The following is a 123769-nucleotide window of genomic DNA, read 5'->3' as shown; positions in this document are numbered from 1 at the left end:
AGTCCTGTGGCACCTTATAGACTAACAGACACATTGGAGCATAAGCTTTCATGGGTGAATACCCACTTCGTCAGACGCATTTACTTCAGAAATGTGTGTCAGTCACAAGGTTGTAGGAATTTAGCAATTGCCTTTGCATGGTTTAATGGTGGCTGATTTTGTTGTGCTATATTGTCAGCATTACACAGCTATGTATAGGAACCCATGAGTCATGTAAGAGTTTTTGGCAAGTTCTCAGCTTTCAAGAAGTGCCACGCAGAAAACTATAAATGATCAAAATGATATTTTGGTGTCAGTGGTGTTGGTGATGTAAATAGTGTTGATTTAGGATTTAGCCATACCCCCTAACTATGAATGTATTATCTGAGTTGCTAAATTATGCAGCAGGTGAGTTTTATGTAGGAATTAAGCAATACATAACAAGTCATGAAACAGGGTTTCAAGCAAGGGAAGCTGAACAGTTGGAAAGTTAGGTGAGTGGTGTGCATTCCTGTGGTCAGAGAAACTGGGCTTGCAAAACATAGCAGCCTCTTTGGAGTACAAAGATTAGAGGTGTTGAGGTTTTTACACCTCAGAAAACAAACCAAAAATCCACCTCCTGACTGAGGCCATATTTACAGGGACTACAGTGGCATAATCCTATATTATAGAGGCAGCCTACAGTGACAGGTTTTTTTTATTTTTCATTGCTGTAAGAACTGTAAGTTTCATCTACTTGAAGTGCCGCCTGATAGAGCTGATGGAAGAAAAGATCCAAGGATTGGAGATGCAGGTGGAAACTCTGAGTTAGAAAGGGGTTCGAGCAGATGATGGAGCAAAAACATGAGGAGGCTGAAGGGAAAAGCTCAGACTTGCAGATGGAAGCAGGACCAAAGAATTCTGAGGGGAGACTGCTGGGTGAGGAAAGTGGACAGTGGAAGCATGTGACTAAGAGAACCAGGCAAAGGAAAAGATGGATCAGTGAAGGAGAAATAGAGCTCAGGAACAGGTTTGCAGAGTTGGAAAATGAAGGGGCACAGCAGGTGGTCACTGAAGGTGAGAGGGCAAGAAAGAAGAGAAGAGAGGGCAAGAAAGAAGAGAAGAGCAGCTAGCCCTATACGAAGAAGAGAAGAGTCAATGGAGACAACGCCAAATATGAGCCCCAGGAGGATACGGGATGGGTTGCGGAGGATTGGAAGGGACAATAGAAATCGAGAGGACATGCAGCCAGAGGGAACAAGGGATAGACCAGAGAATTGCACCATCACCAGGAAAAGGCAGGTCTATGTGATTGGGGACTCCTTACTGAGAAGAATAGACAGGCCTGTAACTAGAGCTGATCCGGAGAACAGAAGGGTGTGCTGTCTGCTGAGTGCTAAGATACGGGATGTGGACCTGAGGCTGAAAAGGATCCTAACGGGAGCGGGAAAGAATCCGCTGATCGTCCTTCATATGGGAATGAATGATACGGCTAGATTCTCGCTGGAACGTATCAAGGGAGACTATGCCAGACTGGAGAAGATGCTTAAGGAAATTGAGGCTCAGGTGATCTTCACTGGGATTCTGCCTGTTCCTAGAGAAGGGCAACAAAGGTGTGACAAGATTATTATGATCAACAGATGGCTCAGGCAGTGGCGCTATAAGGAGGGCTTTGGGATGTATGGCCACTGGGAAGCATTCATGGACAGAGGACTGTTCTCCCGGGATGGACTTCACCTGAGTAAGGAGAGAAATAGACTTCTAGGATGGAGGCTGGCACAACTGATTGAGAGCTTTAAACTAGGAATTTGGGGGAGATGGTTGGGAGATGTCCAAGTAATCTCCACACTGGAATTTAACATTGAGAGGGAAGAAAACTAAGTAAGAAAGGATACAGCCATGGGTAGGAGAATGGACATAAGGAGGAAGAATAGTGTAGATACCAGTCTAATAGGTGATACTGGTGCCTAATCAGGTAAAGGAATGTCAGTAAAGCCAAATAGTAAAAATTAAGATGTTTGTACGCTAATATGAGGAGCCTAGGTAACAAAATGGAGGAACTAGAGCTACTGGTGCAGGAAGTGAAACCGGATATTATAGGGATAACAGAAACATGGTGGAATAGTAGTCATGACTGGAGTACAGGAATTGAAGGTGATGTGTTGTTTAGGAAAGACAGAAATAAAGACAAAGGTGGTGGAGTAGCATTGTATATCAATGATGAGGTAAACTGTAAAGAAATAAGTGATGGAATGGGTATACGTCCATGGTGTGCGTCCATGGTCCCAAGCGTCCATCGATTTCAGGAGCGTTGCACTGTGGGTACCTATCCCATAGTTCCTGCAGTGTTCCCTGACCCTTGGAATTATGGGTTACTACCCCAGTGCCTGATGGGGCAAAAATCACTGTCGTGGGTGGTTCTGAGTACAGCCTCACCCCCTCCCTTCCTGAAAGCAGCAGACAGCCATTTCGCACGTTTTTTTACTGGGTGAAGTGAGCAAATGCCATTTTACAGCAACTATGGACCCTGGTCTGATCAGTACCTTGATCGTGGACGTTGTAAACAGTTCATGTATTCTTGTGCTGTCTATGCTGAACCATGAACAGCAAATGCAGGAGAGGAGGCTGCAGCGATGGCAGTGCAGCGACGAGAGTGATGAGGACCTGGAGACTGAGTTCTCCGAAACCGCGGGCCCCTGCGCTTTGGAGCTCCTGATGGTAATGGGGGAGGTTCTACCCATTGCTCGCCGATTTTGGGCCCAGGAAACAAGCACACACCGGTGGGACCGCATAGTTTTGCAGGTGTGGGACGATTCGCAGTGGCTGCGGAACTTTCGCATGCGTAAGAGCACTTTCTTTAAACTTTGTGACTTGCTTTCCTCTATCCTGAAACGCTATAATACCAGGATGAGAGCAGCCCTCACAGGGGAGAAGCGAGTGGCAATAGCCCTCTGGAAGCTTGCAACGCCAGACAGCTACCGGTCAGTCGGGAATCAATTTGGAGTGGGCAAATCTACTGTGGGGGCTGCTGTGCTGGAAGTAGCCAAAGCAATCATTAAGCTGCTGCTACGAAAGGTTGTGACTCTGGGAAACATGCAGGTCATAGTGGATGGCTTTGCTGCAATGGGATTCCCTAACTGTGGGGGGGCTGTAGATGGAACCCATATCCCTATCTTGGCACCGCAGCACCAGGCCACCCAGTACATAAACCGCAAGGGGTACTTTTCAATGGTGCTGCAAGCACTGGTGGATCACAAGGGACGTTTCACCAACATCCACGTGGGATGGCCAGGAAGGGTTCATGACGCTCGTGTCTTCAGAAGCACTACTCTGTTTAAACGGCTGCAGCAAGAGACTTACTTCCCAGACCAGAAAATTACAGTTGGGGATGTTGAAATGCCTGTAGTTATCTTGGGGGACCCAGCCTACCCCTTGATGCCATGGCTCATGAAGCCATACACAGGCAGCCTGGACAGTGGTCAGGAGTTGTTTAACTACAGGCTGAGCAAGTGCAGAATGGTGGTAGAATGTGCATTTGGGCGTCTCAAAGGTCGCTGGAGAAGCTTACTTACTTGCTCAGACCTCAGCCAAACCAATGTCCCCTTTGTTATTGCTGCTTGCTGTGTGCTCCACAATCTCTGTGAGAGTAAGGGGAAGACCTTTATGGTGGGGTGGGAGGCTGAGGCAAATCACCTGGCTGCTGCTTATGCGCAGCCACACACCAGGGCAATTAGAAGATCACACCAGGAAACAGTGCACATCAGAGAAGCTTTGAAAATGAGTTTCATCATGGGCCAGGGTATGGTGTGACTGCTGTTTCTTTCCCCTTCATAAACCTCCCTCCCTCCCCCCATGTATTGACTCCTGCTGCAAGCAAGCTACCCTCTACCCTTCCATAACAGCTTGCTTATGGAAATAGTCATTCCCTGTAACCAACCCACCCTCCCACTTTCTTTGAATAGCATGTCAATATAAGAAGAGTAAGAGAAATAAAAAGGTACCCCGGGAGTGGTTGGGGAGGAGTATAGGAGGGAAGAAAAAGGCCATTAAGGGCATTTCAATGTAATGACAGCCTTTTGGTTGGACTGTCCACGGGGGTGGAGTGGGCAGGTGCAGAAAGCCTTCCCCTACGCGTTCTTACACATCCGCGTGTGGAAGATGTGGGGCACGGTGAGTACTGAGGGAGATTAAACATGGGCTGAAGTGGCACTCTGTGACCCCGCAGCTCTTCCAACAGACTTCGGAGGATGTCAGTTTGGTCGCGCAGCAGCTCCAGCGTTCCATTCTGCCACCGCTGATCTTCCTGCCGCCACATCTCATCTCGAGCGTCCCTCCTGTCCTCACGTTCACTGGCAGCGTTCCTGTACTTTGCGACCATGTCTTTCCACTCCCCCAGACGAGCTCTTTCACTGCGGGTTACTGCCATTATTTCTGTGAACATCTCCTCCCGTGTCCTCTTCTTCCTTATTCTCCTTATCTGACCTATCCGTCGGACTGGGGTAGGGAGGCTTGAAAAATGTGCAGCTGCATGAGTGGGGGAAAAGAGGGATAGAAGGATCATAAGATACATTTCACAGAACAATGGTTATACTCTTTCACAGTGAACTACACTATTCACCGTACATAGCACGTCACTTCACTACTTAGTGCTTGCGGCTGTGGTGTCAGAGAGCAACACAGACGCAGGTCCGGGGATTACAAATCAGCTTGCAGGTGGACATGGTAAGGCATACATCTAATGGCAGTTAACCGTACAACCTCTTCCTTTCCCCCGTACCACTGGCTATTACCAGGTAACATTCATGCTTGGCAGCCAAACTGCTAAAAAAGCACATCTTTTGCTTCTTTTCTTATGCCATCAGAAAGGTTAAGCACTAGAGGAAAATTGTGAATGGTTTTCCCCCCACTCTGCATGTCTGCTGTAATGGCAGGTCACTGAAACCTTCCCCCTTCCCCCCTCTATGCCTTGGCAATTAGAGCGAAAATTCCTGCTGCCAAAATGCTAAAACGGTCAGCGCCATTAGAGACACCTCCCCGTAGGAATGGGCTGTTTTTTACCTCTTTCCCCCCCCCCCATGGCTAACTGCTAGGGAAGGATTTTTTTAAAGGCACAGGAAAGCAGCAACGAAGGAATGGTCATCTCTGTCCCCTTAATAAACTACATTACTTTTTACCAGGTGACCATGAACGAGGATTACAGACAGAGAAAAAGAAATTAGGCACCTTGAATGCCAGCAGTCCCCGGGACCATACGCAGCTAGGCTTTGTCATGCAATGATACCCGATTACGTGCTCCAGGCATGGCGTGGTAAAGTTTTGTACCATGGTGGACGGAATAAGGCTGCCCTGCCCTGCCCAGAAACCTTCTGAAAAGGCTTTTGGGGTACCTACAGGAGTGCTTCATAGAGATGTCCCTGGAGGATTTCCAGCTCCATCCCCAGACATGTTAACAGACTTTTCCAGTAACTTTAATGCCAGCCAATGCATGCAAGCTCTCATGGCAAATCAATCATTAAAAAACGCTTTTAAACTATGTTTTTTATTTAAAAAGTACACTCACCAGAGATCGCTTCCATGGCTTCATTGTCTGGGCTAGTGGCTTGGGAGGGCTGGGAGGGTAATTCTGTCTGGGTGATGAAAAGCTCCTGGCTGTTGGGGAGAATGGAGTGCGGTGTGGTCTCTGACATCTCATCCTCCTCTTCCTCCTCCACATCTTCGCCATCCGCAGAATCATCAGCAATGGCTGAGATTACTACCCCCACCTCTGAATCCACAGACAAGGGGGGGGCTTGTCGTGGCACAGCCACCTAAAATTACATGCAGCTCCGCGTAGAAGCGGCATGTTTTTGGCCCAGATCCAGATCTGCCATTTGCTGCTTTGGTTTTCTGGTACCTTGTCTGAGCTCCTTCACTTTAACTCTGCACTGCACCGAGTCCCTGCTATGGCCTCGCTGCCTCATGGCATTAGAAATTTTTTCAAAAGTTTTCTCATTTCGTCTACTGGAACGCAGTTCTGATAGCACAGAATCTTCTCCCCATACAGCGATCAGATCCAATAACTCCTGTGTGTTCCACGCTGGATCTCTTTTCCTATTCTCAGGAGACTGCATTGTTACCTGTGCTGCTGAGAGCTCCACGCTGGCCAAACAGGAAATACAATTCAAAAGTTCCCGAGGCTTTTCCTGTGTACCTGGCCAGTGCAGTAGAGTTCCTTTACCTGTCCAGAGCGGCCACTGGTGCACTGTGGGATACCTCCCGGAGGCCATTAACTTTGATTTCCGTCCACACTAGCCCTAAATCGATTTTGTAAAATCGATTTTAGGGTTACTCCTTTCGTTTAGCTGGAGTTCAGAAATCGATTTTAAGACCCCTTAAAATCGATTTTAAGTGCCTTGTAGTGTGGACGGGTACAGTGTTAAATCGATTTAATGCTGTAGTGTGTACCTGGCCTTTGTCTGTTAAAACTCTCTCATCACTGTGTACTCAGGACTTCATATAAATATGTAAATTCCATTAGGAATTGGGATTTTTTTTATCTCAAAAGCACCAGGTTCTCTCCCAAAAACCAATATCCAACAGGTTTATTTGTCCTATCAAAACAGGTGTCCACTGGTTTATAAATGGACTCATCATAACCATGGCAAATTACAAAGAAACAGCCTTCTTGCAGATTGATCCAGATGGTGTTCAATCTCTAGCTCAGTCCTTAAACTGAATATCCAGCCAGATCACCTTATGCCCATCACTGGCATTCAGGACAAGATCAGAAATGAGGATAATAAATGGAGGTTCTCATTTTCAATACTTTGGTTTATTACAGTACTCTAGTAACAAATAGATCTATTGACTGGGGTTTATCAAGATTCCTAAGTTTAGACAAAGCTCAGTCTGTATCATTCCCCCCTCCCCACCCAACATTACGTAAAATATGGCTTAAGTTAAACCAAATATGCTTCTGTCTTTCACCTGTGTTTGAACAAGTAACTGAGTACAGTTCAGCGCACCTGCATTTTTCAGTGCTGCACTAGCTCTGTAAGCACATAATGAATGTGATCCAATGTATGGCTCCTAGACTCTTTTTCTGCAACTAAGATGACTTCGCATTTCCAAATGCTAATGTAAATTTTGCATGTGTTCAGGCTTTCCTAAATGGCTCAGTAAATGGTGGCGCCTATTGGCACTGCAATATAGTGAGGTTTTAGCAGCTATTTTGAAGATATTTTGGAATTTACTACTGTGGTGGGCAGTTCAGAATTGTAGGATAAGAACCACTTAGCTGGATATTTCTGCTAAAATATTCAGCAATGAAATGGCTGTCTTGAGATTTCTGAACTGCTCCTCTGAGATGAACAGAGGCAAGATTTATTTAAGTGATAACTAAAAGAACTATTTTTGTTTTGTATAGCATCTGAACACTGACAGGGTCTGATCCTGCATTCCCTGTACAGAGAAAACTGCCAGCCTGGCCTATAAAATTGGCTACTTACTGTAATTTGCAGGATGAACTACAATGGTACAAGTTTTAAATTTAAGGAGTTTATTAAAATCACCATACAGTAAAAATATTTACACAGTCTGGTGGTTAATCTGCACATTGATTGATTGACTTCATTCAGAACCTGCTATGCTTTACTAAAAAAGAAAAGCAATGAATGTTTATACTGATCACTGTGTTTGGACCGCAGGTACACTAAAGCCTCACAAGTAGTTAGCCTCGTTTTAAAGCTTCCATAAGTACCCTTTACCATAAATTGTTTTGGTTGTAAGAACAGCCCAGTCCCACTTTATATAAAGGAAGACAGAAACAGGCAGTCACTTGGTAATTGCACTAGTTATGCTTTTTGATAACTAAAGCATACTCAACTTGATAATTCACTTCATGACTGAGAATTAGTTCAAATACAGTTCTGTTAATATGCCTGGATCCTAACAGAATTTGCATTAAGAACCAACAGTTAAAAACATGACTGATTTACTTGGTGGTGGTATGAATTAGTAATAATTACATACTGAAAAGCAAAACCTAGGGTGCTAACACTTCAATGTAATTTCACTGATTACAGTATGCTTATAAGGTGTGGTGCATTTTAAAACATTCATTTTGGCTAATCTTTAAAATGACTTTCAGTTCAATTAATTGAAACAGCAAAAATGTGAGGAATATTTAAGATACTTATAGAAAGCATTTTCATGGGTAATAGATGGATCACAGTGTTTCAAACTACTGACGGCCAGATCCTGCTCCCTTCAAAATATAGGGGAGATTTGCCACTGATTTAACCCAGAGAAAAATAGATTTTGAGCAGGTGGTTCCAGGCTTAAATTCATGGTGCTCTATATACAGAGCAAAACAATAGGCTGTCCTTTTTTCTGACACATCTAGCACAATTACTGTTTTATAATGCAATAATATTACAGGTCTTCTTCTTACCATGGTGCCTGTAAAAGACACTTTTTTCAAATTTTAAGTGTAAATGCTTGAGCTGTGCATAAATGCCAAAGAATTAAATTAAGTGTAAAAATTACCTTAAGAAAGGGTTAAAGAGGATGATTACATCCTAAATATTTGAATCTTGCAACAAGATACTGTTCTCCAGATACTGATGTAAGATAACCAGAGCCTATAAAAAATACAAAGCACAACTTTCATGATCTACTATCTTTCAAAAAGCTAATTTGGGAGCAGAAATTCTTTAACTTTTCCATTCGAAGTTCATATTTATCTTCAGTCTTCATACATTTTCTTGTAAGGTATGCAATCATTTAAAGATTTCCCCAAATTCTGTTTGCAGTTTCAAATACTTTGTAAGTCTGTATTGGTGCGACTGCACTCTGTCTCTGTTTTCAAAGCTTGTCTTGTTTGGATGTTTATTTAGGCAAATAAAAAGATAACATCTAAAGAGAACTCTAACCTCAAGCAGAGTGATCATTCAAATTAAATTAACCATAGAAAAACATGGTTTATTTCTAGGCAGAATGATTCTTCCTTTGGAATTTCAGCCTCCAGTTTCAGAAGCCACAAGCGGTTAGGATATCCAAATACATGAAACAACTGGTCTGCCAAGTTTGTCCGAACAATGGTCTGTGCCAACTGGCAAAGTGTTCCTTTGTTCTATGGCTGCTGTTGATACTGCCCTTCTGTTGCTGTGTAGAAGTCATCTAGCACACTCTGTAAATAATCAAATGTTGGCCTCTCTTCTGCTTTATCTTTCCAGCATGTTTTCATGATATCATAAAGCTCAGCTGGGCAGGTTTCCATGCGTGGCATGCGGTAGCCACGCTGAAGAGCAACCATCACATCAGCATTACTCATACCTAAAACAAAAAAAATGATTTTTAGAAGCAGATTTGTGCGTCAGTGATCAAAGTAGAGCACCTTCTTTTGCTGCTACTCCACACCCCCAAAAAATCAATTAATCTCAGGGGACAGGGCAAGGGTTTTTTTTACAAACAGTGCCCCTGTTTGTTTAATTTATTCACAGTTGCAAATTATACCATAACCCATTGAATAGGGCACCCTTCAAATCTCTTCTCCACTTCAAGCAGAGTAGCAATGAGACACAGTAAATGAAAAAAAAATTTTTTCTCATCTCCTGGCAATTTACTTGTACTAGAGTATTGTCTTGGGGGTCAGAGTCTCCGTTGTACTAGATACTGTGTATATGCACAGCATCTAAGATGCTCTGTGGCTCACAGAGCTTAAATATAAATTCACATGCAAAAACACTTTAATGTAGGGTTAAGGTTGTAGACAGTGCTCTGTGTTCCTCATACCTTTCCAGAACAAAGTTAAATTCCAAAAATCCAGCTGCTGGAAAACTAGGAAATAGAGGGCCTTGAGGAAAAATCCTCTGTGTTCACAACTTGTGGGCTGTGACATATCAGGCTCTGTAACGATTTTGAAAAGCTGTCTCATGAGCTCTCTTTCATGAGGGATGTTATTCTACATAAGGGATATGCCCTCATGGCCATTGCTCCTTCATGGTCACTGCAGAGAGTGAATGGAATGAACCTTTGTGTTCCTGGGACTATATTTTCTCAAGCCTAGCTTTCGGCTTTGTAAATAGTTTAGAGTAGCATAGGCTAGTTTAGTGTAAGCAGCCCTTCCACTGTTCCAGAAGACTTTAGTACTTTACCTGGATTATGTTGAGCCTGAAACACCTAAGGCCTTCAACAGGTACACCTCTTACCCATTGCTAATACTGGAGACAGAATCCCATATTTAGATCACTCAGTAATCTTATGGACTGTTTTTGAGACACCTTTACTCCGTGCACCTAAAGGGAGAGAGCTTCGATTGGGTCCATTCATGGTACCAACACCAGCCTTTGTGTAGCGTTTCTCTTACACAGGACCCAAGAGACACTTTTTACCAGTCTGGTCTCAGCACCACCTTTGATCATCTCTTTAGCCCTAACCTGCAAGACAATCCCTCACCCTGCACAATCTGGTATTGGTTAAATCTAAAGCCACAATGAAGAACAAACTGGCACAACCTTTTAAAGTGGCAGAAGCCTCAGTGCCACAGGTAGTAACCATAGTGCCTACTCCTTGAGCTCAGATGCCTTTCTTAGTACCTCCTGACCAGACTGGGTGTTTGATTGTGTAATAACACATTTCCCCAGAGGAGGTGTTTCCTCTTTATTCTGTTTTACATCCCTTCTCTTCTGAACACCCAGACCCATGGGGCCTCTCAAATAGCACCACTGTAATTTCATCTGTGTACTCCTTCAGAACTGGATGCCCAACACTGGTTTGGATCCTAATGACACCTTTAACATGGGTAGATACCCCTCAGTCATGCTGCTAGGCACCCTGCCACATACTCTTCCACTGCCTGTACCTGCTCTTCTGATTCCAATCTGAAAACACTTCAGGGTATCTTCAACCTCTTCATACTTGGAGGCTACCTCGGGACACCAGACCTCTTCTCTCACCTCAAACCCACACATCATGGAAAGATATGCAGCTCTTCCCCTCTGGCCCAGATAGTCTCACTTGCCATCATGAGACTTCAGTCTTGCCCTAACAAAGTTAATGGACTCTGATGAGCCTCTGGCTTGAACCTCCCAAGCATATTAATCAAAATAACCTTCCTCCTAGCAATTACATCTGTTCTGAAGGTGAGTGAGTTTAGGGCTTGATGGCCACTCTACCTCTTTAGCATTATAAACCACCAAACAAAAGTCCCTTCATGACTAAAGTAGTCTGATAGCCACCTTTCTCAATCTGTGTTTTTCTGGCACCTTACTCAGCTCCAGGGAACCTCATCTCCATGCCTTACTGGTGCTGGGTCTTTACCTGCTAAAGGTTTGGGGTGGAATTCAAAAGGAAGATTTAGGCCAGGCTAAGTAGGAGGGATTCTGTAGGCAAGCGTGGAGAGCACTTCCCTGGGAAGCTCAGTTTCCAGGGCCCCTGTTTCTTTAATGTATACACAGTTGCAAATTATACCATAACCCGTTGAATAGGGCACCCTTCAGATCCCTTCTCCACTTCAAGCAGAGTGTGCAGTTGAAACTGGGTTTCCTACAACCTGGATGAGTGCTCTCATCACTGGGTTAAAGATTATAAACAGGTTCTTCTACTCAAAGCATGCCTCCTAGATCATAGCCAAAGACAAGAGACATGCTTAGATATAATTTAATATCAGGTTTCACATGCTAACTAAGCCTAAGTGAGCTGTTTGTTGGTGTCAAGACTTAGGTAGCTCTGTGTGGGCCTGGGTCCCCAGTGACTTAACACGGGAAACTTAAGTGCATACAGTGTTTCATAGCAACTGGGCAGAGATTCTGTGAATGCCACTGGTGCCTAACTGGGGGACATAAGGTAGGAGATAGAGACTTAAGTTCTCCTTGTGACTTCTGGCCCTTGCTCTTCTAAAATTAACATTTCGTCCCGTTTTACAAATAGTGAGACTGTACTGCCAAGCAGCCTCACTGGCATAGGAAATGTTGAACACTAAGTCTTACCTAGCAAATTACTAGTCCCTGGTTTAAAGACTCAGCTTAGGAGAGCTGCTGTACCCTCCATGACTCCCCCACCACCACCTTTGTGGTTCAAGGCCCAGTATAGGAACCTGGTGCTACAGTTGGTATTTAGGTAAGAATTTCTTGCTTACTCTCCAGCTGCTCAGGCACAAGTGGGAATACAGAGAGGTTTTTAGAGCAGAAAAACGTTACTAACTTGTAACTGTTGTTTGCATTCACATAAGCTTCCCATCTTCCCCTCTGCTTCAGCATTCTGTATAACAGCAGGAGTCTCAAGAGTGGGAGAAGGAACTGAGCTGGGTAGGAGTGAACTCCCCTCTACCACACAGGAACATATCATCCCAGGAGAATGCTGGTGGAGTTCTTTAATGGACATAGTTCTGGGATTTGATACCAAGGCATTATCCCCCCCAGTGAATGATAACATCTTTTTAAGGTGACACTTTGATATAACCTTCACCTCTGCGCATGAGGGAGATCACAGTACCTTATTCTTTTCGCCTCGGTGTCTACTGAACAAAGGCCAGTACTCCATAGAGTACATAAGACTAGAACCAAGGGCTGCTCAATTCTAAGCTAATGTTTAGCTAAAAAACCATCCTTCAACCTATGCCTCTCAGCATTGAAGGTGAGACTCTACACCATCCTCTCAAAGTAGCCACCATCTAATTATATGGTTTTTGTGACTTGTCCAACATCACAGTAGAGCCTGGAACAGATCCTAGATCTCACATCCTAGCCCATTCCTTTAAATCACACATCCAGCTCTTTCTATAGTCCCTGCCCCTTTCATTACACACAGTTTCTATGCTAATAGTCTAGCATATGTGACTAGTTTATTTCACACATGTACTTCAAAAGGCAGTGCAGTGCTGAGGCTTGGGACTGCCATATAAAAGGTCCTGGATTCAAGTTCCAGCTCTGTTATAAGTAACTTTGTGTAACTGCTGCAGGTATGAAAAATGCCAGTTGCCTTAATCTCATGTACAGGTAGGAGAGTCAGTAATAAAATCTGTGGTGCGTAGATAGCTCCAGCTGATAGGAACCAAAGCAGCGACTGCACTGGCACACTACAGAACCAAGCAAATCAGCCAAGTTTTTTATTTATTGATTTTTAGAGTGGTATTCTAGTACCAGATACTTCATGTTCCCTCTCTCCTTTGCACTCAATCTGTGGGCACATAAGGGCAGTTTTATAACAGATTATGTTGGTAACCCCTTGGGCAAATGACCCCAAACTTGTGCCACACACTTTACTCCTACCCCTGCTGTGGCACAGTAAGTTTCAAGGCAATCTGCATGTGAATGGGGATTTTAGAGTACTTAGAAAAATCAGCTGTGAAAAGAAACCCTGCTGGAACCTGTGACTACTGAAGAGTTGCTAGACAACAGCTGAGAGAAAGCTACTGTGTAGTAGTATCAGCAGAAGGGGAATTGAAGCAGAGTGCGATTAAATAAATGCTTTGGCCAAAGTCTCACACAAGCAATCTGTGATAAAACTGAGAACTGAACCCAGATCTGAGTGCCCGTCTGGCATCTTAACTACAAGATCATTCACTCTCTACCATTTGCTTCCGAGCATAGGATAAAGAATAATTGTTGTTGGAAGAGCAGAGGCAAACAGTCTTTGTCATTCTCTCCATTATACAGCCTAGAGGGAAGCAAAGCAAAGCAAAGCAATTGCATTAGAGCCAACTGAGTTATTCTGGTGTAGCCAATCAGAATGCGGCTTTTTTCGTTCAACAAGCAGGGGAGTAGATAACAGTGTGTCAGTAAATCATACTGTCAACTGGCAGATGTGAATGAAGCAGATCTTTCGGAGGTGAACAAAGCTAAGCATATTTCAGAGACTGACACATTCATTAGGTGGAAGGGATAGCGTTACATTGTATTTAACAGCACATTTTGCCAGCTTATTTATGGACAGTAGTGTTAGAAATAAAGGAAAGCACTTGTTTGGTCTCTAAACTACAGGAAGAGTGCTGCAGCAAGACTGCTGGAGGCAACAGGACAGAACAAAGGAAATATGCTCAAATGAGAACATGGAGGGGAGTTTTATGCTTTACTTTGTTAACGGAGGACGACATTATGCCTGGTTCTCTGCGGATCCACAGAGAACAGGGTCTACTCTCTCCATGTGTCTGTGGGGTCCATACTGTCTCAAAAAGGGGCAGAGAGGAGGTAAATCCATTTATCTCCATAACGTGAGCCAACATACACTGGGAAAGCAGACATAGTGTCCTAAAAGATAGTGGAAGCAGTGCAGGCACTCTACAACTGAATTGCCAACTTTATTTTTATATTCAAAATGTCTATATGAATAACAATTATTACATTTGGGGAAATTCTGCCATCCACAGTACCTTATTGGATGAATAAGCCAATGCTTTTTCTTTTTAAAAGAAACAGTGATGGGTGTCCTCTCTTACAGTCCTTTAAGGTGAGGTCTTTTATTTTTTTAACATTAATAATTTTAATTCCCTGCAAATAATTTCTTAAATATTAACACTGGAAACGGGCCTGAGTCAGAGAATTCAGATCCAGATCCGAACATTTCCAAATTTCAGAGATGTTTGGATCCAGGGTTTTGGTGTCAGCCCAGCACAAAAATAGATCTCAGGTATGAAATCTGGATCTGGATCAGAACTCTTCATTTGGGCCCAGGTTTAATATTTGCATTCAATTTTCCATATGGTGAAAAGCATTGAAATGGTCCCAGTTACAATACTGCAAATGCACTTGCTTTTGCATCAAAGTTGCTTTTGAGAGTATCAGTGAAACAGGATGTCATCATAGGACAAGAGTCGCTTGCTGCTACACAAATGCAGAGCAAAGGTCAAGGTACTTATGGAAAATAAAAGTAGAGAGCAAGTCAATGAGACGTTTATCTTCCATGCAGACTGCTCCAATGCTCTATTACAATTACTTTATTTTTGTAGATTTAATAATGTTATCTGATGAGCGTCAGTGCACAAGAACAACAGTTGCTCACTAGGGGCTTCATCCTGCCAGGTGTTAAACACTCTGGCTCCAATTCCAAAAAGCACACAAGTATGTTCCTATTTTTAAGCAGTGAAGAGTGCCATTAAATGGGACTGTTCATGTACTTAAGTGCTTTGCTGGATCAGGGCTAGAATGTTCAGCACCTTTACTGTTCTGCTTAGGGTGACCAGACAGCACGTGTGAAAAATTGGGACGGGGGTGGGGGCTAATAGGAGCCTATATAAGAAAAAGACCCAAAAATCCGGACTGTCCCTATAAAATCGGAACATCTGGTCACCCTAGTTCTGCTGCATTCTGAATGCATGGGGCAAATATGCCCATTTTGTGCTTCAGTCAATTTGTGAAAATCTCACCTGTAAAAATGATTTCTAGTTTTCAAGAGAATGAGTTCTTTCTGTTAATCGATATTTATTAATGACACATTTTAAGTACACATGCCAAGACACAACATGATGAGCATGCATACAAATGTGTATACTGAATAAATAATATTTCCCAGCTACACAGCTTGATTGGTTGTCAGAGATTCTGGTATAAGTTAAAGATACAAAGGAGTAGCAGTGTGTCTCTAATTTTCCAAGATATTATTATGGGTAAACTATTTCTTAATGAACAGTTTCACCAGAACCGTATATTACTTAATTGAAATTCATCCTGAATGCACATCTCTTACACAGTTCATGATCTTATACAGGATGCTAACTTACGAGTTTGAGACAATGCTAATAAAAGTTAGCCATTAAACTTGACAGGATGCAGAACTAATTCCTTATGTTGAGCCATCTTATTTTACTAACATCCAATATTGTTAGGAGTAACTGATCACAGGTATGGAGGTAGAATCTAGATCTGAAAGCAGGTACATGTAATAGAGAGCAGATGATGCCATTGCAATGTGAGTCTGAATGTATCCAATATTTGACATATTGTATGATCACCTGGAAATTAGTTTCTCAACAACTGGTTCAAATTGCCTAAAAAAATCAGATATTTGTATTTTATATTTCAAAATAGTTTCTGTAACTATAAATCCCACTAATCACTTCAAAATTATCAGAGAAAAACAGCCGTTTAACTCAGAAACAAAGTTCTCAAAATCTCAGTTTTGACTGTAAATCTTTCTGCCAAATTGTATGTTTATAGTCCTTTCATACTGGTGTTAACCCCTTGTCAAATATAATTCAAATCATTTCACAGAGCTTTAGGCGGACTGCATATAAGACCTTAGATTTAGTTAGCTAGTTTCAACTGTTAGTAAAAAAAATGTAAGGTACACTTCTACCCCGATATAACACGAATTCGTATATAATGTGGTAAAGCAGTGCTCCAGGGGAAGGCGGGGCTGCACACTCCGGTGGATCAAAGCAAGTTCGATATAACACGGTTTCACCTATAAAGTGGTAAGATTTTTTCGCTCCCGAGGACAGTGTTATATCGAGGTAGAGGTGTATTCTTACTAGAGCTGATTATTTATTATTTTGTACTATTTATTATTTCTACTCTAGGGGGACTCATTTTGCCTGGCTACTAAATATTGGTAGGACAAAGTTAGGACATACTTTTCTTCCTGGAGTGTTATGTCCTAGACTCGATCTAACCCAACTAATTTGCTAAGCTGTGTTTTCACAGCTGTTTGCCGGTCCCACAGTTATTTTGGTTTCATGTATTACATTTTCAGTATAAACCAGGAGATTTAACTTTGTATTTTAAATTCTTCAAATGAAACGAAGATTATATATATATATATATATATATATATATATATATATATATATACACACACACACACACACACCATTTGTGCTGGAGAAAGCTCTTGGGAGCCTCTTAAAACCTGCCAACAGAGTGATGTAAGGGTTGGAGTCTCCCTTCCAATCTCTGGATACAGTTAAATCATCCCTGACATATATGAATTGTCTATGTAGCTCACAGAATCATAAGGTTGGAAGGGACCTCAGGAGGTCATCTAGTCCAACCCCGTGCTCAAAGCAGGACCTAATCCCCAACTAAATCATCTCAGCGACGGCTTTGTCAAGCGTGACCTTAAAAAACTCTAAGGAAGGAGATTCCACCACCTCCCTAGGCAACCCATTCCAGTGCTTCACCACACTCCGAGTGAAAAAGTTTTTCCTAATATCCAACCTAAACCTCCCCCACTGCAACTTCAGATCATTACTCCTTTTTCGATCATCTGGTACCACTGAGAACAGTCTAGATCCATCCTCTTTGGAACCCCCTTCCAGGTAGTTGAAAGCAGCTATCAAATCCCACCTCATTCTTCTCTTCTGCAGAATAAACAATCTCAGTTCCCTAAGCCTCTCCTCATAAATCATGTGCTTCAGGCCCCTAATCATTTTTGTTGCCCTCCGTTGGACTCTTTCCAATTTTTCCACATTGTTCTTGTAGTGTGGGGACCAAAACTGGACACAGTACTCCAGATGAGGCCTCACCCATGCTGAATAGAGGGGAATGATCACGTCCCTCGATCTGCTGGCAATGCCCCTACTTATACAGCCCAAAATGCTGTTAGCCTTCTTGGCAACAACGGCACGCTGTTGACTCATATCCAGCTTCTCATCCACTGTAACCCCTAGGTCCTTTTCTGCAGAACTGCTGCCTAGCCACTTGGTCCCTAGTCTGTAGCAGTGCATGGGATTCTTCCTAAGTGCAGGACTCTGCAGAGAATTACTATTTTTCCAGTGGGATTCATCAAACTGCACTGGGTGTTAGGTATTTAAAAAAAAAAAAGAAGAAGTTCTTGGGGAGGATATTGCCCAGATTTTTCTCACAGGACACCCTTTCTCTCACTAGTTTAAAATCAAACAGGTGGAACACTGTACTGTACTGTCAATATACTCCACATATTTTCCTGGAACAAAGCATAAATGGCAGCATGACATTGCTTTTATGGAGGAAAAGATGGAAAATAGGATTTGTTGCAAAACTTTAAAACAAACTTTTTTTGTGAGGTTCTAGGTTTTTCTTTTAATATCTCTGCACAAACCCAGGCACACATTTTACATTTCACAATTATAATTCTTAATAGCAAACTTCAAGATACCCACGGATAGGTAAATTGGGTGACCCTCAAAATGTTAAGCATTTGGGTTCAGTTATGATAAGCATGTATATCAGACTACCTCAGCTTTAGGGAGGATACCACAAATCCTCCCACCACACACAACTTCCACCCTGATACTTTCTTGAGGAAATGGCGCCTAATGGTTGATTAACTCATTCTAGTATGTTGAGTGGGTGTCTTCTGGGCCTGCTACCCATTCACATATTCAGGCCCTTACCTAACAGAGCATTTAAACGTTTAACTTTAAGCATTTGAACAGTCCCACTGTCTTGAGTAGTCCCAATGAAGTCAAGAAGTACTGATGTACTTAAGTGGTTTGCTGGATCAGAGTCTTCAGGGGCAGTGAACATACCTACATTCACTCTACCTTTTCTGGAGGTGACCTGGTCAATACACTTTCCCCTATTCTAAGCTGATGGAGACTCACCCTTCCCCTCTTACAGGAGCAACTGGAAAGTCTTGCCCCCCTAATCCAGGTGGGGATGGCAGGCCTGCTCCCACCATTCTAGCCCAGCGGGACTTGAACTCCCTGCTCTAGCCCTTTGAAGCTTTATGCAGTCTGGGACTGCTTGTACAGTGGTGCTTTGAGTGTTTTCAGAGTTTAAACAGCCAGAGCTGTAGGACCTAGCAGAATGCATTTCTAGGAACTCCTGCGCTTGAATAGGTATATGCAGCCATCAATTACCCTGGGATATATTAAGAGGGAAGATGGAAGGCCTCTAGGACTCTTCCTCCTCAAAACTATACCATCCAGTAAGTGCAGATGCTGGGTACATAGGAGTGTGGTTAAACCTTCCAACTTTCCCTCAGGAAGATGGGTAATTTGTATGAGAACTTTTCAGAACCTCAAAGATGAAGCTCAATGTGTATTTACATGATGGCATTCTGCTTCCTAGAATGCTTGAGGGAGTTGATAAATGATGCCTGAGCCAGGGGAAATAGATGAATAATTATATATAGTTGTGGAGCACCAGGTCAGCTATAGTTACGGCTGAGAACCTCTTCCTGTTTAAAGGGTGACTTTTTTTAAATGTTCTAAACTCTGCTTGTTTACTTGGATTGTTTTGAAGTTTGCTATGCCTCATGAAGGTACAGGGTAGGGAAATGGTCCAAATGTGGGGTCATTTGAGCAAGGGGCTCCCTTGATACAGCCCCTTAGGAAAAAAAGCATTTCATAAAGTCCACAGATTCTACCCATTCTACCTGGGGCTCAAACCATGGCTCTGATCATCCCCCAGCTGCTCTCGCTCACTCAACAATGTATCTCAGCTAGTGCATGGCACCCACTGCCCCTTTGGGGAAGCAATACTGAAAACATTATTAAAGGAAGAGTCTAGCTTTCTAGAATGGAACATACCAAACACTCGCATGCCAAACAGATTGCAATGTACACATGCAGAAAAAGACCAGGCAAGAAGGTTTCCAGCCAGCCTGGCTTCACATGACCTTGATGGCTCGAGGAGACCTCCAGTGGCCCTGGAACCTGAGCTACACCCCAGCACTGTAACTTCAGACCGTACCCTTGGCAGAAGTCCAAGGAAGATCTGTAGGCATGCTGCTGCTATCTACTTCTGTAAAGTGATAGTTCTTGTTTTTTTGTTTTTAACTTCTGGGCAATGTAGTCCGACTACAGCGGATAATTCAGAAGTGGATCATACTATTTTCAAAAGAAATGACACATTTGTAGCACAGTGCTGGGGAGGTGGGGAGTGCAGGGAGATGAGAAGAGATTAAAGGGTGGAAGAGTAGAGTGGAATAAGGTAGGGGGGTTTAAGGCTGCAGCAAGGGGAGGGAGTGGGGCTTGGGGGCCTAAGTCAGGGTGGGGATGGACACTAGGATTTGGGACATGGGGGTAGGTGGCAGTGGGAGGATTAGGAACAAGTGGGCTGTCAACCTCACTTTTCCCCTGCTGTGTGTGCTGGGATCTGGAGGGGACCCTAGCACCTCCCTCTGCGCCCCCTCATGTGTGCCAGGACCTGAGGGGTCCTGCCACTCTCTCCCTGGCCCCTCCTGGGTGGTCTGAGACCTTTTCCCTGCCCCTGTGTGTACACTGGGATCTGGGGGCCCTGCCTCTCCAGGGCATGGTCTGAACCCCTCTCCCTGCTCCTGTCTGTGTACCAGAATCTAGAAACCCTGAAAATAACACACATTTAAACCTTTGAAAAATCAGGAAATACGGTCTGTGCTAATGCAACCTTAAATCTGTCCTCTTTGAGCTCCTCCCCAATACACCCACACCATTTATACTTGCACTCCACTTTTGTAGCTAGTGCAGAACACTCCGGGGACAAGACACGTCACCATGTGGGATAGAGCCTAACACCTTCTATTTGCTGAGGGTGATGTACTGAAGAGGAGCTACCTACACCTGCCCTTTACTCTAACACAGCCCACGCCACATAAACAACCCTACCTCTGCTAAATTTTACAGCCCCTTCACCCTTATACACAGGATGCCATCTAATACTATACTTCCATTTACCCATAGACCAGTGATTCTCAAACTTTTGTACTGGTGACTCCTTTCACACAGCAAGCCTCTGAGTGCAACGCCTCCTTATAAATTAAAAATAGTTTAAAATATATTTAAGACCGTTATAAATAGTAGATGCCAAGCGGGGTTGGGGGTGGGGGCTGACAGCTCACAGCTCCCCACATGTAATAACCTTATGACCCCCAGTGGGTCCTGACCGCCAGTTTGAGAACCCCTGCCATAGATCATGCTTGTACCCCACCTCACTGTCTCCACAGCGAGAAGACACTTCTGTCCCACTATTGGCATAACTTACATAGCTCATTGCTGAAATGAGACATACTGGATCTCTCAAGGCAGCTCTTTTCACACTGGGAAGAGTGCAGGGAGCAAGGCTTAGCTTCCCCTCCCCTCCCTCCCCCCCGTCTCCTCATATCACACATCTCATAAGTTAGTCCAACTAATCCTGCCACCATGCTACACAGCTTTAGACCAACACCGTGGTCTGCAGTGCATGCAAATAATTTCCAGTGGCTCTTGCCAGCTCCAGAGTGGCAGAGTTAAGGTTGTGTTAGTGTCACCATTACTTTCACTCTTTATTTCCTGGTTTTCAGCTGTTTGAGTTTTGCTGTGCTTGACCTTCTGGAAATGCATGAGATACCACCAGGCAATCTTAATTCTGCATTATCAAAGTTTTTTGTTGATCATATCTATCTATCACCTTTAAACAAGGTTTTTCTGTTTGCTTAAGCCAGGGAAACTACGTAACACATGCGTTTTCCTGTAAAAATATCTTCAAAGAAAAATAGATAAACATTAGGTTGCTTAATCAGGTCTGCCTAAGGTAAGAAACCTCCAGCGTAGCCCTATGTCCCAGCTACCTTATCACCAAAGTGCCAATATTCCAATGGAAAATCAGCACTTCTCTAGATTCCGCTTTCATGTTCTTTTCTAGCGCCTAATGCTGACAAAATATTCTGGCTGTTTATGTAAAAGCCGAATTGCTTAGTTGGTTTCATTTGAAATTCCACCTATTCAGGAGCTACATTTCACTGCTTACAAATAGCATTGATACACAGTCTTAGAACTTGTAATGATATCTGTCTGGTCTAGCATTAAACCATTTGAAGTGAGCTTTGGAAAATCAGGGTCAGTGACAATTATTGGAATTCAGCATTTACTACAATTTTAACTTCGAGTACAAAAATATACTATCTAAGTACAACAGTGCAGGATTTGTATTTTAGATTACACATAACTTGCTGATTTAAAGCTCCCACAAAGCAGCATGCAGTGTTAGGTACATGTAAAATGGCTGAGAGTTTTCAAAATTCTTTGAGGTAACCTGCAGTATGCACAGTTCAGATCCACAGTGCTGCCATTATTGCAAGATATTCACTTTTTCCCCCCTCAGTTAACTCTTTTCTGTGACTCTCCAAAAGAGCATCAAAATATAAATACCATGTAATGATATATAAGCAAATGTCATACCTGGATAAGGGATCTTTCCAAAGGTAACAATTTCATACAGAAGAATTCCAAAGGACCACACATCAGACTTAATAGTAAAGGAACCAAAGTTAATTGCTTCTGGTGCTGTCCATTTAATAGGGAATTTTGCACCTAAGAAACAATATATTCTCAATTAACCAAGTATATAAGTTGCTTGAAAAATATAACTACTAACATATCTTATAGACTCATCTATTGCTTCCATTAAGTATAGGGTATACAGTGAGTATTTAGTACAAAATCCTGTCTTTATTTTATGGGACTTAAAAGGTATTAGCTGCTCTTCCTGTCCAAGAGTTATTGTACATTTGCAGTGCTTAATTTGTGCCAGGGCTGAACCCCGGCACCTCTAGGCTTGGCAGTTCATAGCCCCGGCACTTCTGGGCTTGCTGCATCAGTTATGAATGTAAAAAAATTGCTTGAGTCCTGGCACCTCTTCATTACATAAGCACTGCACAGATGTACTAAGAGCTGGATCAGATGGAGCCACCATGATGTACTCACACACACCCTGTGTGTCTCCTGGAAGTCTCAGAGAAGTTAAGAATTGAATTTGGGGTTCTCAAAGGAACCTAAGGGAGTTAGGAACTCAGTATCTAACTTCCTCAGTCTCCTTTTACAGTCTCACCCTGAATGGGCACGAGATTGACCGAATATATTCTTGTACCCCAGAGGTTGTTTCAGACCAACTGGAATGATAGTGTGGGGAAAACTCTTCGCAGACATGAAATGCCATACTTGTATGAGTGAACTGAAGACTTTGTTCTATTGTGTTATCAGCCCAACACCTTTCACAACTACATATACTTACAAATTTAGACAGAAAAAATAAAAAAGTTATACATTGCTTTTCAACCCACCAGTGTCTATGCTCTATTGTCCTCGACATTTATCAGTTCAGAATCAAAAGATGAGAGTTTTCATGGAATGGTTGTGCCACTCAAATACTTTGTATCACTGTCATTAATATTACCCCTAATTAACTCCATTCCATATATAGAATCTTGACTTCCCTGGGAGTTTTGCCTTTCTAAGAAATGCAGAATTAGGCACAAGTCTACCTCCAATATAATTTTTAATTGATTTAATCCTTTGATTCATGTCCAACTATATTAAACAATACAAGCAAGTTGGTGCAGAGCAAATTCTAACCATATTTTAAAATCCTCTCACTTCTACTTACCGCCTCTATTGTGGAAAGGATGCTCGAGCACATGTCATTTATGCATTTGAGGATAAAAACGAATACTAACATTTTCTCTTAGCAATTAAGAAAAACTCAGTTCATTGTCTAATTCAACAAGATGAAAAGCTTTGCTATGTTATGCCAAATAGTGAATCAGTTTGATTTGTAAAATGTATTGTGTTGCTTAAAGAAGGTACAAACTGTACTTTTCATAAACTTTCTAGTTTGAACAATCTGGAATGAGGGGACAGTAATTTTTAAGAACAGCTTTGTCATTAGAACACCGTATTTAATAAATTATTCTGGCATTTTTCACACTATACTACGTGCTTCTCATTTTTATGTTAAACAAATGCATAAATCTGTGGCTCTTAACAGAATGAGTTTTACAGAGCTGAAAAATATCAATTGATACGTACCTTCCCGTGCTGTATATTCATTATCTTCAATTACTCTGGCTAGACCAAAATCAGCAATTTTGCACATCAGTGAATCCGAAACCAGAACGTTAGCTGCTCTCAGATCTCTATGAATGTAGTTTTTCCTTTCTATGTATGCCATCCCCTCTGCAATCTGTAACAAGAGCAGTGCTTTCATTTTTAGTAATTTTGCAGCACACTGTACCATCCTAAGCCACTATGAGCTCTTCTCCTTTACTACATCAGTAACCTTCATTAATTACTATAGCATCAACTATGTGTTGAACATTTTACATATATATGGGAGCAAAGTCCCTGCCCAGAAAAGCTTTTAGCATAAGTGCCAATTCTGCAAATCTTCACTCACAATGGACATCTCAGTGATTTCAAAAGGACTGCTTGGGTGAATAAGTGGTTGCAGGATTGGGCTCTCCACAGCCACATCCAGTAACAGTCCCTGATTGGGCAGAGAATTTAAGCACACGCTAAGTCCCACTGAATTCAGTTAGGCATGTGTTTACAAGCCTTCCTGAACCGGGGCCTTCATACTAATAAAGAAATATTAAAATTATGTTGTGGGATTTCTTCCCCAAAAATTCCCTATCGAAAAACTGGTGATAAATTAACATGTTCAAATAATAAAATGGAATAGGATTAATAAATAAATAAAAGCCTTGTATGGATTTCCTATTAAAAACTGTCCCTTTTAAAGGGGAGATTAGGCAAGAAAGTAGACTTTGAAGTGTTAGCAAAACTGCAAATTATAGGAACAGCCATACTGGGTCAGACCAAAGGTCCATCCTAGCCCAGTATCCTGTCTTCCGACAGTGGGCAATGCCAGGTGCTTCAGAGGGAATGAACAGGTAATCATCAAGTGATCCAGCCCATCGCCCATTCTCAGCTTCTGGCAAACAGATGCTAGGGACACCATCCCTGCCCATCTTGGCTGATAGCCATGATGGACCTATCCTCCATGAATTTATCTAGGTCTTTTTTGAAACCTGTTACAGTCTTGGCCTTCACAACATCCTCTGGCAAAGAGTTCCACAGGTTGCTAATATAATATCTAATAAAAATTTGAACATTTTCAAGAAAATCATCATACAGAGGTCAACTAACTTTGTGCTTATTCCCATTTACTGTACACATCTGTTCATACACTAGGAATGTTTGGCAAAACCCTGCTCTTACGTACCCTAATTTCATACATAAACAAAGAAAAAAATTGTAATTTTATTTCATAACTATCCAAACCAAATTAAAAGTGGTAAATATTTTGGCAGTTATCAGATGATTTTTCAGCATTTGCCCAGATCATTACTTCATTTTTAAAATGGTGTGTGAAAACATTGGGTGATATATTCATACACCACCGAAGTGTGTCCTAGTTGCTATACGGGACAATAAACCTTGCACACTTGGAAAGCCACTGCCAAGCAAGGAACCCGGACTATACAGACTAATCTGTTCTAATACTGCTCTTCCAAAATTCCTGTGGATGGTATGTTATAATACCCTTCCTCTTGTATGGGGAAAACACTGCTGTCTGTTCTGTGGGTATGCTGGGGTAGGAAGAGAACATAGGAAACGTTTTCCAACCCCAATCCACCGGCGGATTAGCAGTCTCCTTGTCAGTGCAGGAGAAGTTAGCACCAGTCTGCGTGTTGTGTGGTTGCCCTTGCACTGTCATAGGTGTACAGGAGCTTGCTCCATTTTGTGCTAGACAGAGCATCTGACTCTAATTTAAAAAAAAAAAAAAAGTAGTAGACACTTCCGCTAATGTCATAAAAAAGTCCCTGACGGGTAAGCCAAGTGCATTGGCAAGCATTTATAACAGCTACTGCACACTCTTTGTTCCTCTTTTTTGAGGCAGGCAATGGAAAAATAACAGCATTCCCCCCTCCCCCCCCGTGAGCATTTTCTTATAAACCGATATACTGTGGCAGTGCTGCTTCTTCAGACAAATGTGTGCAGTTTACGTTGTAGTTTAAATGAATTATTACTAAGAATTCTGTATTAATATGCCTAGTAAGGAATCTATTTGTAAAAAAACATTTCCTGAATCTTTTTTGTTGTCTATTGTTACAGACATAGTTGCTGATAGGTATTTTGAAATAAATGACCAAAATAATTGATTGTAATGTGTTATTTTGACAAAGTATGCAGAATTTTGCAGAATTTTAAAATATTTTGTACAGAATTTGTAATTTTTTGGTGCAGAATTCCCCCAGGAGTAAAGAGAGGGCGAGAAGCAAAGTAACTGAAAACTGGTTTATACTTTTGCACAAATAAACAATGCTCATGTGTGGCATAAGCCACTATCCATAGTAGGGGGTGACATAGAGGTTCAACCACTAAACAGGAGCTTCCACAGGCATTGTAATAATTATATATTCCAATAATAATAATCTGAGTTTCACTGACAAGCCACGGGTGCTATATGTAAAAATCAAGTAATGAGCATGAAAAGGGAAAACGAAGTCACTCTCGCCCACTCACATAAAGATAGTTTACACACAAAAATCAGCAACCAAACAGCTGTTGTTCAGCTACCTGCAAACTCTAGACAGGCCTATGAGGTTGGTTTTGGTTCTGGTTTTGATTTTATTGCCTATCTGGTAGGTAGAGTTGCCACTTTTCCTGGAGGTTTTATCACATGACATAATCTAATTCCTGAAGACTCCAGCACAATCCTGGAGGGTTGGCAAATCTAGTTAGGACATGGAGTACTTCCACACTTTCTACATTTACTGCATGGCTGTGATTACTAAACAAATAGTATTCTATTCCCTCCCCCTTTAAATATTTATTGCCAGGCTTCCACGACTACCAGGACAATATATATATAAAATCCAATCTCCAAACAGTAAAACTATGTACGTAGCATCAGAATGTTGAACGAGCCAGTATCCTGTGGCACAAATAAACCATTCCATAAACCAGCGTCTCTATTGCAAAGCTACATAGAAAAATACACAGTAAATCAGGCTCAACGTTGCATAGGGCTGGGAGCCAGCATTCTTTTCTCAGCTCTGCCATTGATTTGTTTTGTGATCTTAGACTAGCTTTATACTGTAATCTCTGTCTCAGTTCCCTCCTGTGTAAAACTGGGAAGATGCTTGAGTCAGCCACAGGAGTTTTGTGGAAAATTAATTAGTACGTGTATGTAGAGTAGTTTCAAAATGAAAAGCACTATTACGAGTGCTAAATAAAATAACTGCTGAAAGATAATGGTAGATAAACCGGATAGTACTGAATGCCACTGGAGCAAGTAGCATGAAAGAGCAGACAAGACTGAAGAACCTCAGAGCCCTGATTGTGCAGTATTTCAACTCACACACAGTCCTCTTTCTTTTCTTCTGGTTTCCATTCCAGAAAGGTGTATAATCTTTTCCGCCGTAGTTTTTTCTCTATCATGCGATTTCAGCATGGTTTGCAACACTGTCTGTTGCGTGTTAACTTACAGAGAATGTGCATTTAATGGTACATTAAACAGATGCTCCTTTTTGTTTCTAGGCTGCATGTAAAAAATACAAATTCCTGGTGTTACCAAACTGTGTTTCATTGGGCTCAGTATTGTTGTTCCATCTCAAAGTTCCCCCAAGTCAATGGCTCTTCAGGCTGACACTCTTAAGACACGTCAGTTTCATTGCCAAGGGGACACGAGGGACCAATGTGGCCAGGATCATGCCCAACTGCTTTTGACTGCCCTATGGATGAGGTACCCATTTTGCAGCTGTATGAACCTGAGGTAGCCTTTCAGCATGAAATCAAGAAAGACTCAAACCCCTGACCTACAAGAACCTTAATCAGCCACTGCACCTATGTGAACCTCATATCTCAGATGAATCTTTAAATTCTCCCTCTTAGATTTAATAAATGGCTTTTTTTAAAAAAAGCTTAAAATTAAGGTTCTTATCCTCTGCTACTGTCGAACTGTAGAGTGCAAGTCAGGAAGGTGTGTGTAAAGGTGACTCAATTGTCCCCTCTACATTATCCTGATTCAGTAACCAAAGAGTTGCTCTGAATTGCCCTGGGTGCTCTAAGGGTCTGAAGCCACAGCTGGGGATCAGTATTGAACTAGCGCATGGCAGTCATATTCCCTCATCCCTACTATGTTGCAGCAGGGAGAAGAGTGGCCTAAGAGCCATTGTCAGCTGTGTACTACCAGAGACACACTTATACTGGAATCATATTCCTGGGACAGATATACCAACCTTCAAGGCTTGATTGAACTGACAGGGCAGCGCAAAGCGGCCACACTACACAGGTAGAATCTGGTGCCTAGGCTGTAAAAGAAGCCAATAGTGCAGGGGGTTTTGAGGTTTAAACTGTTTGTGGTATAATGCTGGAAGAATTCTATTTAGGGCTAGGGGGTTGGGAGAGAGAGAATCATTATATGTTTCTAAGAGCACTCTCCAATGCTGAAGGGCCTTTAGTGAATGGCCATGGTACTGATCACACTAAATGGGATTTTTATTAGCTTAGAATTAACCACAACCAGATTCCTTAAACAATGTTGTGATGCATGAGCAGAAAGGGTTAAGCATCCTGCAGGAGAAATGACTCAAATTCAACCCTTAAAAACATATGGGGAGATAATGTTTGTGTTTCTGTGTATTTACATATATATTGGTAGAGGTTAACAATGTAATCAAACATTCCCTGTCTATGCTGCAGTCTGTTAATTCAGAGATCAAAAGAACATTTTAACATTTAAATGAACTGTAAACATAGAATATCGGCTGTATTAATCTCTTTTTGAAAATGTATTGCAAATCATCTGAGAATGGTGGTAAAACAGGCAATTGCCTTATGTTAATCTGTGTGAATAATTACCAGCTATGCTTCGGAAATGGATCCACTTCAAAGTCCCCATGAATGCCTATTGTTCGACTAAGGACTCTGACCTGTCAAAGAAGGCCTGGATTAGGTGACCAGATGGCAAATGTGAACAATCAGGATGGGGGTGGGGGATAATCAGTGCCTATATAAGAAAAAGCCCCAAATATCAGGACTGTAACTATAAAATTGGGACATCTGGTCACCCTACCTTGGAATTGTATAAAACACCTTTGGGTCCTAATCCTTTTAATCTTAGATCTGCTTGAGGTTCCATACAGCAGAAGCCTAAGCCAAAAGGACTGAGATCCCAGTTCTGACTGGACTGCCCTGAATACAAACATTGAACTATAACCTATGGAACTCTTTGCATCTACAAAGCTCTCCATCTCTGCTTTGAATCTGAATCTCAAGATTGACTCATATCTGTATGTATGCTGTTCTTTAAACCAATTCTCTTTCCCTTTTCTAATAAACTTTAATTTAGTTAATAAGAATTGGCTGTAAGCGTGTATTTGGGAAAGGTCTGGAATATTCATTAACCTGGGAGGTAATGTGCCTGATCCTTTGGAGTTGGTAGAACCTTTTTCATATGATGAATAAGATTTTCTGAAATCCTCCTCATATCTGACTTGGATGTCTAGGTGGAGGTCTGAGGCTGGGTTACTTTAAGGGAACTGTGTTGTTGACTTCGTAACCAGTGAGGTATAATAGAACCTGCTTTGTGCTTGCTTGGTAAATCTGGGTATTGGAATATCCACCAAGCTCAGGGATTGCCTACTTTATTCTGTGCAGTTCACCAGAACTGAGTAACCTCAGCTGACTCCCCTGGGATTCCAGTCACAAATGTCTAGCCCAGGGGTCGGCAACCTTTCAGAAATGTTGTGCCGAGTCTTCATTTATTTACTTTAATTTAAGGTTCCGCGTGCCAGTAATACATTTTAACGTTTTTAGAAGGTCTCTTTCTATAAGTCTATAATATATAACTAAGCTATTGTTGTATGTAAAATAAATAAGGTTTTTAAAATATTTAAGAAGCTTAATTTAAAATTAAATTAAAATGCAGAGCCCCCCGGACCGGTGGCCAGGACCCGGGCAGTGTGAGTGCCACTGAAAATCAGCTCACGTGCCGCCTTCGGCACACGTGCCATAGGTTGCCTACTCCGGTCTAGCCAATGGAAGAAATAGTGATCAAGAAGACTCAGTTTATGTGTAATAAATAAATAAATAAATAAAAATTAAGATTTAATCCTAATGTGACCAAAATGTTAATAGGTTAGCAGCATGGTGAACAATGATGGCAGTCTACAACTCTTCAGAAACATACTCCAGGTTTGGTTTGGGTTTTACAACTTATTAAAGACACCTTATATAATATTTCTTTTCATTTTATATCAATGTTTATGTTAAAGATGTGAGCAAAAACTTGGGCAGGGAAGGCTTTTAGCTTTGGTTAGCTGCTTTGTATTCTAAACAGAGCAAAACGCCCACACAAAACTAAGGAAAATGAAACAGCGTAGTTTGTTGGGCAATCATTTACCAGAATGTAACATTAACCAAAAAAAAAAAAAGGAACAGGAAAAAAAATTGAGACGTCTAACGCTGGATAAGAATTATGATGAAATAATTGCTACATGTCTCTTCTGGTTTATTTTATTCTTACTGAAAAAGGGTTAGAACAGGGGTAAGCCACCTATGGCACGTGTGCCAAAGGCGACACGTGAGCTGATTTTCAGTGGCACTCACACTGCCTGGGTCCTGGCCACTGGTCCGGGGGGCTTTGCATTATAATTTAATTTTAAATGAATCTTCTTAAACATTTTAAAAACCTTATTTACTTTACATACAACAATAGTTTAGTTATATATTATAGACTTACAGAAAGAGGCCTTCTAAAAATGTTAAAATGTATTACTGGCCTGCAAAACCTTAAATTAGAGTGACTAAATGAAGACTTGGCACAGCACTTCTGAAAGGTTGCTGACCCCTGGGTTAGAACACTGACTCAAGATTTTGGGTTTGTCTCATGAACAGAACCTGGTTTAATAAAAGATATTACCTCACCACCGTGTCTCTCTAATATCCTGAGACCAACAAGGCTATAACTACATTGCATAAAACAATGAATTTACAAACTCAGACTGGGTGATTAAACAGGCCCGAATACGATTATTTTTACAATAACAATGCTTTGAGCATTTCAAAATGGAGGACTGAGCAACTTCAGTAGAAATTCTGTGAAGAGTTATTTATGCAGTTAAAGATGGATGCTGTATGTGTGTGCAGTTAGCTAACTACAGTAAATGGTTTAAAGAATTTGTAAACTCATCTCTTGGAACAGAAGGAGATTGTAAAGTACACTGGGTTACTAGCTTTGGAGGGAGAGGTTATGGAGCTTGTAAACACAAGCACATGTGAGCTCTGAAACTAGGGAAATTTCATCACCTGGCAGCTTCAGGAGCCCCTTAGCTCTGGACAGGGCTGGCTCTAGCCATTTCACCGCCCCAAGCACGGCGGCACGCCGTGGGGAGCGCTCTGCCACTCGCCGGTCCCGTGCCTCTGGTGGTCTGCTGGTCCCACGGCTCCGGTGGACCTCCTGCAGGCGTGCCTGCAGAGGGCCCACCAGAGCCACGGGACTGGCGGACCCTCCGCAGACATGCCTGTGGGAGGTCCACCAGAGCCGCCTGCCACCCTCCCAGCAACCGGCAGAGCGCCCCCTGCAGCATGCCGCCCCAAGCACACGCTTGGCGTGCTGGGGCCTGGAGCCGGCCCTGGCTCTGGATCAAGGACAAGATCCACTAATGAAGCAAATAGAGCTCCTTAGCTGTGCTAGTTAAATTGCTATGCAGGGAGCTGTTGTCAGTTGTCAATGGAGACAGGAGAGCATAAACATTTTGCATGCTGATTAGCTTTGGACTGTTATATTAACAAGCTTTGCTAGCATAGCTTGCAAAAGAAGCCGGTGGAATATATACAGTTTTCAAACTGATAAATGGAGACTAAAGAATGTACAGCATCTTGGAATTTCTCAATCCTCTTGCTGACAAGCAGAAGAGTTTACAGGGGTGGTACTTCTTGTAAATTGTGTTAGCTCCTGAGCATCAGACTAAGGAAATTATACAATCAGCTGATGTGTTACTAGCTGTACAAGACAAATAGTGGTGTAACAGGGAGCTAGCAGGGGAATCTGTGAAAGACAATACAGTTCTGATTTTTGGTTCTACATTATTATTCCAAACATCCTTTCTGGTGTACTCTACATCAGTGGTTCTCAAAGCCAGTCCACTGCTTGTTCAGGGAAAGCCCTGGGCAGGCTGGGCTGGTTTGTTTACCTGCCGCATCCACAGATTCGGCAGATTGCGGCTCCCACTGGCCGCGGTTTGCCGCTGCAGGCGAATGGGGGCTGCGGGAAGCGGCATGGGCCAAGGGATGTGCTGGCCACCCTTCCTGCAGCCCCCATTGGCTGACCACTAAAACAAAGGTGCACTGGGCATGCATGTATTATTATTATTTGGGAGTGGTTCAATTAACTTACATGCTCTGCTAACAAAGCAGCAGAACTAGGGCTGTCTTATTAGGCTCTAGGTTTAGAGATCAAAATAACTCTATATGTGAGCCAAGCCAAAATTTCAGCTCAGGTCTCCTATAGTGAAAGCCCAATGTTCCATTTAAAACAACAATCAAAAATACAAGGGCAACAACCCAAACCAAGGTCTGCTGGCTAAACTAATCCTTGCTGTGACTTCACTGGCTCAGTACAATTACAGTAGGCGTGAATTTGACTGTTTGCTTGAAAGATGCCAGCTATTAAACTGAGGCCTATTTTAGATAGATGTTTCTGTTTGGTTTGGTTTTAAAAATAATCTGAAACAACCAAAACACTATAACCTCTGTAGATCGAACCTATTCCTTTCAATGATTGAAGATCTTTCCCGTGAACAATTGTGACTTAAACGTGCAGGGTTATAAAGCCCTGAAAGCGGGGCTTGTGCGGGAAATGCCAACTCAAATTTATATCAAATAATGCTGTAAGAAGTCAGCAGTATTCAACTAAGTGTTTGGTTTTAAAGGCCATTAAGTGCTGTGTCTATTTTTGTGCTGTCGGTCGGTCACAATGACCACATCCTCTCTCTTTTTTACACCCTCCCTATCTGACAGGCCACTTCAGATCACCACGACCATTCCTTTGGATGCTTCCTGTTTACTTTCTTCCTGTTGCACCACAAACCCTTAGTTAATTTGTTATTCTGCAACGAGTGCTGGTTCTCTCAAATAGTTTGTGTACACACACACACGCACAGCACCAATGCACAGCTATTTCAGGGTATTCACAAAACAATGGTACCCCCCAAGAGCTGTGTGTTTGTGACAAAGGTCAGCATGATGCAACAGCAAAGTGAACGCACAAGCAAAGAGAAAACCTCATGCTACTGCTGCTTTTTCTTTTTTTCCTGGGAAGTTGGAATCAGCTGGCACAGAGCCTGCCAGAGTGGTGTGAATTAGACTGTCACACACAGTTCAAGTCTGTGTCAACCAAAGCAAAACGTGCTGGTCTCAGCTTAAGCAGTTTAATGGGAATTTCCTTTTATTTATTTATGTTGCGACACAGCTTTCCAGTTTCTTTTCCCTCAGGATAAGCATGGAGATATGAACCGATGCAGGAAGCATAAGCTAATGCACAAGCCAGGCACATCCTGAAAATTTTATTAAACATGTTTTTCATAGCCCTCTGTTCTTAGCCCAGTCTGTGTTGTTGAAAACTGAGTTTGTACCACTGGATTTACTGACAGATTTGCTGCGAAGTTACCATTATTTAAAACTGAATATCTTAGAAGGTGAACAACACAGCGTGACAATAAAGTATCGCTGTCTTAGGCCCTAAAGAATGATGAATTTTATTGAAGGACTTTAATCAAATGAGTTAGCAATAGAAATAGTCCATTATCCTTTCCATCCTCCAGGTACCAATCCCTATTGTACATTTCTCTAGTGCTTTGTTCACTGTAATATTAAAAGTCCTGATAGAGTTTCCGGCACATCCCTTCAGAGACTATTCCACATCTCAGTCTCAAGAGGTTTTTCCCGATTTTCACCCTGAATTGTCCTTTTTTAAAATTTCATCTTCACACCTAGTTCTATTTGGGGGGGGTGAGAGTAAATAAGGCACTGAATCTCTGAGGCCCACGCTTCAATGGGGCTCTGCTTGGGTGCTGGTTTAAGTCTTCATCCCCACAGGTGTTTCCATTCTTCAGAAATTTGTAAACAGTTATCACTGGCCCATCCCGTTAGTACCGCTTAGCCCAGCTGTATACAATTAGCGTTTTAGCTCTTTTCTCACCATAAATCAATTTTCCAGGCCCTGAATTACTGAAAAGGTGGTGCCCAGAACTGAACACAATATTCCAAATGCACCAGATACACCAGAACCTATCCAATCCATCATCTGTTGTCTTTGCACATACAGTCCAAAATTGCTTTGGTTTTTTTGGCAAATTATAAATTCATGTGGGGTTTGATGTCTGCATTTGGGTCTCTGTTAGCCTTACCAATTCACACATTTTTTCTCTCCCACAGAGTACATGTATTATCTAGTACATTTTTCCATCTACATTATATTTTTCCAGTTTTTCATTTTTTTATTTTCTGATCATGTTTTTAATCTCTGTGGGTCCCTGTTATCTACAAAGACTAAGTATCAATATATTTCTCATACCTGAATAGTTTTTCCTTGAAAAATACGCAAAAGAGACTTCCATGGATAGTTCAGACAAGCTACCAAACCTGCCGCCAGGTTGAATCAATGGTTGTAGAGTAAGGCAGTCCCAAACATTAGGTCTGTGTACCAGCCTGTGTATCCATGATAAGCCCAAATCATATGTATTTATATAGTGGCTACATTAAACTTTTGATTGTCATTACCAATACTGTATTACATTATTTAACATTTCTATTGCCTTTCCTCCTGCACTGTAACATATCAGTACAGCAAGCTACAAAATAAAGAATCTGTACCAGTCTAACACTCATAAAAACCAATACCTTACCAGAAGCAGACTACTGTTGTAAGTTAGTAGCACATTAGAACATTCAAAAGCATGAAGATAACTTAAGAGCATAAGCCTTATTGACTTTTCAGTGGGCTCCTAAGTCATTTTGGTGCTTTTGAAAATTTTACCCACAATGCACAAGGTATCCCATGTATCGTTTGAACCTGGGGGCTGCCAGCTGGTTTAGTAAATCATGTGCTGGTATTCTGAACCATCCTTCACGTATGTTTCAGTTATAGAACAAAATTTTACCCCAAATCAGTTTGAAAGTGATAGTGATCTATGACACTTAACAGAATTTCCTTACTAGCTAACTCAGCTCAAGGAAAGGTTAAAAAGAATGCATTAGCCTTATTTTAAAGATCTGCAAATACATATAATATATGGAACTAGTACTACCCTCTTACACGTATCTGCTAGAACTGCAAACAATTCTCTCTGTTGCAAACAAAATAAATACATCACTGACAATAAAATTGACATTACTAATGTTAACGTGTAGGCTTAATCAAACATACACACTGTGAAATATCTATTTTTTTTTCTATCTCCCACAAAAATAGCTCTGCCGCACCAAAAAGTCTTGGAAGACCACTGTTACAACAGATTTTTTCAACAATGCCTGACATGAGGTTCAGCCTCCAAGACACTGAATGCTTCTTAGAGTTTGGCTACATTTGCAGCTATACAGCGCTGGGAGTTAAAGCTGGGTTTGGCTACACTTGCAGCCGTACAGCACTGCCGTGGGAGTGGTCCCGCAGCAGCGCTTTGAAGTGCGAGTGTGGTCGCAGCGCCAGCGCTGGGAGAGAGCTCTCCTAGCGCTGCATGTACTCCACCTCCCTGTGGGGATTAGCTTGCAGCACTGGGAATTGCGCTCCCAGCGCTGGGGCACTGTTTACACTGGCGCTTTGCAGCGCTGTAACTTGCTGCGCTCAGAGGTGTGTTTTTTCACACTCCTGAGCAAGAAAGTTGCAGCGCTGTAAAGCACCAGTGTAGCCAAGGCCGCTGTCTTCGTACAGCTGTATAGGGAAAGCGCTGCACTGTGGCCACACTGACAGCTACCAGTGCTGCAGTGTGGCCACATTTGCAGCATTTGCAGTGGTGTTGGGAGTGGTGCATTATGGGCAGCTATCCTAGCGTTCAAGTGGCTGCGACATGCTTTTCAAAAGAAGCTGGTGGGGTGGAGTGTGACAGGAAGCGTGGGGGAGAGAGAGAGAGAGTGGATTTTTGGAGCCGACACTATGTCAGTAGCTGCCTTGCAAATTCCAACCACTTCCCCCACCCCTCTCTCATTCACTCTTAAATGCAAATAGCCTTCAGACCAGATAAGCAGCTGCTCCTACGGACTCCCCCCTCTTGCCCCGCGTGCTGTTTCTCTCCTCAAGCAAACACTAGCTGTGGACATTCCCTGCCTGCCTCTGCTCGAGCAAACAATTGCTGTGTTTGTTTTTTAGATAAGCAGCTTCGGGAGCCCTGAGTTCACAACAAAACAAAGAGAGGCATCATAACAAAACAATGAGAGTTCTTTAGTTAAAAGCATTTTGGGAAAATTGCGGAGGTCAGTTACAGCGTAGTAAGATTAATCACTGTTTACACTGGCACTCCGGCACTGCAGCACCAGCGCTGTTCTCTTTATTCCTCTCGTCCATGTGGAGTACGAACAGTGCTGTAGCCAGGGAGATACAGTGCTGTATGTGCCTTGCCAGTGTGGATGGGGAGTAAGTTTCAGCGCTGTAAAGCCACTACCAGTGCTGCAACTCTCCAGCGTAGCCAAGGCCTTAGTGTTCTTTATATTATAATCATTTACCTGAGCTGAGAAGTCAATTAGCTTTGGAAGCAGTAATTTACTTCCTTCATCACTCTTCAGAAAATCCAGCAGACTGCCTGTTTCAGTGCAGAAAGAATAAGTCAGCACAGTTCACAAGTAGCAAGTCTATAGCCAGCCTCACTACCTTCTGCATGGTTGAGCTTTAGTGGTCTATGTTTTGTTTTAACATATTTTTAAGTTGGCCACAATTAGTTAAATGGTTCTTTATATTCTATAACAACAATGCTGATCCAATATCTGAGTTTATCAGCTATGCAGCTTTCTGTGGTGCAAAACTAAAAGGTCAAGCTTCTCCTGAGTTCATCATTGTTTAAGTGACTGATTTTTTCCCGTTCTAAGGAATATCAGCAAAGTTGCCCTCAGGGAATCACCCACAATTATCAACCTAGTTATCAATGGCAAAATTTTAAAAAGTCACAAGAAGCATGTCTAACTCAAGGGAAGCTGAGCCCTTTGGTAGTAAAACACAACTAAAATATCTATTTACACAGGACTTGATTCTGCAGCCCTAACTAGCACTGTGTAGTAATTATTCAAAAAGCATGGTATAGTATTCCTTCCTGCAGCGCCCATCAACAGGACTGTTCATGAATTTAACTGCAGGAGAGCAGCATATGGTTCAAAGCATTCACCCGCTTTGGCAGAAAACATGACTATTGGATTCATTATGCAAAGTCAAGATATTATAAGTGATATGTTTATTATTTGTTAAACTATTTTTAGAGAGCTTGAGAGATTTCTAAAAGGATGCATCTTAAAACACAACATAAGCATAAAATGAAAACTCTTGTACTCTCTTAAGCTAGATACTCAATCATTTAATATAAAAACTACAAAAAAGTAAAATTAACACAATTATTTCTCCTCTTTTTTGTTACTAGGGGTTGATTTGACATTTAATTAAGATGTGCTCACAGAATCCAACAACTCTCACCTTTTGCCATGAATTCTGTTATAATATAGATAGGTTCCTCTTTGCTGACTACAGCATACAGCCTCACTAATTTGTCATGCTGAAGTGTTTTCATGAGGTTGGCTTCCTCCATGAATGCTTGCACAGACATCGTTCCAGGTTTCAGAGTCTTCACAGCCACTTTTGTACTATTATTATAGTAACCTAAAAAGGAAGGGATTATTATGGCACAGAACTCATTCAGCACAGTGCACTGACTGTTAGGAGAGGTCAGAAACCAGGCTGGACTTCATGAATGGTATAAACCTGGTGAGAAGTGTCCAGACACAGCACAATTAAATTACTTGTACTATAATCATACCATATTTTGCAATAAAACATATCAATGTATGGAAAGAGGGTCCGTTAATGCGCAATGTTCTATTTGTGTAAGTCATTTCCCTGAAAACTCAAATTAAAAATAAAAGACCACTCTCTATAGTAAGGTTTCATTTATAAATAGTTCATAAAAGGTAAATAAAGGGTCAATAGATAGTTTACTGAATGTCTGTCTAGAATTCAGCATGTCACTAGCTTGCTTAGAACTTTCTAATTGCATCTTTAACTTATGTCCCTATAAGAAGACTACTCATACCTGTAACATGTTTATAATATTTATCATTTATTAACCCCTTATAAACGATTCAGAAATAGAACCTTCAGTGTAACCTAATACATTCTTTAAATTATGTATCAGGAGTGCAACACTGTAGCACTCAGGTGAAGGTTTAAGACCTCATTATTGCTGGTCAGGTGATCTTTTGCCCAAGAGGTCGGGGGGGAGTGTTTTGCTTTCCTTAATTGCTTTAAAAGTATGTTAGTGCTCAAGAATAAAGGGAAAGTCCTAACACCCCTCCCTGCAAACCTATATTAAGGCCAGATAGAGCTTTGCCTTAACTCAATATCAGTGTCGCCCTTTAAACTACATTAAAAATGTACAAACAGCATCAACTGGAGAAATAATTTGGTATAAAATAAATATATGATGTATTGAACTGTATGTGCTGAGATTTTGTAAAATATGCTAATTATCCATATATCAATGTACAAAGATTAGTACATGGATACAGAAGATAAAGGAATATTTTCTGATGGAATCAATGTATAATATTCTTAATACACAAACTTTAGTGATAAAGTAGTATTTCATTCAGGTGTAGCAATCTTTAAAAGCCTGTGTTATTTAATTTTTACTGAAGTGATATAAATAAAGTATCCTTCTAAACATGACATTCTTAACACAAGTACACTAATAAAACCAGACCTCATCTCTTTGTGCTGCAATCTATGTATTTCAACACTGAAAATAATATGTACAGGAAGAGGTAAACTTTCATAACTCAACACACCAGCTACATTTCTCTACCCAACAACAATCTGTACAATTTCAACACAGTTTGTGGGTCTACCTGAAAGTCAGCAACTCCTTAATCTCTACTTAAACTCCCTTACGCATTAGTAGTGTGACTGTAAATCAGAATTTGTCTGCATGGTGAGTTAGTTCATGGAAAGCCATTATGTGAATCCCTTGTACTAACTCTGTGCTTTCCACACTAAGCCATACTTCAGGACTTTTAATGCACTGTTGTGACATTTATGTGGCAGGTTAGTGCGCAGCAAAGTGGTGTGCTGTTGATTCACACTCTGGCTTGCAGCGCACTAACTCACTGTGTAGACAAGCCCTGAGTCTGTTTTGCACAGTGACAAGCGAGAAGAATGTGAATGTTAAAGAAGCTGGGGGCTACTTCACCTTACATCTTTAACTGTTCCTTCTTATATAAGTTAACACTCCTTAGACTCTCTACATGTGGGGAATGTGTAAGTAAATCTAGGAGAATCTGAGTGTAAGAGGGGCAAAATTAATCTAAGGAGATCTGACACCATTTTATGTATTCCTTCTCAATTGGGTCCTACAATTTTTTTTTTTTAAGTTTTCATTTCATTTAACATTTTCAGTATGAGATAAAGCAGTAATCTCATTACATAGCATGTGTGGATAGTAACATGAGACTTTCATTTGCTCTGAAAGTACAAATTATTAGTACACAGAATAATTAATTAAAAAAACCCTTAGGAACCCAGATTTGTAAAGTTAGATATGGGCAACTAAGTACTTACACTGAAGTACATGCCTCGCTTATGACTGCAAACATTTAATATTTGTGCACAAATTGCAAAGCCATGGGCAGGCAAAGATATTCAATTAGTGTGCCCGCAAATCTGCCTGTCCAACTGTGTGTGCCTAAAGCAGAAATCTTACTCCAGAATGTCCATCATTTGGAAGGGCAGGAGGAAGGAACAAAATATCACTGAGAATATGGATAAATTTTTCACCCAATTGAAATCAATGGCAGCTTCTTCATTTACTTCAAAGGAGCCAGAATTTCATCCATTCTATTTTAAGGGGCCCAAATTTGTACTAAAAATAAAGGTCGCCCTGCTTCATTAATCTCTGCTAGTTCTTTGTGTCACTTGAGGTGCGAATGCCAAATTCTAGTGCAGAGATTCGATAAAAATATTTATTTCTATGTATTGAGGGTATGTGACTTCATTAAAATCCCAAGTATTTCAGACTGTAAACTTAAAACCAGCACTATAATATACACTAATAAAGACTGTCATCATGCTGTGTATTCATTTTACAACAGGCTCTGATTTCATATATATGACTGCGATCTGTAGTTGCACCTATAAAAAGCTCTCTCTTATTCTGCTTCCATTGAAGTCAGTAGATATTTTCCCTTCAATGCCCCAGAGACAAATCCTTGTTCCTGACAAACACCTGAACAATTTTTTGACTCTTCCACCCCAAGGTGGAAGCTTATTTTCATTAGGGGACTTGACGACAGGTAATCTATATTGAACAATATTTTCTCCTATTTAGACTTTTGTTTAGGTTCTAACATTCAGCGTCTGAATCATCTAGGAAAGCCCAGCTTATTCCAGGGTGTGTGTTTAGTCAGGGTTCCTTAGTCTATCTATCTATCTGAGGTACTTACATCATGGTAGCATTTGAGCACCTCACATTCTAATGTGTATTTGTCCTCACAGCACTCCTGTGAAGGCACAGGGAGGCTAAGTTTACTTGCAATAGGGCACAAAGGAAGTTTGTGGGAGAGCAAGGAATAGAACCGACATCTCCAAAGTCTTAAGCTAATGCCCTAACCACCACATCGGCACTCCTCTCTGCTCCAGAGAACAAAGAAGGAACTCTGAAAGCAGTCTTAAGGCCTGTCACATTGTATAAAAATGTTCAGCTGAGATTACAAGAAAGAATGTCTCTTGTACAGCAGTCAAAAAACATGAAAAAAGCACTTCAAGGTGACCTATTAATGTAATTAAGGGTCAAATTCTTCAATTAGATGTGCAGACACATGGATCTTATCTTTAGGAAAATTGGTCTTAAATATTCTTCTCAGCTAAAAAGGATAATGCTGCATTTTCACAATTTCTGCTATATTGAAACAAACATGGGAATCGCTTTGGATGATAGGATTAGGATTCAAAACATTTATGACAAAATGGAGAACTGATCTGAAATCAACAAGATGAAATCCAATAAAGATAAGTTCGAAGTACTACACTTAGGAAGAAAAAAAAATCAAATGCATGATTACAAAATGGAAAATAACTGAGCAAGCAGTAATACTGCTAAAAGGATCTCGGGGTTATAGTGGATCCCAGATCAATTACAAGTCAACAATGTGATCCAGTTGCAAGAAAAAAGGCTAATCTCAGCAGGAGTGTGGTAGGTAAAACATAGTTGGTAATTGTCCCACTCTACTCAGCTGTGGTGGAGTCCGCTACTCTGTCCAGTTCTGGGCACCGCACTTTAGGAAAGATGTGGACAAACTGGAGGGAGTCCAGAAGACAGCTACAAAACCAACAAAAGGTTTAGAAAACCTGAACTATGAGGAAAGGTTTAAAAAAGTGGGCAGTGTTTAGCCTTGAGAAAAGAAGACGGGGGGGCTGGGAGGGGAATTGGATAACAGCCTTCAAATACATTAAGGGCTGTTATAAATAGGGTGGTGATCAATTGCTCTCCACATCTACCGAAGGCAGGACAAGAAGTAATGATCTTAATCTGCAGCAAGGAAGATTTAGGAAAGATAGTGTGAAAAGCTTTCTAAGGCCATGGCTACACTGGAGAGTTGCAGCGCTGGTGAGGGGGTTACAGTGCTGCAACTCAGGATGTGGCCACACTTGCAAAGCACGGCCAGCGCTGCAACTCCCTGGTTGCAGCGCTGGCTGTACACTCGGTCGTGCCTCGGGTGTAGCAATTCCAGTGCTGGTGATCCAGCGCTGGTCAGCAAGTGTGGACCCCACCAGCGCTTTTATTGACCTCCGGGGTATAAGGAGGTATCCCAGCATACCTTTTAAGCCTCTCTGGTAATCCTGCACACTCCACTGCCCTGGGCTCAGCTGACCCCACGAGCAGGTCGCCAGCACCGCGGTGCGTTCCGGTCTCCCCCCCGCCAGCAGGTAGCCAGCACCGCAGTGCGTTCCGGTCTCCCGCCCCCCCCCCCCGCCAGCAGGTCACCAGCACCGTGGTGCGTTCCTCCCCCCCTGCCCCAGCAAGCCTGCAGTTCCGCGGACCGCCCCCCCTGCCAGCAGGTCGCCAGCTTCATGTTCCCTACTGTCCCCTGTGCAGGCCACCAGCTACCTCCTCTACCCAGTGCAGATAAATTCCAGTGAGCCATCAGTCAGTTCCCCCTCCCAGGTGAAGTCGGGGCAGAAACACTCACCCCATTGCTCGCCATGCCTTCGCTTCCCTGGCCTCTCTGTGTTATGTTAGGTATGTGGGAATGATGCTACAAAAAGTCTAAAAACTCCTTCACTGTGTGATAATAAACAATGTAGCCTCTGTGTATTACATGTTTCTATCTATGTTTTTTTTAGTGACCTTGACTAATGCAGCCGGATCACCGGCCTCACGTCGCTTGCAGAACTTGAGAAAAAATCCGCGAAAATCAAAAGAAGAATTGATCAAAGCAGTTATGATTCACTACAACAGAGAAAGTAGGAAGATGCAGGAATGGAGAGAGAAAATGTATGAGTGGAGGCAAACAGAAAGCAGGAGAAAGGAATTGGCTACCAAAAAAACCTCAAAGCAGATGATAAGCCTCCTGGCTCGCCAGACTGAGTCTTTTGAGTCTCTCGTAGCCATGCAGGCAGATCTGTACCGTGGTAACCCACAACCCTCCCAAAGCTCTCTTTCTTATTCCCCAGTATTTGCACAAAACACCTTTCTCCAGCAGCCAGTTTCTTATTACCCCCAGCTGCTCCCAACACCTGTACGATCACCTACCAGCCCTGATAACTACAATCCTTACCCTGTGCACTCCACCCCCATTACTCTGCAGCATAGTAATCCTGAAGTGCAGCAGACATTGAACAGCAATCCAAACAGGACATATTCAAACCTCTGAATGTACAGTCCACCACCCTAACCCCCCTGGCCTTTTATGTACTGTACTTTGAATAAAGGATTTTATGGCTTTTACAATACTTTTTATTATTGCAGAAAGTGGTAAATACTGTACCCCAAGGTAGAAAGGAGCACAGCAAAGGCACCAAACATTACTGTTGGCTCTCAGCATCAAATTGCTCCCTTAAGGCATCCCTAATCCTTGAAGCCCTTTCCTGGGCCTCTCTAGAAGCCCTGCTCTCTGGCTGTGCAAATTCAGCCTCTAAGCGTCGAACCTCGGAGGTCCATTCCTCACTGAATCTTTCACCCTTCCCTTCACAAATATTATGGAGGGTACAGCATGCGGATATAACAGCAGAGATGCTGCTTTCCCCCAAATCTAGCTTCCCATAAAGACACCTCCAGCGGGCTTTCAAACGGCCAAAAGCATACTCCACAGTCATTCTGCACCAGCTCAGCCTGTAGTTGAACCGGTCCTTGCTCCTGTCAAGCTTCCCTGTATATGGTTTCATGAGCCAAGGCATTAAGGGGTAAGCGGGGTCTCCAAGGATCACAGTGGGCATTTTGACGTCCCCTACTGTGATCTTGCGGTCTGGGAAAAAAGTCCTGGCCCTCAGCTTCCTGAACACGGCACTGTTCCAAAAGATGCGTGCATCATGCACCTTTCCAGGCCATCCTGAGTAAATGTCAGTGAAACGCCCACGGTGATCCACAAGCGCTTGCAGAACCACGGAGAAATACCCCTTGCGATTAACGTACTCTGATGCCAGGTGGGGTGGTGACAGAATAGGAATATGCGTCCCATCTATTGCCCCTTCACAGTTAGGGAAACCCATTTGTGCAAAGCCATCCACAATGTCCTGCACATTCCCCAGAGTCACGGTTCTTCTTAGCATGGTGCGATTAATGGCTGTGCAAACTTGCATCAGCACCACTCCAACGGTGGACTTTCCCACTCCAAACTGGTTCGCCACCGATCGGTAGCTGTCTGGAGTTGCCAGCTTCCAGACTGCAATAGCCACCCGCTTCTCCACTGGCAGGGCAGCTCTCAATCTCGTGTCCCTGCGCCGCAGGGTAGGGGCGAGCTCAGCACAAAGTCCCATGAAAGTGGCTTTTCTCATCCGAAAGTTCTGCAGCCACTGCTCGTCATCCCAGACTTGCAGGACGATGTGATCCTACCACTCAGTGCTCGTTTCCCGAGCCCAAAGGCGCCGTTCCACGGTGCTGAGCACGTCTGTTACTGCCACAAGCAATTGAGTGTCTAGCGTGTCAGGCGTTTCAATATCATCGTCTGACTCCTCACTGTCACTTTGCAGCTGAAGGAATAGCTCCACTGCCATGCGTGATGTGCTGGCAACATTCATCAGCAAGGTCCTCAGCAGCTCAGGCTCGATTTGTAACAGAAATCTCAGAAATCGCGCTGCAGACTCACAATGCCGCCAAACTGCTTGGAATGTGTAGCAAAGCACCACGGGGCGTTGGAACAGGAAGCGGAAAGACCCGCACACTTCCTTCCCCTTCCCAGAAGCCGCAGCGCCAAAACGGGACGAGGTGTTCTGTGGGATAGCTGCCCACAATGCACCACTCCCAACAGCGCTGCAAGTGCTACAAATGTGGCCACACTGCAGTGCTGGTAGCTGTCAGTGTGGCCACACTGCAGCGCTGGCCCTACACAGCTGTACGAACACAGCTGTAACTACCAGCACTGCAGAACTGTAAGTGTAGCCATGGCCTAATTAGAAGGGTAGTTCAACACTGGAACAGGCTTCAAAAGGAGATTGAAGAATCCCCATCATTGGAGGATTTTAAGAACAGGTTAGAGAAGCACCTGGCAGGGATGGTTTAGATACATTTGGTCCTGCCTTGGTGCCTCTAGAGATCCCTTCTCGCCCTACATTTCTATGGTTCTTTGACTTGAGCACCTCCCTGAATAAATAAAGTCTGTTTTAGCATAATCCTATTGTGGTGACAGAATAAAATGAAAGCCTGACCAAGTCAATAAAGAGGCAACATCAGTTATTTGTCCAGTAGGTCCTCTATAGCCCTCTGTTAAATTTGGAGAGAAAAATCATTTGTTTCGTCAAACAGAGCTGAGAAAACCAGATGAAAGAGAAGTGTTGCAACAACCAGATTTCATTTTCCTAACTACTTCAGAATGTGCTTGGATCCAATCGTGTACCCCTTACTCAGGCAAAACTCCTTTCAAGTCCAAGGGGTGTACAACGCATGAACACCGCCCCCCTGCCCCCAACTTGAATCCTGAAGGGATTTTTCCCTAAGTGCAATGACCATCAGCTTGGTCATTGCTGAGGATTGAATCAGGTCCCTCCAAGTTAAGAGCATAAGTCTTTAGGATTTGAGCTAAAGGACTATGTCACCTAGCTGGCTGCTGCAGCAGGCCCATGCGAGGCTGGCAGACTAGGTGCCAGCTCATGCAAAGATCCCCATGTCTCAGCTGAACACTGACAGGTACACAGCTGCAATCAGTCTGGCTCACCTGTGTGTTAGTATTATTAAATAGGTATTAGAATTATCAGATTGTGTTTAGCCTATATTAAAAGCTGGTGAGTTGTTGCATGCATTAATCTCTCTTATAGCAGCTGTATCCCATATTGTAAGGTAATATTGACATTTATGCACTTGATAATTGGTTGGTGAAATCTAAGTATAGAACTCACAACCAATTTGGGGTTGTGCCCTGCTTCCTAAGAGTCTGCCCTGAGGCTGGTACTCAGGCTCTTGAATCACTGCAAGACAGCTTGACAGCCCCCTTTATCTATGTAGCTGACACATAATGAGACACATAATACACACTGAATGGTGGATTACACAGAGACTTCAGGTTTGGGTCTGTACAAGCCAGTGATATCAAGCTGAGCAGAGACTGTCTATTTCTTCTGTGTTTTCACAATGCCTAGCACAATGCCTGGTCCATGACTAGAGTTGCTAGGCACTACCGCAGTACAAAGAGTAAATAATAATAATTTCCTGGTTCTACCATTTACATAAAAGTTTTGGCTGCTCGGCAGCTGTGCTCTATCTGCACAAGCCATCTGAATTTGCATAAACCTTTATGTGTACACAGTGAGGGTGGGTAGGTGGCATTTCCATTTTTGCCTTTCCTTAGGGCCTGCCCCAGGTGACAGCAGATTTAAAGTTCAGCAGAGGCTGCAAAGGAATTCCTCTGGCAGAGGTTGTAATGGGAATTAGCTTAATGATGCCACTTCCTCCCCAGCCAGAAAAGCCTCCTCTCCTCCACCCCCAGCAGACTTTCTGCTACCCTGGGCCCTCCTCCACTGTCTTCACTGACTGAAGTTTACCTGGCTCAAGGTCTACCACACACCCCAGGGTGTCCTGCTATTGGAATCTATAGGATATGAGTGATCACCCACTCTTTTTAGCTACTTTCAGTAAATAGATATAAAGAAGACGGATAAATGAAGTTCCTGCTTTAACTCCAAACTTTCTTCCTTTTTAAAGTTTAAGTCAGATCCTGTGTGATAAATTTTCAGCATGTGTGTAAATTGTAAAAATGCACCTGTGATATTTGCAAACACGTCCATTGGTGCTTGCAAAATCCCAAATCTGTGCATGTAAAACTGGAAATTATATACTGCTTTGTCAGATGTGCCAACAAGGTTTGCTGATATTGTTGTGGCTCAGCTTATTTTCTGCATCCCAGTATTTCCCACAATTCTGAATGCCTTGGCTGCTCTCCTCTCAGCAGCACACAGAGCTGGAACACTGTTTTGATGTATAGCCATGCCCCCTCAGCTTCTGCTTGCGGCCAGATTCTTTGCCTCCACAGCAGCCGACAGCAGTGATTCCTTTTGCTCCTGCCCTTACTCCACCTGTTTTAAATTTTCTGCCCATTTTTTGGGCAGTGGGGAGCAGTGTTCTTCTTCTCAGCCTTCCTCCTCTTCCCAGGATTGGTTAACCCCTCAGGGATTTAAGCCTCTGCTGTAGCATTTCCCTGCTGGCTCTGCCCCTTACAGGCATGCCGGAGTGGCCAAGAAAGCATTGGGTCAAATGCAACCAGTTCTCTCTACATGGGAGGCAGCCTTCCCAGGCTCAGCAGAGGGTGAGTTGTGCCCAACCTGCACCCAGTTGTCAGTGCCTAACTGTGTTAGATCCTGGGGCTGCAAGTCGGACAGGCAGAGGTCTGCGACCCACCAATGTGGCAATTCCCACCGGGGAAAAAAGGACCAAAAACTCCAGTGTGAAGGAGGAAGAGGCTCCAAAAGCAAAGAGAACCCTGACCACTCAAGTCAGGTAAGTCCCAGGGAATCCCTGCAGAACAAAGAGGAGAGACTTGTGCAACCACCTGTCTCCCCCACCCTGCCACATCTTAAAGTGGGTTCTGTGCACCCTGAGAGAAAAAATAGGGCTTCTAATCAGCCTCCCTCCTGCCCAAGAACATGTTTGTCCTCTCCCCTGCAATCCAGCTCCACCTTAAAAAAAAAGTCTCCCTAGCAATTGCATTTGTAGCTGATGCCTCAATGGATGCAATGAGATTCTCAACCTGAGTCATAGCTTCCGGCTCAGTAGCCAGGCACCACCTATGGCTCTGACCCTGGAAGGTGAATACTCGCTCTAAACACGTCCTGTTCTCAGCCAAATTCACAGGCTCTGTCCTTTTCTGGAGAAAAGATGGAGGCTGGCAGTGTAGCAGGGCCACCCAGGGAGGGGCAAGTGGGGCAATTTGCCCCAGGCCCCGCCTCCACGAGAGTTTTTCGGGACCCTGGAGCGGGGTCCTTCACTTGCTCTGGGAGTCCCAGAAAACTCTCACAGGGCCTGGACTCTCAGAGCTTCTTCTGCTCCGGGTCTTCGGTGGCAATTCAGCAGCGGGGCCCCCCGCCATCGAAGACCCCAGGCCCCTTGAATTCTCTGGGCAGCCCTGCAGTGTGGCAAAACAGTCTCTCTCTTCTTCACTAAAGGCCCTCAGGAGAGAATACAGATCGGCCTTCACAGACAGGTGCTGCTTTCTCTCCTCATATTTACAGAAGTACCCACACTGAGGCAACAGATTCTCTGAGGAAAAACAGTAGAGCTGAGGTCTGGGGGAAGTCCAGAGGGACCACAGCCCCACCCCCCAAAATCCACTTAATGATAAAGATCGCATAGGCGTCTACCCTGAGTTGGAGCTAGCGAGCAGGATTTCCCATTTCCTCATGAAAGGGTTTCCACTGATCACAGACAAGTGGGTCAGGAAAACAATGAGCCAGGGGATACTTCCTTGAGCTGTGGACTTCATCCCATCTGATCTTCTTCCAGTCACCCAGCTCCTACAATGCCAAAAATCACACAGACTGATACAGAACAAAATATCTTCTGGATGTGGGAGTGATAGAGAGTGTTCTCTCAGAATAAAGATTCCCTGGGCTCTACTCCATTGTCTTCTTTGTACAGAAGCACACAGTGAGTATGAGAGCCATTCCCAACCTCAAAAGACTCCACAAGTGGATGAAGACAATAAAGTTTTGGTTGGAGATCCTGGCATCTGTGGTGTCATCCATGCTCCAGGGCGACTTCTTGACTTCAGTAGATACAGCAGGTGCAATCTCTACATCCCCATCAGACCATGCCACTGCAGACTTTTGAGGTTCATCTATGGCAGGAAACATCGATTCCCAGCACTCCCATTCAGCCTTCCCTTGTCCTCCCACTCAGGTTTACACAAAGAGGTTGCAGGTGGTAATAACCAAATTCAGACTGCTGGGGATTCATCTGCACCCTTTCCTGGGCAACATCCTGATCAGAGCCCCATCACAGTCAGCAGTGCACAGGGCCACTGATTCAGGTCAGGGTCAACAACTCTGAGTGGTACCTGAATCAGGAGGTTTTTTATTTCATCCTTCAGACATTTGGCCCCCCTTCAATCAACCTGTTTCCAAATTGTACGAATACAAAATGGCCAACATACTTCACAATGAAGGCAGACCCCCAGATCCATGGAAACAGATATCTTATTGCATAGTTGGCCACAGAGCCTACCTTACATGTTTTCATCTTTTCTACTACTGATAACGCCTCATTGGCCAAGGAGTCCTTGGTTCTCAGATCTGACAGAGATGACCCTGGAGCCCCCAATCCAGTGTCCATGGAGACTGGACATCCTCTCACAAAGATCATCAACCAAAATGGCATCAACTAACAGTCTGGCTGCCCAGAGGGAAGCACTAGAAGGATTCAGTCTGTCCTCCATAGTTATTAAGATATTGCTTTTGTATAGAAGAGTACTGACGTTAAGAGCATACTCTTATTTCTGGTCCAGATTCAACTACTGGTGCCAAAGAGCACAATGCAAATCCCAGAAATCCAGGATTTCAACCATTCTGGACTTTCTTCAAGAAGGCATAGACAGAGAGGCCTTCAGCCCAGCACTAAATGTATGTCAGGTATCTGCCCTTAGTAGCATGCTATCTGCAGAATCCTTGGGCTCCCAGGCAGACAATCCACAGATAATTCCATTCCTTTGAGCAGTATAATTAATCAGACAAGTGGTCAGGCCTCTCTTTCTGAAATGGGACCTTCCTCCAGCTTGGAGGACCCTGACTAGTCATCCCTTTGAGCCTCTGAGTCAGCCTTTTATTTAACCATTAAGATTAGTTTCTTAGTAGCTGGCATGTCCCCCAGGTGAGTGTTGGAGCTGGCAGCCTTATCTGTACAGGAGCCTTACCTCATGCTCCAAGAGGAGAAGGTGGCGTTCAGCACACCAGAATTTTTTCTTCCTACGGTAAGTTCCTCCTCCCACACTTCCTAAGAGGTTGTGCATTCTTCATTCTGTCCAAAACCACAACATCCAACTGAAAAGATGTGGGACACCTTAGATATCAAAAGAGTGTTGAAAATCTCTCAAGCATACAGAATCCATGAGAAGATCGGCTCCCTATTTATGTCCTTCTACCCAAAATGCCAGGGACTCCGAGAAAGTCTTCCATTTCTAGGTGGATTAGACTATGTATTGTGGAAGCCTAAAATCAGAGGTTCCTGTGCCATAAGAAATCAAGGTGCACCTGATGAAATACTTAATCACCAGAGCGGAACGAGCAACTGCGTCCACTTTGGAAAGCTGCAAAGCAACCACTTGGTCTATAGCTAGCACCTTCATTAGGCAAGCTTTACAAGGTGGATCTTCTAACTTCTGCAGAAATCTTTTTTGGTGGAAACATGCTGCAGGTGATGGCCCAGAAACATTAGACACTCTTGAGCAAGCACAGAAAAAGGTGGGTACTGCTTTCCTACGAGATTTTTGGTTCATAACCCTTTCTACATCTGTTCACTGCTTGCTATTTCCCAGATGTCCAGAAACAGTGGAGACACTGGATTACAGAATGGTAACTTGCTTACTGATCCTTTCCTTTCTGCTAGCAGCATCTTTCACTCACTCTGGATGGCTTATACAGGCAAGGGTCAGATGTAAGTGGACTCATTACCATATGACCATCTTCCTTGGTCTAATATACATAGTTATTTCATTATCTCTGGAAATTAATTAATAATGATATACATATTTTACAATTTGAGAATAACTCATACAATAGCAAGCAGGAACAAATGAGCATAGCCAGAGTGTGTGGTGTCAAAACACTGATCTGCCTCCACGAGCTTCAGAGAGAGGAGAGCAACCCAGATGTCCAGGATTGCGGGAAATACTACTAGTAGAAAGGAAATTACCAGTAATAAATTTTCCATTCCCTTCTTTAATAGTTGTATAAAAAATACTAAAAAGAGTGCAATATTACAGACAGACATTCTCATCCAGACTACCTCAAACCCAAGAATCCTTTACACCAGAGATGTAAGAACAATGTGTCTCATTAATAAAGTAAACTATTAGGACTCTTTTTATGTTATCTTTTCTCTTGGCCTGGCTGAGAACTCTTTCATTCAATTATTAATGCCAGAGTATATTATGATTCATGTCGGTAAATACCTGGGGACAATAATGCATAAAACAAGGACACACTGTTCTATAGTGCTGTTTAAATCTATCCTGTCAATGCAACTGCTGCACAAATGCACTAACGCAACACTCTAAAAATCTTGGTCAATTGTATGGTGGAAAGTAGTAACTCAGCATACAGTTAATGCTTTTTAAAATGAAATGTGGAGCTCAAAATGACAGGTAGGCATGGGGAATTTACCAATCCAGTTACATAAGAGGGCCACAGACATCTCTACATGCGAAAATGCAATCGCGCTGAAGTTAGTGGAGCAGTACACGTTTACTTCAGGACTAAATATGGCCCAGAGAATGATCATTTTGGCTGGAGCAAGGGCTTGGTTGCCCAAACTTCCATTAGACTTTTGCACACATTCAGTTATAGCAAACTGTGATATGGATTTGTGATATCCATTATAAGCCAAAGGGATTTTCATTACAGAGCTTGAAAACCAGAGATGAAAGACTAGTAAACTAACCTGTACAAGAATTCAGAGTGTTAGCTATGTTAGTCTGTATCAGTAAAAACAACGAGGAGTCCTTGTGGCACCTTAGAGACTAACAAATTTATTTGGGCAAAGCTTTCGTGGGCTATAACCCATTCCATCAGAGGCATGGAGTGGAAAATACAGTAAAAAAGTATACATTCACAGCACATGAAAAGATGGGAGTTGCCTTACCAAGTTAGGGTCAGTGCTAATGCGGCTTAAGCCTAGAAGTGGTCATTCTTCAACAAAAAAACTTCAAAAACAGATTTCAAGCAGAAACTGCAGAACTGGAATTAATTTGCAAACTCGACACCATCAAATTAGGCCTGAATAAATACTGGGAGTGGCTGGGTCACTACAAAAAATAATTTTTCCTCTGTTGATACTCACACCTTCTTCTCAATGTTGGAATGGGCCACATCCACCCTAACTGAATTGGCCTGCTTAGCACTGACCCCCAACTTGGTAAGGCAACTCCCATCTTTTCATGTGCTGTGTGTTTATACCTGCTACTGTATTTTTCACTCCATGCATCTGATGAAGTGGGTTATAGCCACGAAAGTTTATGCCCAAATAAATGTGTTAGTCTCTAAGGTGCCACAAGGACTCCTTGTTGTTTTAACCTGTAAAATATACCCTTTCATTCCCTGCTCAAAAACAATAATCGCCTGCAAAATTATATCTTAAGAGCCTAGTCTGAGTTATAGAAGTAAAAATTGTCTTGAAACCACAGAACATCTCAGGCTATATAGTGGCCGAAACAGGCAGAATACTTCTTGGGCACTGGCCGGGAGCACAGTGAGCAATGACTCCTCTACTTCCTTTCAATGCCTAGAGCGTATGCTTCTCTCAACATCAGTCGTCATCGCCTAACCATTGTGGTGGGGAAGGGGAATGGCACCTCCCGCTCAGCCATGTGAACGTTGGCGCGGTTAGCACCAATGGCACACAAGCAACAGAGTTCTACCTATTCCCCACACAGGCATATAAAAAGAGCAAAGGGCACTGCTCCAGGTACATATTTAAAAGGAGATACAGGCAGATCCCTGAGCGTTTTGACTAGTCCTATGAGTCAAGCCAACTTCTTTCAAACCCAAAAGAAATCATAGATGAAGCACTTTACTCCAAGCTTCAATCCCTCCAGGAATGTTTACGACTGAACTATAAACTCTTGAAAAAAAATGAAGAGGTGCTAACAGACCCATAACAATACTGCTGCTAGCAGATGTGATCTCCCTCTCCCTCTCTCGCACACTCCTCTTCCCTCCCACCCTTTTGTAACTATAAAACTAGTTACATTCCTTCTACTAACAGAAAGTTCTTCAGAAATCAAGCCATCAATAGTGGTTTATACTTGGTACATAGTATTGCTTAAAAGAATCATCTTTGTTCCATAAAAGCAGACGTAATTTATCATTGAAGTAATATAACCATCTTATTTCCAAACTAAGGGAAGTGTTAAGGAGTTGACTATTAATAAATGAGGCTGTGGTGCTTACTACAATCCTGTCCTGGCATGGGCTAGATGACCTAATAGGTCTTTTCCAGCTATATCGTCTTCAGTTCTATGATTAAAACGCTTGTTCAGAAAGGATCCTCACCATGCAAATCAGCTTCTCTTGCTTCAGAAAAGATGCAGAGAGTGAGAGGAAACACGCTACTCGACTTCACAGTACAGTAATTTCCCACATAATGTAACAACAATCCACAGAGGAAAATGTTCAGCCCATGTCGAGATCATCACATAAACAAGAGGAAACATCTTGAACCAGAAACACCCCCTTTTAATTTTTTTGCATGTGTATGCAGAACTAGTAGCTTCCTGAAATTAGCTGCAATTTCTACAGATGACAACATACCACACTGACTTTTCTATAGCAGTTCAGTGTCAGTCACAATATTTATTGACCTGGTGTATTACACAAGGAAAAACTGCACAATGGCTGACCCTTGTCTTAACCAGTGAGTAAGCATCACTCATGAGCCTCATAGCTAGAGGCTTTCTCAAGCTTCTTCTCATGAAAGAACATAGAAGCTGCATTCAGTCATAACATATAATACAGTTATATAAGCAGAGCGCAACTAGTATGTTTTATAGTCAAAGTTTACATGTATCACTGAATTAGACCTTTCTGTTTGACTATCAAGGATGCCACACCCATGGCAATATACAGATCTAAATCTTTACTTTTATATATATATACACACATACCATTTCAAAACAACAATATTCCAAATAGTGTGTTCCTATGAGACTGTTATGCTATTTTGGGTGGCTAAAATCACTCAAGCCTATCTTTGTACCTCCTGACTAGCTTTCAGGCATACTTTCATTGCTTAGAAATGCATTGCCTACTGTATCTTATTATTTAAAAACACGTTAAAATATTTATTCTTTAAAGATGACCTATGAAAGTGAAGGAAGATTCAGAGAAGGGTGAGTAGCAGCATTAGGGACATCGAGACTGAAAGACTGGACTGGTTTTCCTCCGAAGGGAAATAAATAAGAAGGGACATAAGTATATAAAATAATGAACAGCATAGAGAAGGTAGATCAGGAACTTCAGTTCTCATAACACAAAAGCAAGGGAATATACTTTAACGTGAAATTTAAAAGGTGGAAAATTCAGAATTGACAAAAGTAAACACTCTTCACATACATGTAATAAGACGGTGGAACTCATTGCCACAGGAAGTCATTGAAGCCAAGAACAAAAAAGAACTGTATATTTAGATGGATAACAGGAATAAGCAGGATTATCATAATTAATGCTAAACATTTTTTGGAAGGAATAGTATAGTAAACTTCATACTTTTGGGTCTTCAGGACATTCTATCTTTTGGAGACCAAAGATGAAACAATACTGGAGCTGATTACTCTCAAATCTGCCTACTGAAGAGTTTCTACACCTTCCTGGACAGCAGATGATACTTGCCAAAATCAGAGACAGGATACTGGACTAAACAGACCACTGGTTCTGATCCAATATGACAATTGCTATGTGCTACTTTCCAGTCTTCTCTTTATCAAGAGATGCTGAAGCTCTGCACATTATTCACTAAAACACACATTTTATTTTGTATTTCAAGTGTTCAAATAAACATCTTTACCTTGATTTTAAGAGAGTATTTTGTAAAGGTAGAGACATCCAGCAAAACGTGTTGGACCAAATCCTGAGGTATCATGCAGTTTGTAAAGCTAAGAGAGTCCTATTGGAGTCAGTGGGAGGTGCTTATGAATATAGCCCTGTTGAAATAATTATTTCACAGAGGGTGCAGAAATCATGAAAATGCTCCCCAACAGAGATTATATTAATTATATTATATAAATAAAAGGCAAATGTCTACAACAAAGTCTAAAAAAAAAAAAAAAGCTACTTTAGCTTACAGTGCTGCGTCCATGTGTGGAAGAATGGAGTGCTGTGTGCGCTGCCTTGAAATTGACTAATGTTACTTGTGGCAAGGTGGGTGAGTTATCTTTTTATGGGACCAACTTCTACTGGTCAGAGAGACAAGCGCCATTGGCTCAATAAAAAGCTATTACCTCACCCACCTTGTCTTTCTAATATCCTGGGACCAACACAGCTACACCACCGCTGCATAGAATCATACTTGTAAAATCCACTCCCTCCTTGAAATTGACAAAGCGCAAACTCTGTGAAATTCTATACTTTCCTATTTACATTGTAGTCAATTTTCTAAAATATATAAACAACAGTGATTTATGCAGGGCCCTACTTATGAATAACACTAGAATTTAGAGGAAGAAGAAAGAAGAACAAAGGCATAACACACATGCGGAACCTGAGGCTCAGAACAGGTCTACACTAGAAACTTTTGCCAGGAATGTTGATTAGGAGAGAGAGAGAGAGAGAGATTAGGAGAGAGAGAGTGTGTGTGAGTGAGAGAGGGAGGGAGGGAGGGAGAGAGAGAGAGAGAGAGACATTTCTATACTGGCAGACATTTCTATACAGCCACAGTGTAGATGCAATTATATGAACATAAAAAAGTTATTCTGATGGTATAGCTTATAGCTTGGTAGAAGCTATATGAGCAAAGTCACTCTTTTTTTCTGGGGGGTGGGGAGGGGGAAGCAGTTTCTTTAATAGGTGGGATTGCTGTTAGAGCTGTACTGGCAAACCTTTTCTCCTGTAGAACTGCCCTTATAGTGGAAAACTATTGCACCATGGCTTTTAAAAAAAATGCCTGACAGTGGGTGCTACATATAATCTGCATAGCCCTACAGTGTAAGGCTTTAGGGCAGAGTTCCAGGGATCTCTATGTGCAAGGAAAGCAGTCAGCACAATTCCTACAGTTGCACTGACAGGGAACCAGGAGGACTCATTGGGGATCAAGAGGCAGTACAGAAGGCTCTGGCAGATCCTGTGAAACCCATAAATTCTGAGAGTCAAAGCATAGTTTCTTCCATAGGGGAACTCACTCCCCACAACAGCTATCAGAGGAAATTCTACAAGGAGTTTGACTGCCCATGAGAGGTATTTTCTGGGACTTAATATGTTGATCGCAAATATATATATTGAGCCAAATTCATGTCTGATATTACTCCAATGAAATCTAAGTAACACCACCAGGGATGAATCTAGATCCTTGAAACTTCACTGTATATATTTATATTTCAGTGACATTCTGAATATTTAAAGATCCTTTTCAAAGCACTAAGCAAACCAAAGGCTTCTAAACTTACCCATCCAAACTTCTCCAAACTGACCAGCTCCAAGTTTCTTCACTAATTTAATTGATTCCCGTGCAATCTCCCAGGCATCTTTATCCCAAGGTTTTTGGGGTTTTGGACTAACACATGCTTTTTCCAGCTTTCTGCATAAACCATCTGAGTTCTCTATTTTTCAAAGAAAAAACAAGTAGAAAATCCATTACATTTTGTAATTACACTACATTTATGTGCCTACAGTAAAACATGTGCAACTGCAGCCCTGAACCAACTTCACTACAACCTTCATACAATTTTAACCTTCCATGCTGGGATTTGGGAGTTCTTGCATTCTAGAGCCAATTTATAACAGGCGTGATCTGCATTAGATGCCATAGATCTGCAGATGCAAAGAGACTGTTGTTGCTCATATTGTCATTTGATTTGCTTTTTTTACTTCAACAGTGCACTAAGATAAATAGTGCCACGGTAAATAAAATGTATGTTCGAACTGCTGAAAGTATGTTAATGAAGACAGAATAGGAAATACTGTTTAAGAAAAAAAAATATCTTGTTGCTTAGTAAAGTATGTGATCCAAATCAGGAGAAGTTCTGAGTACATACCACTTCCATTGACTTCAATCAGCATTTCTAAAGCACAGACTCACTTATTAGGGTGCCTAATTTTAGGCATCTGAGTTTGAAACTATGTAACTTGCACAAGTTCGCAAAGGACGGTCTATAGCAGAGCTGTGGATAGAACTCAGGAATTTCTTGATTTGAGTCCTATGTTCAGGCCACTAGACATGCTGCCTTTTAAGATGGGAAAGGTTTTGATACAGTAGCATATGTCTGATGACATTAAGGAACACAGCATTTTGGCTCGGTCAGTTAAGAAAGAGTGATTTAGTTAGCTTGTGAGGTGTTTCATACCAAAAGGCATCGTGCCAAACTGTAGACAAGTAATCTACACCCGTGGTATTTTCTAGGCTAAGTGCTATTTCGTGAAGGATACTGATGTGTTTTCTCTTTTCCCTTTAGAGGATATATTGGCTACAATCCTGTGAAATCTAGATAATGAAAGAGCTGCCACTGGACTTCAATAAAAATCAGGATTGAGCCCAGTATTTTGTTACATTTCTGTGCAGCTCTTAAATTATACAGTAGCCACCCACCCACTAAATAGATAATAATTACTTCCCTAGTCACTGCATGCTTACAAGGAAAAAATAAATGTAATAAAGTAAGTTTGAGATTTTCCAGTCAGTGCAGGGGATTTACCACACATCATAAATTAAAATTAATCAAAATTGTGTGGCTAAACCTTCAGTGTGGCTTTGAAAACCTCAATCTTGTATATTTTTCAGCTACAGAATGGGCCCCAAATCTCCTTTTCCTGACCTGAAGACAACAAAGGCAATGAAAAGTCACTTTTGTACTCAATGAGCAGCTGTAAACATTTTTATAAGAGATTACTTGTTATGGACCCAATCCCTTCTCCCTTTGAAGTCAATGAGAATTTTGCATTCCCATCACAAAGTCACTCACAAAAAATGTCATTGTTGGCACAAGAAAATTACAGCGTTGATTTTGTTTCATATGAATCACCAGATACGATACTGGAAGACATTTATGTATAACAAATATTGAGAATTCCAGCATATCATAATGTCCACATATAGCTGCTTACACTTATGAAAACAGCACTTATTCACACTGAGCCTGATTATTCTCTAGTGTAACATTGACATTGATGTGTATGGAGTTACTCTTCATTTACACACGCATATGAGAGGTCAGAATCAAGGCTAATATTCATCTTGCTACAATTCTCAGTACTTGGATTTTTTACAAAAAATGTGGAAAGACTTGAAATAGAACAAGGAAAGCATTCTGATCACAGTAACTCCTCATTTCACATTGCAGTTATGTTCCTGAAAAATGCGACTTTAAGCTAAACGATGTTAAGCGAATCCAATTTCCCCATGTCATAAACAGATAGCTAAGGGTTAATGTCTCTTTCACCTGAAGCACCTGACCAGAGGACCAATCAGGAAACCAGATTTTTTCAACTTTGGGTGGAGGGAAGTTTGTGTCTGAGTCTTTGTTTTCTGTCTGCCTGCTTTCTCTGAGCTTTGGAGAAGTAGTTTCTACTTTTTAATCTTCTGTTTCTAAGTGTAAGGACAAAGAGATCAGATAGTAAGTTATATGGTTTCTTTTCTTTGGTATTTGCATGAATATAAGTGCTGGAGTGCTTTGATTTGTATTCTTTTTGAATAAGGCTGTTTATTCAATATTCTTTTAAGCAATTGACCCTGTATTTCGTCACCTTAATACAGAGAGACCATTTGTATGTATTTTTTCTTTCTTTTTTATATAAAGCTTTCTTTTAAGACCTGTTGGAGTTTTTCTTTACTTCAGGGAAATTGAGTCTATACTCACCAGGGAATTGGTGGGAGGAAGAAATCAGGGGGAGATCTATGTGTGTGTTGAATTTGCTAGCCTGATTTTGCATTTCCTCTGGGTGAAGAGGAAAGTGCTTTTTGTTTCCAGGACTGGGAACGGAGAGGGGGAGTCACTCTGTTTGGATTCACAGAGCTTGTGTCTGTGTATCTCTCCAGGAGCACCTGGAGGGGGGAAGGGAAAAAGGATTATTTCCCTTTGTTGTGAGACTCAAGGGATTTGGGTCTTGGGGTCCCCAGGGAAGGCTTTTCAGGGGGACCAGAGTGCCCCAAAACACTCTAATTTTTTGGGTGGTGGCAGCAAGTACCAGGTCCAAGCTGGTAGCTAAGCTTGGAGGTTTTCATGCTAACCCCCATATTTTGGACGCTAAGGTCCAAATCTGGGACTAAGGTTATGATACCCCATAAGAATTAATGTAAATGAGGGGGTTAGGTTCCAGGGAAATGTTTTTCACCAGACCAAAAAACTATATTATACACACACACACACACACACACACACACACACACACACACACACACACACACACACACACACACACAATATGTTTTAAACAAACAATGTAATACTGATACACAGTGATAATTGTGAAGCTTGGTTGAGGCAGAGGAGTCAGGGGGTGGGATATTTCCCAGGGAATGCCTTACTGGTAAATGAACTAGCAATTGACTGAGCCCTCAAGGGTTAACTCTCATAATGCTCTACAAGGCAGCAGGAAAGGAGAGAGGGCAGACAGACACCCCACCCCTGTGTATGAGAGAAAAAACATGCATTTCGCCTTTAACTAGCTGACCCCAGGCTTAAGTACACTGCCCTGTTAATTAAATCAGCTTGCTGAGACCCGCAGCTACTGCCTAGAAGCTTCCTCTGTCTGTCATGTGTCCCCCCTGCTCTATGGAAGATGGGGTAAGCGCGGTGCAGGAGATCGGGGGAGGGGGAAACACCCTGACACTAGCCCCCCTCTTCCCTCCTTCCGCCGTACAGCAAGCAGGAGTTTATGGGAGCAGCTCCAAGGCAGAGGGAAGGAGCAGCACATGGCAGCGGGAGGAGGGGTATAACGCGACCCGATATAACATGGGTTCTTCATTTAGCAGTAAGGCATTCCCTGGGAAATATCCCACCCCCTGACTCCTCCACCTCAACCAAGCTTCACAATTATCACTGTGTACCAGTATTAAATTGTTTGTTTAAAACTAATTGTGTGTGTGTGTGTGTGTGTGTGTGTGTGTGTGTGTGTGTGTGTGTGTGTGTGTGTGTGTGTGTGTGTGTGTGTGTGTGTGTGTGTGTGTGTGTAAGTAATATAGTTTTTTGTCTGGTGAAAAACATTTCCCTGGAACCTAACCCCCTCATTTACATTAATTCTTATGGGGAAATTGGATTCGCTTAACATCGTTTAGCTTAAAGTCGCATTTTTCAGGAACATAACTACAATGTGAAATGAGGAGTTACAGCTGCTGCACAGGGAACTTAAGGGAATGGGGAGCTGACGGAGACTGCTGGTCCAACCTGGTTCCAAGCCCCCACCAGCTAGCTGCAACAGGCTGCTCTTCCTACAAGCAGTGGACAAAACAGGTAGCTGCCAAAGACGTTAGAAGGGAGTATTTCACAACTTTAAATGAGCATGTTCCCTAATTGATCAGCAACTTAACGTTGTTTGACGACTTTAAGTGAGGAGCTCCTGTATTTGCTTTAATGAAAACAATGCCTAATGTCTGATAAACAAGCCACTGACTGAGTTAACTTACTTTGGTAATGTTTGATCATGTCGTTGATAGTGGAAAATGTAATCCTTGGAGAAATGTAATATCCTCCATTGTCTAGACTCCTTATTTTATAGTGCTTAATAACATCACCATGCTGTGGATCATAGTCCCTGATGGACAGAGAATAACTGCCTGTGGACAAACAGAGCAAAGATGTTGTTTAGTAGATAGGACACCTATATTGCACACATTGCTGTAGTTCAAGATTAACACACCTCTACCCCACTATAACACGACCCGATATAACATGGGTTCGCATATAGCACGGTAGCAGCAGGGCTCTGGTGGCGCTTTAAAGGGTCTGGGGCTCTGGCTGCTGCGGAGCCCTGGGCCCTTTAAATCACCGCTGGAGCCCTGCTGCCACTACCCAAGGGCTGCAGCAGCGGAGCTTGGGCTGTGCTTTAAAGAGTCCAGGGCTCCGGCTGCTGCAGGGAGCCCTGGGCTCTTTAAATCACTGCTGGAGCCTAGCTGCTGCTACCCCACGTCCGCAGGTTTGGCCGATCATGGCTCCCACTGGCCGCAGTTCACTGCTCCAGGCCAATGGGAGCTGCTGAAAGCGGCGCGGGCCAAGGGACATATTGGCCGCTGCTTCCAGCAACTCCCATTGGCCTGGAGCGGTGAACTGCAGCCAATTGGAGTCGCGATTGGCCAGACCTGCGGATGCGGCAGGTAAACAAACCGGCCCAGCCTGCCAGGGGCTTTCCCTGCACAAGCGGCAGAACAAGTTTAGGAATCACTGATCTAACCCATCCAAGGAGTCACAGTTTTCTGAGTAGGTTTTAAGTGTTAAGCCATAGGACTCCCTCACTTCCTTTGGAGACTTTACCACAGTCTAATTGAATTCACTGATATATGCAGCAAACAACATAACATATTGGGCCAACTTCAGATCTTGATGACATGAGTTCATTTTTAACTCTGATATGAACCCCAAAGTAATTGATTGCCTACCTTTTAATGTTTCACTTTCTCGGATAAGGAATGCTCCAGGACTGTTTCCTGGTGCTAGAAGCTGTCTCTCTGCATCTTTCCTGGTTATATCTTTGAAGAACCATCTGAAAAGTATTTTGAAAGAGTTAGGGATATTTTTCCCTCTACCCCTAAGGATATGCAACAAGGTGGAAAAGAAAGTTTCAAATGTGCTGAAATATAGAAGAACATACTCTTCTGTTTCCAAGGTGTTTACTTTTGCTACGTAGTTGCTTGGAATGAAGCCTTCTTTCTTTGTTGAGAGAGATTTAGCTCTCCACCATTCTCCAAGCCTGAAACACAAAATAATAACAGTATTCACAACATGCAAACAAAAAATAATGAAAGGTTATTCAGCTACTTCTGTGGTGCTGCTGAGGACATTGGCTGGGCTGGAGCGGAAAAAAACAGCATTTACCTCAGAAACTTCAGCTTCAGAGCAAACTGCTACAACCCTCACCTGATCAGCTGCCCAAGTGTTACAGGGGCTGGGGGAAAGGACACAGTGTCACTTTCAAATGGAAACAGGGCCGGCTCCAGGCACCAGCATTCCAAGCTGGTGCTTGGGGCGGCATTCTGCAGGGGGCGGCAGTCCCTGTTGTTTTGCCCCCAAGCAGCGCGATGAATTGCCACCGTGGGGGGTAGTCCGTGTGCCCTTAGGGCGGCTCGCACGTTTCTGCATTGGCGGCAATTAGGCGGCAGCTTCTATGTTTAGCTGTCCGCGGCGGCTTCAGCTAAACATAGAAGCTACCGTCGAATTGCCGCCGCGGTGGAAATGTGCCTGCTGCCCTAAGGGCACACAGACTGCCCCGCGGCGGGAATTCAGTGCGCTGCTTGGGGCGGCGAAAACTGTAGAGCCGGCCCTGCATGGAAAGGAGCATTTTTCCTTGAGAGAGAGAGAGAGTGAGTGAGTGTGTGTGAGAGTGAGAGAGAAAACCAACATCTATATAGAGATGCAGTGATATCCAGAGATAAGGTACAGTATATCCAACACTGCTATACTTACTCCTCGAGAACTTTCATTTTTTCTCCTTTCTTGAAGGACAAGTCATCTTCATGAATTCCCTCATAAGGATACAAGGCTACTACAATGTCCCCATGCTCCTCCGCGTCTATTAATGCAGAAAGCCAAGTGACATTCTTACTGTTATATTTGTTCATATACAGCTATCACAAGTTGTTAATGTTCTTATGGAAACGTACCTTCTTTACAGAATCTCTGCCCTGGTAAAAGTTCGGTATTTCCCTACAACAAAATATTTGTTAATTAAGCAGTTGTAGATCACTATGATTATATACATTATATGCACAGTACATAATATAAAAGATTCTTCGGCTGGCGTAGAGTCATCTTTCATATTTCTAAGACAACATCCACAAAACTTAAATTAAAAAGAAGCATGTGGCTATTTTTCCTGCACAATTTTAAAGTCAAAAAATAAAGTAAACATTGAAGAAGTCCCAAGTAGACTTTGAACTTAGTAGCTCACACCTCACCAGGCTGAAAAGTGAAGTGTAAAATTCACAGCTTTGCTGTTGCTGCACTGACCTTTGACAAAGCTACTTTAACAGGACAACAGAGCAATAATTATCAGTGTGAGGATCTGCCCTCAGAAAGCTAAAAACACTATTAGGACTGTCAATTAATTACACTTAACGCCTGCAATTAATGGAAAACAAAAATTAATGCATTACGTTTTTTTTAATGCCTTGATTGCATACTTAACAGGGAGGGAGGCATTGGCAGCGGGGGCAGAAGCCCCAGCCCAGAGCCTCTCACCTATATTTGAAATACAGAAAACCACCAAAAATATTTAAATAAATAGTATTCTATTATTGTGTGATAAAAACTGTGATTAATCGCAATTAATTTTTTTAATCTCAAGAGCCCTATAAAATATATTTACTTTTCGTTTACTGAGTGGAGATGTGGGGAAACATGTTTACTGCTGACTGAGCAACTGAGAAAAAGGAATTATTTCATTTTTATCCAGGCAGTGACAATTCTTATATTTTGCCAATTTAGGGTGAAAAATGCTTATAGGTCTATATCATCTCCTCTGTACCAGGTCATCTTATAGGGTTTTGCACAGGAGATTTCAAGGCATCCTTCCCCCTCCTGGCTGCAGAAATACTTGGCAGGTGATGCTGTGTTTCCCCCTTTTCAGGAGAGGGGTTTTACTAGTGGACCTGCATGGTAGCAGACCCATGAGTTACACCTGTGGCCTGCCTTCAACACCCTCTCTTTGCTACTGTGGATGGAGCACTGCTCCACAGCACACACGGGTTTTCCGCTGGCTTACTTCACCCTATACGGCAGAATTGCATCCATTCTGCTGCTATTCAGTCCATATATACCTATGGAGAGAGGTGAGAAATCAAGGCTTGCTGCACTGTAACTACATGCCACAGTACACTCCTTATCAGTGTAGAACTACACATTCAAAATAAAGGGGTGGTACTTTTACAAAGAAATTCTGATGCTCTACAGTTCTTATGAGCTTAAAAGTGCAAAATGCTTCTAAAATACTGATGCTTTTAGAACGATTTCTAAACTATTTCAGACTCAGAGTCACTCAGCATTCCTTGAAAGCATCAAACATGCCAAACCTCCCTTCCCCTCTCCCCAACCCAACAACATGTCAGGGAGTATTTTCTCTATATAAAAAGAAGGCAGAGCTGATATTTATGAAGCAATAAACCACCAAGGGCTTTTAAAAATATTGCATACCCTTTGACGGTGAGTTGCACAGCACTACAAAGCAAAACTGTAGACAAAAATGAACAATTATAGCTTCTGCATGCATGTGTTTTTGATTTAAATTTAAATCATGCCAGTCATGCTTTGATCTTGCTATTGGAATTCTCCCCTGAGACTATCTACTTACTGGCCTTTGCTGTTTATTGGACGTTGGATCCCTCACATAAATAGTTCGTTCAGTTTTACGTACTGGTTGGTTCTTCAAATCTAGCCCATCTCCATGCAGAGTCTCTTTTCTTTTTGATTTTATACATCCCATATTTCCTGTTGGAATAAAAAAGGTATTAAACAAAAATGTTTTATTATATAACCAAGTAGCTTTCCATGCAATCATCTGACTATGTAACACAAACTTTCTTTCCATGCACAATACCTGAGCATCAATTATGAAAGCTTCAAGTATCAGAATTGATACATGTACCTGTGGTTGGGAACCACTGCTTTAGTAGTTCCCCAATACATTCTATATCTAGGTAACCCTTATGTCAGTGTTTGTGTTCAAGATAGGACTGTCTAGGTCCAGCTACTAGTATCTACGTAACTGGACTCCACCCAAGTAATTATGCATTTATTGAGAAAGCACCTGCAACAAATTATCTTCCTCCTTTGTAGGGCAGTAATTACCTTTATTTGTCACAGGATCTGCCTTGAAGACACCAAAAAAGTGTTTACATGTCAAACAGTCTAATGGAATGGGCTTGGGGCACTTACACTGCAAGTAAACCAGAGATAGCCAAAGCACAGGCTGCGGAGCTGAAACAGCCCATTGAATTCTACACCAGGTCTTGTGTCTGCCCACATCTTCAGTACAGAAGCCTTGTCCACACTAGAAAGTTGTACCTCTTTAACAATACTTATATGGTTAAAGAGATACAACTCTCCTAGTGTGTATACAGTTATATCAGTGTAAAGGTGCCACAACTGTTCCATAGCACAAGGGCACCATATCATATAAGGCACTTTTATAGTGGTATAACTACATCCACAGTAGGGCTTATGTATTTTTATAATACAAACCGTTTTATAGTAAGAGTCACGCCCCTAACCAACATAGTTATAGCAGTACAGCTAGCAAGTGTAGACCTAGCCTTAGAAGCAGTCCTCAAGGAATACAGTCACAACATGTTATGCTCCCACCCAGGGCCGGCTCTAGCCATTTCGCCGTCCCAAGCATGGCGGCATGCCGCAGGGAGCACTCTGCTACTCGCCGGTCCTGCAGCTTTGGTGGACCTCCCGCAGGCATGCCTGCAGATGCTCCATCAGAGCCGCAGGACCAGGGGACCCTCCGCAGGCACATCTGCGGGAGGTCCACCGGAGCTGCCTGCCGCCCTCCTGGCAACCAGCAGAGCACCCCCCGCGGCATGCCGCCCCAAGCACGCGCTTGGCGCACTAGGGCCTGGAGCTGGCCCTGCTCCCACCAGTTGTAGCCTTCCCCCCAGGTCAAGATGGAGCACTGCATGTTGGAACCTATAGTCTCTGTGGGCTGCACCTCTTCCTCTACATTAGAGATGAAGGTAGCTGCAGTCTGCCCCATTTTATGGAAATTAGATGTGGCCCTTTGACATCAAAGTTTGGGTGTCCACGAATAAACTCACTGGTCAGTGCACCATTGAGTTCAGTGACCAACTGAGAGCTCATTGATCTCCAAACCAGCTAGTCACTTGTGTTCTCTTAAATTAAAAACAAAACACAAAAAAGTGCCCAAGGGCCCTCATTCCACAAGAAAAGTGAGTGCAGTTTTCAGTTCTGGCATATCAATGATTGTAGCATTTCCACTCACCAGTGTAAGGTGGAGAGGCTGCATTTCTGTTGGGATCTTTTCTTACAATAGAAACCTCTTATGCTTTCATTTTTGCTTTGTGAAAACCCCATTGGAAATCCTCCCGTTCTCCAGTTCCATATGGGAGATGCATGCGCACGCGCACGCGCACACACACACACACACACCTTCTTTCATTTGAGCACTAACAGAAGCACCCTCCAAGTTTTCAGGCACAACTCATTGTGGGCATGCAAAACTTACTTGCACTTTTGAACATGACAAACATATGTGCAAGCTGGGGTTTGTGTGTGCATATTTGATTATTAGATGTCTAACTACCTGACTGCACCCAGAATAAATGAGGTATTCAGTCATCTACATGTTAACACCAGTGCCCACAATTTTGCACCTACAACACCACAGCCTGAAGTTGAAGACTCTCAAAAAACTGGCATGAAAGTAGTCAAGCACATGCCCTAATTTTAAGTGCCACTGATTTAAAAAGGACTAATCCTATTCTTACAGTTAAACATGTGGTTAAGCGTTTTACTGAATTGGGGCCTAAATCACAGACAGAAAAGTACCGTCCTCACTAATGGGATGAAGTCTAAAAAAATGAGTCTTTTAAAATGAGTTTTATTCCATGAGACAACCAGACAGATAAAAAGTGACTTGCCCAAGGTCACAAATCATATCAGTGGCAGCGCAGGGAAAAGAAACCCTGACTCCCAGTTCAGAGCCTTATAACCACTGGAGATGGAAAGGATTAATGTGATGCGGGGACCTTAACTGTATGTTATGGTGGGAGGGGGAACGAAGAGAGATTGAAGATCCATCCCCCCCAAAGTTAAAAAAGGATGTTAACTTTAGTTGTAATTGTGTCATTCATAATGGTGACAGTAAAATCATTTGATGAATATTTTGCACACACAACTAAATTTCAGCCATCTAGTAACATATACTTCAGATGCGTCATCCAAGATTAAACTCACAGCAATGATAAACTAGAACACGAATGTGTTACAGATTGAGGGACCAATTCTGCAAGATACTAATCTCCTCCAAAGAGGCGCTAAGCACTTTTCACTCCCATTGATTTCAATGGGAGTTAGGGGTACCCTGGGCCAGATCCACAAAGGAATTCCAATCCAATGGAAGTTAGGAGTCATAAATCTTTGTGGATCTGGATCTCAATTCCTCATAGATCAAACCCTTTACCTGTCCTTTATTAATTACTCTCTCAAATCTTTCTAAAAAAGCAGTTGAAAAAACTGCAACAGATTAAGGTAAATGAAGTGCATGTTTAACTTTCAGACAAACTGATTTACAGGATTTCTAATTAAGTGTATGAACATTCTGAAAACCTCATCTCACGTAAAGCAACTGAAAAATATTTAAGACATGTTAAGAATTTTGCCACTTACTTCATTTTATTCTGATACTATAATGGTAAAATTAGAGTTTCTATGAATATACAATTACATAGTATAAATATTAGGAACATTAGGAAGCTCATAGTTATCTTTGCAGGGCATGTGTGTGTAAAAACTTAGGTTTGTAACCTAAGTTTGTAACAACAAACTGAAGATGTTTATCAGAGATGCATAAAGTACTGGGGACACCCATGGAAGTATATGATCCCAAGGTCATATACTTGGGATCATATACTTCCATGGGTGTCCCCAGTACTTTATGCATCTCTGATAAACATTATACATTGAAAGCAAATTCACTTCTTGCACCTGGGCAGGAAGGTCCTTAGAATGAATGGCATGAGAATTAAAACTCCATAAAGCTAATCTTAACAGCAGACATTGTAAGATAAATATGCTAAAAGTGATAGATTTTAAAATATTTATACTATGTAATTGCCTCTTTTAACCCTTAAAATATAAACAGTCAACCCTAGTAAAAATATATTACTGAAAAAGTATTGAAAAATATGTAATGAATGAAGCATATCTATTTCTTAAGTTATAGTATATTTCTATAGAAAGTATGAGAAAGTAGATTTATGCATGAATATTGCATTTACTGTAAAATGTTTATTTGCATGACATTTTCCTCCCTACTTACCTCAATAAACATTGGGTAAATTTAATCTTTTGTGACAAGGAAGTTCTTTTTTGCTGGTACTAAGAGGAGGATTGGATAAGCTTTCAGCTGTTCAGAAGTACAACATTGTTACAGGTTAGAGTATTTGTTCTTCTGAGATAAGAATCATTTGTACAACAAAGGTAATACTTTCAGTCTCTTTACAGACATTTCTTATTCCCACAATGTTTTGCAGTAGGCGATATGTTACTTTTCATCAATGCTTTTAATCAATTTTCCTATCCACTTTTCTAGACATGAAAGGTGCTGTACATGTGGATGAGAAGAAACTATATAAAAGAGGATAGCTTCTATAAGCAGACACTTAACTAAGTAATTTGACTTAAATTATTGAATAAAAGCATCTGATTTTATTACATGGCCTAAAAGGTAAAATGAAGTTTAAAGACATGACTGCTCTTTTGATTAACATCTTCAGTTTGTTGTTACAAACTTAGGTTACAAACCTAAGTTTTTACACACACATGCCCTGCAAAGATAACTATGAGCTTCCTAATGTTGTTTCATAATCACCAACCTTTCTTTTGATGTCTACAAAGATGTAGGATTCAAAGAGAATTCAAGACCATCATCATCTGCCAGCATATCCTCTCACTCCAGTAGTATTTTGTCTCTTCTCTTTGCTTAGCTTTCTCTTTGATTTCAAGTAGATTTTAGGTACCAGAAACTGTCTGCAATGTATTTGTTTGGATTTTAAAAGCTGCTGTCGTTCTGACAAACACAGCTGTTTTATCTGCCTGTTGCTTCAGTACCAGCAATGTAATTTAACTAAAACCACAAGTATTTTAGCCTAATACTCATAGTGGAAGATCACGTGACTATTACAGGTCCATCCACTATGACGTTTGTACCTCATGATGTTTTGCTTCCTCTAAGTGCTTATCTATATACATCATCTATATCTTATCACATTTTTCAATATGTTCGTGGTTGCCTCTTCTAGTGATGTTTGTTACACATATTAATTATGCTGTGAGTTAACGATATTTTCATAAATCAACTTGAATGCCTGGGCTTTTCTTAACCAATCACTTTTTACTAAACTGCTTCTCAAATCCCAACACATTTTTCAATCACTTAGAGTGGTTTTAGTTTAATCTTAGTATAAACTGGAGAATAATCTTAATTTTCAAAACTGACTAAAATATTTTTATAATAGCTTTTTAAAAAGTTGTTATAAAATCCATATCCTCCAATTAGTAAAATGCACTAACATACAGTATGCAAACTGCCTAATAGTATCTATTCAAGGAGCTGACTAAACAATCCCAAAGCTGTGATAAGATATAGGTACCTCTTAATAAATCTCTCTATATATGGATACTTACTGTGCAAATGAGACGTTTCTATGTCATTGCAAGCTTTATAGGTGGTAGAATATAACGTTAAACAATAGTTAATCATCAGTTATTTATACTGTCTGCCTGTTGTAAGAGACTGAAATATTTATTTTTGTAAATTATATTTCATATCTTAACTGTGCAATCTGCTGTGAAGGAACAATGTTGCTTTTTTAAAAAAATCAAAAATCCAAAAAGTTATCATTGGGCAATGCTTTGCATTTAGAACTCTGAATCTAGATTTGAAAACAGCCTATTTTTCACCTGCACATTCCAAAAAGATTAAAATTAAAATGACAGGTAAGTGCATCTTTTTACAATTTTAAATTGTATTAGTACTCCCTTAGAAAGCTGAAAAGAACATTTCTCTCTCTCTTTAGTCTTTTTCCAATTTCATCCCACTTTCTCTCACTGTGGCTTTTTACACTGATTGTTCTGTGTTTTTTTTTTCATAGTTTATAAGGCCAGACATAGAGCTGGTTGTAAATTTCCTAATGAAACAGAATTTTCTTAGAAAATGCTGGTTCTTCAAACCCAAAATGTCTCATGAAAGCAAATCAGGTTCTATGAATTTTAGTGAACCACAGGAAGGTTTCTGTCAGAAATCTGCCTAGTTCCCTGCCAGCCCATGTGGCGTGGTGCTCGAGAGCCCCACCATTCACACTGCACTGGAGCCGGGGTCCTCCAGGTTTCCAGGATACATATTTCTAGGAAACACCACCATGCCAGGGCTTTCTGGCTCCCTGCAGTCCCAAAAGCCCAGGGAAAATCGGCTCTAGCCAGGGTTCTCGGAATGTAGGCTCCTTCTTCTGCAGCACAGAGCTTGGAACCCCTTTCTGCCACACAGTTGGGAACCTAGAAGTCCTGCAATGGGCTTCCAGAGTCTAGGGCTCTGGGGCAGCCCTGCCATACAGACTGTCCCTGGGCCTGTGAGCCCACGGCTTCCAGACTACTGGGCCAGTTGCAGGGCCAGCTCCAGGGTTTTTTGGTGCCTTAAGTGGTGGCGGGGGAGCGGGGGGGGGGGGAGGGAATCTGCAATTGCGATCGGCAGCAGCTCCACCACGCCGCTTTCTTCTTCGGTGGCAATTCAGAGGCAGGTCCTTCCCTCTGAGAGGGACCGAAGGACCCGCCACCAAATTGCCACTGAAGTGCCCGAGGTGCCGCCCCTTCCCTTGGGCTGCTTGCTGAGCTGGTGCCTGGAGTGGGCCCTGGTCAGTTGCCTCCCCAGGCTGCCTGACTCTCTCATCTGATCTCCTGTATAAATACAGACTAGAGGACTTCCCTGAATTAATTCAAGTTTGAACTAGAGTGTGTCTTTTGGAAAAAATCCAAACATGATTGAAAAATTTCCAGTGATGACCGTTGTTTTCTTGGCGTCTCCATCATAACCATCTAAACAGATTTATTCAAATATTGAAGCCTTCTTCTCTAGGCAAAAGTATGGAAAAACCTTAAAAGATTTGGAAATTCAGTTCATATGACCTTTTTTCTCCCATCCAGCCTGGCAAAGACCACCTCCTCTTACCAGAGTATTTCAAGGACCCTGTTTTTCAGTACCGCAGCTCTCTCCTGCCTGTGTTGTAAGGACCAACTCTACAGTAAGGGCTTACACTTCCATCTTTGAGAGCCCTAGAAATACCACATTTCTGGCACACTGTCACTCGATGCAGTCTGTAGCATATCTGCCTCAGAGAACACAACAGAAAAATTTAAATCAAAGCACTAGGGCTCAGCATAGATTTACGTGGATCTGGCAGCATACTTTTAAACCTGCTGGTCATGATGAGGGAAGGGACTCTGGCTAACACAACAGTAAGAAACAATGTTAGCCAGAGGGGAGGGGAGTCATAGGAAGGGAGTAAATTTGGGGGTTCATGACTTCAAATCTTAAAAAAACATTTAGGTTTTTGTTTTATTCAAGTCAGTTGCCATAAAAGGCATAAGAAGATGTTCTTTAAATACACAACGAGCAAGAGAAAGATGAAGGAAAGTGCAGGTCCTCTACTTAGCATGGAAGGAAAGCTAATAATAGATTACATCAAGAAGGCTGAGGCATTTAATGCCTGTTTTGCTTGCCTTCATGAAAAAAAGGGTACTGGTGACCAGATACTCAATACAACCAATATTAACAAGAAGCGGGAAGGAACAAAAGCCAAAATAGGAAAAGAAAAGGTTAAAGAATATTTAGATGTATTCAAATCAGCAGAGTGTAATGAAATTCATCCTAGAGGAGCTAGCTGAAGCAATCTCAAAAATGTTAGCAATTATCTTCAAGAATTCATGGAAAATGGGTGAGGTCCCAGAGGACAAGAGAAGGGTAAACAAACATAGTACCTATTTTTAAAAAGGGGAACAAAGACGACCCAAGGAATTATAGACCAATCAGCCTAACTTTGATCTCTAGAAAGATACTGGAACAAATTGTTAAACACACAGTTTGTAAGCACCTAGTGCAGGGGTACTGTATGGAGGCCAGGTAGGTAAGACTGTGCCTCCCCAAACAGCCTGCTCCCCGCCCCCATCTACCCCCTCCCACTTCCCACCCCCTGACTGCCCACCTCAGAATCGCCAATCCATCCAACCTCCCCTGCTCCTTGTCTCCTGACCACCCCCTGCCAGTACCCCTAACCCCTTATCCACCCCCCTGCTCCCTGTCCCCTGACTGCCCTAATCCCTATTCACACCCCTGCCCCCTGACAGCCTCCCCCCAGGACTCCCACTCCCAACCCTCCCTGTTCCTCATCCCCTGACCACCACCCCCAGTACCTCCAGCCCATCCAACCGCCCCCTCCTCCCTGACTACCCCCCAAGACCTCCTGCTCCCTTACCCAACCCCCAGCTCCCCCGCCCCCTTACCAGCAGCAGGAGCTCACAGCTGTGACACCCAGACAGAGCCAGCTGTGCTCCCGATGCTGCCCAGCAGGAGTACGGCCCGCACGGTGGCATGGCTGCGGGGAAGGGGAGACAGCGGGGGAGGGGCTGGGGACTAGGCTGCCTGGCCAGGAGCTCAGGGGCCGGGCAGAACGGTCCCAGGGGCCAGATGTGGCCCATGGGCTGTAGTTCGTCCACATCTGACCTAGAGAATAATAAGGTTATAAGGAATAGCCAGCATGGATTTGTCAAGAGCAAATCATGCCAAACCAGCCTCATTTCCTTCTTTGACAGGGTTTCTGGCCTAGTGGATGGTGCAGGAAGCAGTAGTTGCGATAACCTGGATTTTAGTAAAGATTTTCACACAATTCCACATGACATTCTCATAAGCAAACTAGAGAAATGCAGTCTAGATTAAGGTACTATAAGGTGGATACACAACTGGTTGAAAGACCACGCTCAAAGAGTAGTTATGAATAGTTCTCTGTCAAACTGGGAGTGTCTCTCTAGTGGGGTCCAGCAGATGTCAATATTTTTATTAATAACTTGGGTAACAAAGAGAATGCTTATAAAATATGCATATGACACCAACCTGAGAGGACTTGCAAGAACTCTGGAGGAGGACAGGATTCAAATTCAAAAGGACCTTGACAAATTGGAGAATTTGTTTCAATTCAACAAGATGAAATTCAATAAAGACAGTGCAAAGTACTCCAGGGGTGGGGATCAAATGTACAACTACAAAATGGGGAATAACTGGCTATGTGGTAGTTCTGCTGAAAAAGCATCTGATGGTTATAGTGGATCACAAACTGAACATGAGTCAACAATGTGGTGCTAATATTCTGGGGTGTATTAACAGGAGTATCATATGTAAGACGCAGGAGGTAATTGTCCTGCTCAACTTGGCACTGGGAGCCTCAGCTGGAGTACTCTGTCCAATTCTTGGCACCACATTTCAGGAAGATGTGGAGAAACTGGAGGGAATCCAGAGGAGGACGACAGAAAATGATAAAAGGCTTACAAAACCTGACATATAAGGAAAGGTTAAAAAAAATAGCAAGTTTAGTCTTGAGAAGAGGAGACTGATGGGGGAGCTGATAACAGTCTTCATATATATTAAGGGCTGTTATAAAGAGGACTGTGATCAATTCTTGTTCTACCTTCAGTGGACATGGAGAACAAGTAATAGGCTTAATCTGCAGCAAGGGAGATTTAGGCTGGATATTAGGAAAAACTTTCTGACTAAAAGGGTTAAGTTCTGAAATAAGCTTCCAACAGAGGTTGTGGAATCATTGGAAACAGACCATCCCTGACAGGTGTTTGCCCAGCCTAAGTTTACTTGGTCATGCCTCAGCGCAGGGGGCTGGACTAGATGATTTCTCGGGGTCCTTCCCATCTCTACATTTTCTATTATTCTATATTCCACCAATACTCATAAAAAGGATTTTTGGCCTACTGCATGTCTCTGATTCTATTCTTATTAACTCAGGATGTTCCCTGGACTCACAAGCCCAGAAACCTTTGAGTCAATCTTCACCCTAACCTTGTTTCCTTTTCCACATCTCCCTTTTACACTACTTTCCAGAACATTGGGACATTGACTGACTTTCTGCTGAAATCTTTATGCATATATTATTCACTTCCTGTCTCATCCATTTTAGTCCTCTCTTTATTTAATTCATTCTTATTGGTCCAGCCCACCACCCTCACATTCCCTCCTCATTTTAATCCAATCCCTTACCTGGCAGACACACATGCACCAGAGAACACCACACTGAAGGGCACTGCATTTCCAAGGCCATCATGCTGCTCCCCTCCCCTTGCCCCACAAGCAGTCCATTCAACATGTGAAGTGTTAGTGAATGCTGAACTCAAAACTCTACCAAGCAGAGCCCCTTACTCAGACTTGGTGCAAGTATGGGCTGCTCCCTTGAAATTAATGAATTTGCACTGTTTTACATGAAATCTGAATTGGTCCCAAGAACCTTTTCCTTGTGACATCAGTCCCACTGACATGAGCAGTAGGGTTCCCAACTTTCTATTGGCTGAAAACCAGATCCCCAAGGCCCTGCCCTCCCACCCCGCCTCTTCATCCCAAGGCCCCACCCCGCTCTGCCTTTTCACCAGGCCCTGCCCCCCACCTGCTCCTCTTCCCCCCTCCCCATCACTTGCTGCTCTCCCTTTTCAACTGGACTTTCCAGTAGAAAACCAGACACTTGGCAACCTTAGGCCTGGTCTACACTACGCTTTTAAACTGATTTTAGCAGCGTTAAACCGATTTAACGGCGCACCCGTCCACACTACGAGGCCCTTCATATTGATATAAAGGGCTCTTTAAATTGGTTTCTGTACTCCTCCCCAACAAGAGAAGTAGCGCTAAAATCAGTATTACCATATCGGATTAGGGTTAGTGTGGCCGCAAATCGACGGTATTGGCCTCCAGGTGGTATCCCACAGTGCACAGTGCTCCATTACTGAAGACGAAATGCCAGAGTGTTGGAAAAAAATCTCCAGGCTACACAGTGCTGTGTGAAAGCGTAACAGAAAGCCAAAGAATCAAATGGACGCTCATGGAGGGAGGGAGGGGGTGCTGAGGACTCCAGCTATCCCACAGTCCACAGCAGTCTCCAAAAAGTATTTGCATTCTTGGCTGAGCTCCCAGTGCCTGTAGGTTCAAACACATTGTCCAGCATGGTTCAGGGTATAGCTCGTCAATTTACTCCCTCCCCCCGACCACGTGAAAGAAAAGGGAAAGAAATCGTTTCTTGACTTTTTTCAGTGTCACCCTATGTCTACTGAACGCTGCTGGTAGACGTGATGCTGCAGCAGTGAAGAACAGTATCCGCTCTTCTCCCCTCCCCGGTGGCAGATGGTACAATATGACTGCTATCCATCATCACCATCAGCCCGTGAGTGCTTCTGGCTGGCCTCAGGTGAGGCTGGCCAGGGGCGTCTGGGTAAAAATAGGAATGATTCCCGGTCATTCCCAGTAGATGGTACAGAACGGCTGGTAACCGTCCTCATCATAGCAACTGGGGACTGAGCTCCATCAGCCCCCTACCTTTCCTGTGTAAAGAAAAGATTCTGTACTGCCTAGACTGTCACAGCACCGGAAGGTTGCCTCCCCCTCATTTTATCTCACTAACAAGTCACTGTTTCTTATTCCTGCATTCTTTATAACTTCATGACACAAATGGGGGGGACACTGCCATGGTAGTCCAGGAAGGTTGGGGGAGGAGGGAAGCAATGGGTGGGGTTGTTGCAGGGGCACCCGCCGTGAATGGCATGTAGCTCACCATTTCTGGGGGATCTGACACAGAGCAGCTGTGCTCTCTGATACACTGGTTCTCTAGTACACTTGCCCCATATTCAAGGCAGGACTGACTCTATTTTTAGAAACCATAAAGGAGAGATTGACTCAGGGAGTCATTCCCAGTTTTGCCTTTGCGCCCCCAGCAGACATCAGCCAGGGGCACCCATGATAGCAGCAGACAGTACAGAATGACAGATAACCATCATCTTACTGCCAATTTACAATGGCAGCAGACAGTACAGAACAACTGATAACCATCTCTGCTATCATGCAAAAGCAAATGAATGCTGCTGTGTAGCGCTGCAGTAACGCCTCTGTTAGCGGCATCCAGTACACATACACTGTAAAAAAAAAAAAAAAAGCGGTTGCTGGGCTATGGTGTCTGCCGGGGCAATTCAGGGAAAAAGGGCACAAAATGATTGTCTGCCGTTGTTTTCCCAGAGGAAGGAATGAGTGACGACATTTACCCAGAACCACCCGCAACAATGATTTTTGCCCCATCAGGCACTGGGATCTCAACCCAGAATTCCAAGGGGTGGGGAAGACTGCGGGAACTATGGGATAGCTACAGAATAGCTACCCACAGTGCAACGCTCCAGAAATCGAAGCTAACCTCAGACCATGGACGCACACAGCCAAATTAATGTGCTTAGTGTGGCCGCGTGCACTCGACTTTATACAATCTGTTTTACAAAACCAGTTTATGTAAAATCGGATTAATCCCGTAGCGTAGAAGTACCCTTAATGAGAATTAGAGTCTTTCTCAAGTCCATTGCTGCACTTGGTCTCCCTTCTGACAACAACATTTCTAAAATTTTTGCACTTTTCCTAATCTTTATCTGGAAAAAATGAGATAAAGCCAAATTATATTTTAATATGCATATGTTTGGAGCCAGCCAAAAATAATCGGACATATTAATTCCTAGTATAACTCCATTAAAGTAAAGGACTATATAGGTTGAGAAATAATAAATTATGCAGGTACCATGGGATTTTGTTAAACTTGCTTACACTCAAGTCAAAATCCAAAATTCCTATGTAATGGGACCTTTAAAATTACAAATCTATCTATTTGATTATTTGATACTTGCATAAAACCCATTACTACAATATCTAAACACTACAGTTTCCCATGATGATCTCCCAATGATATATGCACTGATTGGAAACCAAATTTCGTCCTGTTTACTTGACAGTATCATTTCATTGAAGTTCAATCCTGTGCCAATGGCATATTCATACTGACTTTATTGGGAACAAGATAGGGCCTTTTTATTGTAAGCTGTCTGGGGCAGGGACCATCATTTACTATACAGCTGAAGAGGTGAGGTTTTTTTACCCCTGAAAGTTTATGTCCAAAGAAATTGGTTAGTCTTTAAGGTGCTACTGGACTCTTCGTTGTTTTTGTGGATACAGACTAACATGGCTACCCCTCTAATAATTTACTATGTATTTCTAGACAGCATGGAGGATACTGATAAAGCTCAGCGTATCAAACAATAAAGATTCAAGCTATAGTCTTATCATTCTTAACAAATCGCTCATTTGCTCATAAAAAGCCTGATCAAATATTTATAGTGGAAGGTTGTCCTTCACTGTGCTTGCTAAGGTAAAAGGAGCCACTGGACTGCTAAATATTTTTTTAAAGCTTGTGTAACCTGGAGTTGAGCAATGTTGCACATAGGAAGACAGCTGAAGATTGCTGAATTTGGAGTTTTTAGCAGTTAAAAAGGAACAGAGCAAAGAACAGTACGTGGGAACATAGCATAGACAAGGGATTATTCATTAGTGAATCAAGAAGTGAAATATAATAAACTATCATTTCTATTTATAAACCAGAAAACCTCTATCACACACAAAGCAGCAAAGGTGTGTGCACTACAGCGCTCACAATTCATTCAACACACAATAAAATAAATGATTTTCATTTCAAAGACTGACTCAGTTTTCCAACTATGTCTTGTATGTAAGGGACACTATCAGCAGAAGCCATGCGCACATTTGGGACACCAAGTATTAAGAAAGCTTTGCTTCTAAAATTACAGTTCTTTGGGACAGGGCCTCTCTCCCCACTACTATGCAACTGGGTGGCGTGACTGTGGCATTTGTAGACATACCTGAGCTATCTTTAATCAAAACTAGCTTGAATAACAATAGCAGTGAAGTGGCTCCACAGGCAAGCGCATGCCCCCACGACCCTCAGTATGTACTCAAGTGACCTCTGCCCATGCTGCCACAGCGTCACTGCTATTGCTGCTTGAACAGTAAGCTCAAGTAGGTCTACAAGTTCTGCACTCACAGCTCCTGACTGCAGAGTACTCAGACACGTACTTTATATTTCTATAGTACCAAGCAAAATGGGATCTCGATCTTGGTTAGGACACTTAGGCGCTACCATAATAGAAATCAACAACGAAACCATCTACGGGGAAGTAACACTTTCAAGGATCTAAAGAAAACTCCTTCCCAAACGAAACTCCTTTGGCTTTCCATAAATCCCTCTCACCTTTTGTTTAGACTTGTTAGAAACTTGGCCTCATATCATTCCTTACCCAGGCAAAACATAAACAAGGAGTATTAAATAGGATCTATAATCACATCATTACTACAATTTGAAAGATGGAAAGATCATTCTGAAATGAAATAAAAGTTTAATGAAAACTAGCTTCCCTTTAATTAAAGGGAAGGACAACTGAATTTATATGAACCATAAATTCAGCTTTTCCTTGTTTATTTCAATAAAATGTTAAAATAACATCACTCCACAGAGAGGTTGCCATTTTGTTAACATTATAGAAATTCGTAAAGAATTACATAATGGAGTTTATGAATTATGGACTTAAAGAATTAGGAACATGTTCCAGCTTTATGTAGTCATTTCTGGCACCAACATTAAACTTGTTTTATGATAAGTTAACATCTATTTTCTGATGTGATCACACTTTATTTTTTTGCAATTCTTTGCCTGAACTGCATCCTCCAGGATTTTGAATCAATAGCACCAATGAATTAATCAGTTTCACCAGTCCCTAGGCAATTGCACCTTCATTTTGTTTTTGTTTACATTTTTTCTTTTGTATTTAATATTCTTGAAGAGGAAGGAAGGGGAAATAAGGTATTACTTTGTCATAACAGAATTAACTTTATCTGATCCTTTTTGAAGATTCAGGTAAAGTGGACCACGGGTAAAAACAATATTGTATCATCATACTAACAAAGTTTAGGAAGGATCCCAAAGCACTTCACAGATTTAAAGTGCCATAGAAACTATACTTTACACACACACAGAATCACTTCCCCCACCACTAAAATGCATCCAGCACTGAAGTGAAATAAAGCTGTATTTAGTGGCACACAGCAACATTACACAACTGATTAGGTTGAGAACTTCATTTCCAACTGCGAATGAAGAGTAAATTACTGGCACTGGATTATTCGGATTGGAATCTGGCTGTATCAGTGGGTTAAAATTTAAAGACAAATTGCAAATACCTTACTCCTATTGGTGAACACCTAAACATACAAGAAGTCACACTGAGATTTATGAATGTAAATGCTCACCAATGGGAGTAAGGGGTTCACAAGATGGTCCTTAATTTTTTTTTAAATGTTTAAGCTAATCAGGAGTCTGATTTGTCTTGCATATCCCAAGTTTCACCTCACTTAAAAACTTCTTGCTTATAAAAATCTGACATAAAACCACAAATGTGTCACAGCACACAATTACTGAAAAAATGCTTACTTTCCCATTCCGTCTGTATGAAATTTTAGTTTGTACTGACTTTGCTAGTGCTTTTTATGTAGCCTGTTGTAAAACTAAGTAGATATCTGAGTTGATGTACCCCCGGAAGACCTCTGTGTACCCCTCAGGGGTACACATACTCCTGGCTGAAGAACCACTGCTCTATAGGAAGGTGGATGGACAGAGCTCCTTGTAGTTTCCGTGGAAACTTAAGCACTTCCTGCTTAAAGTGAATTTGAGCTGGTTCCCTTTCACACAGTCTGTTCTGTATTCTGTCCGAATTACAGCGCTGAAACCCCTACCCCAGGGGTGATCAACCTGAGCCTGAGAAGGAGCCAGAATTTACCAATATACATTGCCAAAGAATCACAGTAATACATCAACAGCTCCACATCAGCTCCATGCCCCCGCTCCCAGTGCCTCTTGATCAGCTGTTACGTGGTGTGCAGGAGGCTCTGCAGGGGAGAAGCGAGGGTATGGAAAGCTCAGGGGAGGGGGCGGGAAGGGGTGGAGTGGGGGCAGGGCCAGGGGTTGAGCAGTGAGCACCCCCCGGCACATTGGAAAGTTGGCGCCTGTAGCTCAAGGCCCCGGAGTCAGTGCCTATACAAGGAGCCACATATTAACTTCTGAAGAGCCACATGTGGCTTCCGAGCCACAGCTTAGCCACCCCATCCCACCATGCATGCATGCATGCTCCCAGGCATGCATGCAAACCCTCCCAGTGCAGGATGTAGTTTAACTTTGCACATCTAGAATATTTATACCTGGGCAAAATGCCTAATTTATAAACATGCAAAACATTGCTATTGATTCCAACAAATATAAAGTTTTTGTCTGGATTTATTTGAAACTAGGCCTCACTGTTACAAGAAGAATGGATGGAAGGAAGAATTAACCAAGAAGTTTCTTCACCCATTTTACTCACTTCTCCTACGTAGACCAAGCTAGTAAGACCTGTGGCCTAGTCAATGCTCAGGGGAGCGTTATCAGATTGCACTTTAAGTGATGATTAAAATGAACCCTCTCCTCCCTTCATGAGCGTGCATGTAAATTTGTATCTATGGGTCCCAAAATTTTCAATCCAACCAAATATGGCACCTGCATGTGTCTCAGGGAGTGCTTTCTTTGACTATTCATTAGGGTGGATCCTTAATGGACACTATCGCAAATCCAGGACTGGCGCTAGAGTTTTTCACGCCCTAGGCACATGGCCATTTCGCTGCCCCGCGCACCGCTCCTTCGGCTCCAGTGGAGCTGCTGCAGCCGTGCCTGTGGGAGGTCCACCAGAGCCGCGCGGGACCAGCGGACTGTCCGCAGGCACGCCTGCGGCAGCTTCACCAGAGCCACAGACCAATGGACCCTCCGCAGGCACAACTGCGGCAGGTCCACCGGAGCCACCTGCCACACCCCCCGACCCCCAGCAAAATGCCGCCCCTCGAAAATCCTGGCGCCCTAGGCGATTGCCTAGTTCACCTCAATGGAAGCGCCAGCCCTGCGCAAATCCACCATCTGTTCTTACTTCAGCGTACGGGATCTCTGATAGTTAGGTTACCCACCCTGTCTTTTCTAGGATAATTTTTATTTTCTTGGAATGAACTTGCTTCCTGCAAGGAGTGCTCTACAGCTATCTGAAAATGGATATGGGGCCCATTAAACATCATCAAGCTACATCATGACATGCCAACGATGACACAAGGGAGGAAAATTCCTTGAAGAATGTCCATGATGGGGTCTTTAATGGAGGGCTTAATGAAAGACATGCTGGGGTCAAAAAGGTTTTCTGCAGGCTTATTTCTAGTTTGTCAAATCTGTATTTAAAACCACATAAAGTACTTAGAGTTGAAACTGACATTCATATTGATAGATTTAGCAAATGAAAAATTCTCACACTCTTTCAGACACTTCAAAAAGCAAAAACAATCACACCTGAAAAAAAAAATCTGACATATAAGTCTATTATAGACAAGGGGAAGGAGCTTTCATTTTCTAGTGGACCTCTTTATATGGCATCTCAGTAAAGCGATATTGACATCAATGGCTTGCTCAACACTTCTGAAGCTCAGGACATTGTATTTATGTGCCCAATATGGATTTAGGACCCTAACAAGAGACACTCAGGTTTGAACATTTTGGCCTAAGTTGTCTAGTTTGAACTAAACTAACACCATTATTTTTGACTGCAGTTCCTCTTGGAACCCTGTGAACTCTGGTTTGATTTTGCAGATCAGAATTGTTTTAGGAGGAAATTGGAACAGTACTTGAAAACACAACAGTGCTGAATCTGGTGCCCCTAAGTTACACAACCATAGAGAAAAATATCTCATGCAATTTCCATCTTGTTACTGATAACGTAAAAATACAGAGTATTGATTAACTGTGCAAGCTTTCAAGTTAGAGGCACCTGATCTCACCCCCATTGATGTCAATGTCAAAACTCCTCTTGAATTCTATTGGAGGAAGATGTTATGACTTTTGGAGGGAGTTAATTTATAAATAACTCATTTTCTGCACAACTTTAAACTGTGTTTATAATAATCCCTTCAAAGCACGAAATAGTAGCCTGCTTAGGTTGATAACTTGTTTATCTCAGCTAAGTAAGCTGCAGCTATCTTTTGGAAGTTGTCTCAGCCACCGGTTCAGTACAAATGTAGCCAAATGAGACAAAGGACAACGTGAATTGGAAGATTTAGACAAAATATTAAAACAAAACCCCTGAAATTCTTTAAGAATTGAGATTTAAGAATGAACGTGCACACAGCCTGCGTATCTCCCACGCATACCCAGCTCCACCCCCTCTTGCAAAGCAATGCCCAGCCAGGTGCTGGTGATATATCCTGGGGGTAGGTGGCCAGCAATCCTCCCACACCATCTCCACTACACAAGAGCCTTCCACGGTTGTGGAGAAGGAAGAAAGAGGCAGTTGGTTTTTACTCCTAACTCTCACAGCCATCCTCAGGGGAGTAAGTATTATTGCACTCTTTTCACAGTCAGGCAAATGGAGGCACAAACAGGTGAAGTACACGGTCACATATGGAGTCATTAGCAGACCTAGAAATAAAATCCAAGAGCTGTGATTCAGTCCCATGCTCCAATCATTAGATATAGTACCTCCACTATTTTATGGTGATTAATGTTTGCAAAACTGTTAAGTGCCAAGTTTTATTATTAAATAGCCATAAAGGCAGGTAAAAAGGACAGCAAATTTCTGGTGCCTCAAGTCTGGTAGGCTAGTTAGCAAGCACAAAATCGGCTTCTACAAAAGGCTTAAGAAACTACACATGAGGTTTTGCTAGGTTAAAATAAAGGGTTCTGAAATATAGTTCTGAATTACATGGAACTCTCTCCAGTCAGATTCAGGATGCAATGTAATAATCACACGTGTTTCTCTCTTGCATTGGAAGATGCTAATTCTTTTCCCATTTACAGAAACTAGAGCACTCATATGTCATATGGATTTAATATAAATTAGCCTTAATACTCTACTGTTACGATTTTGAATGTGACTGGCCATTTCTTGTTTTCAGTCTTTGAATATTTTTATTTCCATTTTCAAAAGCTATGATGATTGGATTCAATGCTATTGTAATAGTTTGTATTGATTCGGATTCTTTTTTGTGCTCAAGGGTCTATTCCTGCAATCACTTACTACCACAAATGGTCCCATTGACTTAGGCCCAGTCCTGCAATTCATTACAACTGGCCAGAATGATTCACCAACATGGAGCGCCGGTGACTGTGATGGGGCTTGATGTGGGAGTTGCAGTCTGCCTACCCACAACAAATTGCAGGAGCAGGGCTTTAACTAGTAAAGTAGGCTCAGCAGTATTTGCAGGCTTAATTCTTGAGTTTGCATTGCAAGGGTATATAAAGAGAGTGAGTTTTATAGCTGTATCACAAGTCCTCAAGAATCAGAACTCGGTTTGCTACTGCAAAGGAAATGTAGAAGGAAGAATAGATTAGATGCATAAAATACAGAGCAGAGAGAGAGAAACAGATAAAGGAAGATGGAGAAGGTTGAGAAATAATGGGCAGAAATAGTGGTGGCCTAAAGGGGAGCAGAATTTCTTACTGAGTGTGACAATAAGGTACTGAACAAATAATAAATAAAAGTTTAGTTACTATATAAAGGCAGTATTTGCCTCTTGTTCTCTGTACAAACTTCCTATTGGCCCCAGTGAGAGAGCCAAGATAGAGTAAAGAGAGTAGGAAATATGTCAATTTGAGGAATCTCTCTACATACAAAATTCATTAATTCTAATTTTATGAAATTTCTCGGTCATTAATTGCCTCGATGTGTAGTGAGTCAGTTCTAAGCTAATAAGGTCACTTTACACATATCACCCCCCCCCATCTGGAAGAAGATAAGCAACAAACAAAAGAAGACTTAAACCTTAACAATTAGGCACTGCCCAAACAATGGATATGCTAAGAAGGGTGCCTGAACTGGAAAACTAGTTTAACTAAGTTTATCTGCAGAAAGTGGGGAGTGGAGAGTGAAAATACCTAACAGGGAAAGAAAAGGGAGAGAGTTGACAACACCGGTTTAAAAGGACACAGGAGGCTTCGGGCAGGGAAGAACAAAAGGGGCATGCTTTTGTAGTAGAGAGGTCATTTTTGATTGCAGAACCAAGGAAGAAAAAAGCTGGCTGCATGCCGGAGAGGGAGACACGCACACTCTATGATTTGGAGGAGAAGCCATGTGCAGGAAACGTAATCCTGGACACCCTAAAGGACTATGACCAAAATCCAAAGAACATGCAAGAGTAATAAGGAAACTGACAGTTTGGCTAGACTTGCAACTGGGAGTTACAGCTGTCTTCGTACACCTGTGTAGGGAAAGCACTGCAGTGTGGCCACACTGACAGCTACCAGCACTGCAGTGTGGTTACATTTGTAGCGGTGCTGGGAGTGGTGCATTATGGGCAGCTATCCCAGCATTCAAGTGGCTGCAACATGCTTTTCAAAAGAGGGGGGTGGGGTGGAGTGTGACAGGGAGCGTGGGGGAGAGAGAGAGTGAGTGGATTTTTGGAGCCAACACTGTGTCAGTAGCTGCCTTGCAAATTCCGACACCTTCCCCCACCCCTCTCTCACTCACTCTTAAATGCAAATAGCCTTCAGACCAGATAAGCAGCTGCTCCGAGGGACTCCCCTCCCTGCCGTGCTGTTTCTCTCCTGAAGCAAACACTAGCTGTGGACATTCCCTGCCTGCCTCTGCTCTGAGCAAACAATTGCTGTGTTTGTTATTTAGATAAGCAGCATCCTGAAGCCCTGAGTTCACAACAAAACAAAGAGAGTTCTTGAGTTAAAAGCATTATGGGAAAATTCCGGAGGTCAGCTACAGTGTAGTAAGATTAATCACTGTTTACACTGGCACTCCAGCGCTGCAGCACCATTGCTGTTCTCTTTATTCCTCTCGTCCATGTGGAGTACAACCAGCGCTGTAGCCAGGGAGATACAGTGCTGTATGTGCCTTGCCAGTGTGGACGGGGAGTAAGTTGCAGCGCTGTAAAGCCACTACCAGCGCTGTAACTCTCCAGTGTAGCCAAGGCCTGAGGGTATGGCTACACTTAGGGTATGGCTACATTTGGAATTTCAAAGCGCTGCCCCGGCAGCGCTTTGAAGTGTGAGTGTAGTCAGAGCAGCAGCGCTGGGAGAGAGCTCTCCCAGCGCTGCACGTAAACCACATCCCTTATGGGTGTAGCGTGCAGCGCTGGGAGCCGCGCTCCCAGCGCTACTGCCCTGATTACACTGACGCTTTACAGTGCTGTATCTTGCAGCGCTCAGGGGGGTGTTTTTTCACACCCCAGTTGCAGCGCTGTAAAGTGTGAGTGTAGCCAAGGCCTTACAGTTGTACAGCGCTGGGAGTTACAGCTGTCTTCGTACAGCTGTGTAGGGAAAGCGCTGCAGTGTGGCCACATTTGCAGCATTTGCAGCGCTGTTGGGAGTGGTGCATTGTGGGCAGCTATCCCAGCATTCAAGTGGCAGCAACGTGCTTTTCAAAACAGGGGTGGGGTGGAGTGTGATAGGGAGCGTGGGGGAGACAGAGAGAGTGGATTTTTGGAGCTGACACTGTTCTCAGCTCCCTGCCTTGCAAGTTCTAAGGACTGGAAGATACACAGCACTTACCTTCAATCATTTTAAAAGTTTTGACCCCTTCCCCCACCCCTCTCTTATTCACTAAATGCAAATTATGCACTCCTAAATATCTGTACCATAAAAACCACATAAGCAGCTGCTCAACACAGACTCCCCTCTCTCCTCAAGCAAACAGCTGTGAACATTCCAAAGCAATTCCCCTGCCTCCGCTCACTTGCTGGAGCAAAGAGCAGCTGTGTTTGTTTTTTAGATAAGTAGCTCCGGGGAGCTGGGGAGCTCGGAGTTCAGCCATTCTTCCGGTTTGTTGTGGACAGGAATTCTGGGATACCGCCTAATACCCTGGAGGTCAATAACAGCACTTTTGGTGGCCACACTTGACGAGCAGCGCTGCATCACCAGCGCTGCAATCGTTACACCCCAAGCAGACCAGGTGTACAGCCAGCGCTGCAGCCAGGGAATTGCAGCGCTGGATGTGCCTTGCAAGTGTGTACAGTTACTAAGTTGCAGCGCTGTAAACCCACCACCAGCGCTGCAACTCTCCAGTGTAGCCAAACCCTCAAACAAGGAAAGGCACAGAGGTGTTTTACTGTTTTGTCTAGATCTGTATATCTCTTGGGCTATCTATAGTAAAGAGTAATTGTGTTAGAAATCTTTACAAATGCCTGTGAGTTATGTGCTTCAACTATCACATGTTTCTGAAGAGGTAAGCCATAAATCAGAGCATTCACAACTTTTGGCTTTAGCAAAGGATGCAGTTGGCTGCAGCGGCTGGCTCCTAGAAGTGGCTAGCATATCCCTCTGATTCATAGGCTTAGGGGTGGCCAGGGGTGCTCCTACACTGCCCCTGACCTATGGCACGAGCACTGTACCAACCACTGGCTCCACAGCTCCCATTGGCTGGGAACCGTAGCCAATGGGAGCGGCATGTGCAGAGAGGGGAAATGCATGGAGCCTCCTGGCCACCCCTTGACCTAGGAGCCAGAGGGACATATTGCCACTTCCTGGGAGCCCCTTGAGGTAAGCACTGCCCAGAGCAAGCACCTCAACCCCCTGCCCCAGCTCTGAGTCCTTTCCTGCATCCAAACTCCTTCCCAAAGCCTACACCCACACACACACCTGCACCCCAACCTCCTGCCCCAGCCCGGAGGCCCCCTCCCACACACTGAACCTACTCCCCCTTGCCCAGAGCCCCTGCCCCCTCTGGAACCTGCACCACCTCCCGCAAGCCCAGCTCCTGCCCCAGCCTGGTGAAAATGAGCAAGTGAGCAAGGATGGGGGAGAATGAGCGACTGGGGGTGTGCGTGGAGTGGGGTGGGGCCTCTGGGAAGGGGTGGGGCAGAGGGCGGGGCCAGGGCATTGACAGAAAGTTGACAACCCTACTAAGATTCTGTATTAATAAACTTCAAACTTCAGTGAATTTGAGGACCTGGGCAGTTGGACTGTGAGACTGGTTTGCAGGTAGTCAAAACGAGTCTGTGCTCAGGAAGATACCAGCAAGGCCAAAGAAAGAGATAATGGTGGATCTTATTTAAACCAGGGAAAGCTTAAGTTGGACCTAAACACAGCAGCCTAGTGAGTGTCCAGCAGGTGGAGCTTTACCAGGGCAATGACAGAAATCCTGGGTTTATATTGCTGCTCACAGATAATTATTTAACATGGAATCTAGCCCTCTCCTCCACATGAATTTGACACCACTGGTCTTTTTCAGACATTCAGAGGGTTGACATTTCCTGTGTTAAGAGGAACAAAGACCTGTTTGTACAATAGCACGGGAGGTACCTCACTACTACTTTTGCTTTGACAACTAAGTGCAAAAGAAAGGACTTTTTCTTTCCAGACATGCTAGAAAATGACTAAGTATTCTGTAGGATTTTCTTTAAAAGTTTTCCTGATACAAATTGATTTAGTTTCTGAATCAACTTTGACACTTTTCCTGTGCATTAAATACTTTGTAAATAGTAAGTTCTGAAATGGAAGGCCAGCTGAAAGCTGTTACCAATACAGTTACTGGAAACTGTTTTGTTTTTCCACAAAAACAACTAATCAAAAGGTTAAGGAGTAAAACTTTAGCAATGGGTTAAGTGTTTTTCGGTTTGTTTGTTTGGTGATAAAAATATTTTGAGCCTGTTAACATTTGATTATATTATTTATTTTGTTTATTAGTTTTGTAGCATCTCCAATAAGCTAACTATTAAGAAGGCCAGGAACCTGCAAAGTATGTTTTAGGGACCTGATCATGCTCCAAGCAAGCAGAACATGCCTCTTTGAGAATATGGCCATCTCCGCACTACCGGCTCTGGAGCAACACAGCTCTCGCAGCATTCTGCTCCATAGCACAGATGCTTCCTACAGCAATGGAGGGAACTTTTCCATCCCTATAGGTAACCTCTCCAAGTGGCATTACATAGGTCAATACAATAATTCTTCTATTGACTAACCGTATGTACACTGGAGGTTAGGTCAGCGTAGCTACTGCGCTCAGAGATGTGATTTTTTTCACATCCTTGAGCACCATAGCTATGTCAACCTAACTTTTAAGTGTAGGCCAGGCCTTTGTCTACTGTTTCTTTAAATCTGTACCAAGAAGCTAGGCAGGACTGGAAAGATTCTAGGCAGAAGCAGTGGGGATAATACCAATTTCGTTATTATTAAAAATATTCCATACTCAATGTTAGAAGAAAGTGGATCTTTCTGTCATATGACAGGACTGCAGAGCACTAGTAGGGGCATAACAAGACTAAAGAGTGCACTCGCCTGTTTGTATGCAGCTGCCATTGGGGCAGAAGAGACTCCTTCTGTCTATTTACTCCACTCAGTGCCTCTAGCAATTTAAAGCAAGATTTTAAGCAACACAGAGCAAGAGTCGGCCCTGCATGCTTTCCAGTAACTAATACATTACAGGCACCTGGTTATGTCACTGAGCAGTGAAGGGTCGGGTGCATTTCCATTAGAATAACTTTTCTAATTCAGGCCATGGCTACACTGGCACTTCACAGCGCTGCAACTTTCGCGCTCAGGGATGTGAAAGAACACGCCCCTTAGCGCTGCAAGATACAGCGCTGTAAAGCCTCAGTGTAATCAGTGCCGCAGCACTAGGAGCGCGGCTCCCAGCGCTGCAAGCTACACCCGTAAGGGATGTGGTTTACGTACAGCGCTGGGAGAGCTCTCCCCCAGGGCTGGTGCTCCGACTACACTCACACTTCAAAGCGCTGCTGCGGCAGCACTCCCGCAGCGCTGCCGCGTCAGCGCTTTGAAATTTCAATTGTAGCCATACCCTTAGTCTGGTTTTAGAACCTTAAAACTTGCATTCAAACATTTAAAAAAAATCAGCTCAATTTAAAGTGAAAATAAAGTTACACATTTCTCAAGTTTATCTGAAAACTCTGCTGTACATAATCAAATACAGCCTACGTCATTATTGTCACAGAAAAGTCTAATGTTACCAATGTTTATTTCAAACTTTCTTGCTTAATTCAGGCCTTGGCTACACTTTCAGGTGTGCAACGCTTGGAGTTACAGGTGTCTTTGTACAGCTGTGTAGGGAAAGTGCTGCAGTGTGGCCACACTGACAGCTACCAGTGCTGCAGTGTGGCCACATTTGCAGCATTTGCAACACTGTTGGGAGTGGTGCATTTTGGGCAGCTATCCCACAGAGCACCTCATCCCATTTTGGCGCTGTGGGTTGCAGGAAGGGGGCAGAGGGAGCGGGTCATTCTGCTTCCTGTCCCAACGACCCATGATGCATCACTTCACATCCCAGCAATCCCTGTTTTTCCATCCACATTTTGCGCCATCTTGACTCTCTCAACGGTTTCTGTGCAGTGCGATTTCTGTGGGAAATGGAGTCCGAACTGCTGAGGAGTATGCTGACGAGTCTCACCAGTACATCACGTTTGGCAGTTGAGCTATTCCTTAAGATCCAAAGTGATGAGGAGTCCGATGATGACTGCGAGTCTCCTGATGCGTATGACACGAAATTACTGCTGGCATTCACGGAAATGCTCAGCACCGTGGAACACCGCTTTTGGGCTCGAGAAACAAGCACTGAATGGTGGGATCATATGGTCATGGAAGTCTGAGATGATAAGCAGTGGCTGCAGAACTTTCGGATGAGAAAAGCCACTTTCATGGGACTGTGTGCTGAGCTCACGACCCCACCCTGCGATGCAAGGACACGAGATTGAGAGCTGCCCTGCCGGTGGAGAAGTGGGTGGCTATTGCAATCTGGAAGCTGGCAACTCCAGACAGCTACCGAGCGGTCGCGAACCAGTTTGAGTGGGAAAGTCGACCGTTGGAATCATTTTGATGCAAGTTTGCAGGGCTATTAATCGCATCCTGCTAAGAAGAACCGTGACTCTAGAGAACGTGCAGGACATTGTGGATGGCTTTGCACATATGAGTTTCCCTAACTGTGGAGGGGCGATAGATGGGATGCATATTCCTATTCTGGCACCACCCCACCTGGCATCCGAGTACGTTAATCGGAAGGGGTATTTCTCTATTGTTCTCCAGGCGCTTGTGGATCACCGTGGGCGTTTCATTGACATTAACACAGGCTGGCCCGGAAAGGTACATGATGCACACATCTTTCGGAACACTGGCCTGTTCAGGAAGCTGCAGGCAGGGACTTTTTTCCCAGACTGGAAGATCGCAGTAGGGGACATTGAAATGCCCACTGTGATCCTTGGAGACCCCGCTTACCCGTTAATGCCTTGGCTCATGAAACCGTATACAGGGAAGCTTGACAGGAGCAAGGAATGGTTCAACTACAGGCTGAGCTGGTGCCGAATGACTGTGGAGTGTGCTTTTGGCCGTTTAAAGGGGCACTGGAGATCTCTGTATGGGAAGCTAGACGTGGGGGAAAGCAGCATCCCTGCGGTTATATCCACGTGCTGTACCCTCCATAATATTTGTGAAGGGAAGAGTGAAACATTGAGTCAGGCATGAACCTCTGAGGTTCAAAACCTGGAGGCTGAATTTGCACAGCCAGAGAGCAGGGCTACTAGAGAGGCCCAGCACAGGGCTTCAAAGATTAGGGATGCCTTGAGGGAGGAATCTGTTTTTCCTAAGCTGATTTGCAGTTCCTGTTTCTTTCCTGTGCTAAGGTATCTTTTGACTTTCTGCAATAATAAAGACTGTTTTCAAAGCCAAGAATTCATTTATTGAAAAGAAAATAACATTATTGACAGACACACAACATTTTGGGAACCTAAAAGGGAAGGGGGTGTGGTGGGGAATGGTACACTCACAGATTTGCGTATGTCCTGTCTGGAGTGCTGTGCAATGACTGCTGCACTTCAGGATGCCTATACTGCATGGTGATGGGGGTTGAGTGCAGAGGGTAAGGGTCGTAGTTCTCAGGGCTGGTTGGTGAATGTACAGGTGTTGGAGGCAGCTGGTGGTGGTAAGAACCTGGATGCTGGGGAAGGAGGTTTTGAGCTGACATTGGTGCACAAGGGAAAGAGCTTTGGGACGGGGGCAGGGCGGGGCCGGCATGATAGTGCTCTGCCTGCATGGCTACGAGCGCCTGGATAGAGTCAGCTTGGTGCACCAGGATGCTTATCAGCTGCTTTGTGCTTTTCTTCCTGGCTGCTGCGTTTCTCTGGTGGATCCTGCTTTCCCTTTCCCTCCAGTTTTTGATTCTCTCTGGCAGAGTGATCCATAACTGCTTGCAGCATGTCTTCTTTGCTTTTTCGCATCTTTTTCCGGAGGTTTTGGAGTCTTTCAGCTGTTGATAACATGGGCATCCAAGAACTCAAGGTTGCTTGTAGAAAGGCAAAAAAGGCAACAGTTAACATCACATCAGAGAGTTATTCCCACACAGTGAAGGAGTTTACAGTCTTCACAATAGCATAATTTTCCCATACCAAAGAGAGCACACATAACCCACAGGAGCCCCGAAATGGTGAGTAAGGGGAACTGACTGATTGCTTCTGGGCTGTACTGGGGTTTCTGTGCGTTGAGGAAAGCAAACAGCTGCAGGGGGCACCTACACTGAACAGACTCCCAACATTTTCCACAGGAGTTGATTCTGGAAGATATCTCACTGCTGCGGGTCACCTGGGAAGAGCGGGAGGGTCTTCTACAGCAATGCAGATTCCGCCCTAGCCCCTATGCAGCTTGCCTGTGTGCAGCAATGGTTCCCTCACTGGTCGCAGCACAGTGGCGCGGATGCATTAGCGTGACTGGGACAAGGACCACAGTGGCTCTCCCAATAAACTTGCACAAGCGCATTGCCCACGCTCTGGCTGAAACTTTTGAAGAGATTACTGAGGCCGATTACCGTGACGTGATAGACCACATCAATGGGCTATTCCACATCTAGGCATGCACGCATGCAGCCCTAGCCCTCCCTCCTCTCCCAAAACATTTTTATACTGAAAAATAAAAGCCACTTACCGGGAACCCGCTCCTCTGCTTGTCCTTCACCAAGTACCAGCTGCTGCAACTGGCTACTTTCCTCCTGGCTTGAGAAGAGCTCCTGGCTGCATGCTTCCTGGGACTCCAGGGTGTCTTCCCCCACCCCAGTACCCTCACTCCTGGTTTCCTCCTCTCCTCCCTCCTCTTCCTCCGCCTCCCCCACCCGCTCTGAAGTGTCCATCGTGGTCCTTGGATTGGCGGTGGGGTCACCCCCAAGTATCGCGTCCAGCTCTTTGTAAAAACAGCAGGTTGTGGGGGCAGCACCAGAGCGGTGGTTTCCCTCACAGCTTTGCAATAGGCACTCCGAAGCTCCTTCCCTTTAACCCTGCACTTCAGCGCATCCCATCATGGCCCCTTTCCAGCATGGCTCTTGATATCTGCCCATAGGTATCGTAATTCCTACAGTGGAGCGTAGCTGGGACTGCACAGCTTCCTCCCCCGAACACTGATGAGGTCCAGCAACTCACCATTGCTCCATGCTGGGGCTCATTTGGCGCGTGGAGGCATGGTCACCTGGAAAGATTCACTGATTGCACTCCACCCCTGGCTGAGCAAACAGGAAGGGGATTTTTAAAATTCCCGGGGCATTTAAAGGGCAGGTCACCTGAGGCCAGGGCAGTAGAGTTCGAACTGATGAGCAGAGTGGCTGAACAGGCAATCTGGGATACTTCCGAATACCTCTGGAGGCCAATAACAGTGCTTTTGGTGGCCACACTGGCGGAGCAGCGCTGCAGTTGCTATTCCCCAGGTCGAGGTGGAGTACAACCAGCGCTGTATCCAGGGAGATACAGCGCTGGATGTGCCTTGCAAGTGTGGACAGTGTGTGAGTTGCAGTGCTGTAAAGCCACCACCAGCGTTGCAACTCTCCAGTGTAGCCAAGCTCTCAGTTATGCTTATTTTTTGCACCTATTTGTTCCGTGTTTGTGCAGTGCCTAGCACAATGGGGTTCTGGTCCATGACTACATCTCTTAGGCACTATGGTAGTACAAATAATGAATAATGCAGCCAGATATGCTAACCTACCCACTGAAGCAGAAGTCTCTCATATAATACACCTTTCTCCAGCTTTCCCACATCATATCAGTGCTTTTTCTGCTTGTTGCTGCTCTTCCTCTTTCCCCTTCCCAGTAACATCTTCTCAGGGTGCTGGCTCTGTAAAACAGCAGCTGACTTCACAGTGCAATTACTGGCTATGGTAAGTTTCACATTGCCCTGAAGACGGTGGCGGATTAACAAATTTGCCGCCCTGAGGCCCTCAAAAAATTGCCGCCTCCCCCCAGTGCACGCCAGCTCACCTCCGCTCCCCTGCAGTAAGCCTAGGAGGAAGGGGGGAGAAGGGGAGTTGTGGCGCGCTCAGGGGATGGCAGAGGTGGAGTGATGGTGAGCTGGGACAGGCAGTGGTTCTCTCCCCCCCCCACACACGAAGAGTTACTCCCCGTGCCCGCCGGCCCTAGGTCACCTCCGCTATCCCCCAAGCGCACCGCTACTTGCTTCTCCCTCCCTCCCAGAGCTTTCGCGCAGCAAGCCTGGGAGGGAAGGGGAAGAAGGGGAGTTGCAGCGCACTCGGGAGATGGCAGCGGTGAAGCGGAGGTGAGTTGGGGCGAGGAGCAGTTCTCGTCCCCCCCCCGAGTTACTCCTCATGCCCGTGGGCCCCAGCTCACCTCTGCTCCGCGTCCTCCGAGTGCCACTACTTGCTTCTCCCTCCCAGTGTTTTCGCATGGTAAGCCTGTGAGGGAGGTAGAAGGAGGGAAGCACAGCGCACCTGGGGGAGGAGGCGGGCCAGGGATTTGGGGAAGGGGCGTGAGCACATTTGCCGCCCCTGCAAATTTGCCACCCTAGGCGTAGGCCTTGCTGGCCTAGGCGATAATACGCCGCTGCCTGAGGACAGAATATACTGTGAACAGGACTGGCGTGAGGGGTTTTAGCACCCTAGGTGCACGGCAATTTCGCTGCCCTGTGCCCTGGTCCCGCGGCTCCAGTGGAGCTGCCGCAGTGGTGCCTGCGGAGGGTCCGCTGGTCCGCGGCTCCGGTGGAGCTGCTGCAGTGGTGCCTGCGGGAGGTCCACCGGAGCCGCGGGAGCAGACAACCGTCCGCAGGCACGACTGCGGCAGCTCCACCGGAGCCATGGGAGCAGCCGACCGTCCGCAGGCCGCCTGCCACCCCCTCTGGCAAAATGCCGCCCACCAATAATCCTGGCACCCTAGGCGATTGCCTAGGCCGCCTAAATGGAAGCGCCAGCCCTGACTGTGAACAAGTGAAGCAAAACTTACCAGAGCAACTCCTGAAGGGGGAAGCAATAGGAGGGAAATAGGAGAGGCAGTGGACATTGGACAAAGCCTTGTCTGTCTGCACACAGTTTTTAACAGCTTATAAATAGTCCAGGCTACGGTTGGCTCCAAAGATGGCTTGTGCCTACACACAACATGATTGGCACATAGCTACCTTTCTGTAACAGGTTCAGTGCACAGTCTGCTTGCAGTGTCGCTCTTCATCATGACTGTGTCACTGGTTTGGTTGGTCCCCCTTTCTCCTTAGGCCATCTTAGGGTGCAGGGTCACACAAGTTGAAACATCCTTCAGCACCCCCCATCCCCTTCTGAGGCACTTTGGAATAGCTGCACAGGTGTGATACACATAGAATAAGGCAGTATGGTAGATGTTAATGCACAAACTTGGTCGATAAGGTTTTTGTTGGGTGGGGGCAGAGGAGGGGAACTGCAGTGTGGGGTATAAATCAAGAGCACTTGTAACTGTGTCAGATGAGTTACCTGTATTGTAGACAGGCCCAAGAAAATAAAGGATAAAGATGAGAAAGAAAAACAAACAATAGACCAGGAATGGGGAAAGAGTTTAAAAACTAAAAAACACCAAGAGAGACAGCAGAAAGAGGTCGCTGCTATAGCTGGATAAAAGCAAAACGGTGATGTAGTTTTTCAAGAAAAAAAAATCAACTCGACTTATAAAAAGACTCAAAGCAGCACAGCACTAAGGATGCTTAGCAAGCAGTATTGATAGGTACCATGGCAGAGAGGATAGAGTTCCACTACAGCACACTGATTCTGTCACAAGTCCTACAGCAAAGCAAATGCATTTCATCAGCCTTAGTGATAACACTGCTGATCACTGCTTCCCTGGCCCTGCCAGCAGCATGGGAATGCTGCACACTGCCAGTCAACCCCTCTCCTTCAGCCACATCAATCAGCCACTGTGCTGAAAACTAGTCAAGAGTGGACAGCCAAGCACCAAGAATATATGGGCTCCCCTTTCTGCTTAATGTATGCTAATGCTCCCCAGATCAGTGCTGGTCTCCTTGCTTCGATCATATTTTTCAGGCAGTGTGGGGGAACTGATAGGACAGAGAGAAGAAGAGCCGCCATGCTGCTTGCAAGGTCAGAATGAGGGAAAAGAAGATGGAGAGCAGAGCACAGAATAGTGACAAAAACAAGGTATAAAGGGCAGGGGACACACTGAAAAGCAAAAGGGGAACAAAATCTCCAAATCCCCCTCCAGCACTATAAGAACTTCTGTCTAGCCTCTGCCTAGAGTTTAGAAGTTCCTTGGTATTTTGCAGTTTCAGAAGCCTATTTTGAATTTCATTTGCATGCTGTGTTATCCTGCTGTCTGCAGATTCAAATAAATTTTGCAATTTGTATTGAAACTGCTGAGCCTCATGCATCCAAATGACGAATTTCCTCTTTCTCCTCCCTCCCCTTCCTGAGTATTGACCAAAGAAATTTTCACTTCCTCAATGACAAAGACTCAAATCCTGGCAAACATCTTAAACTATGTTCCTCATCTCCTTTCCTCTCATACTTGAATCACTGTTACACAAAAGAACTCAACCTATTACGCAAAGGCTGGCCAGGCCACTACCAGTCTGCTAAGCTGGGTGTGTAGGAGCTGCTCCAGCGTAGTACACTTTGAGAACATCCACTTCAGATAAATATGGCAGATATACTAGTTTTATTGTCATCTTTTCCCATTCAATTTTATACCACTGGAAAACTTATGCTTGAATATTTTCTGTACCAAGATCTAATCTGAACAATAGGAGTCAGAAGCAGCAGTAATACAGATCTGTGGATTAACAAATTTCACCTTTATAAAATTAATTATACATCTATCCATGGGAATGGCGCTTGTTGTTCCTTAGTATTCATTTTGTTGGAAGGCCATAATGCAGTAACATACTACAGTATACAGAGGGGAAAAGAATATATTTCTGCATTATCTTCTGCAGAAACATATTGTTCCAGCATTTGTCTATTAAAAAAGCCTAGCATATAAAGCATAGTCAAAAGCCTATTGATCAAACAGGTCTACATGGGTGTGCTTGTAACAAACAATGACTAAGATGTAAAAAGCACTAAAAGTACACAACGAAAACCACACACACCAGAACACACGAACAATAGACTTGCTGTGCCAATATGTACATTTGCTGAAGTCCCTGAATTGCTTTCAACTAACCAAACTCTAAAGAAGATGGAAAACACATTTCCAAGATATGATCAGTCCCCTTTGTATGTATATCGAATCTGAACTGTAAATAAACGGATGTAGATAATGTAAACTAAATTACAGAAAATGCCAAGCTCGGAGTGCAAATGTACCATGCACACTAATTCCTAGTATGTACTGCAGCATGGTTCAGCTCAATATTTCACAAAATGACTATATTGTAACTGGTCTTCTTAAGAAGAGCTAAAAAATCCAATTGTTATTGTTACTGAGACAATAAGCTCAATCAAAAGAACGTATAAAGGAAAAATAGAACTTGAAGATGTAAGTGAGCCAAGCAGGTGTGAGTTTTTTAGTCTATCACCCACAGCTTAGCCGGGAAGAGAAGTGTTGATCTTACATTATGTGCACCAAAGGCCTCAGAGGCAGGAGGACATGTTGCTTAGACTGGGAGTTATTATACCTGTGACAGTGTATGATGGGGTACTCAATGCTGTACAAAGAAATATATTATAGTTACCCCAAGTGCTTGTGGTCTAAATAAGACAGACAATACAGTCCTAATGTATAGGATACACAGGTTGAAGCTCTTCATTTCAAATAATGCTGTTCTTCTCCTCCTCCCCGAACACTGAATTTGACAGTACTCTCATAACAACATCTCTCCCCGCCAAGTGCTTCTGTCAAAATGTCATCTCTATCTATGAGGGTAGAGGCTATTTTCTGCAGTAATGTATCTAGCATCCCGGTCCCTGTGAATAGTTCTTTAGGCTTAGACATTAAATAGAGGTTCATTATGAATATCAGAACAAGCAGTTCTCATATCTGTCATACAAGCACTACACAAGACTGATTCTGCTTCCATCTTTATGCTAGGATAGTAATCTTCAGGAAAGATGCTGAAGATTGTTCATACTGACTCCATTTGCAGACATCAAATTTAGTGGAAGTGTATTTTAATGAGGCTAAAAAGAACACTGTATTTCCCATCCTTTTCTGAAGGACAATTTAACTAAAAATGTTCAATGCCATCATTGGAATTTAGTTGATAGAAGTTAAAACATTTTTTAAGTAGTTAATAGGTTACTACATTGTGTATGAGTACTGACAATTGCATCAGTAGGATTGATCTAAAAAACTTGTATGTTATTAAAAATAATTTACAGAGGTGAAAAACAGATCTCTCTAGCATAATGTTTCAAACAAGGGCTCAGCACTTTTTTATGGAAATATCTACACTGAGTACAAGTTATCAGCAGGAATTCTACAAAACACACCCTATGGATTTCTTCTTTTTCTTCTACTTTATAGCAATACTGTCTCACATGGAGTTGGGGCTCATTGATACCATCAAGGCTCAGCCTCATGTTGAGGGAAGCATAGTGCCATAATACCTCCGGGAGGCTGCTGCCAGGAATCCTGTCTCACCCTTGCATTAGGTGGAGTTTACACCCCCTCGTCCTCAGGGCCACCTGGGGGGGGTGCAAGTGGGGCAATTTGCCCTGGGCCCCGCAGGGGCCCGCACTAGAATGTCAGGGGCTCCCTCCTGCCTTCCCTCATCCTCCAGTACCTCAGCGCATTGGATCCAGGAGCGGCCCTGGACAGAGCTAATGCGGCGTGGCTCCAATGGGACCAGAGTGCCTGCCGCTCAGAGCCGCATGGTAAGGGGGCGGGGCTGCGAGCTGCAGCCAAGAAGCAGGAGCTCAGGTCCTGCCAGAGCCATGCCACTGCAGCACTGTCCAGGGCTGCTCCTGGACGCGGTGCGCTGAGGCTCCAGGAGAGGTGGGGTAAGCAGCATGGTAAAGGGGCCGGGGGAGTTGAATAAGGGGCAGGGAGTCCCAGGGACAGTCAGGACACAGGGAGGGAGCAGAGGGTCGGGGAAGGTCAGGGGAGGGGAATGGGGGGTTGGATCATGGGCATTCTGGGGGTCTGTCAGGACTCAGCAGAGGGGTGGATGGGGTCGGGGCAGTCAAGGGACAGGGAGCAGGGGGAGGTCCCAGGGTGGATAGGGGGGTGGTCAGGGGACAAGGAGCAGGATGGGTCGGGGATTCTGAGGGAGGCAGTCGGGGGGGCAGGGAGTGGGTGGGGGTCAGATGGGGGCAGGACCAGGCTGTTTTGGGAGGCACAGCCTTCCCTACCCTAAAGCTCATTCAGCAGTTTGAAGCTTGCAGGCAGTTATTTAACACAAAGAGCCAAGCTGTTATCTTTTCCCTTAGGGCTACCATCTCTTTCACTTCTCAAATGCCAAATTATAGGCTACATTTAATTTCAGTACCATAGGGAGATTCACGTCAGGGGAAGGTAACTTCATTTAAAATTAGCCACTTTAGATTAACAGTGATAGAGCCAAGACAGCCATGGGGAAGGCATCACATGAGAAGAGCAATATCCTACACCACCTACCTCCTTCCCAACCCTACCAAGGGAGACCCCCACCCTCCCCTGCATTCCCCGAGGCTCTAGAGGGGTTAATTCTGTGGTTCTCAAATTTTTATACTGGTGACCCCTTTCACATAGCAAACCTCTGAGTGCAAACCCCCCTTATAAATTAAAAACACTTTTTTATATATTTAACACTATTATAAATACTGAAGGCAAAGCAGGGTTTTAGATGGAGACTGACAACTCACAACCCCCAGTAATAACCTCGTGACCCCCTGAGGGATCCCGACCCCCAGTTTGAGATCCCCTGGGTTAATTTAATTTTAGCACTCTGTGTCCATTCACATGCATGTGCTGTTTTGAGCATTTCAGTTTTCACAACATAGACTCATCCCAGATTCTGGAACAAGCTCAAACGCTCAGTTTGTGGAGTATGTACATAAGCTATACTAAAGACAAACTCACAGGAACCGTCTCCAGTTTGTGAGGGACCCCATGGAGCCAGTCTCTAGGAAACAGATAAATTCATGGAGGTTAAGTCCATTAATGGCTATTAGCCAGAACGGGTAAGGAATAGTGTCCCTAGCCTCTGTTTGTCAGAGGGTGGAGATGGATGGCAGGAGAGGGATCACTTGATCGTTACCTGTTAGGCTCACTCCCTCTGGGGCACCTGGCATTGGCCATTGTCGGTAGACAGGATACTGGGCTGGATGGACCTTTGGTCTGACCCAGTGTGCCATTCTTATGTTCTAAGCTAAATGAACCCAAAGTTATGGAGACAGATATGAGTCAAGGAAGCCAGCAGAGTATCAGAAACCTGGAAAAATCTCTGACTGGATGGTCTCAGGTGTTTGGTCACAAGCTGAGGAGGTTCAAAAGTTTGGGATTTTTTTTAAGCAGATTTTTTTTTTATTGTTTCTTTAAACAAACACAGCAAGCAGCAAATATTTGGCCACACATTTCTGAAACCCCAAACCATGTTCAGGTTTTGGCAGACTAATTTCAGCTTTTCAATTAAAAAAACCACAACAAATTTTGAAGGAAAGCAGACATTGTCCGCATTATCAGCACTAGCTGATGCTGAGAACCAGTGATATCTTGTAAAGGTGACTTGAAAAGAAGTTGTCTCAAAACTGGGTTTGTGCTGAGATGTGGAAGGTTTTTAAAACTTTATTTTTATCAGGGCAGCCCGGGGGCGGGGGGAGGGGAGGGAGAGGTGCGCAAGTGGGGCAATTTGCCCCTGACCCCACAGGGGTCCCCATGAGAATATAGTATTCTATAGTATTGCAACTTTTTTTTTTATGGAAGCGGCCCCTGAAATTGCTTTGCCCCGGGCCTCCTGAATCCTCTGGGAGGCCCTGATCCTCCTTCTCACCATCACCCTTTGCCTGCCCACCAGCTGCACTGGCCCAGCTTCACAGGAGCATCATCAACTCACATGGGGCTGGGGGGAGAGGAGGGAGCAGACCCTGAGTAGTCCCTTTGCTCAGGGACACAATTACGTCTGGCTCTTACACAGGCCACATAAAAAGGGGAAAGGTGCTTGCTGCCTTTCACATACTCATCTCTGAGTATGGTACTAGCTGGCCCAAAGTGAGTACTTCTCATCCTAAAGATCAAAACACTTAAATACTCAAAATGAAGTATTGAAACACACACCTCTTTTTCACCACAAAAATGCAATTACTTCTAGGATTAGCTATTTAACTCCCCATAACCCTAGTGCAGCATTCCCATGTGAAAAGACATGAAGAGTACGTTATCTAATAAATCTAAGGGTATCTTTAGGTAAGATGCTCCTCCCCAAGTTGCACTTTAACCAGGACCAAGAGCAATGCCTCTTGTCTTGAGAATTGTGCCATGTAATCTTTAATGGCCACAGGTGGCCAGGAGGATCTTAGTTTTGTGTCATTCAAGAGATGGGACCTCCAGCAGCCTCTAAGTCAATCTTGGGACATCAATTAAGTTCTGATTCAGGGAGAAATCTCCCAACTGAAATATCCATATCACTTGCTGAAGGACCTGGGTGGGCTATGAGGTTTCCCTTACAGAAACTGACCAAGCATGTTACTGTTATGCTTATGAGAGCTGATAGGGTCACAGAACACGGTGCCTCATTTCTGAAGAGAGTCGGGGAGGCAATGTTATGGAAAGAGTATATATATAAACTAATAAATACACAAAGATTTACAAATTTGTAGAAAATCCTTTCAATAGTTTAGACAAGGTGAAACACACCTGAAAACTGGAATGCTAATAGAGTATAAAATGCCTAGTGTTAGCAGGTGATGTATCATTGTACTCAAAAGCATGGTCAACAAAAAATCATTGAAAGATTTTACTGACCAAAATATTATTTTAAAAAAAAGGCCTTTCCGCAATTCTTTGGGCACCTTTACAATAAAGTCTTGCTTACTCAGAGGAATACACAGGAAAAACAGAACCACTTCACGTCTACCAATCTATAGTTGTTGCTAAAATGCTTGTTATATACATCATCATTGCAGTAATACAGCTATCTCAACAGTTTACTGATAAAAGAAATCTTTATCTTATTAAACCAAGAAAAGTTACGTAGAAAGTTACAAAGCTGGCACCAGACACAAGATATTAAACTTGAAATAGGTCAACAGAATGTGAAACCTATTGGCTGCAGAATCCATGAATTTTAATTGTCTCCTGTGATTCCATACATTCCTGTTAGATAGCATTATTAGTCAGACTTTCATCCTGTTTCTACTTTTACTGAGAAAATTCTTTGGCTCTTCCAGTCCATAGTTGCAATGTTGTCACTACTTATTATACAGATGTGAAGTCCTCACTTTATTAAACTTATAAAACCACCACATCTGCTCTGCATCCAGTACTAGAACAGGAAAGATTCACATTAAAGCAATTTGATTAACCCTTCTTGAAAACTAGGCTCCCCAACACAATTTAATCTTTATTTTGTTAAACCAGTTCTACACTGCAGATTTTTTTTTATAATCATTTGGCAAGTGTTCCACAATTTATCTACCACCAGATATTACATTACAAGTATTTGCATCCAGCGTTCAGGCATTCCAAGGGTCATGCAGAAATCATACTGTATTAGGGTAAAAAGTTCCCCATCAATTTGTGCTGTTTTAAGATGGTGGGGTGGGATGGGGATTTGCAGGGAGTGTGGGAGAGAAGAGTGTTTGTTTAGTTTTTGGCTGAAAAAAATATCTAAAGTGCTCTTCCATTGTGAAAAATGAAAGCAAAAATGGCAACTTCTACTGACTATTGAGCTGAATTTTATTCTTGCTTGAGAAAAAACAGGGACTGTCAACTAAATTCTAACTGCAGAATACTGAGGATGATGTTCGACCCGGAAAGAACCGGCTTGACTTTCAGATTCTAGACAGAATTTGCAGATCTGGCAGTTTAAAATAAAAAAGTGAGCTTTTTGTTGTTGTTTTTGTTTTTAGAAACTGAGCAAACTTGGACTGGAAGCCAGTGAGAGACATTATACATGGAACATCACAATACTGTTCTCATTTTTTTCAAAGCAGGAGCACACTTTAATATCTAGCTAAGAGGAAGCAGTTTTACTTTGAAGATGCTCCAGGAATTACTTTACCCTACACTTGTAGGTTTAAAATCCAGAATTTAAACAGAATATCCAGAGGCCATATTTTCTCTGGTAGTTAAACCAAGTCTATTGTCTTAGCTTGTGACAGTGACTAAGAAAAAATGCATTGTGTAATACTACATTCTTCTAGCATTCCAAGTTTTTTTTAATTGTAATTAGGAATAGTCAAGATTGGCTGAAGACAATATAGCCTTGAAGATCAAAACAAACCACCAAATGTACTCCCTTTTTAAAGTCTTCTTCTCAAATAAATTGCTATATTTCCTTAAAAGCTGAACCATACAGGAAAGCTTAGACTGCAGCTACACCCCTTACACTGGGCTAAAGGAAAAGCTAACCAGTTCAAAAAGAACTCTCACTTCCTTTTAACTAATGTACTATAAACTGTTCCCTGAAGGGGTAGAAACACAAGCTGCCCATTAGTGTCACACTTCCTCTTTTGAACTCGCTATATCTTTAACACATGGTTCATTTAATATTTCTTGTTCACTTCAGTGAATGAGAGAGATCAGGTTCCAAATCAGTCACCCTTTAGCTAATTCAATAATAATTCTAGAATGCCCGCCCTCAGCCCCTTCTTTCTCTTGCCTGAAAACTTTGCTTTTCTCTTCATTTTTTTTTTGGGGGGGGGAAGGGGAGAGACTAGAGGAAGATGTCAACGTGTATTTATAGACTAGCTTTCCCTAAAATGATTGGTATGCCAATAGGACAGGTTACATCTCAAAAAATTCCAAAGTAATTAAAGACAGGGTGTTATATTAGAGCTAACAACAATAAAAAATAACTAAAACCCAGCCTCCTGTGATAAGCTGTTTTATGTAACAGACAAACAAGTGTCTATTCCCCCTGATCTGCAAGGTAGATCCAGGTGGGGAAAAACTGTTACCAAAGCAACAAGGACAGCTGCCAAAAAGGTTCCAAGACGCCTTTCCTCTCATCACCAGAGAGAAGCACTCGTTCGCTCTGACAAACTCTAGGAATGTCGGAAGCCCATGATTTGTATGAATTAAAGAGGAAGTCCCATTAATCCGTACCCTGCCAGTGCAGGGCTGTTCCCTACATTCCCCACTGGTCTGAAAGGATCACAGAAATTACCGCTGGACACAGTAGCCCGAACAAACTACCCACTTCCAAATTAGGAGACAAAAGAAAGACACTTACTTCCCTGAGTGTGAAACTTTGGAAGCAGCAAGTAAACTCCACGGTTACTTCAGCTACAGAGCGGGGGTAAGAGCCAGGGTGTAGTTCAGAGTTAAATTAGCTGATTATCCTCGGGAAAAGGAAAAGCTGCACGCTTGGGTTTTTTAAAGACCACAGGAGAAAGACTCCAGAGCAGCCAAGCCACTAGTCTGCCTGAGGCCACCCCTGTGAGCTGCAGAAAAGGAACTTCGCTTGGTTTCAGTGGGTTGGCTGAGGGTTTTCAGTTTACTTCCTGGTATTAGGATATTTGCATAAATATCAGTAAAGGGTACGGAGGGGGGGAGAGAAAGGAGGATTTTTAATAAAAATAAAACGTATTGTTCAGCTTTTGATTAATAAATCAAAACAAAGAGTGAGGGTTTCATAGGAGGGGCTGAAGAGAGACAGAAACAAGATCTCCAGAGATATTTCCACCAGCAATAAACTACGGAATAGATGAGAAGGGATTTCAGGAGGAGGAGGAGGAAGAAGATCATTACTGTTAGCTGGTTTCATTTTAACTAGAGGTGCCCTCAACCCTCCCTTCCTCTGGCTAGTGGGAGGAGGGCGTGCTCTGCTCTTACAGACCCTCACAACCATCTATTTGCCTCACTCTTTCTACCTATTAAATGTGCGTAGGCTGCACACACCTGGGGGGGAGGGAGCAGTAAGGGAAGTCCAGGCAGTTTCTCCTATTCCCTTTCTCACCTGGTGGATAATAAACTATTTTAGCTCCACTGGAGCAGGTAGGAGTCTGGGAGAGTTTAGAAGGAATGCAAGTTAAATATTTTGCTAAAGTGTAATGACTGTCCCTCCTGATCTAGGGAAACTTGTGAGGTATGCCTGAGCAGGGCAGCACTGTTAATACTATTAAACATTACTATTGCAGTAATAGCTGGAGGCTAGCCAGCAGAGCACCCCATTGTGCTAGGTGCTGTACACACATATAGTAAATGGCAGTCCTTGCTCCAATCTCTTCTGAATCTGAAGAGGAAAATGTAAGAGGTGGCTATGGTGGATAATAGGATAGAAACATTTCTGCTTTGATTATGATTCGCTTGTTATGGCCAAGACTGGTCTGTTTCTTTCATCAGCATGAGTAGAAACTCCTGCTCCCATAACAGACTCTTATTTATTAATAAGAAAGAAAACATATATTGAAGGATCTGAGAGGGATGTCACATGTCCCAATAAGGCAGAGGACTTTGATGATGGGCACTAGAAATCCACCATCAACCCTGCCAAACATTTAAACGTGGCAATTTCTAAGATGTACAAGAAGCAGGCTTGGAAAGAAATCCAAAGGTAAAATTACCAATTTTTAATTAGGATTCACTAGAACACTTCTCTGATGTGGAATCAGCCCCTAGAGACCATCAAGCCCCAAGCAGGGAGGTCTGGACAAGAAATCCAGAAGTTGCAACTCAAAAACTCAAAAAGTGGAGAAAGGCATGTCTACTTACTGAGCAACTGATTTCTGAGCATAAAAGATTAAATAATATTAAAAGAGGTGAGAAATTTAAAGTCAGAATTTCAGAAGCAGAGCACTAAATTGGGGTATTGACTATAGTGGGCCCAAATCTTGGGAGTAGCTGAGCAGTATTAGGTGCAGGACACAATGTGAAGCAAAGGTACCTTTGTGCCTTCTTTGCAGTTCTCTGATTTTGAAGCTAGCTAAGGGGCTGTTCAGCCTTCAACTCTAGGTAGAGTAGCCTGCAGGGCTACTTTTATACTGCAATAAAAGACCTGCAGCACGGAAGTGGCTGGCCTAGGTCAGCTGGCTGAGGTTAGGGCTGCAGGGCTATAGAAGAGCAGTGTGGTGGTTTGGGCTCAGGCTGGAGGCTGAACACAGACCCCAAACAACTACACTATTTTTAGTTCGACTGCTGGAGCCCCTTGAGCCTGGGGCCCACCTGCTGGTGTACAGTTGGACTGAGGTTAGGGCTGCAGGGCTATAGAAGAGCAGTGTGGTGGTTTGGGCTCAGGCTGGAGGCTGAACACAGACCCCAAACAACTACACTATTTTTAGTTCGACTGCTGGAGCCCCTTGAGCCTGGGGCCCACCTGCTGGTGTACAGTTGGAAGAGCAAGTCCAGGCCAATCTATGACAGTCCTTAGCCACAGGCTGTGTGTGTCAGGGTAGGGAACTGGCAGGGGCGGCTCCAGGCCCCAGCATGTCAAGCGCGTGCTTGAGGCAGCAAGCCGCGTGGGGCGCTCTGCTTGTCTCCAGGAGGGCAGCAGGCAGGCAGCCTTCAGCAGCATGCCTGCGGAGGGTCTGCTGGTCCTGCAGCTTCGGTGGACCTCCCGCAGGTGTGCCTGTGGAGGGTCCGCTGGTCCTGCGGCTTTGGTGGACCGCAGACAGGCAGAGCGCCCCCCGCGGCATGACACCGTGCTAGGGGCCAAAAAATGTCTAGAGCCGCCCCTGGGAACTGGAGGGACGGGGTGTGACAGGTTGTACCAGGCCCTTTGAGGCCTCCTGCTCGAGGCCCCATGGTCCTACCACACTGTGCCCCAAGAAAGGAGTGGCTAAGGTGGGTCTGTCAGGCCTGCCTAGAGAGGCCGCATAGAATCTGCCAGTCAGAGGCCAACAGGCTCAGATAAAAGGAGGTGCAGGGGCTGAGCATGTCAGTCTCTGACTGGGACCAGAGGAGCAGGGAAGGGTGCTTGAGAGAGATCTGGAAGACAGGTTCTGGTGGCATTTGAATTCAGTGAGGAGGATCTGAGAGACACAGCCCTGAGGTAAGGGTGAAGAGAAAATGTGGGAAAAGGCCCAGGGAATAGTAGCAGCAAATTGGAGGCAGTGGTACCTGGCTGTTATTATAGGGTCCCTAGGTTGGGACCTGAAGTAGTGGGCAGGCCTGGGTTCCCTCACAGTCACTGGGTAAGTGGTCTAAGCCCTGAGAATGGGATGAATCTGCTTTAGAAGCCCAAGCAAAGGACTAGATTTAAAAGGTCCAGAGATGAGGCTGAAGACCCTGGTGAAGGCCAACAGTTTGTTGGACTTTTGCTACTCTGGAATGGTTAATCCATTTTAGACTGTGTGACTTGGTCAGAGGGCTGAAGTACTGAAGATCCACCTAAAGAGGTCAACAACCTATGGGAGGCACCTGGGGCAGGACAGCTTGCAGCATCACACTCGGCCTACAGGAAGCACCAACGAGAGGGGATGTATCCGGACCACACTGAGCTCTAGCTATTTTCTGTTGCATGGTCTCTGGAAGGCTATAACAGTCTGAGCATAAAGTTAAAGCAGCTCCAAATCAGTCCCCAAATGATGCTGAAATACAGGTGGCTTAAAGCCACCTTTGCCTCCTCTCCTCCATATCTTCACTTAGCACAAGAATGCAGAAATTGGGGCTGATGTTTATCCCTGACATCTATACTCCACTCAGGGTATGTCTACACTGCAGCAGCACAGCTAGGGCACTCTAGGCGGCATCTGTGCTACCATGGCATCAACAGAAGGGCAGTTGTGAAATCCTTGTCATTTTAAACAATAAGTTAGACAAACACATATTGGGAATGATATTTTGTCCTGCCTCTGTGCAGAGGGCTCGACTAGATGACCTGTTGAGGACCCTTCCAGCCCCCACGTTTCCATGATTCTATCAACAAGAAACATCTTTTCAAGAAGATTTGACTAACATGAAGAGCGGTTGGATTTGGGATATATATTCTGTGTTTTGTAAGAAAAGTAAACAGACGTGTGGTTATCCTTAGCATAAAAATCTTCCCAGGTCAAGTAATAGATAAAGAAAGCAGATGCATACCTATCTCAGGAACTATAGCTAGGCAAGAAACTGCCTATACAAACATATTCACCACATGAAAACACTTCAATAATTTTTTTGTTTAGACCAGCTCTGCATCTCAGGGGCATTTTATCGGTGACAGTGCACTTTAATTGGGTCTCCCATCTAAAGCTAGTTGAAAAGTCTAAATAATAAAACAACTTGTGTAGGTCAGAAAACATGAAAAGAGATACCCCAAATCTATCAGTGAAATGCTGGAGAGAAAGACGGTCATATTTGAGTATCAGAGGGGTAGCCGTGTTAGTCTGGATCTGTAAAAAGCAACAAAGAATCCTGTGGCACCTTATAGACTAACAGACATATTGGAGCATAAGCTTTCATGGGTCAATACCTACTTTGTCAGACACATGAGTGGAAGTTTCCAGAGGCAGGTATAAATATGCAGGCAAGAATCAGTTTGAACTAACCTCGTTATCTCTAATCAGTGAAGATGAGGCCCTCTTCTAGGAGTTGAGGTGTGAACACCAAGGGAGGAGAAATTGCTTTTGTAGTTGGCTAGCCATTCACAGTCTTTGTTTAATCCTGAGCTGATGGTGTCAAATTTGCAAATAAACTGAAGTTCAGCAGTTTCTCTTTGAAGTCTGGTCCTGAAGTTTTTTTGTGGCAGGATGGCCACCTTTAAATCTCTTTTTGTGTGTCCAGGGAGGTTGAAGTGTTCTCCTACTGTATATTGCCATTCCTAATATCCGACTTATGTCCATTTATCCTTTTACGTAGGGATTGTCCAGTTTGGCTGATGTACATAGCCGGGGGGCACTGCTGGCACACAATGGCGTATATTACATTGATGGATGTGCAGGTGAATGAACCAGTGATGGTGTGGCTGATCTGGTTAGGTCCTGTGATGGTGTCGCTGGTGTAGACATGTGGGCAGAGTTGGCATCGAGGTTTGTTGCATGGATTGGTTCCTGAGTTAGAGTTACTATGGTGCAGTGTGTGGTTGCTGGTGAGAATATGCTTAAGGTTGGCAGGTTGTCTGTGGGAGAGGACTGGCCTGCCTCCCAAGGCCTGTGAAAGTGAGGGATTGTTGTCCAGGATGGGCTGTAGATCACTGATGATGTGTTGGAGAGGTTTTAGCTGAAGACAGTAGGTAATGGCCAGTGGAGTTCTGTTGGTTTCTTTCTTGGGCTTGTCTTGCAGCAGGAGGCTTCTGGGTACACGTCTGGCTCTGTTGATTTTTTTCCCCTTATTTCCTCGTGCGGGTATCGTAGTTTTGAGAATGCTTGGTGAAGATCTTGTAGATGTTGGTCTCTGTCTGAGGGGTTGGAGCAAATGCGGTTATACCTCAGCGCTTAGCTGTAGACAGTGGATCGTATGGTGTGTCCAGGATGGAAGTTGAAGGCATGAAGGTAGGCATAGCGGTTGGTGGGTTTTCGGTATAGGATGGTGTTAACGTGACCATCACTTATTTGTACTGTGGTGTCTAGGAAGTGGACCTCCTGTGTAGATTGGTCCAGACTGAGGTTGATGGTGGGGTGGAAGCTATTGAAATTGTGGTGGAATTCTTCCAGAGTCTCCTTCCCATGGGTCCAGACGATGATGTCCTCAGTGTAGGGTAGGTAGAGAAGGGACATAAGTGGACGAAACATTGTTCCAGGTCAGCCATAAAAACGTTGGCATATTGTGGGGCCATGCAGGTGCCAATAGTGGTGCCACTGGTCTGGAGGTATATATTGTCACCAAATTTGAAATAATTGTGCGTGATGATAAAGTCACAGAGCTCAACAACAAGTTGTGCTCTGGCATCATCAGGGATACTGTTCCTGCCAGCTTGTATTCCATCTGTGTGCGGGATGTTTGTGTAGAGAGCCTCCACGTCCATGGTGGCTAGGATGGTGTTTTCTGGAAGATTACCAATGGATTGTAGTTTTCTCAGGAAATCAGTGGTGTCACGGAGATAGCTGGGAGTGCTGGTGGCATAGGGTCTGAGTAGAGAGTCCACATATCCGGACAGTCCTTCAGTGAGAGTGCCAATTCCAGAGATGATGGGGCATCCAGGATTTCCAGGTTTGTAGTAGATAGAATAACCCCAATCAAGGCTCTAAGGGTATGTTGATTTGTTCCTGTGTTAGTGTATGGAGTATCCTGAGTAGATAGTGTCAAATTTGCAAATGAACTGCAACAGCTCAGGATTAAACAAAGACTGCGAATGGCTAGCCAACTATGAAGGCAGTTTCTCCTCCCTTGGTGTTCACACCTCAACTTCTAGAAGAGGGCCTCATCCTCCCTGATTGAACTAACCTCGTTATCTCTATACTGATTCTTGCCTGCATATTTATACCTGCCTCTGGAAATTTCCACTACATGCTTCTGACAAAGTGGGTATTCACCCATGAAAGCTTACGCTCCAATACGTCTGTTAGTCTATAAGGTGTCACAGGACTCTTTGTCACTTTGTCATATTTGAGGAGGCAGTGTTTGTTTTACAGAATAGATTTTATGTTTTGATGGCTTGGATGTCACTGGTAAGACTCCCATAGACTTTGGATTAAGCTCCCAGACTGTAAACATTTATATAAGGTGTGAAAAAAGGGGATAGTAATATTATTATTGTCCACATTATGTTGCTTTATGGGCTAATGTACACACTGCAGGTAAGAAAAAGAAGGAACTTACTGGACAGTATAGAACCTGAACAAAGGCAACAAAAAAAAATTGAAAAGGTCTATATAAGATCTTATATGGCCCCTCTATCACCAGAATATCTGACAGCCTTCTGTGGGTGTCCTTGAATACGGAAAACTGAATAACACATAGGATATTAGTGATAGTACCAGATGTGGAATAGGCAAAGCAATAATTTGAGGGAGATCACTTAGACTTGCTAGTCCTTTAATTTAAAAAGGAGGGGAAATCATTGTGTTGAACAAAAGTGCAAAGACTGAAAGGTCTTCATAAGAGTAGGCAGTCAGAAGCAATGCAGAGCACTTGGAAATGTAAGGAGGACAGTTAAAACATGCTATTAAATAAAAAGCAGAGTGCAAAATAAAATTGGTTTAAAGAACCTCTCATAAAGAGGTCAGGAAATCTTCTGAAGTACTTGCATATCTCAATTTGTGGATTGGGCTTCAATAAAAAGGTACATTAAAATGAATGGGTTTGGAGAGCACGAGACTGAGCTAGGGGTTTGAAATCTGAGTCCAACAGTGCCAACAAATGGAAATGTTTTTTCCTATAGAAATTCCACCATGTGTATGGTTAATAGTTGCATTATTTCTCCTAGTTTTATTTTTATTGAAGAATTATCAAGTAGTTTAGATCCAGATTGTTTGCCTGTTTTATAATCAATCAGTTTTCATAGTCTGATTGAAATCCAGAAGACATTTTCTATTAAAAAAAAAATCCAGTCTTTCCTCAAGATTTCTTTTTCTCCCTCCTCTTTTATACAAAAGGTAAGAGGCAAGAGCAATGTATTTTGGCTTTTTTTTTTTCTTCCACGACAAACATTTTGGTGTAGCTATCTTAGAGGAGGCCATCCAGCTAACAAAAAGCACAAGATCATTTACAAATACTATTTCTCAACGTGCTGTTGATATGACCGACGAGATATTTGACAAGCAGGAAAACACAAAATGGAAAAATAATCTAGTAAAGAAATGTTATTTTCAAGCTTGAACACTATGGGGATCACACACACACACACACACATATATATATGTACACTTGCATGGATATTCTGCAGTCACCATCAGACAGATTTTTCTTCTGGGTAAAAATCAGTAGTGGTGTGGAGTGAATCTATTTAGCTGTTTTTAAAAGATTAGGAGTACAAACAGTTAGTTTCCCAGCTGTTAATTTTTACTCCCATTACTCTAAAATGGCTTTGATTATTTTTAATGGAAATTTGCAGCCTACTATTTCATATTCTGGACCAATGCTCTAAGAAGTTAAAATGACTCCATTTTTAAATACTTCAGGGAGGAAAAAAATCTATATATTGACTCAATCTCTTTTTGAACACCAGACAGACTAAAATTATATACACTCTATGGTTAAAGCAGGAAAAGTTGGCATCTTTCTCACAGACAATGGTGGGACTAATCCACAGCATATTAGATCTCATTGTATTGAAATGTTCCTAAGCACATCCTAAATTTACCCTTCATTATTTCATCTTGTTAATGCTAGTTACCCTTGTACCACTCCTCCCTAGCAGAAAAATGCTTACGGGGAGTGTCCCTAGTTCTGAGGTTTGAGAAACAGCTAGTTTCTTGGTTAGATTGTGATTTTGTGGGTATGTTTAATATTAGATTCAACTCTCTCCATCTTTTTTGTTGGTCAGGAATTCTTCATTGTTTATTTCTTCCCGCTCCAAAGTGAGTGGATAGTCTGTTGGCTACCTGAAGCAAATCCCTCCAGCATTGGCAGTCAGCTTTAAAACCTCTTGCCACAAGCTAGGCTTCGGTGGCATGGCACTAGTGAAATAGACCTAAAGAAAGAGGAAGCTGCCGCACATGTCCTACAGTACATACAATTTGCCTTTTTCTAGGCATGTCAGATTAATTGAAGAGTCTTTGGTAGAACAGGGATACCATAAAAAAGAATTGAAATCACACCTGGGATCCATTAGAAACTCAGGAGCGGGTCCATGTGTTTCTTGATTCACATGAATATAATTCTAAGAAACAGTGGAAACTAGCTGTATCCAAGAGGTATTCATATGTCAGTCATGATGTGCCTAAGAAGAAGTAAGCAGGGTCTGAGTGAGCTTTCCCTGACATCTATGAGCTAGGGGGGTGGTGATGGTGGTGTTGAAAGGACTTCCGGAACAGACCATATTTGCATCAACATTCCTAAATAGTTTAGGTCTGCAGGAGACCAAGCTGCTTTGCCAAAGTAATCAATTTTGGCTGGTATTGGGTTACAAGTAACTTTAGTGTTGAGTGCAGGGGTAATTAAATGTTATCCTTATTTTTATGAGTAAAGGACAGCAGAACTGTACTTGGCCTGTCCTGACTGAGGGAACCTCACTCACTAAGCAAGGGCCGTAGGGATGTCAAATCTCAGAGAGAGTGGGGACAGCTGTTCCTACCTAGTGGTATGGGCTCTGTCTAAGGAGTTCTAGACACCATTTGACTCTCCCCTTTCCACTGTTTAAAAGACAGAGCTGGTGAGACTCAATTGAGAGTTCTTGTTTTATTCAGCGATCACTAGAGTTGGCAACTATGTGACAGTGAGTTTTAGACCTGCTGTGGGACAGTGTTGCAGCAAAACAAACTGCACTAGCAGTGAGGTTCCCCGCTACCCTCTGAAATCACCAAGAGTTGGGTTAAGTGGTGGCACCTCACAATATGATGCTGCAGCAGCGAGACAGCAGAAGCAGAGTGTCATGGTAGAATGACTGGCACAGCAGTTGAGGCCTCACTCAACACTCTACGGTGGGAGGTCAAGTGACTGTACTCTGGGTCTTTCCTTGCTGAACTCTGGGTCTTCACTGACCAAGGATAGTAACTGTGAGTGAGGTGCAGCGGAGGGAGAGGAAAGTAATATGTTAAAGGAACATCTGTTGTTGGAGTTTCACACCGCAAGGTGAGAAACTGAGGCAAAGGACACTGCCCAATGTACTCTGAGGTGGGTGATTTCACATGATCATGCACTTTCAGATCGTGTTTGTGGTGTTTTCCCAAGTTAATGCTGGGTTCCTTTTTATTAAAGAAGTTCTCTTTACTATACACAGACTCAGTGCTTGCAACTGGAGAGTATTTCCTCTTAGGGGTGGGTGTGTGTAATTTCCCCAGAACACTAGGTGGGGGCTCAAGCAGATTCTGTTTTGTATTGTCAAGATGAACCCCTAGATACTGAGCCTTGCCCTTGTTGCTCCACCTGGCAGAAGAGTTACAAAGACAAAAAGCAGCAAAGAGTCCTGTGGCACCTTATAGCTTAACAGACATATTGGAGCATGAGCTTTCGTGGGTAAATACCCACTTCGTCGGATGCATCCCACTTTGTCCTGCATCCGATGAAATGAGCATTCACCCACGAAAGCTCATGCTCCAATATGTCTGTTAGCCTATAAGATCCCACAGGACCCTTCGCTGCCTTTACAGATCCAGACTAACATGGCTACCCCCCTGATAAAAGATAAAAAGAACTCCTTATTTTCCAGTTTGAGGCCTTTGTTGAAGATGTGTGATTTATTCGTACTCCAAGAGTTACCTGAGCAACTAAATTAATTTCTGCTATACATAGGTTTCTAAATGGCAAATATGCTGACTCGCTCTCTCCGTGGACCATATTTTAAAGTTAGATCCAATTCATTCCAGCTTTCCACAATGAGATCATACATTACACACTACAGGGATGAAATTATTGGCATATCCCCCTAGCAAATTTCCTGCCCTCCTTTTGATAAATCCATTTACTCATTATAAAAATGAGAAACTCAAAAGGATCAAATATTCAAAAGCATAATCAGGGTGTCCACAAACACACTGTGCAAAACCTCACATATGCCAAGGGCAGATATAAAATTGTGGGGAGCACTGATATCGCTGTACGTGTAGCTGTGGGGTTGCAGGGCCAGACATGCATTTTTTTGAGCATAAAATATTTGAGCCTGTCTTTGAAAACTTGTACCAGAAAGTGTCATATGCATTATGGACGTTTCAAATAAACTAAAACCTCTTGGCTAATCTAGTTTGCCTAAGTTTTTCCAATTCTACTGCTTCTGCTAAAAGTGAATAGATAATATTACTGTGAGCCAGATTCTCTGCTGAACACAGAGGTGGCATCAAGGAGCCATTCTTTGGCATGGGAACTGCTCTAACTTGTATCAGCAGGCAAAGGCCCCTAAAGGACTAGTCAGGGTACAGCTCCGGCCACTACTCCTCCCCACCTCTCCACTTCCTATCAAAGCCATTTGGCAGAGGCCTTCAGGGAGGTTAGCATAGGAACTGGCTAGCATGACTACACACACGAGGGACTCCCCCAACATGGATGATATCCCCAGCAAAGAAGCTAGAGCTAGACTCCATCCTTTTTGGGTCTCATAAGGAACTTGAATGTTTTCATAGTTCTTGGTTTCATAAACACTGCAGCCAGACAGTTAGTCTTCCCTTCAGCTGTGGATTTAGGCTGGAAAGAACATTTTAAAAGTCATGAATATTTTCACTCTTCAAGGATTTCTAAATGCTTTCTATTAAATGTGCATTGATTTGGATGTCAACTATAGGACTGATCAACAGCTGACATTTTCTCCAGTTTATTATAATAAATACACTGATTAGTCAGAAAAATAACAGGTGTCTGTGTCTTGTAATCTGCAGCCTACTGTTCAGGGTAAATATCTGCTTGGCTGAGTTATAAAGTAACAGAGGAAAACTGTCAAAGAATCCCAGAAATTCTGTCACTGGTTAGACTGGTGGATTATTACACACTAGTTGGTTTTGTTTAAAGTCCGAGGCCTTTGAAAATGATGTGCAAACTGCTCAGACAGTCATAGATGTCACGTAGCTCAGTGATGTTGCTTAAAGCGTCGCTATGCTTTCCCACCGTCTTTGCATAAATGCAAAATGCTCTCAAGGATAGACGTAACTGGACCTCTGAAGTAGCTGCATGCCTTGAAGTGTCAAATCAGTATCCGTCAAGCATGCTGAGGGGGTTACTGAGCAACAACCAGTGGATCTGTCAAGATCATGATCAGAGGAATAGTTCACAACTCTCCCACTGCCGTAGAAGAAATTTATTACTAGTAGTGATTACATGCATCTGAGGAAGTGGGTATTCACCCACGAAAGCTCATGCTCCAAAACGTCTGTTAGTCTATAAGGTGCCACAGGATTCTTTGCTGCTAGTAGTGATTGGTACTGTTAAACAGTACTGACAGCCAAGGAACTGCCAAGTGACAGTTGTTGCACAGCTGCCTTCTGCACATCACATGTGGCTCAGAATTCTTTAAAGTTTGCTAGTAAATTGACAATTGGCCACACAACCAGCTCATGACTATGTTTGCTGCAATACAGAGAGCTAAGGAATCCTCCATGCCACCGCCACATCTGTTTGTGTTACACAATTTAACTATCTTTGTGAGAGGAAAAAATGCTGAATGAAAACATCTGTATCAGATGATCTTATGTCACACACCCTGTTAGATTAGCCATTTTCAAAAAGATCTGAGCTGACACTATCCCTATGACTCAGCAGGACCATACTTAGTGGGCCAAACTCTTAACTGGTTTAACTCATACAGTATGGCTCCTTTATTTTTTTCTCCCCCCCGCCTCTTTCTTCTTCTGCACATGCCAACCTTGCTTCCTCAGGTTTCAGGGTCTGTTTTGCTTCAAATTAACTCTTCTTTCCCCTCATCCCATCCTCCTTGACCTTTTACCTCTTTGTAACAATCGATTCCTTCCCCCGGTCCACTTCTCCTCACGTCATTTTTCTCCTTAGTGGCCTTTGTGCCACATAATCTACTTTGGCCCTCCCCCAGGCCATTTCCTAAATAAGTTTTCCTTTCTCCCTTTCCACGTTCAACCCTCGTTCATCCCTTTTGCCCCCGCTTACCGTCAATCAGCAGCAGATATGATCCGCTTAGCCCCAAGCTAGAACCAAAGTGGGTCCCATACAAGGCTTCTGATCAGGGTGTCACTAATTCACCATGTGCTGCAATTGCTCATTGGTTCCTTCTAATATTCACTAGTCACCCACTTTACAGTTGGAGCAGAAGTTACATGGACTCCTGGCTGACCTGCAGGTTGGACATGTGGAGAAATCTATCACACAGCAACAGCACCGCATATGGTAAGAGCCACAAACAAGATGTTTGAAGTGAAGTCAAGCCTCTAATCAGGCCCTGCTTCTGTGGTCAACCTATGCACAGACATATCCCACCATGTGCAAATTCCACCCAGCTGTTTAGGGTCTGAAAAACATTTTTGGAAACATGATCTTGATTTCCAAAGTTGTGCTTTAGCAAATTATTAAATTCACTGTTCTAATAGGGAAATGTTAGTTTTCATACAAGTGTACAATTAAGGTACAGCATACGAAAAGGGACACTGTTAATTACAGGGGTTTAACTTTTGCTGTGGTCAGTTCCTGCCAGAGCAAAATATCTGTGTTGCACTTAAAGACTGAACGCCAAGCAATTATACCTATGAGTCCTTGACTGGAAATTACTAATTACAGTTTTGGCAAGAGTCCAGAATTGACTAATTCTAGTGATCACACAGTTATGGTAACTTAGAATTATATCCTGTAAGGCATGCAAACAAGGTTAGCACTATTTGTTTAAATAAAGGGCAAGATGTATCTAATGGGAGTGTTTGCTATACTTGAATGCTTGGGTGATTTTTTCCCCCTCCCCCTGTTTTTGTGACTTTTGCACTTCTGAATGAGAAAGTATGGGCTAGTGGTTAGTGGACAAGCCTAGGATTTTAGAGACCTGTGTTCAAGTCCCTGATCTACTTCCCTTATGATTTTGGGCAAATCACTGAGCCTGCCTATGCCTTAGTTCCCTATCTGTGAAATGGGGATAATAGCACTTCTCTACCTCACACAGGTGTGTGAGGATAATCACATTAAAGATTCTGAAGTGATCTGAGAGCTGCTGATAAAAGTGCTACATGGGAGCTAGGTATTTTATTATTAATGATGTTGACCTATTTGAATCTTAGGAGGTGGTGGAGGCGAGGCCCACAGAAGTTAGAATGGAACAGGGTAGCTGGCCCAATACATGAAATCAGGTTCAGCACTCCTATTGCAATCCAGATGAACCCTAGTTTGGTGTAATGAGGAGGGTGGGGCACCCCTGGGAGTTGTAAATGAGAGTTCAGGGTCCAGAGTCTAGCAAAGGAGAGAATTAAAAGAGAGCTCAGAGGAAGAGAAGAGCTGGGCTGGGCTGGGCTGAGAGCTTCAGAGAGGAAATGCCCCTGAAGGAGAGAGTGGCGAGTTCCCTGGTTGAGCAGTGGAGCCAGATTGGAATGGTGAAGGCAGTCAGGAGGTCATCCGCAAACTTCCTCAGGTCAGAGAACCCTGGCCAGAAAGTGCTGAAAGCTGAGACCAGCAGAAGGAAATGCCTGCTGGCTCGGGGCCAGAGAGGGCTGAAGGCTAGGCAAATGATCCTGCTGATGTCTCCAGGCAGGAACTGGAATCCTAAAAACAGTGAAAGAAACAAGGCAGAGCAAGACCCCAGCTAGAGGGACTAGAGTGAGGCTGGAGGCTGGGAAGGTTGTATTGAGTTTATTTGAAGAATGAAGAGGGAAACTGAATCAAGGAGCCACTTTCAAGGCTGCCCTGGAGCCACAATGGAGTGCCTAGGAGGAGGCCATGTGTTTACAGGGGACAACAAATGAAACACACAGGAATGGGAATGCAGGTCATAAATTCAAAATGAGGTTATTGGATGGAGATACCAAGCAGAGACCCCCAAACAGAACTCACTGCTCCATGAAGGAGTCCAAAGAGTCAGGAGACACTGGCCAGAGGAACTTTGTCTGGATACATAAGAGTTGCAGAGCTTCCTCCTCCTAAACTGATAGTGATATGTACATCTTGGTGGCCAGTGCCAGGAGGAGGTCTCAAGACTTTGTGGTACATAGATGAAGGGTGCTTCAATGAAGACATGGGGAAAAGTGCACCTAGAACCTCAGCAGGAGGTTCTAGAGGAGCTGCAACATAATGCACTGGTGACAAGCATATGCCGGGGTCTCCATCAGTCTAAGAAAAGTTGAGGTTTTGGGGACATCTGAACCATGCCAGCCACATGCTAACTAATATCCCTAGCTCGTTGAGGTACCGGGGTGGAATAGAGGACAGTGCACCAGAGTTCCTCACTCTTGCAGGTGGTAGAACATCCCACCACTTGATATCAGGGTGGGACATGAAGACAAGGAAATGCACTGCCTGGGGGGTGAGCACCTAGAAATGGTATCTAGGTATGGTGCAGACTATCAAATTGGCTGGGATGGTCAGGAGGGCTCATGGCACAGAGCTGGCAGGAAGCACCTTCTTGCAGGACTCACTTGTGAAAAGCAGGAGAGGTAGGGCAGTTTTCACCTCTGGAGCAAATGATGTGGTACACGGGGTGGGTGGACAACCCCATGCACTGGGCAAGCACCATAAAGTCCAACTAGTCCTGTTTGTCAGAGACCTGGAGGTCTCTCATTAAAGTAACATCAGCAAGTACCAACTTCTGGTGCCCTAAGACAACCTCCACCACCTGTGCAGGAAGTTGGGTCTTCCTCCCAGTAGCCATCATGCACTTAATTGTTAAAATAAATTTTCAGGGCCTGGAATAAAGATAGACAGCTCAGAAGTTTGGTGGAGTATCCCAGTGAATGCATAGCAAGTCTCCACCTGCTCCCAGACTCCCTGCTCCTGGGCCACAGGGATCATATCATTGGCCTATATGCTTACAGGGCCACCTGCAAGTCTGCTTTTCAGAGCACCAATCCCACCATCCTCTCGCAGAGGAAATGGATAAAGGTGGCAATAACTGTTTGTTAACTGGACAAAGTATCAGCCCTAGCAGTGTATATGATATCATATATGTTACGCTAAAACAATTTACAAAATTATGAAGGCATAAACACCTGAAGTTCTGTGTATACTGCATGCATGATGTGCTTCTGTATATTTTAGGTGCACTGAAGAATGGACTCTTTCTAGAAGAAATGTAACAGCTGTGAGAAGTCCATCACACCATACACGTTTGTTTGTTTTTTAAATAACCTGCATTGTGTGTGACATGCCTGACTATTTTTAAAAGCTTTTTTCCCTTAAGGAACAAGGAAACATGCTTATTTTTTGTGAGCCAATTAAATTACTGTCAGGTCACCACTGCGTACAAGCAGCCTGAATCTTTTGTTCATAAACGCATTCCTAAACCAATTTTATTAGGTGCTCTCTGATGTATAAAGAGAATTAGTTATGTGTGATTAGACCTATTAAATGATGAGAGCATAATGAAAGTACAGTAACCAATAAGACATTCACTGCCAGCTGGATAAGTAATCTTATGAAAAAATACCATTTGAAATATGGTACAAGTTTTTCCTTTAGTGTCTTTCACAAGACTTTACAGAACTAACACAGAGTGTTAAGAATAGTGTGAGGAAAAATTAAGAGGGAAAAGAAAGGTAAATCTTAAAATGAGATTTGAAGAGAAGTGGAGACAATGAAGCTGACAAGGCTGTCCCAGATGGAAGAAGACTGACACAATACGAGGGGACTGGATGTAGGTTTGTGGTAGATGAACAATGGGAATGAGAAGAAGAGCAGAGAGGGAAAAAGTCTCTGATGGAGGCTGCAGTAAGGCCAGAAGAAAATTCCTCAGCGGATCTTCTCTTGTTAGTGAGACGTTAGGAAACCAATATCACTCATTCTAGATCAGGGCTGGCTCTACCATTTTTGCAGCCCCAAGCAAGGAAAAAAAAAAAAAAAAAAAGCTGCCCGGACTGTGCCACCCCAAGAATGGACAGAATGCCACCCCTTAGCATGTGCCGCCCCAAGCACATGCTTCCTCCGCTGGTGCCTGAAGCCAGCCCTGCTCAAGATAACCTGTTAAAAACTCCTTCTCCACATAACTTTTATTACTGCAATAGAACTTTGAGGTGTCAGTCAGGAGTCAGGGCCCCATTGTACTAGACACTGTAGAAACAGTAAAAACAATGTGACAAAGTTCCTTCTCTACTTTGGTGGGTCCTGCGCTTATTGGTGGATTTGCTCACCTCACAGATTCATCCTGTGGGTAGAAACCACAGTCCAGGTCAACTCCTCCTGTGTTTGATCAGGAGTTGGGAGGTTTGGGGGGAACCCGGGCCCACCCTCTACTCCGGGTTCCAGCCCAGGGCCCTGTGGACTGCAGCTGTCTGTAGTGCCTCTTGTAACAGCTGCATAACAGCTACAACTCCCTGGGCTACTTCCCCATGGCCTCCTCCCAACACTTTCTTTGTCCTCACCACTGGACCTTCCCCCTGATGTCTGATAATACTTGTACTTCTCAGTCCTCCGGCGGTATGCCTACTCGCTCTCAGCATCTTGCACACCTCTTGCTCCTAGTTCCTCACACACACTTCTTCTTCTCTGGTTCCCTTTGGCCTGACTGGAGTGAGCCCTTGAATAGCATCAGAGGGGCATTAATTAGAGTCAGGTGCTTAACTGCCTCACCTGATTCTTAGCAGGTTAATTGGAGTCAGGTGCTCTCATTAGCCTGGAGCAGCCCCTGCTCTGGTCATTCAGGGAACAGAAAACTGCTTATCCGGTATATTTCTCTTCTACTACTCTGCTGTTCCCAACTGGCCGGCGTCTATCACAACAAAGAATCCCTTCCTCAGAGAATTCCCAGTCTAGGGATATGACAATAGATGGCAAGAGAGAGCTCATTCAGACACTGGCTTACAAGCGGCCTAACCAATGCCCATGAGTAGTGACTTGTAGGTATCGTGGCAAAGGAGGTGGTAGCTTGGCAAACTGTTAACAAATTAGCAGCTATTGATATGATGGTATTTTTGGATGAATCCTCTCCCCAAGATTCAAGATAAAACAGCCACTTATCAATAAAGGCCAACAGATAGGAACATGTTACATAAGAACGGCCGTACAGGGTCAGACCAAAAGTCCATCTAGCCCAGTATCCTGTCTACCAACAGTGGCCAATGCCAGGTCCCCAGAGGGAGTGAACATGAACAGGTAATGATCAAGTGATCTCTCTCCTGCCATCCATTTCCACCCTCTGACAAACAGAGGCTAGGGACAGCATTCCTTACCCCATCCTGGCTAATAGCCATTAATTGACTTAACCTCCATGATTTTATCCAGTTCTCTTTTAAACGCTTTTTATAGTCCTAGCCTTCACAACCTCCTCAGGTAAGAGTTCCAGAAGTTGACTGTGCGCTGTGTGAAGAAGAACCTCCTTTTATTTGTTTTAAACCTTCTGCCCATTAATTTCATTTGGTGACCTCTAGTTCTTATATTATGGAAATAAGTAAATAATTTTTCCTTACCTACTTTCTTCACATCACTCATGATTGTATATACCTCTATCATATCCCCCCTTAGTCTCCTCTTTTCCAAGCTGAAAAGTCCCAGCCTCCTTAATCTCTCCTCATATGGAACCCATTCCAAACTCCTAATCATTTTAGTTGCCCTTCTCTGAACCTTTTCTAGCACCAGTATATCTTTTTTAAGATGAGGAGACTACATCTGTACACAATATTCAAGATGTGGGTGTACCATCGATTTATATAAGGGCAATAATACTTCTTATTCTCTATCTCCTTTTTTTATGATTTCTAACATCCTGTTTGCTTTTTTGACCGCCTCTGTACACTGCGCGGACATCTTCAGAGAACTATCCACGATGACTCCAAGATCTTTTTCCTGATTTGTTGTAGCTAAATTAGCCCCCCATCATAATGTATGTATAGTTGAGGGTTTTTTTTCCTATGTGCATTACTTTACATTTATCCGCATTAAATTTCATTTGCCATTTTGTTCCCCAATCACTTAGTTTTGTGAGATCTTTTTGAAGTTCTTCACAGTCTGCTTTGGTCTTAGCTATCTTGAGCAGTTTAGTGTCATCTGCAAACTTTGCCACCTCACTCTTTACCCCTTTCTCCAGATCATTTATGAATAAATTGAATAGGATCGGTCCTAGGATTGACCTTTGGGAACACCACTAGTTACTCCTCTCCATTCTGAGAATTTACCATTAATTCTTACCCTTTGTTCCATGTCTTTTAACCAGTTCTCAATCCATGAAAGGACCTTCCCTCTTATCCCATGACAACTTAATTTACGTAAGAGCCTTTGGTGAGAGACCTTGTCAAAGGCTTTCTGGAAATCTAAGTACACTATGTATACTGGATCCCCCTTGTCCATGTTTGTTGACAGCTTCAAAGAACTCTAATAGATTAATAAGACACGATTTCCCTTTACAGAAACCGTGTTGACTATTGCTCAACAGTTTGTTTTTCTACATGTCTGACAATTTTATTCTTTACTATTGTTTCAACTAATTTAGCCGGTACCGACATTAGCCTTAACAGTCTGTAATTGCCAGGGTCACCTCTAGAGCCCTTTTTAAATATTGGCATTATGTTAGCTAACTTCCAGTCACTGGGTACAGAGTCCAATTTAAAGGACAGGTTACAAACCCTAGTTAATAGTTCCGCAACTTCACATTTGAGTTCTTTCAGAACTCTTGGGTGAATGCCATCCGGTCACGGTGACTTGTTAATGTTAAGTTTATCAATTAATTCCAAAACCTCCTCAAGTGACACTTCAGTCTCTGACAGTTCCGCAGATTTGTCACCTACAAAAGCTGGCTCAGGTTTGGGAATCTCCCTAACATCCTCAGCTGTGAAGACTGAAGCAAAGAGTCCATTTTGTTTCTCCGAATGACTTTATTGTTTTTAAGTGCTCCTTTTGTATCTCAATCATCCAGGAGCCCCATTGGTTGTCTAGCAGGCTTCCTGCTTCTGATGTACATAAAAAAAAAATTGTTATTACCTTTTGAGTTTTTGGCTAGCTGTTCTTCAAATTCCTCTTTGGCTTTTCTTATTATATTTTTACACTTAATTTGGCAGTGTTTATGCTCCTTCTATTTACCTCACTAGGATTTGACTTACTTACACTTTTTAAAGGAAGTCTTTATCTCTCACTGCTTCTTTTACATGCTTGTTGAACCACGGTGGCTTTTTTTTAGTTTTTACTGTGTTTCTTGTTTTAGGATATACATTGAAGTTGGGCCTTTATTATGGTGTCTTTAAAAAGCGCTCATGCAGCTTGCAGGGATTTCACTTTAATCACTGTACCTTTTAATTTCTGTGTAACTAACTCCCTCATTTTTGCAAAGTTCCCCTTTTTGAAATTAAATGCCACAGTGCTGGGCTGTTGAGATGTTCTTCCCACCACAGGGATGTTAAATGTTATTATATTAAGGTCACTATTTCCAAGCTATCCTGTTATAGTTACCTCTTGGACCAGCTCCTGTGCTCCACTCAGGACTAAATCTAGAGTTGCCTCTCCCCTTGTGGGTTCCTGTACCAGCTGCTCCAAGAAGCAGTCATTTAAAGTATCAAGAAATGTTGTGTCTGCATTTTGTCCTGAGGTAACATGTTCCCAGTCAATATGGGGATAATTGAAATCCCCCACTATTATTGAGTTCTTAATTTTGATAGCCTCTCTAATTTCCCTTAGCATTTCATCATCACTATCACTGTCCTGGTCAGGTGGTCGATAATAGATCCCTAATGTTATATTCTTATTAGAGCATGAAATTACTATCCACAGAGATTCTATGGAACATGCGGATTCACTTAAGATTTTTACTTCATTTGATTCTACATTTTCTTTCACATATAGTGCCACTCCCTTCCCACACAACCTGTTTTGTCCTTCTGATATATTTTGTACCCCGGAATGATTGTGTCCAATTGATTGTCCTCAGTCCACCAGGTTTCTGTGATACCTATTATATCAATATCCTCCTTTATCACAAGGCACTCTAGTTCACCCATCTTATTATTTAGACTTCTAGCATTTGTACACAAGAACTTTAAAAATGTGTCACTATTTATTTGTCTGCCCTTTTCTGATGTGTCCGATTCTTTATGTGAATGTTTCTTGTTTGATCTGGCCCTTACTTTATCCTCTTCCATCCTCTGCTCCTGCCTATAACCTAGAGAATCTCTATCAATAGACTCTCCTCCAAGAATAGTCTCTGTCCGATCCACATGCTCCTTTGCAGCAGTCGGCTTTCCACCATCTCCTAGTTTAAAAACTGTTCTGCAACCTTTTTAATGTTAAGTGCCAGCAATCTGGTTTCACTTTGGTTTAGGTGGAGCCCATCCTTCCTGTATAGGCTCCCCCTTTGCCAAAAGTTTCCCCAATTCCTAATGAATCTAAACCCCTCCTCTCTACACCATTGTCTCATCCACACA

General features: G+C 43.2%; 1 protein-coding gene across 2 annotated transcripts; it reads right to left on the bottom strand.

Moving 5' to 3' along the window:
* Window positions 1-7474: 7474 nt before the first annotated feature.
* On the bottom strand, window positions 7475-103288 carry LYN (LYN proto-oncogene, Src family tyrosine kinase). Of its 2 annotated transcripts, none has more exons than XM_030553121.1 (13): window positions 103057-103288; window positions 63966-64039; window positions 62218-62260; window positions 62021-62126; window positions 61209-61307; window positions 60997-61100; window positions 60028-60177; window positions 55856-56008; window positions 37272-37454; window positions 36317-36393; window positions 23621-23774; window positions 21995-22126; window positions 7475-9273 (listed from the first exon to the last, which is right to left on the bottom strand). In XM_030553121.1, exons 2-13 carry the CDS (start codon window positions 64032-64034, stop codon window positions 9071-9073), a joined length of 1473 nt encoding a protein of 490 aa, XP_030408981.1. In that variant the 5' UTR covers window positions 64035-64039; window positions 103057-103288; the 3' UTR covers window positions 7475-9070. The 2 variants fall into 2 exon arrangements, with proteins under 2 accessions (XP_030408981.1, XP_030408980.1); XM_030553120.1 differs by having other exon boundaries at window positions 63903-64039; window positions 103057-103287.
* Window positions 103289-123769: the final 20481 nt, after the last annotated feature.

This window comes from Gopherus evgoodei, chromosome 2, assembly GCF_007399415.2.
Source record: "Gopherus evgoodei ecotype Sinaloan lineage chromosome 2, rGopEvg1_v1.p, whole genome shotgun sequence".
Taxonomy (NCBI): Eukaryota; Metazoa; Chordata; order Testudines; family Testudinidae; genus Gopherus; species Gopherus evgoodei.
Note: the sequence above shows the minus strand (reverse complement) of the source record. Positions and strands in the feature narration are given on the sequence as shown.

Coding starts and splice junctions, on each gene's coding strand:
- LYN (XM_030553120.1), bottom strand. CDS start 64,034: ATGGGATGTATAAAATCAAAAAGAAAAGAGACTCTGCATGGAGATGGG. Junction 62,261..63,902: donor CCAATAAACAGCAAAGGCCA/GTAAGTAGATAG, acceptor ATTTTGTTGTAG/GGAAATACCGAACTTTTACC. Junction 22,127..23,620: donor TGAATATACAGCACGGGAAG/GTACGTATCAAT, acceptor ATTGTTTCTTAG/GTGCAAAATTCCCTATTAAA.